At 49.3% G+C, this 112,065-nt stretch overlaps 3 protein-coding genes across 3 annotated transcripts; 2 read left to right on the top strand and 1 right to left on the bottom strand.

Annotated features, from left to right (window-relative positions):
* Positions 1 to 11,652: 11,652 nt before the first annotated feature.
* DNAH1 (dynein axonemal heavy chain 1) lies at positions 11,653 to 79,732 on the top strand (the record flags this gene model as incomplete). Its single annotated transcript, XM_081288507.1, has 76 exons — positions 11,653 to 12,000; positions 13,438 to 13,510; positions 16,293 to 16,467; positions 17,632 to 17,788; positions 18,620 to 18,752; positions 21,213 to 21,374; positions 22,146 to 22,398; positions 26,278 to 26,435; positions 27,353 to 27,564; positions 28,224 to 28,522; positions 29,555 to 29,705; positions 30,956 to 31,149; positions 31,260 to 31,485; positions 32,015 to 32,134; positions 32,618 to 32,700; positions 33,876 to 34,017; positions 34,508 to 34,663; positions 35,015 to 35,213; positions 35,294 to 35,547; positions 36,217 to 36,429; positions 38,233 to 38,397; positions 38,872 to 38,993; positions 39,152 to 39,257; positions 39,996 to 40,175; positions 41,025 to 41,165; positions 41,845 to 42,008; positions 42,219 to 42,332; positions 42,839 to 43,027; positions 43,163 to 43,268; positions 44,125 to 44,238; positions 44,774 to 44,923; positions 45,985 to 46,071; positions 46,163 to 46,349; positions 47,612 to 47,703; positions 47,902 to 48,056; positions 49,789 to 49,966; positions 50,760 to 50,954; positions 51,044 to 51,163; positions 51,434 to 51,592; positions 51,688 to 51,795; positions 53,168 to 53,308; positions 53,446 to 53,606; positions 54,046 to 54,203; positions 54,486 to 54,659; positions 55,395 to 55,433; positions 57,990 to 58,168; positions 59,189 to 59,419; positions 60,563 to 60,759; positions 61,216 to 61,351; positions 62,199 to 62,407; positions 62,640 to 62,811; positions 64,193 to 64,384; positions 64,785 to 64,895; positions 65,725 to 65,910; positions 66,510 to 66,701; positions 67,941 to 68,108; positions 68,205 to 68,396; positions 68,526 to 68,657; positions 69,109 to 69,234; positions 70,538 to 70,657; positions 70,764 to 70,913; positions 71,010 to 71,170; positions 71,738 to 71,963; positions 72,096 to 72,291; positions 72,594 to 72,745; positions 73,201 to 73,397; positions 73,637 to 73,781; positions 74,031 to 74,189; positions 74,275 to 74,406; positions 74,791 to 74,961; positions 75,053 to 75,478; positions 76,102 to 76,272; positions 76,411 to 76,541; positions 77,184 to 77,535; positions 77,847 to 78,081; positions 78,569 to 79,732. 76 exons carry the CDS (start codon positions 11,653 to 11,655, stop codon positions 78,688 to 78,690), a joined length of 12,882 nt encoding a protein of 4,293 aa, XP_081144633.1. The 3' UTR covers positions 78,691 to 79,732.
* BAP1 (BRCA1 associated deubiquitinase 1) lies at positions 79,244 to 88,320 on the bottom strand. Its single transcript, XM_081288508.1, has 17 exons — positions 88,137 to 88,320; positions 88,007 to 88,036; positions 87,842 to 87,896; positions 86,617 to 86,749; positions 86,101 to 86,220; positions 85,358 to 85,419; positions 85,129 to 85,271; positions 84,785 to 84,863; positions 84,243 to 84,366; positions 83,782 to 83,929; positions 83,108 to 83,292; positions 82,559 to 82,692; positions 81,536 to 82,014; positions 81,263 to 81,423; positions 80,926 to 81,018; positions 80,758 to 80,830; positions 79,244 to 80,585 (listed from the first exon to the last, which is right to left on the bottom strand). The coding sequence occupies exons 1-17, from the start codon at positions 88,171 to 88,173 to the stop codon at positions 80,452 to 80,454; spliced, it is 2,190 nt and encodes a 729-aa protein (XP_081144634.1). The 5' UTR covers positions 88,174 to 88,320; the 3' UTR covers positions 79,244 to 80,451.
* An 85-nt stretch (positions 88,321 to 88,405) lies between these two features.
* Positions 88,406 to 101,819, top strand: PHF7 (PHD finger protein 7). Its single transcript, XM_081288509.1, has 11 exons — positions 88,406 to 89,608; positions 90,639 to 90,751; positions 92,948 to 93,000; positions 93,762 to 93,853; positions 97,806 to 97,907; positions 98,347 to 98,471; positions 98,936 to 99,095; positions 99,637 to 99,743; positions 100,240 to 100,356; positions 100,779 to 100,903; positions 101,333 to 101,819. Exons 2-11 carry the CDS (start codon positions 90,708 to 90,710, stop codon positions 101,557 to 101,559), a joined length of 1,152 nt encoding a protein of 383 aa, XP_081144635.1. The 5' UTR covers positions 88,406 to 89,608; positions 90,639 to 90,707; the 3' UTR covers positions 101,560 to 101,819.
* The last annotated feature ends 10,246 nt before the right edge of the window (positions 101,820 to 112,065 follow it).

Here is a 112,065-nt window from a genome sequence, read left to right as displayed (position 1 = left end):
GAAAATTCTGGATAAAATTAAGATTTTACTTTTAAAGGGACTTTTGAGAAATAATGGATACAGATGCCAGACTTGATAACCAAATTTTAGAGAGAAGAGAGTCTTTTGCAGGTGAATAGAGAGCAATAGTGCTTCCAAAACTTATAAGTTTTATAAGTTCTGAGTGGATGGAGAGGTGGGTTTCCATTGGCAGAACTTGTAGGGATAACAGAAACCAATTGAGCCCACAGTTATCTTTCAAAAATGAAGGTTAAGTGCAGGGCACAGTGGTACACATCTGTAATCCCAGCAACTTGGAAGGCTGAGGCAGGAGGATTCAAGGCCAGTCTCAGCAAATTAGTGAGTACCTAAGCCACTTAGCAAGGCCCTGTCTCAAAATAAAAATATTAAAGAAGGGCTGGGGATGTGGCTCAGTGGTAAAGCACCTCTGGGTTCAATCCCTGGCACCAAAAGAAAAAATGAAGGTTAAGACTTTTACAAACATATAAAAGTTGAAAGAATTTATCACCAATGGATCTCTACTGGGAAAAATAATAAAAGAAATGCTCTAGGGAAATGAGAGTAGATGAAAATAAAGAGCTACTCAAAGGAATGAGGAATACCAAAAATAATAACCATGTATGCAAATATGTAAGATTTCGTTGTTTTCATTGTAACCTGGTCCATTAAATGCTTTGAACACAAGCCTTTCTGATTTGCTGCCCCAGCTTATTTTATTTTTTTAAATTTTTAATCATTTATTTATTTAATTTAGGTATATATGATGGCAGAATGCATTTTGATTCATTGTACACAATTGCAGCACAACTTTTCATTTCTCTGGTTGTACAGGGTGCAGCATCACACCATATGTGCAGTCTATACATGTACCTAAGGTAATGATGCCCATCTCACTCCACCATCTCTCCTGCCCCATACCCCCTTCCCACCCCTCCCTCCCTTTTGCCCAACCAAAGTTCTTCCATTTTTCCCCTGCCCCTCCAACCCATTATGGATCAGCATCCACTTATCAGAGAGAACATTTGGCCTTTGGCAAAGCACTTAAAATCAGTATACTATAGTAAGGCAGCCACATCAAGGTTTATAGCAGCTCAATTCACAATAGCTAAACTGTGGAAGCAACCCAGATGCCCTTCAATAGATGAATGGATAAAGAAACTGTGGTATATATACACAATGGAATATTACTCAGCATCAAAAGAGAATAAAATTATGGCATTTGGAGGTAAATGGATGGAGTTGGAGAATATCATGCTAAGCGAAAGTCCAGCTTATTTTAAAACTGACATTTTTTTCCCCTTGTCTCTTCTCCCTCTCCCCCTCCCTAACTGTGGGGGGAGCAAGATTACCTTTCTTCCCATTCTAAGCCAAATGATCTGTCCTTGAGCAAACACGCACAGGAATGAAGTAATTCAGACTCCAGGGATGGCGCCAGGAGACCTAAGAGATCACTCTCTTTTAGAGCTACAAATGAATTATGACCCTGACAGGACACACTTGGAATGTAGCTTTTACATCATCTCTTTAAAAGCTCTCTTCCCCCTATCAGAATCACAGCCTCTGGGACAGGAGTCCTTTGTGTTTCTCCTTTGCTTGCAAAGCAATAAAATTTCTTTTTCCTTTTTCTCAAAACCATGTCCTCATTATTGGGTTGGCATCAGGAACAAGGACTGAGCTTTCAGTAACATTATCATCATCATCATTATTATTATTGCTATAGATTTTCTCTTTAAGGATAAAAAAATCATGAGTTCTGTTTTAGCCATTTTTTTTCATTTTCTTTTCTTCTTTTTCTTTTCTTTCTTTTTTTTTTTTTTTTTTTTTTTTTTTGGTACCAGGGATGCTTAACCACTGATCCACATTCCCTAGCCCTTTTTAAAAATATTTTATTTAGAGACAGGGACTCACTGAGTTGCTTAGGGCCTCCCTAAGTTGCTGAGGCTGGCTTTGAACTCACCATCCTCCTGCCTCAGCCTCCAAACTGCTGGGATTGCAGGTGTGTGGCACTTCTCCCAGCTTTGGCCATTTCATTTGAAACATGCAAAACAGCCACTGTATAGATTCAGTTAGTGGTGTGAGGCTGGACCTCAAGAAAGAGGCCAGACTGCAGGAAATCTATTCTGGCTATTCCAAAGACAACAGGTGTTTGAGCCATTGTCAGTGTTTACATGGCCAGAGCTGGTCATTGCACCTTCTTTACACACGTGTCACAAAAAAAAAAAAAATGCCCCCAATAAGCTCAGGGTATCTCCCCTGCATAGTTCTCATGGCTTTGGGATCTTGGAAGCCTTGTTTGTTAAAGCAACAAAATTCAAAAACAAAAAGAATGACCTCATCTGACTTCACTTGAATAAAGGGCCCAACTAGGCTCATTTGACCAAATGCACCAACCTCCTACTCCTAGGAAGTCTTTGGGGGAAGGGTGTTTCTTTCCCTTGTTCTCTAGTGACTGAGAAATGCTATCTGACTCCCTGGCAGTGGGAGGAGAGAGGATGAGTTTGGGTTTCAGGACCTTTCATTCAAGGGGTGATCTTGGCATCTTTGCAGATTTCCTTTGTTTTTGTTACAAGAATGGTCCAGAAGCCAGAATCTTCCTGTGGGCCGGAGGATCATAACTGTTCTGCCCTCTAATGAATCCAGCGTAGACAATTTGAAGAATGGAAGCAGAGGTGTCAACTCATTGCTAGCCGTCCTTGCAAAGCTCCCAAATGAACCACCTTCCCACTGTTGGCTGCTTGTACTGCCTTATATACATGTGTTCACCAGAGCCACAGTCTCTATATTTAATGTTAATTTATTTCTGGATGCTTTAATATTATTTTTCTCTTTAATACTGGTTCTGGATTTGTTCAATTTATTTATTTGTTTGTTTGTTTGTTTGTAGTTGTAGATGGACAGAATGCCTTTATTTTGTTTGCTTATTTTTATGCAGTGCTAAGGATAGAACCCAGTGCCTCACACGTGCTAGGCAAGCACTCTACCATTGAGCTACTGCCCCAGCCCACTGGTTCTGGTTTTGAGTCATTTCATTTTGGATGTTCCTTGGTGTGATTTTCTTCTTGTTTTTTTTTTTTTGTTTGTTTTTTTTTTTTTTTTAATGCTGGAGGTTTGTTGAGCCTCTTAGGTTTTGAGTTTTTGTAGTTTTCAGAAGACAGACCTTCAACCTTCATCTTCCCTGAAGAATAAGTGATCAAAGTCTCTTCGAGAGCAGGGAAACGACATAGGATAAGTAGAAAGGAGATATAAGGACAAAACAAGAGTGGCCATGATTTTCAAATCCACTTCTACATCCAGTGGCTCAGGAAGCCGAGGCAGAAGGCTCATGAGTTCAAAGCCTGACTCAGCAACTTAGCGAGGCCCTAAGCAATCAGTGAGACCCTGTCTCTAAATAAAAAAATAAAAAAGAGCTGGGGATGTGGCTCAATGGTTAAGCACTCCTGGGTTCAATCCCAGGTACCAAAAAAAATTCACTTCTACATACTTTGGTAACAACACTAGTAAATCAATGATCAGATCTTATCTACAGATCCATAAACCTTTCTCCTGACTAAACTAAAATAGACCAAAGAATCCTTTTGCTCAATAAATAGATTGTTTGTAATGTGTATTTTAGGACCTGATTACTTCATCCATAAGTCACACTCCAGATAAAACCCTCAATGTTACACAAAGGTAATACTGTGTAAATTCACTCAGCAGAACAATGAACCACCTCCCCAGGTAGGGAAATTATTAGAGGTTTTTCACCAAAAACAAAGAAAAAAAGAAAACAACCCCTAGTAAGTAATTATTAACAAGTCAAGTCACCAACACAAAGGAGAACTAAAAACACCTCTTAGATCATGTCTCCATTCTATAGATTTTAGATATATAAATAGGCCTTGCCAAGGTGAAGCCATCATGTTCCTTTATAAGCTCTGTGCTCTAGCCTGTCTCTCAAAAGTGTGTACTCCTTGCTTTCTCTTAATAAAACCAACTTGTGTCTCACTTTGGTCCATCCTTAAATTTCTTTCTGCAATGACATCAAGGACCCTCACAGCCTGAGTTGAGATCTGCCTCCTTTTGGGGACCTCCTCTGGTAATGACTGTCCCATCACAGGTTGATGTTGCTATAGCAACCCAAATGGGCACAGCAGCTTTGTAGACAGCTGTACTCAGAGTGAAAAGAGCTAGTCAGATACAGGGGCACACGTCCTCTCCACAGGCAGAGGGGGTCCACAGCCTAACCCTAGGCCCAAGGAGAGACGGACTGCACTACCAGGGCATCGGGGTCCCTTCAAAGAGCTGTAGCCACCATTACCTCCAATTGCCCTCTTGCGTTTGCTTTCCTCCGAAATGGTCCCTGAGTAACTCTGGAAATGCTGACAAGAAAAACAAATGAGCCATGCATGGTGGCACACACCTGTAATCCCAGGGCTTGGGAGGCAGGGGGATTTCTTGCTCAAAGCCAGCCATACTTAAGCAACTCAGAAACACCCTGTCTCTAAATAAAATGCAAAAAAAAAAAAAAAAAAAAAAAAAAGAGGTGGGGATGTGGCTCAGTGGTTAAGCACCCCTAGATTCAATCCCTGGTATGGAAAAAAAGAAAGAAAAAAATGAAAAAAAATGAAACCATGGTTTGGGCTCGGGAAAGTTTGCATCAACATCTGGTCTTACCAGGTGTGGTGGTCATTACCTGTAATCCTGGCTACTCTGGAGGCTGAGGCCTGCAAGTTTGAGGCCAGCTTGAACAATATAGCAAGAACCTTTCTCAAAATTAAATAAAAAGCCATGTAGCTCAGTGCTAGAATGCTTACCTAGCATGCATTAGGCCCTGAGTTCAAGTTCAAGTACAAAAAAGAAAAAAAAATTCTGATCCCTATGAGTGAATAGGAGTTGGTGGAATGAGAGATGCTGGAAAGGAAGAAGAATCCTGGGGAAAGACCAGATCCCTGACTCCAGGCACAGTTTACAAACTACCTCTAGCTTCTTTCTAGCCTACTCTCTGACTCTTCCACTCACCAGATATTTTATGGTCAGGATAGGATCAGTTCAACTCTGGACACCTAGTGCTCAGCACCAAGCCAGCACTACCAACATGTTGAATAAAATTACACATTTGTATAATAAGCACCAGGTTCTGCTACCTGCCCCAACACTAAACTATCTCACTGATTCTTGGCTTCCCCACCTATGATAGGGGGCCAATTCTGAGAAGGCTCTGGGTAGGAACTCTCAGGTTGAGGTGGGATGATTTTTTTTTCCTTTTGGTTTATAACTCACTGCTTTCCTACACACACACACACACACACACACACAAAAATGCAAAGACTAGAAGAGTGAACATTTATAACCTTCAGAGTTCCTAATTGTTAACCCTGGGCCAGTTTTTCTTCCTCTCCTCTTTATATTTGTCTCTATATAATTTTCACTCAACTATCTGAAAGGAAATCACAGAAGATATTCTGATGTTTCTCTTGCCACACTAAGGTAAGCACACTCTCCTATGTAACATCAAAGATAACTAACAATAATTCAATATTTAGGACAGCAGAAAGATCAAAACCTGAGCCTAGGGGTGATGATGGTGATGATGGCTCAGTGGTAGAGCTCTTGCCTAGCATGTATGAGGCACTGGGTTCAATTTTCAGCACTGCATCTAAATAAATGAATAAAATAAAGGTCCATCAACATCTAAAAAAATTAAAAAACAAAACAAAAACAAAAACCTGAGCCCATTCGAGGTCCCTGGGGTTAATGAGGGCACTGGGGTGGGATGAGGTGGGGGGAGAGATGCCTGAGACCAGGGAAAGCAGGACTAGGTTATCCCCTACTCAGCTCCAGGAGGGAGACAGGAGTGGCTGTAGGATGGGTGGGTAGGTATGGGGTGTGTTAAGACTTTGGAAAGCAGAAACTGACCCTTTTTGCACGCAGTATCCTCACTGTCTGTCTTGTCCACAGCCAATTGTGCCAGGGAGGTAGGGTCACTTTTGGAGAGGCCAAAGCAAGTGCCCGAAGATGTCAAGTGAGACGTGATTTATCCGGTAAAGCTTACAAGAGATCAGCGAATGCTCCAAGAACAGTTCAGTGGCAACAGGCCAACAAAAAGTACTTCTGTCCCTCTTGGTGCTTTACCAAGAAGTGCCTCCTTTCCTACCATGTGTTTTGTCCAGTGGTGCCAGCTGGATGAGGGACATGTATCCTTTCCACAATATCCTCAGTTCCACACTGTTCTCTCTCTCTCTCTCTCTCTCTCTCTCTCTCTCTCTCTCTCTCTCTCTCTCATTTGTTTTAATTAGTTATACCTGACAGTAGAATGCACTTTGACACATCACACATAAATGGAGTATAATGTTTTATTCTTCTGGTTGCACATGATGTAGAATCACACCTGTCCTATAGTCATATATGCATATAGGGTGATAATGTCCAATTCATTCACTCCCCTCTGCCTAACCCAAAGTATCTCTATCCACCCCCACTGCCCTCTCCACCTCATTGTGAGTTAGCAACTGCATATCAGAGAAAACATTCAGCTTTTTTGGGGGGGAATTGGCTTATTTCACTTAGCATGATATTCTCCAGCTTCATCCATACACTGGCAAATGCCATAATCTCATTTTTCTTTAATATATACATATTTATATATATATATATATATATATATATATATATATATATATATATATCACATTTTCTTTATCCATTCATCTGTTGAAGGGCACCTAGGTTCCGTAGTTTAGCTATTGTGAGTTGAGCTGCTATAAACATTGATATGGCTGCCAAGCTGTTACTTAACTTTTTTTTTTTTTTTTTTTGAGAGAGAGAGAATTGATGTGGCTGCCAAGCTGTTACTTCTTCTTTTTTTTTTTTTTTTTTTTGAGAAAGAGAGAGAGAGAGAGAGAGTTTTACTTATTTTTTAGCTTTTCAGCAGACACAACAACTTTGTTTGTATGTGGTGCTGAGGATCGAACTGAGTCGGCAGGCCTGCGAGCATGCTACTGCTTGAGCCACATTCCCCAGCCCCAAGCTGTTACTTCTTGGAGTAGGTTTTATATGTTGGATGTAGAAACAGTAACATCAGCATTAACTTACTCAAGTTGCTTACATGATCAGCATCCCAAGGAGCAACTGTCCTGGTGTACATGCAAGAAAGTGGCTTTCTACAGATAACACTAACTTGCCCTAGTTCTTAGTGTGCCTAAGAGAGGGCTGGTGTCCTTCAAGATAATATGAATCTGGGCTTTCTGACCCAGGCTTGCTCTCCTTATTCCCTTAACTTGGCTAAGTTTTTTGGGAACAGAAAGGGGAGCATTCAGGGACATGGTGTTTTACTGCCTCCACTTTTCTTTAGGGATCATACACTGTCTGTATCTGTGGCTTAAACACAAATTTCCAATTCATAAATTTCGTCAATTCTTCTCCCCCCCCCCAACTCCCCAGATTATTTGCATTGCCTTAAAAAAATTCAATCAAAGTTCTCAGGTTGCATTTAGTTGTTTGGTTTCTTCCTCTAGAAGGGTCTGGGAGGGGAGAATCTACAGGGATGACTGACCCTAACGCCGCCATCCTGGGTGGGTGTGCCAGGAGCAACCAGCCCAGGTCAGATTTGGGGAAAGCCTGAGAAACTAGGACCCTACTCGGGGAGAGCGTAGATCGGAGGTTCACGAGGACGGAAGCTCCCGCCCAGCGGTGCCGAGGGTCCCGCCCCCTCGCAACCGGCCCGCGTCCCTCCCTAGAGACCCGCCGACTGACCGCAGCGCAGATTCGTGGAGAGGTAGGTCGGTGAGGCCGAGGGATTGCAAGGACAGGGAGACCTAGATAAGGCGCAGAGGGCGAGTGGACATGGAAGAGGCTCTTTCCTGACCAGGATCCCCATTCCTGCCCATGACTTCGGATGCCCGACAGACCCTTGATCAGGGGGACAGAGGTGGGGACAGAGGTGGGGACAGAAGTGGGGGCAGAGGGCACAGTTCATTTAACCTTGCTTACCAGAACGGTTTTGGGGATCCCACCTCGGTGCATAGGATGTGGCCCCCTCCTCCTCTGGCTGGTTCCTCATCAGCCACCCAACCTCAGGCGGACCAGAGTTGTTAGAGATCAACTTCATTTCTTCCTTTACCTACCCCATTCCTTGACTCACACAGCCTTCAGCAAATGCTTTCTGGAACTACTGTGTGCCAAGTCCATGCCAATCCCCTGCTAGGCACCCAGTTCCCAGAGAGTAGTGTTACTTGAAAATCCCTGCCCAGTTGGCAGGGGAAACATATATATATATATATATGCATACGTAATTCTGGAAGATGTTTTCTGGGGCAAGGAGATTCAGATAGCCTGGGAACACAGACCCCGATTGCATCAATGGAAGGAAGTGCTTGACCCAACAAAGGCTGAGGCTTCCATAATTCCTTAGAGTCTGTTTGTCAAATGAGAGCTCACACAGAACACTGTGGTGTGAAACATAAAGGTATAGGGTCCTTTTTGAATCAGGAGTGGATGGCTTAGAAGCCCTCCTGCTTAGCTGCTGCTCCCCACAGGAACCCACTTTGCACAATCTCAGGGCTCCTTGGTATGCAGTTTGAGAACCACTGCCATGGAGCTAGGAACATGAGCCTCTGGGGCAACCAAAGGTAAAGCCCTCAGTCTCCATTCTAGATCTGTCAGTTCTTTGAAGTTTCTCCTGGACTTCTCTGGACCTGAACATCTTTGTTTGTAAATTATAGATAATGTCAAATACCTTTGCTCATCTGTGTGCATCAGCTGATTGACAGGTGGTTCAATCACATAGTATTGAATGCTAGTGAATCCAACCTGAAGCCCTGCTACCTCAAGACAGTAGGATTCCTGGGTCATCTGAGTAAGGAACAAGAAGAATCTGTGCCTGCTGGCTCTGTGACTTTGGGCAGATCACTTAACTCTCTCTCTCTCTTTTTTTTTTTTTAGGGCAGTTCTCACTAAGTTGCTGAGGCTGGCCTTAAACTTGTGATCTTCCTGCCTCAGCCTGCTGAGTTGCTGGGATTACAGGCATGAGCCACCATACTGGCTCATTTCCCCATTTCCCTTCATTCTGAGAAATGAGGATATTTCATTTTGAAATACAAATGGGGAGAACGTATCCAGAGTGACAAGCAGCAGAGGCCTTGCTGGGAACCATGTCCCTCTTCCTCCCACCAGCCATACTCATTCCCAGGCAGATGCTGTCACCCTTGAGACTATAACAGGAGGCACAGGTCTGTCTGTCTGTTGCAGCTAGCTCATGCACACTGACCAGGTCCAGGTGCCCAGAGTTGAAATAGGTTAGAAGGAAGCCATTGTGAGGGCGGATTGGGGTGCTGAGTCTGCAGCTCATTCTTCCCCGCCCCCATTCCTTCTTGGAACATACCTCAATGCATGCCCCCACTGCCACCCTCACTCAGTGGGAAACTGCAATTTGAGGGTGGGAAATCCACCCATCATGGACTCCTTTTGTCCCAGGTAACGCTGCAGTTTCCTGGACATTTGTGCTCCTGTTATCTCTAGGCACCAGCAAAGCAAGCCAAGCTGGCAAAACCAGAAATGGAATGTTTCCTATGGAACCGGACTCTGGCCTCTCCTAGCTCTGCTCTGTCCGTTCAATTATTTTGTTCAAAAATGAAACAGACACCTGTGGATTTATAACACAATTGAGCTGAGCCTCAGGGAAGTCCTCTGCCCTTTAGGGTGTTCTGGATAGGAATGGTGACTCTCAGAAAGGTGGGCCAGAATCAGCATTGTCTTTAGCACATGCCCTGGGAGATAGCTGGCCGCCAGAAAGTGGGTTCATGGAGCAGAGTTCCAGTGGGGAAGACCTGGCAAAGCTGACCGGCTAGAGGCTGATGGGCCTTCTGGCTGGGTGCTTGGAATTCTCTGCCTGAGCCCTATCTGCCGTTCTCCATCCTTCAAGTGGTCTGCCAACTCACCATCCTCTTCTTGGAAATGGGCTCAGCTGGTGCAGGCTGCTTTGGTGCTACTGGCTAGCTTTGTTCCACACAGGCCTAGCCACCCTCCATTCCTCAGGCCAGTGTAGGTAAGAACCTCTGCCACAGCACATCCCTCTGGGTAGCTAAGTCAGAGAATGGCAGAGCACAAAGCACCCAGCCAAAAAAGTGGCTTTGCCAGGAATGGTGGAGCACACCTGTAATCTTAGCTACTCAGAAGACTGAGGCAGGAGGATTGCAAGTTTGTTTAAGGCCAGCCTCATCAACTCAGCAAGTCCCAAAATAAAAAATAAAAAGGGATGGGGATGGGGATGGGCCTGGGGTTGTGTCTCAGAGGAAGAGCACTTGCCTAGCATGCATGGAGCACTGGGTTCAATCCTCAGCACCACATAAAAATAAAATAAAGGTATTGTGTCCATCTATAACTAGTAAATAAATATGAAAAAGGGGGGCTGGGGATATAGCTTAGTGGTAGAACATCCTTGAGTTCAATCCCTAGTACCACATACACACACAAAAAAAAAAAAAAGAAAGAAAGAAAGAAAAGAAAAGAAAGAAAGAAAAAGAAAAAAGAATAATCTGTTCTGCAAGCTCCTCACTGTCCTATCCCAGTATACAGAGGGGTAGGAAAATGTGATGGGGTCCAGGAAGGAGGGCTTGCTGGTTTAGGCCCCTATTTCCTTTTGTTAAGATGTTTTTGTTTTCTTTTGTTAATTGACATTTTTATTGAAATAATTGAAGACTTCCTTTTTGTGTTTGTTTGTTTGTTTCTACACCAGCCTTAGGTGAAAATCTCTTCCCTATACCCTTACCCCATTTCTTGTAATGTTCTTCTGCCCAAGGATTTCCCCTGGTGATGTAGACTGAGATAGCCAAAAACAACAGTGGCTTGGCAAGGGCTTGCTAATAAAGCCCCACAAACCCTTGTCCACGAGGTGGTGGATGTGCGTGCAAGTTGGAGACATCTGTTTCTCCCTCCACGAAGACAGAAGGGTATATATTCCCTGAGCTGGGCTGACCCCCAGAGCTTGGGTGAGTGAGTGCTGTTTTGTTGCTGATACAGGGATCTGTGGGCCAACGGTCAGCATCAGGATCCTGCTGGGGACGCCATTTAGTCCTTTGGCTCCTGGGGGATGCTGGGAGGTAGGGTGAGCCTGGATGGGATGGACTGCAGAGTTTGGCCTGGGTCTTTCAAATGCTAGTGAGACCTTGTGCCCATCTGGGGAGAGGCAGACTGGTTCCACAGGGTTGTTGGATGGGGGGCCTGGGGCTACTTATGGCTGAAAGTCATTTGGGAAAATTCACTGAGTAAGCAAGTCTTGGCACTTCCCACCCTGCCCATCTCCCCCTGTTGAGAAGTGAAGCCTTCTCAAAAATGAAGGAGACATGGGCAGATGCAGAGGCACAGGCACCTGCAGATCTTCCCCTAGCTCAGCCCTTAATTCTGGGGGGTGCTCATTTCTCACATGCAGTATCCAGGATGGGCCCAGGGTCTCCTGGTGAGACTCTCCTGGCGTTGTGTTTCTGTCCAAATTAGGAGGAGACCATTCTTTTTCTCCTCCCTCTTCTGTTGTCGGTGAATCAAGGGCTGGGGCTTCGTGAGAGGAGGCATGGTGTATCATGGTGCCTCTGGGGGCTGAGACAGAGGCTGCCAAGGACTGAGTGACACTGTATCTTCTCCTAGGAGCTCTGACTGGGCATCTCCCTGAGAAGCACCATGGAGCATGGGAACAGAGAAGCACCCAATCCAGGAAGGGACCCTCAGGAACCGGGACCCAGCAGTATTCCTATGAACCAAGAGTGCAACCTGGGGGGAACTCTTGGAGGCCTAGAGTGTAACATGGAGAGGGCTCTTCAGGGACCAAGTTATGATGTGAGGATTCCTCCTCCAGGCCCTGAGCCCAAGCCCCCACCTGTAGTGGTGCCCCTGGTCCCACCCCTGCCCTCAGACGTGGGGCTGCCCGGGAAGTTACCACTGACCGGAACTGACAAGAAGTACCCAGTGATGAAGCAGCGTGGGTTCTACTCCGAAATCCTCAGCCCTGGAAGCTTGGATCAACTTGGGGTAAATATAGCAGCTATCCTCTACGATGCCTGAGCTTTCCCTGTAGCCTCCATTCCCTCATTCTTCTTCTCTTCATCAATTCATCTGTTCGTTTAGCCACCTGTCAACCCCAAAATCCATCCACCCATCCCCAGCCAGTCAGCCAGCCATCTTTTTTGGCCATCCATCTAGCTGTCCATTCATCCATCCATTCATCTGTCTATTCATTCACAACTCATTACTGAGCTCCCGCTGTGTCCAGGCCCTGGAAGGAGCTACAGCATTGGTGGGGCAGTTGCCTTCCTCCTAACCCTGGTTAGAAAAGCATCCGTGGATGAGATGGCATGCTGCTGACATCTAAGAGATGGGTGTTTTAGAAAAATTGTAGAGGAGGAAAATTTTATTTAAGGGTTCACGTCCATAAATAGCCAACTCCATCATGGCGGAAGAGTATGACAGAGGAAAGCAGCTCACATGATGATCAGGAAGCAAAGAGAGAGACTCCACTCTCCAGATAAATATATACCACAAAGCCATATTACCAATGTCCACCTCCTCCAGCTGCAACATACATGCCTTCAGCCACCACTCAGTTAATCCCATCAGGGATTAACTCACGGATGGGGTTAAGGCTCTTGTAACACAATCATTTCTTCTCTGAACCTTCTTGCATTGTCTCACATGTGAACTTTTGGGGGACACCTCACATCAACCACAACAATGGGCATGCATTTTTTAGGTACTTGGGGTGTTCCAGGTACGGGAAACAGCAGCTACAAAGTTCTGGGGTCCCTGAGAGAGGGCATGGCCCATATGAAGTAGAAGGGAAGAGGTCAGGGATGAGGCTACAGCCAGGGGAAGATGGGAAGGGGATGACTAGGACAGAAACACAGAGCCCTGTGTATCCCAGGAAGCCTTAGGAAAGTTTGAGACAGAGGAGAGGCCAAGAGAGATAGGGCAAGAACCCACTGATACCCAGTCCACCAGTGGTGCCAGAGTGATCCTTGGGAGAGGAGATGCACACAGAGACAATGGCTGGCCTTACAGTACCTGTCTCATGGCTCAGCCCCTTGATGCATGCTGGGAGTTCTCAGTAATGAGAGAAGCTGTGTTGGACTAGAACAGAGTCGGCCCCGGATGTCCTAGCTTGTCACCCACTGTGACTTTTGTTTTTATAAGTTGTATATGGACACAACACCTTTATTTTACTTATTTATTTTTATGTAGTGCTAAGGATCAAACCCAGTGCCTCACACGTGCTAGGCAAGCGCTCTACCACTGAGCCACAACCCCAGCACCCCCCACTTTTGAACAAAGTTTATGAACTCATCAGTTCTGCCTTACCTCTGTGCTCCTGGAGTGCTCCCTGGTGGTCCTCAGGGAAAGCCCTGGCCTTGGAAGCCTTCCCATGTCCCTGGGATGTGTAAGAACACTCAGGCCTCTGGGGTTTGGTTTCAGAACGTGTGCCGTGGGCCCTGCGTGAACCAGAACTTCCTACGTCAAGCCGACCTCAGCGAGTTCACCCCAAAAGGTCAGTGCCCAGGGGAACGGGGTGGGTGGGTCCTGGTGTGCATTTAAAGGCAGGGTTTCTGGCCTCAGAAGGTAAAATGAGACCAGTAAGACATAAAGTGTTTTGCAAGGGCCAGACTTACAGAGAGTGCTTCATCCTTATCCTCCCCAGAACTGCCATAAGGGCCTGGAGCTGCTAAGGGCAGGGCTGTAATTCTGTCTGCCTGGCTAGGGTCAATAGGGCATCTACCTCAGCTGGAACATGGGCTCAGAGGAAGCCAGGAGTATGTCTGAGTTGTGCTCTGCTGGAGCCCCAGCATCTGGAAGAGCACATGGCATAGTTAGATACCCAGGAGATCTTTGCTGGAGAAAGGAAGGAGGAACATCCTCTCAGTCTCCAAGACAAGTCTCGAAACACAACTGGGAGTAAGGACTAGGACAGGTCTGCAGTGTGTAGTGCTGCAACCAGCAGGGCTGTTAATTCAGAAACCAGCAAGGGGTGATGGGGGATTAGAAAAGAAAAACAGACACACACAGAGAGGAAACTGAACCCAGGTAGGACATTAAAGATGCAGAATAATGACCCACTGCTAGCCTAGCACATTTATTATATAGGTTTTATCATCAAAAGGGTTTTTTGGTGAGAAAGTTTCTTCAAAGCATGCAGGATTGAAGGTCAAAGACTAGTGACCAATTATAATGATCAGTTTGCACTCATAAATTCTCTATCCCTGGCAGCTGGTGTCTAGATTCAGGGTCAAGACTGATAGTCCTGTGCCTAGCACAGAACCCCCTTTAAGCAGGGCATCACCATGGCAACTGGGCAGTCTAGACCTTTGCACAGGAAGTTCCCAGGTGCAGTTCCTGCTGTAGGACAGAGAACATGATTCAAATCACAGCTCCTAACATTGTGAGGCAAACCTGTGGCAGAGAGAATAAGGTGGCTCCAGGATAGGCACCAGGTGGTGGTGAGGGAGTGGGGCAGGGACCCTCCCGTCTGGGTGCTTTGCTTTCCTTCTCCATCAGACAGGATCCCACTTGCACCAGGCTCAGAGTCCCTATGGTCCCAGCTGTCTGACTTCATGTCCACCCAAGGAAAGGCCTGGCTCCTTATTGGCACTGCCTACATTAGTGCCATCAGAGCCCATGAGCCATGGGGTCTGTGAACTCCTAAACTGGTGCCCAGAAAATGGCATCAATACGGACATTTGTGTACTTATCTGAGGATCTGGTTTGATGTTCTCAACAGTCCCACAAGCAACCGTGACCTGGAAAATGGCTACAAACCACAGATCTCAGGCTTTCAGGGCATTGGAATGGTGCTCCCACCATCTGTGGCAGGGGTCAGCAGCTCAGCAGTCCCACCCACATGAGGAAAAGCAGCTCCAACAGTGTGGAGCCAGTTGGCTCTTGGAAGCCAGTGACAGAAGTCCCCCTTGCTGCCTGAGAACTAAAGAGAAGGCTTGAGCAGCCTGTCAGGGGCTCGGAGATGAAGCAGAGGCTAGAGGCCACCTCTTCAACCTGGCTCCTTCTTGTTTCCTTCCCAGAGTGGGTTCCAGGAGCAGAATGGTGTTGTGAATCCATAGGCACTAGAGCAGGAGATTAGGAGTTTGAAACTGCCCCCCCCTTTTTCCCTGGTACCAGGGATTGAACCCAGGGGTGCTTAACCACTGAGCCACCTCCCCAGCTCTTATTTATATTTTATGTAGAGGCAGGGTCTCGCTAAGTTTCCTAGGGCCTTGCTAAGTTGCTGAGGCTGGCTTTGAACTTGTGATCTGCCTGTCTCAGCCTCTGAACCACTGAGATTATAGGCGTGCACCACCACAAGCAGCTGAAAATTGCCCTTGTGTCTGAGCTGTTTGGTGCTGGCAGCTCTGCTAAGAGAATGGACTTCAGCTGAAGGCAGGAGGCCTCTGCCAAACCTCAGACAACATCCCAGGCCCAGAATCTGGAAGCTTCTGTGAGGCTCCAGAAGTTACCCCAAGATGTCTGTGTAACGTGACCACCTCTTGACCCCAAAGAAGTCATGAGTCTCAAGAAGGGGGTCACTAGGGCTTCCCAGGACCCTTGGGACTCCTTGGAACCTTCCTCTGCCAGGAGAATACATGGGGGGCACCTACACCCCCTAGCCCCACCTATAGTGGTCTCCATTACCCTGGGACTTTCCACTCCACTGAGCACCCTATGTTCCAAGAAACCCTCAGTCTGGGCAACCTGGGATGATGGGTAATCCTATCTATGATCTCACTCCACCAACTCCCTTCCCCCCATACCTAGAATAGAAGGCTCAGTCTGCCATTGTCCAAGTAGGGGCAGCCATTTGGTGGCTTGTGGGTCCCACAGGGACCATCCACCCCTACTCAGGGTGCCTCCAGTCTGGAAAGGGCCCCAGGCAGTGAATGGCATTCAAATTCTCATATGCCCACTTTACCTTCCTGTCCAGTGGTCACCCTCACCAGTACTTGAATTCAGCACCTGGCTTGAGCAATGGCTCCGGTGCTGGGGTCCTGGGAGTTTCATAAGGGAACTGCCCAGCATGCTGGCCCTGGACAGGGATGGTAGGACTAAAACAGACGTTCCAGAGGCCCTGTTTCCTTCTGGTCTGCACCCCATTGGGCACCTGGTTTGTTATCTATCTTCCTTCTGACCCCAACTGGTCGCAGGCAAGCTCCAAGCTTCCCACACATCAGAGTGTACCCATGTGGTTCCTGCCTGGCGATTTGTCTTACTGGATGATCGGGGGAACTGGGGTCATGGGGCCCCAGCCTGCTTCCCACAGTGCCTGCCTCTGCCTCTGCCTGCAGTTGAAACTTTCAAGGTTCCTGATGACTTTGAGGAGTGCATAGAGCAGCAGAGCATCGGGTCCACGACCAAGCTGCTCACCCAGACTGACTTCCCGCCGCAAGCCTATGAGCCCAAGGTGCAGGTGCCCTTCCAGGTGCTGCCCGGCCAGTGCCCCCGAAAGATTGAGATTGAGAGGTACGACTGGGTGGACTGTAGAGAGGACCTGTCCTCCGGGAGGTGGTATCTGCCTAATGAAAAGTTGAGGATCTAAAGACCACTAGGTGACCATCTCCATGGCAGATTCTATGAAAAAATATTTAAACTTTCTAGTTATTTGGTTCTTTCATAAGAACAAATGGATTTTCCTTGCTGTGGAATCGGAGAGGGTGGCATTTAGGTCAATGAAGTGGGACTGCCATGGCAGGATACAGGTGTAATTGGAGCCCAGGGACTCAAAGGGGTCCACACCACTATCATCACAAACCCTGGGCCTTCTCACAGTAGCCAGAATGTCACAGGAAAGCAGGGAGCTAAAACTCCAAACCTTGATTCTAGTGTTCCAATGAAAGAAAATTTAAAGTCAGACACCAGATGTCATGCAAGAGAATTTTATTGTAAGTGAAAGTAAGGTGAAAATAAAGTAAAAGCAAAGTGAGGCTCAAGCAGAGAGCATGAGAGTGACAGAGAGAGAGAGAGAGAGAGAGAGAGAGAGAGAGAGAGAGAGAGAGAGGTCTCCGAGCAGAGAACAACAAAAGGAGACAATGCTATCCCCAAATTTATTAGTTTTATGGTTGGCTTGAAAACCGAGGTCCTCCTTCGACAACCTTCACCAATCAGGTGTTCAACTCCTCCTTCTCTTCAGGTGATGGAGTTTTTGACCTTAGTTGGTCCTCTCCAGAACTGTCATGGTGGCCATCCTATTTAGGGGGGCTTCATCTATAAGTCAATCCCATGTTAATATGGGCACTGGGGTCAGTAGCTGGTCAGAAGTTATCATAGTGTGCCTGCGCTACTAAAGGAATCCTCCTTCCCAGACAACTGGAGACACTTATAGCCATAATTCCAAACTTCACATCAACCTCAGTGGACCCTGTCAAGAGTTAGTCCCATTCATCCTTTTCTCTTGACGTGTTTTACAAATAGCCCTTTACTTTATTTTGTTTTCTACAGATGAACTGCCACTATTGATTTCGTAAGATAGTTTAAAGAAGGATCCTAAAGTAATTTAAGGAACACTTTGTGACCTTACCATGTATTTCACTGCTCATTGCTAGCTACTACCTAACAAGAGCCCTGGGACTCACTAGCGGAGCCCCTACACGAACCCAGCCGTCCTGAGAACCCTACCTGCCCTTCCAGGAGAAAGCGGCAGTACCTGAGCCTGGACATTGAGCAATTGCTGGCTAATGAGGGCATCGACTCCAACGAGCTCATGCCAAGGCACCCAGACCCCCAAAACCCCCAAACCATTGAACAGGGCCATGACCCACTCTTCCCCATCTATCTCCCACTGAAGGTAAGCCAGACCTCTGTAGATTGCCAATGGAGATGGGATGGGAGTGTGGGACCCCGGCTGAAATTCAGGAGTCAGACCCCAAAGGAGAGCCCCACTTCAACCATAAATACTTACATGTCAATCATAGCAACTGAATAATCATAACCCCCCACCCCAGGTGCCTTAGTCATCCTAGGTTGGAGTAGGAAGGGCTCCCGTGATCCCTGGGAGGCAGATTCTCTGCTTCTTCCCCGGGAGCCTGGGCAGCCTGTGTGTCCCCCCACCCCCATGGGTACCTAGATGCAGCCAGGTTGGACTGTGGAGACCAGGGATGGAGGAGGGTGTCAGTGCCACCTCTTGAGATACAAATGGGAAAACAGAGTCAGAGGAGGAGAAAGAGGTTGCACAGCCTGGCCCTGGCTTTGGCTCCTTCCGCTTCCTCTCTGTGTCCTGAGTGTCTCTGGGGACTCTGGATCTAGATGCACATGATCCTTCCAGTGATGGACGACCGCCTTCCCGTGGGGTGCTCAAGAAACCCAAGAGCTCTCTGTTCTCTTGGGCCTGAGCTGGATGTTCCAGGGCAGCAGGGGAGAGCGTCTACATCTTGCCCTGAATCCCCAAGCCCTCTGCCTGAGCCTTAGGTGGCTTTTCTGGACAAGGATCCAGGGTTTCCCTCTCCTTCAGACCCTGTGTGCCCCTGGGAGAAGTAGAGTAAGGGCTCTGCCCTCCCGGTCACCTGCAGCTCCTTCATCTAGGGAGCAGGCTACTTACTGAGGCAGCCCTGTCCATGCTCAGTTCGCCCCGGCCTCTAGGGGAGCCACTTCCTCCGGACCTTTGCCTGCTTTCTCCCAGGTGTTCGACAATGAGGAATTTGACTGTCGCACTCCCCAAGAGTGGATCAATATGGGCTTGGAGCCAGGGTCAAACACCAGGAAACCAGTTCCTGGAAAAGCCCTCCTGCCCACTGACGATTTCCTGGGACATGGTAAGCAGGGCCAGCCTGGGGTGGGGTACCATCTTGTCCCAGCAGCAGTCCTGTCAAGAACTCCTGGGCTCCCCCGGCAGCCATGGGTGCTAAGGGGTCATCTGAGGCTGAGATACAGGCCAAGGAGCTGGCCACACCAAGGCAAGAAATGCAGGGATCAGGGTGGACATGGTCAGGAGGACTGGGAACAGGACAGTTTGGATATGTCTAGTGCTAAACAAATAAAGACATTTTGATATGATGGTAATAAAAATATTCATGCTCATTGGAAATGTTAAAGGTAAATGCGTAAGGTCCCCGGCTGGACCCTTCTATCCCACCATCCAGAAATCACCATCATTCCGCTCATAACAATGGCCTCTCAACTTTTACCTCTGTAAAAGCCTTCTCACAGTAGCCAGAGTGTCACAGGAAAGCAGGGAGCTGAAACTCTGAGCTGTTGCACTCTTTCACCACCACATTTACGATCACATTTGGACATATTCCACACCCTCATACACACACACTATGACACTCATATATACACTTTTACCAGTCACCCATTTATAACCACTATCACTCCTACTCATTGGATGCGACACAGGTTTGCGGTGCCTCGGCCTCACCTGTGTCTGCCCACAGAGTGCCTCTGGCTCTTCCTTTGGCCTCAGTCTGTCCTGGAGGCCGTGGAGGCTCTTCCTAGTTGCCTGCTGTCAGGAACAGGGTGAGTTGCCATGGCCGCCGTCTAGGCCTGCAAGGCTGGGTCTCTGTGCAGGCTTCCTAGCAAGTCTGGTGTCCTAAATTTGGAGGCTGGAAGTGACCATTTCTCCATGCAGGGCAGAAGGTGGCTCTGCACCCTGCCTCTTGTAGGGAAATGATTCCATGGAATGGGAAGTGGGCTCAGGCAGGCAGGCTTTAGGTCGGGGGCAGGACTAAGAGCATTAATTGTTTTTTTAAGACTGCACAGCCTCCAGGAGGCCTGTGGCGAGTCCACTGAGCAGGTTGCAAATTTGTTTCATTCAAAAACACTTCAATGCTGGAATCAATTTCTCTGAACCAGATAAGAGGCCCGGAGTATTCCCTTCACTTTGAACTTAATTACAAAAATATTTGAACTCAGTGGTTCCCAGATCTCCAATTCCTGGTGATAAAACCAAGGCTGCATTAACCTCAAGGGCATGGAGTGCCAGCCTCCCCTCTTCTCAAGGTAGCTAGAGCACAGGGGCAAGGAGGGGCTAGCAGGGAACGGAACAGTTTTCTGTCAGAGCCTTCTCATTTTCCTCTGGGGGCTGCTTGTGACACTTTTCCTTTAAGTTGAGCCAAAACAAGGTCAGCATTTTCAAAAAGAAAATTTACTAGGAAGGGAGGGGAAAAGCAAAACCAAAGCAAAGCCAAGGTGGTATACAACAGCGGCCTCCCGCACCCCTCTGGCATCAACAGGTGAGAACCACTTTCCTTGGAATTCCAGCCCCTCCTTCCTCAACAGTAGTCTGTAGAATGCATCAGTTTGTTTTATGCCACTGTATGATAAAGCATCCTCTACTAAGTAGCAAGTGTGTGTGCATCTTCCTTCTTTCACAGTTTATTGAGCACCTACTTTGCACCCGTTTCCATTCTAGATCCGGTTCCACTTCTGCCCTTAGGGAGGTGACACTAGAGTGAGGAGGCTGACCAACCAGGAGATGAGACATAAGTAGTGAATCTAGGCATTGTCAGAGACACAAAAAGGGCAACAGTTTAGACAGTGCCTGGGGCAGAGGTATTATTTTAGGCAGAGATGCCTCTCCAAGGAGAAGCCAATGGGAACAAACCAGTAATGAGGCCACCAGGCAGATGACACAGCCAATGCAAAGACCCTGAAGAAAGAACAAGCTGTAAAATCACAGGGACAGGCAGACATCAAGTGTGGCTAGAGCAAAGCTGGGGGTGGGCAGTGGCAGGAGGTGAGCTGGAGAAGAGGGCAAAGGAGCTTAGTCTGAGGAGTAGGTAGGAGACCCCTCCTGACTAAACTGGCCCCAGGGACCACTTAAGAGCCCATTGCAGGGCAGTGGTCTCATCCTGTGGCTCAATAGCGAGGGCAGCCGCCGGGGAGGGCTTCACACTGGCCTTGGTCACTTTGAAGAGGTCCAGCTCATTTACGATGGCCATCCACAACAGGCCCTCAACAAGTTTCTTGTGTGTTTGAGGCTTTCCTGCCTCGTGGCCAGGGCCTTCATCCTGTGTCTGTCTCTGCCCCGGTGGGGGTCATGCAGAGAGGCCTCATCCTTTTGGATCCTCCTGTGGCCCAGGGGTTCCAAAGAGGCCAACTCAGATGGAAGGAAGAGGGATCCTAACTCTGTGGGAGCTAGACAGGATGTTCTGGTGGGAGAGGCCAGTCTAGTGACCTCTGAGATCCATTCCCAGCACCTGTTGCCACACTCAAGAGGTCTTACCTTGCCCGCATGGCAGGAATCACTGGTGGGGTGTCCCTTCCTGTTTCAGAGGACCCCAAGAGTCTGGAACTGGTCTACAAATGGTGTGAGGTTGGTGTTCTGGACTATGACGAGGAGACAAAGCTGTACCTGGTGCACAAGACGGATCAGAGAGGCCTCGTGCGGGACGAGATGGGGAAGCCCCTGGTGAATGGAGGGGTCACTTCCAGAGGTATGAGCTCAGCCTCTGCCCCAGGCTGACCCCCAGCTCAGGCCAAGCCCACGCTGTGACTGAGGCCAATCCTTCCAAGGGCACCATCAGCTCAGATCTGAATTCTGCCTTTGCTCGATTTGATCTATGGCTGTCTGGACCCTGATCAGTAAGAACCAGCAGGCCCATGTCTCAGAGACCCCAGGAAGGCAAATGGCCATTATTTGGTATGTCAACTCTGAGCAGTTGGCAATGCTTCATGTAGCACGATGTTGAAAGCCTGAGGCCATCAAATGAATGATATTGGCCCTGGGTTTGGTGTTCAGCCCCAAATGGCCACCCTTGTACAACTCCTTGTCTGAGCATAGCTCTTTTTTCGGGAGGATGGGTACCAGGGATTGAACTCAGGGGCACTCAACTACTGAGCCCCTTCTCCAGACCTATTTTGTATTTCATTCAGAGACAGGGTCTCACTGAGTTGCTTAGCACCTCCCCATTGCTGAGGCTGGCTTTGAACTCACGATCCTCCTGCCTCAGCCTCCCAAGCCATTGGGATTATGAGCAAGATCTTTGTAGTCTTCAAAGCACTTTCACGTTCATCCATGACACCGTGTAGGGTAGGCAGGGCAGGGAGTGTTATCATACTCATTTTGCATGTTCAACAGGAGATCAGAGAAGGGAAACACTGTACTCAGGGCCACTGCACATCAGTGACACAGCTGTCTAGAACCCTGTGCCTGACCCAGAGAGCCTGACTATATGCCCCCTTCTCCCTCCTACCTAACCCCTCAGGCAGGCCACCCCTTCTGATCTGTCAATACTGGGTGCCACGGATCCAGCTTCTCTTCTGTGCTGAGGACCCTCACATGTTCACGCAGCGTGTGGTCCAGGCCAATGCCCTGCGCAAGAACACAGAGGCGCTGCTGCTATACAACCTGTATGTGGACTGCATGCCCACTGAGGGCGAGCGGCTCATCAATGAGCAGAGCCTGAATAAGATCAAGCAGTGGGCCATGAGCACACCCCGGATGCGCAAAGGTTCCGTGTGAGTCCCTGCGCTGCCACCTCCTGGGGTCTTTCCATGGGGAAGTAGCACTACTGGGCAGGTAGAGCTCCCTCGGGGTTCATCTGTGTGGGGCTGTCTTGCCCACTGTACTGTGGACTTGTTGGGCCCCTAGATGTTCATCTCCACATCCCTCATTATCAGGATGAACTCACGGAGCCAGGCATGGTGGTGAACGCTTATAATCCCAGTGGCTCAGGCAGGAGGATAGCAATTTAGTGGGGCCCTAAGCAATTGAGTGAGATTCTGCCTCAAAATAAAAATTAAAAAAGGGCTGGGGATGCGGCTCCATGGTTAAGCCCTCTTGGGTTCAATCCCTGGTACCCACCCACCCCCCAAAAAAGAAGAGTCATGGATTCTTACTTTAGTGAAAAAGGTATGAAGCATTACTATCATTTTTTTAAATTTCAGTGCTCAAAGTTGGCCAGGGGGAGCTTCTTCAAGTTACTTCCTCTGTGTTTTTGACATGTTTCTATCATAATGTGTGCATGTCTTTACCTTCTGGTACATTGAGAAGTTCCAGGCTTATCTTGTTCTTTCCCAGATCCAGCCCTCAAATCAAATTTTTCTCCAAGGAGCTCTGTCTGATTCCTTTTAGTGAGGAATTTAGAGGACAAGATTTGGGCATTAGATGTATTTGTTCCTTCTGGGAAATCATTGCTTCAAGGTTCTTAGAGCAGACAGATTTGTGAAATAATAGAGATATAAAATATTACTGCATTATGTTATATATAACCTCCACACATACCTTTTTCTGTATGTATTGATCTATCTGTTGAATACCTACGAGTTCCTGCTGATACCTTCAAACCGACTCTAACACCACAGGGCTCATTCTCGCTTTTATGTACTTGTTAATTCCATCCTCTAGAAGAAAACTGGCTCCCGTTACTCAAGGTACATTGACCTATTTGTTTAGTCCTAGAATACACAGAATGTAGTGTCAAATCGCTAATCCATACCTTTTAGTAGACTTTTTGGTGTCTTTATTTAGCATCCTTTTTCTCTTTAGTCTGGGGCTTATAGTCCAAATACTACATTTGGAAGTTACTTGATTTCTTTCTTCCTACATCTTTCAATGAGATGCCCACTTTATTTTTTGAACTGCATCTTGGTTCATTTGTTATATATACACATACATATAAACATATTAAATATATAATATGTGTTAAATATGGATACATATTTTATATGTACATTATATATATAAACTACTCTGTAATATTCTCTTTCTGTATATGTATACTACTCACAATATTTATTACTCAAAAAGACTTACTCAGTGATGGTGCATCCCTGTAATACCAGTGGCTCAGGAGGCTGAGGCAGGAGGATCTCAAGTTCAAAGCCAGCCTCAACAACTTAGCGAGACCCAGAGCAACTCAGCAAGACACTGTCTTAAAATAAAATATAAAAAAGGGCTGGGGATGTGACTCAGTGGTTAAGTACCCCCAGGTTCAATTCCCATTACAAAAAAAAAAAAAAGACTTATTCAGAGATCTGTCATTCTCCCATCATGCCTGTAGGTATACAGTATCACTAATTTCTGGTTTATCTTATTATATAAATAAAGTATCCTAGGTATATATGCATGTAACACACTTTAGAAAGCTTTTGCATTTTGCTTTTTTCACTTACAGTATACCTGAAATCAATCCATACCAGTTCATTGAGATTTTCTGAGTCCCTTTTTACAACTGCATAGTAATCCATTGTGGGGATGTACCATAATATATTCAGCCATTCTCCACAATATGGACACTTAGGTTATCTTGTATTATCTTGTAATTCCAAAATACTTGTACATTTTTATTCCAAAATGATGGATGTATAGCTTTGGGGTACATTTTTAGAAGTAGAATTGCTAGATAAGTATATTATAGTGTGTGTGTGTGTGTGTGTGTATATATATATATATATATCAGTTTTGTTCATTGATTGATTAGTGCCAGGGATTGAACCCAGGGATGCTTAGCCACTGAGCCATATTTTATTTTTTATTTTGCTAAGTTGCTTAGGGCCTTGCTAAGTTGCTGAGGCTGCTTTGAACTTAAGATCTTCCTGCCTCAGCCTCCAGAGCTGTTGGGATTACAAGTGTGCACCACTGCACCCAGCCATATTAGGTATTGCCAAATTTTCCTTGTACCATTTTGAACTCCCACCAGCAATGTATGAGCATGCCTGCTTCTCTACAGCCTTTCCCAGAGTATATTTAATACTATTTAATTTTTGACCACTCTGGAAGGTAAGGAAGAAATGGTATCTCAGTGTGGCTTTCATTTTGTCTTATTATAAGTGAGGCTGAATATCTTCTCCATCTTTTCATAATATTAAAAATAATCTTTTTGTGACTTACCTATTTATCTTTTGCTTGTTCTTTTTGTTGTTGTTTTGTTTTGTTTTGTTTCTCAGTTTAGGATTTTTCTTTCCAGTTTTAAGAGTTGTTTGTATATTAGGGATATTGGCTCTTTATCTGTGATATATGTCATCAATATCTCCTGGTATTTCAGTTGTATTTTGACTTCTCTATGGTGATTTTTGCCATATAATAAAATAGTAAAGCAATTTTATTAATCTTATCTTTAACTACATCTGAAATTTGAGTCAAGTCGGAAAGTCTTGCCTTATAGTGAGGTTTTCTTCTCGTACGTGTATGGTATTGCATAGATTTTCTTGATTCATCCTTATATGTAGTGTGGATCTAAGTTTTTATTTTTCCAAATGATTGACCAGTTGTCCCAACAGCATTTTTTAAAATTTATTTATTTATTTATTTTTGAGTACCAGGTATTGAACCCAGAGGCACTGGATGATTACTGAGCCACATCCCCAGTCCTTTTAATTTTTTTATTTTGAGACAGGGTCTCACCAAGCTGCTCAGGCCCTTACTAAGTTGCTGAGGATGGTTTTGAACTCAAGACCCTCCTACCTCAGCCTCCCAAGCCACTGGGATCATAGGCATGCGCTGCCACACCTGGCTTCATTCCTTTAATTCTTTGTATGTGTGTTCAACGTCTGTGTTCTGGGCATCCTGTAAATGCCAGGCCTTCTGCACAGCACAGCAGAAATGACCATGAGCTGGACCCTAGCCTCCCTGCACTGACCCTCCCCACCTGGTGCTCACTGGTCCAGAGGGGCTCAGCCACTGAACATAGTGTGAGGAGTATTGGGATGATGGGGGATGGGGAGCACTTTGGGATCATACCTAGGGCCTGCCCTCTTCCTCAGGAAATGAGATTGGCCCGGGACAGAAATCCCAGGCTAGTCAGGCTTAAGTAGGGGCTGAGTGGACAAGAGTGTGACCACCAGCTGAAACAGTATATGCAAAGGCTCTGAGGTGAGCAAGGGCCTGGAGTCTCCACAGACTCAGAGGGGGCTTCCTGTGGTGGGATCGGGATGAGATTGGGGAGCCTGGTCCACAAGGAGAGTAGAAAGGGGCCAATGGAAGCTCCTCTTAGATCATCATAAAGAGATTGGTCTGCACCTTAGGAGCTGAGAAAAGCATAAATGGGTTTTAAGCAGAAAGGTGTGATCAGATTTGAGTTTTTCAGGGAGTGGGTTGGAGCGGGTAGAGGTGGGAACAGGGGACCTGGCCCTGGGACAACATCGAGAAGCTGGAAGCCAAATGCACAGATTCAGGGACTGATATGAGGGGGGTTATAAAAGCAGCAGGGAACAAGAGGCAAGGAGGTTATTGGCTCAGGGACAGGTGGCAGTATGCCCATGTATCCAGAGAGGAAGCTTCAAGCTGATGTCCCAGGTCTATGCCAGAACAGAGCCTGCACTGCAGCTGGCCCACAGCGCGGGGTCGACTGGATGTGTGGAGGCCCTGATAACCCTCAACTCCCTCACTGTGGACAGGGTCCTCGAGCACCTCAGCAATCTCGCCCAAGAAGTGAGCCTGGACTATGAACGCAGCATGAACAAGATCAACTTTGACCAAATTGTCTCCTCCAAGCCTGACACGTTCTCCTATGTGACCCTGCCTGAGAAGGAGGAGGAGACGGTGCCAGAGCAAGGTGAGGGTTGTCAGACCCCGAGGCCATTCAGCTGGTCAGTGCCCCCTTCCATCTCTCCCTCTAGGATCACTTGTCCTGCTGCTGTGGGCCCCATGAGCCTGACCCTCCCTTGCACCACCTTGTCCCCAGGATTCATACCCTTGTGTTGGCTGTCTGAAGAGCTCTGGTCAGGGGAGAGGGAGGAGGACTCTTTAAAAAAAAAAAAAAATATATATATATATATATATATATATATATATGTCTGAGTAATGCAGAAGCCACAGGGTAAATGTGTACCAGGAAAGCCATCGTTCAGAAGTCGATGTCCGGGGTTCTGATGGTCAGGCCTCGAGATCACCAAGCCCTTTCTTCCTCCAGTAGCAAGGGTAAGCCTGGCATCACTGCAGCCCCATGAATGCATGGCAGACTGAGTCTCAGAGAAAGATGTCAGGTCCCCTAAGAAATCTTTGCTTTGAGTTCTCTGATCCCTGCTAACTTCATCTCCTGGACTTGGCTTTCCTATACCCTGGACCCAGGATGCAGGCTGGGGTGTGGATAGCAGGGTAGGCTCTGAGGGGCCCTGGTGCCCACATCATCCTTCCTTGGGGTTCTAGGGCAGGCTCTAGGCAGGCCTCAGGTTGTGTGTAGCATGGGTGGGAGAAGATAGGGAGAGAGACCACAATTGCCACCCAATTCTCAAAAGGGCCTCTGACCAGGGAGGCCTGGAGTTTATCCTTTTCCCAGAGCAGGCTACTCACTGTGGGTGTGGGGGCCACTGCAGCAAGCTCTGGGAAAAGAGGGGCTCTAGGAATGTGGCTCTCTGTTTTCGGGGAGGAGATAAGAGCCCTGTCCCTCCACCAAGCACCCCGTGGATGTGTCCTGACCCCTGGTGTGTCCTAGGCAGGTCTAATGCTGACCTCAGGCTCCCACCCCTGCAGGCCTGGTGAGTGTCCCCAAGTACCCCTTCCGGGAGCAGAAGGAGGACTTCACCTTTGTGTCCCTGCTCACACGATCCGAAGTCATCACAGCCCTGAGCAAGGTGCGGGCTGAGTGCAACAAGGTGACCGCCATGTCGCTGTTCCACTCCAACCTCTCCAAGTACAGCCGCCTGGAGGAGTTCGAGCAGATCCAGTCTCAGACCGTCTCCCAGGTGCCTGGGTACCCGGGCATGGTGGGCAGGCACAGTCAGGCCCTGGGAGCCAACACAACAGAATCCCTGGGAAGCTCAGGCTTAGTCGGTCACTTGAGACAAGGCCATGGCCTCTTCCAAGGTCTTTTGGGGGCCTGCAGTGGGGCCAGGTGTGCAATTTGTCTTGAAAAGGAGAGTCTGGCTCCCTTCCTAATCACTTTATGCCAGGCCTGGTTGTAATGGGGCAGGTCCCTTGTCTTGGAAAACCCCACTTCTGGTTCCACCTGAGGATCAGATGTGAGGGAGGCAGAAGGCAGCCTCCCTCCACTCCATTAAGGTTACTCTGCGTGTATGTAGGTATATATACCTACGTGTGTGCAAGATGTACTCCTCCCTTGTCTCTGTCTGTCTTCATGGCTGGAGGGAAAGCCCTGATCTGTATCTTTCCCTCTCTCCCTCCTTCCCCATTGAGCAGCCCTGGGCCCTGGGGGGCATGTGAAGAGATGGGTTGGCAGGGTTTGTGTTTTAGTCACTTTGGCAGTAAGTTGGGGGTGGGAGAGATCCCTCAGATGAGTCCTGAGGCCACCTCAAAATCCAAGTGTGTAGAGTCTTGTAGCATGGCAGCTGTGGACGGTGGGTCCCTGGGGTGGGCTTTGTAATGACTTCCGTGACCACTCCAGGTGCAGATGTTCCTCAAGGACAGCTGGGTCAGCACGCTGAAGGTAGCCATGCGCAGCAGCCTACGTGACATGAGCAAGGGCTGGTACAACCTCTATGAGACCAACTGGGAGGTGTACCTCATATCGAAGCTGCGCAAGCTAATGGAGTTGATCAAGTACATGCTTCAGGACACGCTGCGCTTCCTGGTGCAAGACTCACTGACCAGCTTCTCACAGTTCATCAGCGATGCCTGCTGCAGTGTGCTTGACTGCACCGATGACATGGTCTGGGGGGAGGACCTCATAAACAGCCCCTACAGGTGGGGCCCTGCTGGGCAGAGGCAGCTGTTCCTTGCCAGGCCCTAGTGGCTTGGTCCATGCAACCAGGGCCAAGATGCTAGCAGCATCCTGTGGATGGTGGGTCTCTGGGGTGGCTTCATGGTAGTGGGAAAAGGGTCCTGAGAAGGGCTGTGGCCCCTAGGCTACCAGGCAATGCCCCACAAGCCCTGAATTGCATTTGGGTGACCCTCATCACTCCATCTATGAGTTACTCAGTTGAGAAGTGTTCTTTGAGTGCTTTCCATGAAACAGGCATGGTTCTATGGAAACCAGAGGTACAGTTTCTGTTCTCACTGGAAGACAAACAACAAAACCCTTAAATAGAAAATACAATGAGTGATTTTGTTAGGGGTTAGGATAGATAATTTGGGGTGGGCCTTGGCCAAGGGCTCCAGAGAGAAGATGGCATCTGAGCTAAGACCTGAGGCGTGAGAAGAAACAGGCTATGTTGGGGCTTACTAGGTGGAGGGACCAACCTGTGCAGAGGCACCCAGGGATAGAGGACTTGGGACAGTGGAGGAAGGACAGGCTGGCAAGTGTGACTGGAGTGGGGAGGGGCAGAGAAGCCTGGTTCAGGATGAAGTGGGAGAGGTTGTAGAGACCATTCCAGATCATGAAGGGTTCCCTGGGGTCACAATCAGGGGCTGGATTTCATCTAAGTGAGACAGAAGCCGTCAGAGGGGCTCCGGCTGGGATCCAGACGTGGGGCTTTCGGTGGGTTGTGGACATCTGAAGCCAAGAATGTGGGCTTCCAAGGAGAGCTTAGGCCAATCTTCCCTGAGGACCCCAGGACAGGGAGATGACTCTTCCTCTCTGTGGTACCTGGGAAACTCTGGACACGAGGTAGCTACAGAGGAACTTGACTGGCCAGGATCTTTCTCTCTGGTAACTTGGACATTTCTGGAAGGAAGGAGGAAGCCAGCCACATGCATGGAGAGTCATAGAACTGGCGGGAAGGGCAAGGAGTGCTCCTCAGACCTTTGTGCATAATCAGCCTGACCATTGCCTCTCAGGCCCCGGAAGAATCCCCTGTTCATTGTGGACCTGGTGCTGGACAGCTCAGGGGTGCACTACAGCACAGCGCTGGAGCAGTTTGAGACATCTCTACTCAACCTCTTTGACAAGGGAATCCTGGCCACCCACTCTGTGCCCCAGTTGGAGAAGGTACACAGTGCAGCTTGGGCAGGTCCTGGGTACCTGCTTCCCTGGCTGTTAGTGGCTCTCCACACTGCAGGGTGCTGCCACTAATATCAGAGCTGTTAAAGTTCTACAACAGGTCTCCCAACTGGCTGTCAGTGTGCTTGGCCCTGAAGTTCTCATATATCTTCTTTAATCCTCACCATAAACTGAATTGTGGGGCTGGGGATGTGGCTCAAGTGATAGCGTGCTCACCTGGCATGCGTGCGACCCGGGTTCGATCCTCAGCACCACATACAACAAAGATGTGTGTCCGCCAAATACTAAAAAAATAAATATTAAAATTCTCTCTCTCTCTCCCTCTCTCTTTAAAAAAAAAACTGAATTGTGAGCTCTTCACATCTCCACTTTGTAAACCTGGAGAAGTTCAGTTTTTAGCCTCAGTCCCAGAGCTGCTAAGAGTGAGAACTGCAATTCCTGGACTTGCAGGACTAATACTGCCACAGCCCTGAGTCCTACTCCTTTGATCCCACCCAGCTTCTGGTGTGTGTGTGTGTCTGTCTCTCTCTCTCTCTCTCTCTCTCTCTTTCTTTTTGCACCTGAGGTGTGAGAACTAACAGGATATGTTGGGGCTACTTGGTGGAGGGACCAACCTTTGCAGAGGCATCCAGGGACAGAGGACTTGGGACAGTGGGCACTTAACCACTGAGCCACATCCCCGGTCCTTTTTAAAATTTAATTTAGAGACAGGGTCTTGTCAAGTTGCTTAGAGCCTCACTAAGTTGCTGAGGCTGGCTTTGAACTCATAAACTTCCTGCCTCAGCCTCCAGAGCCACTGGGACTGGCCTCTCTCTTCATCCTGAGAGTGGACAAGGGCCAACATCCACATAGGGGACTAGTGTACCCAGCTGCATGTAGCCCACTCCCTAGACCCCCAAAACCCTGCAACTCAAGTCCCCTCTCATCTCCCCTGCCAGTCAATCAGCAACATGGTTACCCCTTCTGCTCTTTTCCTTGGAACTGGGCTGAGTGAGGCCAGGCAGAAGAGGATATTGTCCCTCAGTGGGCCTCATGGTGGCTTCTGGCTTCGAATTGGTCTTCAGCCCCCTGTAGGACTTGCCACTCCATGCTTTGAGCATTGTCACCCACTCAGTTTTGAGATCACACCCTGCCCCTGCTTGCCTAGCTCCCTGGGAGCACAGCTGAATTTCCAGTCCCTCTGCCCACCCACCCCACAGCTCATCCAGTTCTGTCCCTTCCGGCCCCTTTTCTCCTAGATGGTGATGGAGGACATCTTTATCAGCGGCGACCCTCTGCTAGAGTCCGTGGGGCTTCATGAGCCACTGGTGGAGGAACTCAGGTCCACCATCACCAATGCTCTGCGCAAGGCCATGATCCCCCTGCAGGCCTACGCCAAGGAGTACAGAAAGTACCTGGAGCTGAACAACAACGACATCAGTGTCTTCCTCAAGTGCGTGCTTGCTTCTTCGTGTATGTGTTCAAGCCTGAGTGTGTCTGTGTGTATCCCCCACCCACCTTGCTCACTCTGCTCTGCCCCTCACCTGTGCACCCTGTCCTAAGGGCCTACCAGACCCAGTGCCCATCGGCAAACGAGGTGCGGGAGGTGGTGAAGACCCACCTGAAGGAGAAAGAGATCCTGGACAACTCGCTGCCCAGCAGCATCATCATCGGGCCCTTCTACATCAACGTAGACAATGTCAAGCAGAGCCTGTCCAAGAAGCGCAAAGCCCTGGCCACTTCCACGCTAGACATCCTGGCCAAGAACCTGCACAAGGAGGTGGACAGTGTAGGTGCCCACTGGCCTTGCCCCAGTGACCACAGCTTCAATACCAGCATCCTTGCGTAGCTAGTATACTCCTGCTAGCGATATGTCCCCAGGCAGGGTCAGGGGTATCTGCAGAGGCCTAGGCCAAGAGAAGGAAATGGAAGTCCCCCTGTCTTGATCTTGAGCTGTCCTGTGTAGGAGGTTGCTTTCTCCTTTCCTGGACTCACAGAGACCTGGGAAGCCCTGACTTAGCACATCCTGGAATCGATGGTTCTGCAGAGCTGAGGGTATGCCAATGCAGGCCTCAGAAGCTTTGAGTGTGTTGGTGGGACCAGAGAAATCTGGGAGAATAAAGCCTACCGAGAGATACCCTTGCCTCTCAAGAGACCTCAGCAACCCAGGGAGTGTCTTTCATAGAAAGCACTGCAGAGTTATGGGGGTGGAACAGTTACCTGTTGGGAGCCACGAGGGACCTAGAAGGAGAAGCAGGCCCCAAAGAAGGTAAAGAGGGGTCACATAGCCCTCCCCGGCACCTTCATCCCACTGCCAGATCTGCGAGGAGTTCCGCGCTATTAGCCGCAAGATCTACGAGAAGCCCAACAGCATTGAGGAGCTGGCCGAGCTGCGAGAGTGGATGAAGGGCATCCCCGAGAAACAAGTGGGGCTGGAGGTAAGGTGGGTACATGGGACTGGGGACCGGTATTCAGGAGGAGCCCAGTAGGACTGGAAGTCCGGTGGGCACTTGGGGGACTCGATGCTGGAGGTACTGGGCTTAATATTCAGGGACTGGGGACAGGGGACAGGTGCAGGGCTGGGAGATTGGGAGTTCAGAGGCTGAAGGTGAGGTAGATACCAGGAGGACGTGTGGACTTCAGGAGGTTGTGGGGGTGTTGGCAGATACTAGGAGCTATACTGTGTGCGAGGTCACAAGGACTGAAGGCATGGGTCAGGGGCCTGGAAACTACAAATGAGGTGGTCATGGTTCTTGGAGCCCTGGCCCTGCTGCTGGTCTCTCCACCCTGTCCATCTCCTTCTACCCAGGCCTCTCCTCTCTGGAAGGGAACAGTCCCTCCCTAGTCCCCAGCCACTTCAGACAGCCCCGTCCCAATAGACCCTTTCCCTAGCACAGTTCTTACCACCCCCGTTCATGTAGGAGCGGATTGTCAAAGTCATGAGTGACTACGAGGTCATGGACGAATTCTTTTACAACCTCAGCACAGAGGACTTCAATGACAAGTGAGTGGGAACATTGTCTCCCACACTCGCAGGGAATGGGGAAGGAGGCGCTACAGGGTTTCTCAAATGTCCCAGCTGCTACAGGTTGTGGAATCACATCAAAATGCCTTGCCAAGCTGGGCACAGTGGCCTGGAGTACCAGCCACTTGGGAGGCTGAGGGAGGAAGATCACAAGTTGAAGGCCAGTCTCCGCAGTTTAAGGAAACCTTGTCTCAAAATTAAAAAGGGATGGGGACATAGCTCAGTGGTTAAATCCCCAGTCCTCCCAAAAAAAGAAAGAAAGAAAGAAGAGAAAGAAAAGAGAGAAAAAAATAAATGCCTTTCCAAGATGAAAGAGGTCATGGCTCCACACAGGGGCCAGGACCAGGCAGGGCCAGGTAATCAATGGAGCAGAAAGAAATCATTTGGGGCACAATCCTCTTGGTGGAGGGGCTCACCTGCTTCTTCAGTCTAGTCTCTGTCCCTTCAACAATGTGATACACATGGTTACCTGGACCTAGACCCCTGCTTTGTGGTTGAGGAGCCCTGAGAGAAGGCAAGGCCCCACCTGGTGGGCAGTCTCTGGGCCACTAGAAACCCCTCCCCCAGCCCTGCCTCACAGACAAGTTGGGGAGCTTCAAGAGCATCAGGGCCCTGCTCAGGAACTCCAAGACACCATCCTGACAGGTGCTTAAGAGGGGCCTCCCCTCAGGGTTGGCATCCTAGGCTATGGCAGGTGGAATTCCCAAGTTCCGTGGATGGCCTACATTAGCTAAGCAGAGGGAATTGGTTTGATAGGAAGGAAGCTGGCCTGGTGGCCTTGGTTTGCCACCAATGTTGCTTTGCCTCATGTAAGGTGAGGCCCCACCATCCCTGGGGCTTCAGAGGGAACTTAGCATCCCTCTTCTCATTTCTGCTTCCTCCTGGGCACATTGGGTATGCACCTCACTGCAAGCCGACTGCAGTTCCCAAAGGTTAGGGCAGAGGTGGCCTCCCTGTTGATGGAAGGTGGTATCTCTCCACTCAGTTGGACTTCCCAGTTTCCCAGTCCCAGCTGACTCTAACTGCTACCTAGGTTCCCCCAATCCTGCTCTTACCCAGGCCCCGGGTTGCTGGAAGAGTATCCTCGTCTGGCCTCTCCACCCCATCATTTCAGCTGTGGCATTTCTCCCCATCCCAACTCCCATCCCGGCCAGGTGGGCTGCCAGCAACTGGCCCTCTAAGATCCTCGGGCAGTTAGAGATGGTGCGGCAGCAGCATATTGAGGAAGAAGAAAAGTTCCACAAAATCCAGGTCATGGATCAGAACAACTTCCAGGAGAAGCTGGAAGGGCTGCAGGTGGGGCTTGGTGGAGGGCTCTGTGCTAGGATCCCACCCCCTACACACACACACACATTGCACTGCAGGCCTGGCCTCATTTCTTGCATTTAAGACATGTTTTGTCAATGCATGATGAATGCATGGATAAGTGAATGGATACACGGCTGAAAAAATGAACAGAAAGGCCAAAGAGAAGCCTGAGCAGCAAGCTTCAGAAGAATTCAGAGGAGTGGGCCCTAAATCTTCTCTTGTGTCCATGCTGCCCCAGGGGGCAGTGGGCACAAATGGTTAGGGCACTGAGTCTCCCCCTCCTTGCCCCGAGCATTGCCAGGTCACCATGAGGCAGTCAGCCTGCCTGTAATGGGCTACCAACCTGTCACTCCAAAGTCCCCTCAGAGCTGGGAGGAGTCAAAGTCCCAGGAACTCAGGTTCCTTGAGGTGGGAGTAGGTGGACGCATGGGCATGGTGGTGCTGCAGGGGCATGTGACCCTTGCTTCTTGGCTTGCAGCTTGTGGTAGCTGGCTTCTCCATCCACGTGGAGATGGCAAGAGCACACGAAATTGCCAACGAGGTGCGGCGGGTCAAGAAGCAGCTGAAGGACTGCCAGCAGTTGGCAATGCTCTACAACAACCGCGAGCGCATCTTTGGCTTGCCCGTCACCAATGTAGGCCTCCCACAGGCACTGTCCCCTCTTGATCCCCTGAGCTTCAGGAAGCAGCTTGCAGCTATAGTCACAGCAGAATCCAGCTGCTTTGCCCAGGGCTCTGACATGTTGGGGAGAGACTGAGCATGCTGCAGAGAGGAGATAATCTGACCTTGGCTTTCAGGAGGCTACTGGAAAGACGCAGGAGACTATAGCCTGGGAGGGACAGAAAGAAGGGAGGCCATGCCTGGGTCTCTGGCACAGGAACAGGGATAGCACTCAGGAACAAGGAGGGAGAGAGTAGCTGGCCCAAGTAGGAGCAGGGTGGAGAGAGCCTGGGGAGCATCCCAACCCTGCCCTCGGTCCCTGCAGTACGACAAGCTTTCCAGGATGGTGAAGGACTTCCAGCCTTACCTGGACCTCTGGACCACAGCCTCCGACTGGCTGCGCTGGTCTGAAAGCTGGATGAATGACCCCCTGACAGCCATTGATGCTGAGCAGCTGGAGAAGAACGTCGTTGAGTCCTTCAAGACCATGCATAAGTGCGTAAAGCAGTTCAAAGACATCCAAGGTAGGTGGCCAAGCCAGCCTGTCCCCACCGTCCCCCTGCCGATGTTGGCTGCCTCTTATGCCTGCCTCCCTACCCAACAGCCTGCCAGGATGTGGCCTTAGATATTCGAGCCCGCATTGAGGAGTTCAAGCCATACATCCCGCTGATCCAGGGCTTGCGTAACCCTGGCATGCGGAACCGGCACTGGGATATACTGTCCAATGAGATCAACATCAACGTCAGGCCCAAGGCCAACCTGACCTTTTCTCGCTGCCTCGAGATGAACCTGCAGGACCACATCGAAAGTATCAGCAAGGTGGCTGAGGTGGCTGGCAAGGAGTATGCCATCGAGCAGGTAAGCAGCCACCAGCAGACCCACCCCGCCCCACCGGATTGGCCCTGCCAAACCTTAGCACTTGGCCTCTGGTCTTTGCAATGACAGCCATTTGGGAGACTGATAGTAATCGGCCCCATTCTTGGGGCCGTCATGCCCAGGGGGTGAGGTGCATTCTATTAAGTGAGTTAATCATGTATGTAAAGTGCTTGGCTATTATTCCTCAGTTACTCCTCTCAAGATTCCAGGAAAAAATTGATAGCCTTATCCTTATTTAGCAGATGAGTACATGAGCTCAGTGGTAGAGTACTTGCCTAGGGTGCACAAGGCCCTGGGTCTGATCCCCAGCACCACTAACTAAATAAATAATAGATGAGTACCTTAAGGCTGAGGGTGGTTCAGCAATTGGCCAAGGTGACACAGTCAGAACCAGGACCAGCACCCACACTGGTAACTTTGCTGCCTCCCAACACATGTGTGTAAGTGTGTCATATACATGTAGCACATGTAGGAGAGTGAGTCAGAAAAGGGCCCACTGAGGACTTGTGGACCAGGTAACCGAGTGTATCTTCCAGAGGGCCCTATGCAGAAGTCATACACTAGGTCTTTTCTTCCCTGACCAGTGCTGGTCAGAGAGCGTGATGGCCAGCCCCTTCCTGGGACCCAGCCTTGATTCATCCCCCACCCCAGGCACTGGACAAGATGGAGAAGGAGTGGTCAACCATCCTGTTCAACGTGCTGCCCTACAAGGAGACAGACACCTACATTCTCAAGAGCCCAGATGAGGCCTCACAGCTGCTGGATGACCACATCGTCATGACCCAGAGCATGTCCTTCTCACCCTACAAGAAGCCCTTCGAGCAACGCATCAACTCCTGGGAGAGCAAACTAAAGCTGACCCAGGTAGGCCCTCCTTCCCCTGTCTTTTCTCCCCCTCCCCACCCCCAGAGAACCCTGTCTCATAAAGGGATGGGGGCTTGAAGCAGTGGAGGGCCTTGCCCATTTTCTCTGAGCTCCTGGCTCTCTTCCATTCAGAAGAGAGTGACCAGGATGGGTGGGACTGTCCATCTATGACGTGTGGCCACTGAAAAAAAGCAGTAGGGATGTGAAGAGGACAGGATTAGTCCAAAAAATATGGTTACTAACAGACTTTCAAAGGGTAAAACCATTGGAACAGTTGAAATTTGTGGGCTGGACACCATGAGGCCCCAAAGCTCTCATTACCCTTTCCCACACTGCCCTCAACCATATCTCATTTGGATCTACCTTGGGGAGAGGGAGCCAAGGCATTGGGACTGTTCTTTTCTCTGGCTTTCAAAACCAGAGACAGAGGCAGCCCACAGAGCCCTGAAAAACAAGCCTGAAGGTATGTCTGACAGTCCCTTCTTGGGGCCTTGCTGGGAGGCCTCCAGTGAAGGCCAGAAACTGGATGAGAAGGGTTTATCTCTACGCCCAGGACCACCTAGAGATTCCTGAGCTGATCAGCACTGCCCCTAAGTGTTCTTCCTTTGCTCATAATGTCCTGGTTTTTTTTTTTTAATATTTATTTATTTATTTAGTTAGTTTTCGGCAGACACAACATCTTTGTTTGTATGTGGTGCTGAGGATCGAACCCAGGCCGCACGCATGCCAGGCGAGCGCGCTACCACTTGAGCCACATCCCCAGCCCCCTGTTTGTTTTTATTTGGGGTACTGGGTATTAAACCCAAGGTGTTTAACCATTGAGCCACATCCCCAGCCCTTTTTTATATTTTATTTTGAGATAGGGTCTTGCTGAGTTGCTTAGGGCCTTGCTAAGTTGCTGAGGCTGGTTTTGAACTCATGTTCCTCCTATCTTGGCCTCCCAAGTTGCTGGGATTATAGGCTTGCTCTACTCAGCTCCACTGCAGTTTATCCCCACTTTCCATTTTCTCCAAGGCTCAGCACAAGCATTTTGCCAACTCTCCCAACATGTACCTGCAAAGTAATCTCACTGAGTCCCTTGGTCAGTGCCTCATATAGAGGCTATCACCATGCTGGGCCCTTGGTGATCCAGGGGCAGAACTGGCCCCTTAGTGGACTGAGGGCTTCCCAAAGGCAGTAGCCAGGCCCTGTTCCCCTACTCCTCCTGGTGCCCACATGGACCTGGCATGGCCCTGGCCAAAACTGACTGTGGCACACAGTTCACGAGGAGGAGATAAATGAATGCATTTGCAATGATGAGAGAAGATGAGAGGTGCCTCCTAAATGGGGAGTTGGGAGGCAGAAGGGGGAAATAGCTTTTTTAAAGATGTCTCACCCTTGAACTGAGGTTTCAAAGACCATTTTAGGTATCTCAAGATCCCAAAAATGAATCTCAGAGAATGCTAGGGTCATGCACTCCAGAGAACTACCTCCAGGACCCTTTCCTGTCACCTTGAGGTTTGCTGGCTTGGGCATGGTCCCTCATAGGAAGAGCAGAAACCTTGGCTCTTCCAAGAGAAGAGGGCATGGACTTCCTATGAGTAATGGGATTTCTCTGGAGGGCAGGCATCTTTCCACCTGGTTTACGCCTGGAGTTCCATGCTCACAGCACCATCTAGAAATTTCCCTGTGGACACTGGCTCTGTTGCCCAGCACTCTGATGAGACAAAATGACTTGGTCATGAGGAACAGAACCCAACTCAGACCCCATATGAACTGCCCTGGCAGTTCATATCCTCACCTTACCCTGTCCCACTTGCCTAGGAGGTACTGGAGGAATGGCTGAACTGTCAGCGGGCCTGGCTCTACTTGGAGCCCATCTTCAGCTCTGAGGACATCACCCGGCAGCTGCCTGTAGAGAGTAAGCGCTATCAGACCATGGAGCGGATCTGGAGGAAGATCATGAAGAATGTCTATGAGAACCGGGAGGCAAGTGTGGCAGAGCTGGCGAGCAGCTAAGACCCTCAAGGGGCCTGGTCACATTGTTGGGAGTCTCTCGGTCTCTTCTCTCCTAAAACAAGGACTGGAGAACACATCTGAGGCTTTGATTGTAGCCCATGTCCTCAGATCTGGGTTCCCTAATCCCAGAGATGCTCCTCAGAAGCACCACAGTTGATGGTTTGGAGATTTGCCAACCACATTATCATTTTAGAGGCCCTGTCAAGTCCTGCAGCAAAGCAAACTACTTACCTTCGTTTAACCCTCATTTTTTTTTTTTTGATCATAGACTTTTTTTCTGTGGAGTTGGCAGGCTGATGGAGGCAGCCCCTGACTCAGGGACAATTTTCCTGCCCCTTCCTTCCTTCTGAAGGTCTCTAGGTGGTGTGGGAGAACCTGCCTTGCTGCCTCCCAGTTAGAGCATGCTCACATTCACTTGTTCTCATGCCTCCCTAACCCCTGCAGGTAATCAATGTGTGCGCTGACCAGAGATTGCTGGACAGCCTTAGGGACTGCAACAAGCTGCTGGACATGGTGCAGAAGGGCCTCAGCGAGTACCTGGAAACCAAGCGGAGTGCCTTCCCCAGGTAGGCATCATGGCCCTTGTCCACTGTCAGTGTCAGCCCTTGAGGATGAACATCAAGGGCCCTGCCAGGCTAGGGGGCAATAATGTTAAGTGGTGCCAAGGCTGCCAGGGTCCAGAGAGCCTGCCTGACCCATTCTTTCATCCCTGTTCCTGTGGCAGATTCTACTTCCTATCCGATGACGAACTACTGGAGATCTTGTCCCAGACAAAGGACCCCACAGCTGTGCAACCCCACCTGCGCAAGTGCTTCGAGAACATTGCCCGGGTATGTAGCTGGGCTTGGGGCTCAGGGCCAGGACCCCTGGGGCACACTCCAGGAAGAACATCCCTTGTGTCAAGCTCTCTTAGTGGGGATAAGGTAGAAATTGAGAGTCTGGTCTTCAGAGACACACCTGGGGCTAGAGGGAGGAAGGTCAGCTACAGAACTGTCCCATCTTCTCAGGGTTGGGGGATCTTGGCTCCCAATTCATCTAAGGGCTCTCTGTCCCCCAGCACACTGAGGTGTTGGCTAGATCAAGACACCCATGGGGTCTGGGACTATAGCCTAATAGTAGAACATTTGCCTTGCACATGGGAGGCACTGGGTTCCATCCTCAGCACCACATAAAATAAATAAAATAGAGGTATTGTCCACCTACAACTAAAAAAAAAGTTGTCTAGTTTAATGGTTGTAAAGTTGCATCCAGAGAGAGAGAGAGAGAGAGAGAGAGAGAGAGAGAGACCATGAGTCCAAAAGGCTCACAACCTTCCTCATCTCCTCTCTGTTCTGCTGCCTGAGCACAACAGAGACACACAGGACAGACTGAGCCTCCTTCCCCAAGGGTCTGCATCAGGCCAGGGCTGGGGCACAGCTGGGGACCTGCAGTCAGAGAAGTCCCAGCCAAGAGAGACATTCAGGCTCCCTTCCAAAGCAGGAGGGCACCAGTGGGAGGGGTCAGCTTCTAGTTTACTCAGAGTAACCCTGTGCTTGCACCCACCACCACCACTACCACCATGGCTGCAGCTGCTGTTCCAGGAGGACCTGGAGATCACACACATGTACTCTGCGGAGGGTGAAGAGGTGAAGCTGACCTTCTCCATCTACCCGACCAGCAACGTGGAGGACTGGTTGCGGGAGGTGGAGCAGAGCATGAAGGCCAGCGTGCGCAACTTCATTGAGAGGGCCATCCTGGCCTATCCCACAGTGAGCACGCCCTGCCATGGAGCCTTCCTGCCACCTCCACATTGCTACCTTCCCAGGCCCTCTCTGTGCTCCCACCTGCTTCCTCCTTAGGCCACAGCCCTAATGCCAGTTGTTCTCATCTTTATGGGATCTCTGGGGACTCAGGCGGGAATCAGAAACCTTCCTTTCTACACACACTCCCAGAAAGTGAAATTCCTCCTAATAATAATCATAATCACGCTCACCCCAAGTCCTGGGCTGGGATAACACCTGCAGACTTCTCTAGGCCTTCCCATCAGCCACTGGGCTGCAGGGCAAGGCACCCCACAGAGGAGGTTCAGAGATGTTTTCTATTCTATTGTGATTTGCAAGAGCAGAGCCAGAATTTGAATCTGGGACTGTGTTCCCTGATCCGGGACTCCCACCTGTCTGCTCCAAGGTCTCATCTGCTTAGGAAAAATGATTCTGCCTACCCAGGGCTTAATGGCATCTCTCTTTAAGGGACAGGTGCAATTTATCCCTTTTTTTTTTTTTTTTTTTTGGTACCAGGGATTAAGCCCAGGGGCACTTAACCACTGAGCCATATCTGCAGCCCATTTTATATTTTACTTAGAGACAGGGTCTCACTGAATTGCTTAGGACCTCTCTAAGCTACTGAGGCTGGCTTTGAACTTGAGATCTTTTTGCCTCAGCCTCCAGAGCTACTTGGATTATCTGCGTGCACCATTGTGCCCGGCCTTCGAGTCCACAATTGACCCTTTGAGCCCAGAGGTTTTAAAAGCCAAAGCACAAACAACATTTAAAGGAAGAAGAGGGGAAGGGTCAGAGCTGGAAAGTGCCTAGATCAACCTGCCCCTGTTGTCTTTTCAGATGCCCAGGACCCAGTGGGTTCTGAATTGGCCTGGCCAGGTGACTATTGCTGGCTGCCAGACCTACTGGACCATGGAGGTGGCACAGGCTCTGGAGGTCAACAACCTCAGCACCGATCTGTTCCCCAAGCTCTCTGAGCAGGTGGGAATGAAGAGGATCACTACTCCTTGCACCCTTGATGCCCCCAGGAGAGCCCAGACCTCCAGGAACTTTTTCCTACATTGATCTGGAAGAGGCCTAGGGTTGGGTTCAAAAAGCAGGTCAGGGGGCTGGGGATGTGGCTCAACCGGTAGCGTGCTCGCCTGGCATGCGTGCGGCCTGGGTTCGATCCTCAGCACCACATACAAAGAAAGATGTTGTGTCCACCAAAAAATAAAAATAAATAAATAAATATTTAAAAAAAAAAAAAAAAAAAAAGCAGGTCAGGAACCCCTGAAATGTGTCTCACAACAGCAACCAGCAGAGGGTCTGGGGGCCTGAGGAGTCTCTGAAGCCAGGCAGGTGCCCCTCTTCCAATGGTCAGTGAGGGAAGCACATGCCCATGTCCCTCCTGCACTGTCCCTTTGGCCTTTCTGGCTCCATACCACACTCCAGCCTCCAGCCCCTCAGCAGGCTCCACCAGTCCCTGAAGGTTCCAGATGCCATGCATAAGTCTCCATTTTTTATTTATTTTCCTCCCCCTGCCTGGTCCCTGCACCCCTGCTCTCCTAGACTATCAGTCCTTGGAGAGAGGAACTCTGTGTGGCAGAACCCACCCTCTATACCAGGGAGAAGTCTCCCTTCAGATAGCAGACAGCTGACAGTGTCCCCATTCCTGCAGCTCAGTGACCTGGTAGCCCTGGTACGAGGGAAACTGTCCCGTATGCAGCGGGCGGTGCTGTCAGCACTGATCGTCATCGAGGTCCATGCCAAGGACGTGGTGAAAAAGCTGATCGAGGAGCACGTGGTCAGTGTGAATGATTTTGAGTGGATCTCACAGCTCAGGTGAGGGCCAGAGTGGCTGTCAGGATGGGGCCCAGAGAGGGATGAACAGTCACTTAACAAGAGGCTGGTCTTGGCCCTTGAGGCTCTGGGACAAGCTGGGCAGGGGGGCTTTAAAACCCTCATTCCTCAAAAGAACCCCCTCTGCTCAACTACATGCCTGCCAGTGGCCTGTGGTCCCATGACCAGGTACCCATCTCCCTGTACTGCCAGGTACTACTGGACCAATAATGATCTGTACATCCGTGCTGTGAATGCTGAGTTCATCTATGGCTACGAGTACCTAGGCAACAGTGGGAGGCTGGTGATCACACCCCTCACTGACAGGTGCGGGTCCCCTCCCCAGTTGGGCTGGTTTTTTTGTTTTGTTTTGTTTTTGATATTAGAGAGTGAATCCAGGGGTTCTTAACCACTGAGCCATGTCCCCAGCCCTTTTTTGTATTCTATTTAGAGACAGGGTCTCACTGAGTTATTTAGGGCCCACTAAGTTGCTGAGGCTGGCTTTGAATCCGCGATCCTCCTGCCTCAGCCTCCTGAGCCGCTGGGATTACAGGCGTGTACCACCATGTCAGGCCCCAGTTGGGACTGGAGTAAGGGAAGTGAATTGGCCACATGTCAGCCAGCTCTGTGGGTCCCTCAGCAAAGCTCTCCAGGGCTATGAAGTGGAACAGGGAGAACACTGAGCAGGTAGTCATAGGCTCCAATCCTGACCCCAACAGCCAGGCTGGGCACATCTGGGACTCAAGAGGAGAGAGGGCCCAAAAGAAAGAGCTGTGGAAATCCCCAAGAAGGGGAAGTGCCCAGGACATAGGTGGCCTTCCTCTGTCCTACAGGTGCTATCTGACTCTGACTGGGGCCCTGCACCTCAAGTTTGGTGGTGCTCCAGCTGGTCCAGCTGGCACAGGGAAGACAGAGACCACCAAAGATCTGGGCAAGGCCTTGGCCATACAGACTGTTGTGTTCAACTGCTCTGACCAGCTCGACTTCATGGCCATGGGCAAGTTCTTCAAGGGCCTGGCCAGGTGAGGCTGGGGTGTGAGGGTGGCACCAGGGAGAGCATAAAGACTGAGCCCTCTTCCTGGGGAGGGCCAGGTAAGGAGCATCACATGACAGTGGGGGCCAGGAGGGCTCTGAATGCACCTCCTCCACTCTCACAGTGCTGGGGCCTGGGCCTGCTTTGACGAGTTCAATCGGATCGACATTGAGGTGCTATCTGTGGTGGCACAGCAGATCACCACCATCCAGAAGGCACAGCAACAGCGGGTGAGCCACCCCCTCACTACTGCCATCAGCTCTGTCACCAGGGGTTCCCATGCCACAGGTGGACAGCCAGGCCATCAGGCCTGCCTAGAGCCAGTCTCTCATCTCACAGGGGCATGGCACTGCCCACGAGCCACCACCTTTGCAGAACTGTGTCTTGAGGGGCCTTGTAGCTCATCAGGAAGCCCCACATTCTTATCCTGGTCTGGTGGCAGATCCCAGGCCAAGCTGGGACAGATAAAGGGGTCCCTGCCTGTGTCCTGATGCTAATGCAAAGCCCTGGATATTGGTTCTCTCTCTAGCCTTGTTGTAGGTCCCCAGGGATCTTGTCCTAGAGATGACAGCTGAGAGGCTGGTGGTTACTCACTGCAAGGGAGAGCCCTGGCGCCTAGTCAGGGCTTTGTCTAAGTCTGGGAAGATCAGTGTCAGGAACTGGAAGTGGAGAGAGAAGGAAGCAAAAGACGTGTGGGACCTCAAAAGGACCAGAGCCGGGGCTGGGGTTGTGGCTCAGTGGTTGAGCACTTGCCTAGCACATGTGAGGCCCTGGGTTCAATCCTTAGTGCTACATAAAGATAAATAAATAAAAATAAAGGTATTGTATCTATCTACAACTACAAAAAATATTTTAAAAAAGGACCAGAGCCAGGGCCTAGGAGGCCATGGGTGCTCACTGGGACCTGAGGTCTTAAGCCAGATCCTGAAAGAAAGTCCATCCATGACCCGGGATCCAGTACTAGCTGACACACTGCCATCAGGACAGGGGAATGAGTAGAAGAAAGGAGGGCACATCCAGAGGAGGGGAAAGGCTGAGCAACTCCTGCCCCAAGTGAGTTCACCCCCTGACCCCTACCCAACACAGGTGGAACGCTTCGTATTTGAGGGGGTCGAGATCCCACTTGTACCATCCTGTGCAGTGTTCATCACCATGAATCCAGGATACGCTGGCCGCACTGAACTGCCTGACAATCTGAAGGCAAGTTCAGGCCCAGGGTGCTCCGGGTGGACATCAACTTTGTCTGTGCCATGGGCTCCCCGGGTGGAAAGCCTAGGCTCCAAGATAATAAATCATTTATTTAAGGACACACAGCTGCCTGGATAAAAGGAGCCGTGGTTCTCTATGATAGATCTCCTGCCCAAGGGTCCTAAGGCCCAGCCATAGAGGGATGCCCCACACTTGTCCTCGGGGCATGGGAGAAGTCAGGGATGCTCAGGCATGTGAAGGCCATCTGATAGGAGCCATTAGGCTAAGCCTGCAGAAGAAATGGGAAGCCAAGAGAGGCCACCAGTTTCAGACAAACACAGAGGACCTGTTGTTTCTAATGGCCCAAACTGTCCAGCCACAGAGCAAATGGAAGGCTCAGTCATGGCAGGCATGATGCAGAAGGGAATCCCAGCATTAGCCAGGGAGGAAGGTCAGGTGAAGCTGCCTTCCGAGGACCAGATAGTCCAGAGAGTGGGTGGTACCCTGTGGCTGGTTGAAGTCTGAGACCCACATACCATGTGCCCAGGCACTCTTTCGGCCTGTCGCCATGATGGTCCCGGATTATGCCATGATTGCTGAGATCTCCCTCTACTCCTTTGGATTCAATGAGGCTAATGTGCTCGCTAAGAAGATCACAACCACCTTCAAGCTGTCCTCCGAGCAGCTCAGCTCCCAGGTGAGGCCTCAGCCAGTTTCCAAAGGCCCTCAGACTGCTCCCCCTACCCCAGCCTCCAGAGATGCTCCAAGTTCACTTTTTTGTGGAGCACCAGCCAAGGGCCAGGCCCTGTGCTATCTGCTTCACAAATGTTACTTTAGACTCTTCCAAGCAACCCTGTGAGATAGGAGTTACATTCCTGTTTCTCAGGTGAGTATACTGAGGTCCCGAGCAGCTAAGAGCCTGGCCAGGTTCATGCAGTGCACAGTGGAACAGCAGCAGAAGTCAGGATCAGATGCCACCCAGCACTCTGACACAGTCTGCCTTCTAATCATCCACTTTGAACAGTGCCCATCCCCAACCCCTGTTGAAGCAAACTATCCTACATGGTTCTGGAAATGCCCTCAGCCCTTCCCAAGTGGTGATGACTCAGAGTCAAGCCCAGTCTCTATGTGCAGCTCCGAGACCAAGACTTCTGGGATGGGTGCTGGTCTCTGGGTCAGGTCTAAAGGTAGCTCTCATGGGCTGGCACCATGGGGCAAAATGAATCACTTAACTATTTCTAACACATCTGCTATATAATGTGGGAGAGACAGGACCAATAGGAAAAGCCACAGTGTTGCAGCCGAAAGGTTAAGTCAGGAAAGATACTGCAAAGAATGCTAGAAGGAAACTCAAAAGCCATCGAGGCCAACCTATTTGTTTGCACAGATGAGTCAAAAAAAAAATGTTTCCTGTTTCACTCACTTTTTCGAAACAACTTGAGTATATCCCTGCCCTTGGCACTGTGCTGGGACAACAAGTATTTAGCATTGACCAAGGCAGTGCAGAGCAGGGGATGCAGAATAGGCAGCCAGATAAAGTGAGATGGCTATTGGGATGGTGAAATAGGTGGGGGGGGGGGTGTCAGAAGAGCCCAAAGGAGAGGCACCCAGCCCAGATTGGGGCATGCAGGTGAGTGGTCTCCAAAGAGCTGCAGGGGAACTGATATTTTGAGGGTGAGCTGGGTGAGGTGGTATGGCCAGGTAACAAGTGGGCAGCAGAGTGGCCCACCCATGCCTCCTCCTGTATGGTGACCACAGGATCACTATGACTTCGGGATGAGAGCTGTGAAGACTGTGATCTCAGCTGCTGGGAACCTCAAGCGAGAAAATCCCAATATGAATGAGGTGAGCTCCAGCCATCAGGGCTCCTGGGGCAAGAAATCAGGACAGCTGGAGAGGCGCTTGACCCTGAAGCTGGTGCCCACACCTGCTTCAGGAGCTGATCTGCCTCCGGGCCATTCGGGACGTGAACGTGCCCAAGTTCCTACAGGAGGACCTCAAACTCTTCTCCGGGATTGTATCTGACCTGTTCCCCACTATCAGGGAAGAGGAGACTGATTACGGCATCCTGGACAAGGCCATCCGCAAGGCCTGTGAGAAGAGCAACCTCAAGGATGTGGAGGGTGAGCCACCGGCCCCTGCCTCCTGCAGTCCCATGCATGTCTGATCGGTGAGCTCATGCTGGCTCAGGCCAACTCCAGCCATCTTGGAGCCCAGAAGGGAGACAGAGGCAAGGCAGACCAAACCTCAGGGTCCCTTATACCTGGCCAAGTGTGCATGGGCAGGGTCTCTCAGTTTGGCATTTGGGGGCAGGGAAGATGTTTCTGACCCTTTTTCTACTGGAGCCCACTAGGTAATAGGAAGCAAGTACTGTTCCCTTCCTGGGACCTCATGATTCAGGCCCGCCTGTCCATGTGATCCCTTCTTGGGCTTTGCTCCATGGGATGCCAGCTGCTTGCTGACAGATTTTCCCTTCTCTGCTTGGATGCTGGTAGTGGGGGAGGGTCTCAGCCTAGCCACTGCGTGTCCATCCTGACACAGCTGCTCCCTCCTCTCCTCCCAGTCTATTCCAGCTGGTCTTTTTGGGGGATAGGGGTGCTTCTCCAGGGAGGTGTGCCTGACCGCCCTGGCCACACAGACCCCTCCTGTAGGACCTGAGCAATCGGTGAGCTCATGCTCAGCCCTTTAAGGCCTCTCTCCGCGTTCTCCACTGCTCTTCAGTTCCATGTGTGGCTCTCATGCCTCTACCTCTGGCCCCCTCCTGTACCCAGGTCCCAGAAGCCTTGTTGAATAAAGCCTTGGACTTTTTTTTACCCTCCTAGCCTTAGATCATCTTTGCCATCTCTGGTTAATTGGATCCTCTCCCTTTGGCAGGGACCACCAGGCATGCAGTGCCAGAGCCACCACTACCCTTGTGTCAAAACAATACACTCCTTTCCTATCCACATGGGCCTGACCTTCTGCATGCATCTGCCCTGATAGCTCCTCATTGTCCCTAGGATTCTGTCACCAAGATTTTGCCTCATATTGTCCAGTACCTTAAGAGGTCTCAGCTTTGTGTAGAAGTTGATTGTGGGGCCCGTGACAGCCAACACTGAGCCTGCCTGGGACAACAGACCACCCAAAGGATGTTAGGGAATGATCGTCCCAATGGGAATACTGGTTGGCATCTAGAAGTTTCTTGAGCAATGCCAGGCTCTGTGCTTTGGGTTTTAGCTGCTTCCTAGGCTGCTATGAGGTAGGTACTGCCTTCATCCTCAATTTCCAGATGAGGAAACTGAGGCTCAGGGAATGAAGTAATTCACCCCAGATCACACAAGCTAAGGGCAGAGCCATGGCCCAAGCCTATGCTCTGACCCCTGGGTTCCTCTGCCATGTCCCCCAGGCTTCCTGACCAAGTGTATCCAGCTCTATGAGACCACGGTGGTGCGGCACGGCCTCATGCTTGTTGGGCCCACAGGCTCTGGCAAAAGTAACGTAAGTGGAGCCCAGCAGGGCAGCCCAGGGCCTGGTCAGAAGGCCTGAGGGGGTGTTGCAGCTTGGATAGGAGCGTCGGCCTCCTTTGTACCCCCTTGACCTCGAGACTTCTCCTCCCACTTCCTGTGGTCCTCCGTCCCCTCCAGCCCTGCTGTCTGAGGCAACAAGAGGTTCACTCTCAGGTGGCCATCTCCCCAGTGTTACAGAGTCCTAGCAGCTGCCATGACATCGCTGAAGGGGCAGCCGTCCATCAGTGGCGGCGTGTACGAGGCCGTCAGTTACTATGTGCTCAACCCCAAGTCTATCACCATGGGCCAACTGTATGGGGAGTTTGACCTGCTCACCCACGAGTGGTGAGTGCCCCCACCCCCGTTCCCTCTGGTGACTGCTGTACTCCCAGGCCTCCGGAGGCCGTGCGTGGGCCCACTTAGACCAGTGGCAGGTTGGGAGTCCAGGCTCTGCAGCCCGAAGCCTGGAATTCTGTCCACCATTCCACTTCCTCCCTATATGAATTGCCATTCCCCACCTGTGTCCCTGCATCAACACAATAAGGACAATGATGCCATTGTTATGATAAGGTGCAAATGACCTTAACACACGGAAAGTGCCTGGAATCATGTCTGACACACAGTAAATGCTCAGTAAATGGCCCTTGTCCTTGCCCCAAGAGAGTCTGGTGGTCCTTCTCTGGGCCTCTGCTCCAGGTTAGGACATGCATTTTAGGAGAAGTGCATTGAGCTGGGAGAAGAGCAACTGGATGGAGACTCCTTGAAGATCAGCACCTGAGGGTCTTTCATCTGGAGCTATTCTGTTTCTCCAAAGAATCTCCCTTTTAGCCTGGCACAGTGGCACATGTCTGTAATCCCAGCACTGGGGAGCCTGAGGCAGGAGGATCAAAGTCAGCCTCAGCAACTTAGCAAGGCCCTAAGCAACTCAGCAAGACCCTGTCTCAAAATAAAATATAAAACAGGCTGGGGATGTGGCTTAGTGGTTAAGTGCCCCTGGATTCACTCCTTAGTTAAAAAAAAAAATCCTCCCTTTTCTTGGTGAGGATGTCTGCATGGCTGCAGTGTTCTACAACCCAGTGGGGGTTGAGTATCAAGAAGGAAGAGTCAACTATTTTTCCCAATGTGAGTCTGTCCTGCTTTCCCCATTTCTGGTGAAGGGTTTCACCCATACCTACTGGGGGGAGGCACTCTGCAGGACAGAAAAAAATACCACATAAAAGAAACAATTATTCAATACTATCTTTGGAAGCACGATAAGGAAGACTACTCAGAATACACCGTAAGTGTAGGGACAACTGCAACAGGGTCTGCCATGGAGCTCAAAACTCTGAATGCAATAGGGACAAGTGGGAATTTATAGCCAAGAGGACACATTGAGAGGAAGAGGGGTTCTGGCTAAGCCAACCTAACAGGATTCTGGGTGAAGACAGGTCAGGTGATCAGATCTTACCTGGGAGAGGTGAAAGAGGAGGGTCCTGATTAGATATCAAGGTCAATCAAGTATCCAGGGTGACCAGATATTCAGGGCGGCAGGTTCTGGCTGAACTGACATTGAAGCCTTCTTTGCTAAAACTGGATTTTACGAGGAACTGCACAGATGGGCCCAGGAGAAGCCTCAGGAGCCTGACTAAAATTTGGCCAAGCAGAGAATCTTTGTCACCCCTTGTACCCTATTTCCTGGCCTGCAGAGCCTCTGAAGTGTGAGCCTCCTTGGGTTCTGTGGCAGGATCTGGCCCTTCTTCAGCTCTTTCCACTTTCCAGAACTGTGTGTGCCTCCATCTCTGTCTTTGCCTCCTCCCCTATTCCCTGGTTCCTGTCAGGATGCCACTGTTTATCTTCTTTCAATGTGACTTCTGTGGAGATTCAGCAGGGAGGGGGATAGAGCAAATTCTCATTACACCGTGTTGCACCCAAAGGTCCCATTTCTCCTAGTATGATTTTTAAATAAATGAAGGTACTGAAGGGAGTGGGGAAGCACATTGGGGCCATTCGGGCAGCCAGGTTTCCCAGGGAGCCAGTCACACCCACCACCCTGCCTTCCTGGCACTTACAACCCTCTCCTTCCTGGTGACTGCAGGACAGATGGGATTTTCTCCTCTCTCATTCGGGTGGGGGCCATTGCCTCGGACACCAACAAGAAGTGGTACATGTTTGATGGGCCAGTGGATGCTGTCTGGATCGAGAACATGAACACGGTGCTGGATGATAACAAGAAGCTGTGCCTCAGCTCCGGGGAGATCATCAAGCTCACAGAGGTGCACCTGCTCACTCATCCACAGCTGGGTGGGCCTGGAGGCTGAACCACACAGGTCAGGCCTTATCCCCTCCATCCCTGCCTCTCAGGGCCACATCTGTGTCTCAGACCATCACTGTGACCCCCCAGGAGCCTTCCAGCCAGTGGCACTCAGGCTCAGCTCCCAGCCCTGCACATCATCACCTTGCTGTGTCTTATACAGCTAGCTGCTCTGTGCTACCGTTTCAGTAGACCTACTTCCTGTGATTCCCCAAGCCCAGGGCCAGGAGGACTGTCCTGCCATTCCTTGGCTGATGTGGCCCGATGCCTTCTTGATCCACTTTCAGCCATATTGGCCCAGTCTGGGTTTAGTGTCCAGCCCATCCTAAAAACATACCCAGGGTCTAGTGGGCAGTTCCCAAGAAAGAGAGCTATGCTCTGGGCATAGAAGCATTTCAGTTTGCATGCTGATCTGAGCTCTTGAGTCATTCTGAGAACACCTGGCAGTCCGTGTGGACCTTTGTCCATGGCAGGGGATTCTGGAGCAGAACACACAGTTCTTGTCAGACTTCCTAGCCCTTCAGGGACCTCAGGCTGGCCAGAGAATCCCAGGAATCTCCCAATTTTGGCTTCTCCTCAAGGATCCCAGGAAGGCCACATTCTTGATCCCCACCACAGCCCTGTCCCACCCCATGGCCTGCCCACAGATCCTTCTAGTAGGATGGGTAGCCCCCTACCCCCGCCATGACCCTGCAGCCTCCTCTGGCTCTGGGGTCCAGCAGCTGGCACACTCACAAGGATTATCTTGGCACTAGGCAATGACCATGATGTTCGAGGTGCAGGACCTGGCAGTGGCCTCACCAGCTACCGTGTCCCGCTGTGGTATGGTGTACCTGGAGCCCAGCATCCTGGGACTCATGCCCTTCATTGAGTGCTGGCTAAGCAAGCTCCCTGCTGTGCTGAAGCCCCACGAGGAGCATTTCAAAAGTCTATTTGTCAGATTCCTGGAGGTTAGTGAGGGTATGGGTATACTGAGCTAAGCGGGGTGGCAGGGCATTGTGGCCACCAGCCATGAGAGCTGGGTACTCACTCCCTCCAGGAGTCCATTGACTTTGTTCGTTCCTCGGTGAAGGAGGTGATCGCCTCAACCAATAGCAACCTGACCATGAGCCTCCTCAAGTTGCTCGATTGCTTCTTCAAGCCCTTTTTACCTAGAGAGGTACAATCCTGAACAGCAGTGTTGAAAGCATAATCCTTCTTGCCCCCTGCTCTTCCTGCCCAGAGTTACTTGAGGGCCCTGAATTCCAAGTCCAGTTTCCTGGAAGAGAAACCAGATTGTCTCAGCATAGGTCATGGGACCTCCCCCTCACCCCCAACCCTCATCCAATGGGCTGTAGAGAGGCAAAACTATGACACATCCCTACCCAACTTCCTCAAGCTGCCCGGTACTATTCCTGTCTTAGCCTAACACTGTTCCTTCCATTCCCAGGGCCTCAAAAAAATTCCTCCTGAGAAACTGAGTCGCATCCAAGAACTGATCGAACCCTGGTTCATTTTCTCCCTGGTCTGGACTGTGGGTGCCACTGGAGACAGCAATAGCCGTGACAAGTTTAGCCACTGGCTAAAGACCAAGATGTCCGTAGAGAATGTGAGCCATGGCAAGCCCCCAGGCCCCGCCCCCAGGGGCCAGCAGCTGGCAAACCTCCTGAGCCTCAAACCTGCTTTCTTCCTGGTCCTCGGCAGCTGACTCTGCTCTTCCCTGAGGAGGGGCTGGTGTACGACTACAGGCTGGAGGACGCTGGGATCAGCAGCACAGAGGATGATTACGAGGAAGACGAGGACAGCAAGCAGGTGCCGCAGGCCTGCCCAGGAGCCGGGGTGGGGAGGGCTGCACTGGGAAGTGACCATTCTCCCTGAGGAATAATAGCCACAGAAAGGAAGCCACAGTGACAAGCACCAGGTCTCAGACTGGGGGTTATTTTCATCATCTCATGGGTCCTCACAGCCCCACTGGGTGGGTCAATTATGTGCCCATTTTCCAGACCAGGACATTGACTCAGAACAGTCACACCTGGGCAGAGCTGGGCTTGAACCTGGAGCTGGGAGACCTCAGTGGGTCTCCCTTCCCAACCGTGTGCATTTCCTCTGTTTCAATTCTGAGCCCAAGGACTGGCAGCCCCAGTTCTACTTAAAAGTCCCATTTTGGAGTTACAGCTCAGCAGTAGAGCGCTTGCCTAGCACGTGTGAGGCACTGAGTTCAATCCTTACACGTGCGCGCGCTCTCTCCCCCCCCCCTCTCTCTATATATATATATATAAAACTATTTTTTAAAAAACGTCCCATTTTCCAGGCTGAGGATGTGGCACAGTGGTTAAGTGCCCCTGAGTTCAATCCCTGAGACCAAAAAAAAAAAGAAAAAAGAAAGAAAGAAAAAGAAAAAAAATCAATTTTCCCAAGAACCAAACTCCCTAAAAGGCTCAAGGGCAAACTCTGTGGCCTGCCTCAGTGTCAGTAAGGTCTCCATGAGCCTAACCACATTCCAGAACCAGGACCCTAGTTCAAGACAAGGGGGATAGAGAGTCACTGTGCAAGGTTCTGCTGGGGGGTGGGGTACAGGGCATATTTGGGTCAGAATGGTCAGAACCTTTCCCAGTGGGACATGTTGGTTTGTCCACAGTGAGACTCCCCATTGAGGGAGGTTGGCAAGCTAGGTCAAGGGCTGTGGGTGAAGGGATTCATGTAGGTGTGGTTGGTGGAGAGACTAGGACAAGAGGCCTCTAACCATCCAGCTGATACCAGTGCCCTTGGTTCTGACCCCCACATTCCTTGGTTAGCCTAAAACTAAACAGCAAGCCCTTTTGCATTCTGGGTTGTCCAATTCCCAGAGCTTCTCCTTCTTGCAGAGACCTGGGGACTCGAAGTCACTAGGGTGCCCCATGATCAGAGGCAGCTGTGTGTAGGGAAGCCCCCACCTAGACAGATGCATGCAAGGAGCCTCCACCTGCATAGCTATGTGCAGAGAACCCCCATTCTGGTGGTTTGTGCTGGGAGTCCCCCGCCTTATACAGAAAGCAGGGCAGGGGAATTCCTGTTTCTTCTGTCAAAAGCGGCCCCTCTCCTGGACCCTCTTGCCAAGGCCAGCAGTGCCATTCTTTTCCTTGACCACAGCCAAAGGTGGGGTGGGAGGGGATCTGGGTCCAGCCTAAGCCAGATGTGGTTCCAGGTGGCCTGGGTGAAGTGGATGAACTCCTCAGCTACATTTACCATGACACCAGACACCAACTACTGCAACATCATCGTGCCCACCACAGACACTATACAGATGTCCTTCCTGCTGGACAAGCTGCTCACCAATCACAAGCCTGTGAGCACCCCCACCCTACCCTGCCTCAGCCCACCCCAAGTCCCAGTGTAGGCTAGCCCCCTACACTGATAAGGTAGCAGCTCCCCCTGTGCGCCCACCCTGTGTGTGCTCTGCCTGCCCCATCCCCGCTCTCCCAGGTGCTGTGTATTGGGCCAACGGGCACAGGGAAGACACTTACCATCTCCGATAAGCTCCTCAAAAACCTGCCGTTGGAGTACATCAGCCACTTCCTCACCTTCTCAGCCCGCACTTCAGCCAACCAGACCCAGGACCTCATCGACAGCAAGCTGGACAAGAGGCAGGGCACCCACCACTTGTTCCTTCCTTGGCCCTAGTGTCCCTCAGCCTGGATGAACCATGTTCCTGGGTTTTCCAGAACCCTCCCAGGGGAAGCTGGAATATCCCCCACAAGAGGCGCTGGGTTCTTTTGCAGACTGCTCTAGAGATTTCTCTCCATCAAGATTCCTCTGGAGCCTTTTGGGGTGCTCATCCTGATCTGGGCATCTAGGCAAGGTCTGTCTTAGAGATGCCTGTCATCCACCTGCCTAGGAGATAAGACTCCCTTAAAGGAGCTCACACAGAAGTCAGTCCTAGGACACTCAGAACTAAACAGGGCTGGTCATGAGGTCTAGCAATTTAGAGGAGGCTCAGATTTAGTGAGGTACCATCCTGCTGCCCCTGGATACTCAGAGGACCTGGTGCCCATGAGTGTTGGGCTCACACAGTCCCTCCTGCAGGCGGAAGGGTGTGTTTGGGCCACCCCTTGGGCACAACTTCATCTTCTTCATCGATGACCTGAATATGCCAGCCCTGGAGACATATGGTGCACAGCCGCCCATTGAGCTATTGCGCCAGTGGATGGACCATGGAGGCTGGTATGACCGCAAGATCATCGGTATGTGCCAACCCAGGCCTGCAGGGCATAGGCTATATTCACTGGTCAGGATTATTGTAGGCATCAGGGCCCATGAAAATATTCTAAGTTCTCTAAAGATCAGGGGAAATGAACTTTTAGGTTCAAAGAAAAATTTTGATGGCTATTAATGCATCTGTCCTTTATACCAATACAGTTGCAAATTATAATTTTAATATATGTGCTTTTCACGGGAAAGCAGTCCCACAAAAATCATAATGCAGTTCTAGGCAGGGGCCCTCCTGACTTCCTGTCCCCACTCAGGAGCCTTCAAGAACCTGGTGGACATCAACTTTGTCTGTGCCATGGGCCCACCGGGAGGAGGCAGGAATGCCATCACCCCAAGGCTTACACGTCACTTCAACTACCTGTCCTTCGTCGAGATGGATGAGACCAGCAAGAAATGCATCTTCTCTACCATTCTGGGCTGTTGGATCAGTGAGTATTAGGTGGGGACAGGAGAGGCTATGGACAAAGACAGAAGCCCAGCCCAGGTAAGTCACACCAAGGACAGCTGGGCAGCTACTGAAAAGGACCAAGTGGCTGAGTCACTTAATTACAACCCCAGCTTTACTCCTTACCCAGCTGTTACCTTTGTTTAACAAGCTCATGGACCTCTCTGAACCTCAGTTTCTTCATCTTAAAATGGGTAATGATGATATTAGGACCTGTCACTCCAAGTCATGAATGTTAGTGAATCTGGCATGAAAACTGGCTCATGGTGATTGCTGAATATATAACAGATACATGCATACCTATATGTATCCACCCACATAAATACACATGTACATATTAGCATTTGCCCAGAAACTCAGATGAAACGATGTTACTTTTGTAATTAAGAAAAGTCCCCAGGACACGAAGGAAGGAGGATCCTCCCTGGAGCTTGGGGAAAAGTCCACCCCAAGATGCTGTTTCCCTCCCACCCAGCACATACTCTGATGACTGAACTCCATTTGGCATGGCACCAGGTGGTTGAAAATGGAAATCTGTCCTGGACTCCTGTATCCCCAGGGGCAATGAGCTAGGACTTAACTGCATGTCCAGTTGGGGAATTGGGAATGGTCAGCAGCTACTTTAGGAGCTTCTCAGCTGGACACAGCTGGCTACAGTGGCTCCCCAGCAAGAGACCCACCTAACTCCAAGGCCTGTGACTTTCCTTCAATCCTTTAGATGGACTCCTTGGAGAAAGAAGTTACCGAGAGCCTGTGCGTAAGTGTGGGCTGGGTAGGAGCCTGGGAGGGCATGGATGGAATGGGGCTACTGGTTCCAGGATGATCCCTGGGTTCTGGTTAGGTGTGCTGAGGCCAGAGGCCACAATGGACCATCCTTAGGCTCAGATGGGGTCCAGAGTGAAGGTCAGCACCAGCAAAGGTCAACTGCCTTCATGGGTCATTCATCCCTTTTTATGACCAATCAATCCTTCAGGGCCTGGGTTAGTGTCCAACTGATAGTAGATACAAAGTAAATGCAAGATGAATGAATGAATAAAGAAACCCAACAACCTCCCTACACACTATGTTATCAGCCAGAGCACAAAAGAGAGCAGGCCTTCTCCAAGGAGCAGGCAGGAGCAGGAGAACTGGGAGTGTTTTCAACGGGGGGCAGGAATCCTTCAACCGGCAGCCTCGCACAACTCAGATCTGTTGGTCATCACTGCAGGGCAACTGGCCACTTCAGACTCTGTCTTCTCTGCATTTCCACCTCTTCTGTCCCCTCCTCTCACCTGAAAGAGGCCATCAAGCTCCCTCTTTGGGCATCCATACTTGCCTGCTTACCTGCATCCAGCCTCCCTCATGGTCCATCTTCTCCCTTTAGGAGTGGACTTCCTGCTTTCATGGAAGCAAGCTCTTCTCCTGGGCTTGCTGGGGGATGGGATCCATCCCTCACCCAGCACCAGTGTTCCCTGCTCCCCTGGGCATTCCCTCAGCATGCACACATAACCCAGTTCTTTCATCTGAACCAAACACAAAACGCCCTACTTTTCCACCCACCTTGGTCCCTCGCCCCACTTCTCTGCTCACCTTGATGGCAAAACTCCTCAACAGCTTTTTTCCTGCAGACACCAGCTGTCCACCCCCACATTCCACAAGCCACTGCTACTCCCCCAGAGAGTGTTCTTGTCACCAGTGCCCTGTGTGACCATACCAGTGGTCAGCTATAGGTCCTCATCTGCCCTGGGTGTCAGCAGTGTTGCCCCATAGATAGACCCTCCTTCCTGCAGCTTCCCCCAGGCCTCCACCCTCTCTGGATGTCCCTTCTTGATGACCGGACTTTGCTATCTAGTCTCTTCTCCCTCTATCTATGCTATCCTCAGACAGTCTCGTCCTGCCTCTAGTGATAAAAGCCAGCTTTGAGTTGAACATCAACTCAAAGCTCAGACCTCTCCCCTGAACCCCTGATCCACATCTCTTGGATATCCACTGGGCATTTCAAACCCAAACTCTTGGATGCCCCACTTCCCAGCCCCTTTCCCATCTCACCTTCCAGGTGTTCAAGAGCCTTGGCGTCACCTCCAACCCGTCTTCCCCTCTTCCTCTCACACCTCATCTCATATATCAGGAAACCCTACAGAATCTGTCCCAGATCAGCCACCACTCATCACTCTGTCCTCGCTCACCCCACGAGTGCCACAGCCCCTCCCCTGGTCTCCTTGCTTCTGTCTTCACCTACCTACATTCCATCCCCAACTTACAGCCAGAGGGATGCATTCCTCATTTGCTCAACATCCATGCAAGAACCCAAGTCCCAACAGCAGCTGGCAAAGCTGTCTCCAAGTCTGATCTCATCTCCTTCCACTAGGTCCCTCCTGGCTGGTCCCCCAGGAATGCTCCTACCACCAGTCCCTTGCCCTTGCTGTTGAGATAAACATATTCTTGCCTCTAGCATCTTCGGTCTCAGCTTGAATGTCCCCTTCAGTAAATCCTCCCCTAGCACTTCTGGAATGGGCCCTAAAGCCAAGCCCTGGCACACCCCAAACCTCACTCCTGCTATAAATCTGTCCTTAGTACTTATCACTGTGACCTGCTCATTGTCCATCTCCCTGATAAGAATGTCAGCTTGGTGAAGGAAAAGAGTACCCAGCACCTAGAATGGTGCCTGTGTTCAAGAATGAGCCCCTCTCCTGCCCCTTCCCTCCTTTTTTCCACTTCTGGGAACCTCCTCTACCCCAAGGTCCCACTGATAGAATTTTGGTTCCCAGCAAAGAATTGGACAATTTTCAAAAAACCAGCAAAAGGATTTATTAGTGGTGACCTGCAGGTATAAGGTGGCAGCAGCTCTGAGGGGGTTAGTGAGACCTGAAGATCAGGATGGAGCTCCAGGTCTCTCCACACCTACTATGCAGCATGCCTGAAATCTGTGTAGACCAAATGACCCCTTCCCACATGTGACCCAGGCCTGGTATGTGTATGTCAAGGCACAAGCTCATAAGGCAAGGCAGTAGGGCCCCAACCAGCACTGACCCCAGTAGGGCCAGCAATTTTATGCATACACCTGAGTTCCAGGATGCACAGCAGGCTGTGTCAGTAATGAGGGAAGCACAGAGCGAGAGATTTCTCACTCTGAGGTGGGGGCTGCAGGAAGTCCTTGCAAAGGAGGAAGCATCAAAGATGAGGCCAAGGGGTGAGTGGAAATCAAACCCACAGGCCAGGAGAGGGGCAGCTGAGGAGTGAACTCAGCATAAGCAAAGGCAGAGGGGTGAGGATCTGCAAAGGCTGCATGGAGAGCTTTCACCCATGTGACCCAGGCCACTCTCCATCCCTACAGCCGGGGCTCCCCATCTTGCTGCCTTCAAGGATCCCCTGGTGGAAGCCACCATCATGGTATATGCTACCATCACCTCGCAGCTGCTGCCCACTCCAGCCAAGTCCCACTATACCTTCAATCTAAGGGATCTCTCCAAGGTCTTCCAGGGCATGCTCATGGCTGACCCAGCCAAGGTTGAGGTAAGAATCTGGCAGGCTGTCTCCCCAGCACCCACAGCCCTCTCCACTCTCCTGGCCCCCCATACTGCCCAAAGGCTCCTGTGTCGTGATCCAGCTTGGCCCACAGCGGGGCTGGGACATGCAGGTGCCAGGACCCCACTAGCCTGGCCTTTGTGCAGCTGAGCCTATCCTGTAGGTCGAACTCATACCTGGAATGGCCTGATGGGGGTCACACAGAAGAGGGAGCCAGGGCAAGAAGGAGAGGCCAGATGTGTGAGACTATCTGGGAGGACTACCAAGAACCAAAGACCCCCAGGTAGAAGGAGCAGGAAGTGCAGCAGTCAGTGGGGTGTCAGATGCTCTGGGCCAGACTCAAGGCTGTGGGGCTCCAGCGTAGAGCTCATATTTCACCCTGAGGGTGATGAGGAATCATGTGGAGCCACGGATTGGACAGCTAGTGTGTGTGGCCGGGAGGCTAGGGTGAACAGGACAGAAGCCAATCCGGGCCTTGCTGAGCATATAGTCAAAGGAGTCTCGAGAAGAGCCTGGGGACTTCCTGAGGGCGGTCCAGTTGTCCTGGGAGAGTCAGGGATGCTGGGATGGAGATGACAGAAGAACCAGAGATGGAAAGAGGAAAAGATTCAAAGGAGATTTTTAGGGTTTGTTGAGTGGTGAGGTGTGGGGTGTCAGGAAGGTGAACCAGGCCTCTTTCCTGGGCTTGGGGTCTCAACAGCTAAAAGAGGGGAAGTGATAATCTTGAGGCTGGTGGAGCTGGGTGCCCATCAGGAGCTTGGACAACTGGGCCTGGAGCTGAGGGTGGAGAGGCCTGGGCAGCACCGTGCAGTTCCTCTGTCCTCCATCGGTCCGCAGATAACACCTTCCAGGAGCCCCTGAGTGTGGCTCTGCTTGGGTTGTAGTAGGAGCTGGGCCCAGATCAGGGGCCTAGGAGCTGTGGCTCCTACTCCTCCCATTCCTGGTGCTTCAAGATGGCTAAGACCCCCTGGGGCCAAAGGCTGGCAACTGATGCTGGGGTGCCCGCAGGACAAGGTGCAACTGCTGCGACTGTGGTACCACGAGAACTGTCGCGTATTCCGCGACCGACTGGTGAACGAAGAGGATCGCAGCTGGTTTGACAAGCTCCTAAAAGGCCACATGGAGAAGTGGGAGGTGACCTTTGAAAAGGTCTGCCCCTTCCAGCCCATTCTTTACGGGGACTTCATGGCACCAGGCTCGGATGTGAAATCCTATGAACTCATCACCAGCGAGCAAAAGGTGAGGGAGTCCAGGCTGGTACCTTAACCTTGGTGAATCCTCTTCAGTCTGCTCCTTGGGACCCAGGCCCTCTATGGTCAGCACCAGGGAAGTCAGGCAGGCTCTTGGCTCCTCTGAGGCCATGTTTCCCAGCCCATCTCTGAGAATGAGCCTATGGTTCAACTGAGAAGGACTTGGGGGACAAGTCCTATAAATGGGGACATGCCAGGCCAACCTGAATGTTATAATTCCCACCCCTAAAGGGGGAAGCAGGGGCTCTGGAGATACAGCATTTAGCTAGGACCCTAGGTAGACAGAGTTGGGGCCTCTATCAGTGGCCTGCATGATTAGAGAGGGCCTCCTAAGGACTCTCTTCCACCTACATCTTCTCCTAGTTCCTATAGCTCCCACCAGGGTCCCAGGGCCAGTACCACCTGGTGACCCCCAGAGGAAGCAGGCAGGACTCTGATCCTGACCCTCAGTGCTGGATGATGCATCTTGTGGGTCTGGTCTCTTTCAGGACAGCATCCCTCCATGCACAGAAAGATCAGGGCCAGCTGCAAGAGCCAGTGAGCTCCTTGTTAGGGAGGCACTTGGTGCACAGGGTTCCAACCAATTGAACCCATGGCTGGAGTCACTGCCAAAGCAGTGGCAAAGGGATTCCCACAAGGAACTTCCTCAAACCATCCCAAGGAGGAGCTACCTGGGATTCCAAAAAAAAAAAAAAAAAAAGATGGCACTGTATGCCAGGGCAATCCATCTGAAACTTTTCTCAGGGGATCTTACATATAGAGGGGGCTGCTGCTTCCCCATAATTCACTGTGTGGCAAGAAATGTTCTAGTATGTTCACAAGGGGGTGGGTGATGGAGTTTATATGGGGTTTAGGGAACTTGGCTGGAGGTGGAGCTAACTTCTACATGGAGCGACATGGCGGATCATTCAGTGTTTCAAGTAATGACCTAAATCAGTTTATCAGTGACTGGGAACATTCAAAGCATCAGTTTGGGTTCACGCCTGTAGAGGAATAGCTTTAGCTGGACAGATCACAGAGTGGTTGGGACACTCTGTATTTCTTTGTTGAGACAGAGCAAAGTGGGAGGTGCCAAGGAGACCCTCCCATGGAGGAGAGCCAGCACCCCCATCTTTACCTCCATTGCCCCCAGATGATGCAAGTCATCGAGGAGTACATGGAGGACTACAATCAGATCAACACAGCCAAGCTGAAGCTGGTCCTCTTCATGGACGCCATGAGCCACATCTGCCGCATCAGCCGTACTCTGCGTCAGGCACTGGGCAACGCACTCCTGCTGGGCGTGGGTGGCAGTGGACGCAGCTCCCTCACGAGACTTGCCTCGCACATGTGAGGGCCCCTGGGCTTGGTGGACAGTGGGCAACCAGTGGCAGTGGTGTTTTTTCATGTTGGTGGAAGTTTGGGGTAGTCCCAAGATTGTCCTTCCATGGGCTCAGGAAGGACTGGGAATGGGACCTAAACCCCAACAAGAGGCAAAAGCAGTGCCCTGTAGTGCTGTGGGGAGGGAGGCATAGCTGCAGGCATCCTGGAGGGCTTCATAGGGGAGACGTCCATTTCTCAATATCAGAGTGGGGAGGGTATCAGAGATGGAAGGGTATTTCAGGCTGAGAACAACTTAAAGAAAAGTCTAGAGGCAAGAGAGTAGGTTCAGGGTCTGGAGAGTCTGCAAGTTCTCCCAGAATAGAAGCAAGACTCCAGATAGCTGGGCAGGGTGTGGGTGTCTACCACTAGTCCATGCCTGGTCCCAGGCCCCTGGCACACCTTGACCCAAACTCCTGCCTCTAGGGCTGAGTATGAGTGCTTCCAGATTGAGCTATCCAAGAACTATGGCATGTCTGAGTGGCGTGAAGATGTCAAGAAGGTCCTGCTCAAAGCCGGCCTGCAAAACCAGCCCATCACCTTCCTGTTCTCAGACACTCAGGTGCTACCAGCATGGCAGTGGGCAGGGTTCAGGGTGGGCTGGACACAATGCCATCCCAGTGTGGCATCCTGGGCCTAGCTCACTGTCAGTCAGGGCAGATGTGGGGAGGAAGTGGCAGGACCAGATGGACTGGGCAGGAGCGTAAGGCCAAACTAACCTTTTGGAACTAAGGGGAACACAGATCATTACTCATTCTCCAAGAGTGTCATGGCCAATGGCTTCCCACTTTAAGGACTTGTGCTGGAGACCCATGGCTTCCTTCTGAGGGGCTGCTCCCTCTGGAGCTCCTTGGGCGTGAGGCCTCTCGCAGGACTGAGGAGAGGTTGTTGCTCTGAAGCCACAAGACAAATTGTGCAGCACTTAAGCCTGGCTGGCAATTAAGATTGGACCTGGGGACCTAAGCTGAATCTCCAGAATGTACCCCATTCTGGACAAGGGTCCCTATGCTCCCAACCCTGTCTCAGTCCCAGGGATCCCTTTAGTCAGTCACTGAGTTGGGAAAGTAAAGATGCCTCTGACACAGACCGGGTGTCTCTGCCCAAAGATTCTGTGAGCAAACTGGGGTGTGGAGGCTGGGAAGTGAACAGGAAGATACCACCCACCCCCAGGACCCAGGGTCCTGTCACAGACCAGCAGTTCTGCTCAGAGCCTCTGCAGCAGGTCAGGGTGGGTGCAGGTCCATTGCTATGACTTACAAGACCACTGAGTGACCCCGGGCTTCTGAGAACCATAGTGGCACAGTCTATAGAAGGGGCTGTTGTAAAGGTCCAGCGAGACTGTGGTCATGGAGCTCACCACACCGCAGCCATCATAAAGGCTTAGTTCCCCACCCCTCATCCTTCCACAGATCAAGAACGAGTCCTTTCTGGAGGACATCAACAATGTCCTGAACTCAGGCGACATTCCCAACATCTACAGCCTTGATGAGCAGGACCAGATTGTCAACACCATGAGGCCCTATATCCAGGAGCAGGGCCTGCAGCCCACCAAGGCCAATCTCATGGCTGCCTACACGGGGCGCGTACAAAGCAACATCCACTTGGTGCTGTGCATGAGGTAGAGGCAGCCATTGTCAGGCCACACTGGGGCCCCAAGTCTGGGGAGACAGGGATGCTGAAGGCCTGGGTGTGTAGGTCTGAGATAAAATGTGGCCCCAGGCCCGGCCATCTTACTGTTGGGACCGGGCCGCTATGCTAGTATGCCCTGGCTGCCATGCCACAGGGCTGTCCTGGGATCCTAGGGGTGTAAGTCAGTATCTCTGGGCCTCATTTTGATCCTGGGCCTGCAGCCCCATTGGAGAGATCTTCCGAGCTCGCCTGAGGCAGTTCCCCTCCCTCGTCAACTGCTGTACCATTGACTGGTTTAACGAGTGGCCAGCAGAGGCCCTGGAATCCGTGGCCACCAAGTTCCTGCAAGAGATCCCAGAACTGGAATCTTCTGCCGAAATCATTGAAGGACTGGTAGGTGTCTTGGTGAGGATCAAGCTCTCAGGGAGAACTGTTTCATTTTGGGAATGGACTTAGAGAGTTCCTGAGGCTTGGGTGAGAGGCCCATGCCCACCATCAACAGTAAGCCTTTGGTCGGACAGTTTTGCCTAAGTCTCAATTTCCTCATCTGTACTAGGGAGTGGCACGGGTCTAGGGTAATATAGGATGCTTGGCATATGGGCACGTGGTTCCTGTTTCCTTTCTTCCCTCAGGGTTTCATGGCAGGTTTTTTCTTCCAAGAACCCCCCTAACAAGACTCCAGAGACCACAGGTGGAGGTGGGCTGGTGTGTTCATCAGCTTTGCATTACTGTGACCAAAATACCTGACAAGAGCAATTTAAAGGACAAAATGTTAATTTGGGGCTTACAGTTGCAGAGGTTCCCTCCATGGTCAACCGATTCCATTGCAGAACATCATGGCGGAAGGTCATAGTGGAAGGAAGCTGTCAGCTCAGGGCAGCCATGAAGCAGAGAGAAAGCTAGGCACCAGGGACAAAATATAAACACACCTGCAGTGACCTACTTCCTGTAGCCATACCCTGCCATCTGTGGTTATTACCCAGTACAGTATTCTTTCAAATGATTGATCCATCAAATGGATTAATCCACCAATCAGATCATGGCTCTCATAATCTAATCATTTTACCTCTGAACATTCCTGCATTATCTAACATGAACTTTTTGGCGGGGGTTATGTGTACCAGAGACTGAACCCTTAGGAGTGCTTAACCATCCCTTTTTATTTTTTGTTTTGAGACATGGTCTTTCTAAATTGCTTAGGGCCTTGCTAAGTTGCTGAAGCCGACCTCAATGTTGTGATCCTCCTGCTTCAGTCTCCCAAGTCACTGGAATTATAGACATGTGTCACCACACCTGGCTAATATGAGATTTTTTTTTTTGAGGGACACCTCACATCCAAACCATTACAACCAAATCTGTTGGATAGAACCTCATAGAGTAATGGCCTTCTGGCGATCAAGATTTAAGTCAAACACCACATTTTCCCCACCCAGCTATGGTCGGGCCTTGCACCTTCTTTTCCCATAGTTCCAGCCTTGGAGAGAACACACCATAGATCTCTCAGTGAGAGGCAAGTCATGGAAGCTGTGACAAGAACACTGGGCCACAGTTAGGAGACACCTGGGTCCATATTCAAAGCCAATTCTGGGCCTTGGGGTTTCATCTGCATAAGAGGTGACTTGAACTGGAGGTTGTAAGGATCTTGGGAAAGACTGAGGTATGGGGATGCCATGGCCCCCTCCTTGGGACCAGGCTGTAGTAACTTTGTGGGTACCCAGTGTACTGTCTTTGCAGGGGGACCACAAAACCAGCATCAGTTGTCTCCCCTATGCAGACTCAGGTTTGTGTGTATATCCACCAATCAGTGGCCAAGAAGTGTATCGAGTACCTGGCAGAGCTGGCCCGCCACAATTATGTGACCCCCAAGAGCTATTTGGAGTTGCTCCATATTTTCTCCATCCTCATTGGGCAGAAGAAGCTGGAGCTTAAAACTGCCAAAAACCGCATGAAGAGTGGCCTTGATAAGGTGGGTTTGGGGGAGGCTGGTGGACAGTAGCTGTAGTTCTGCCTGCTGGGTGTTTGCCAGGGTGACCCAGCATTTGAAACTGCAGCCCACAGTGTTTAAACAGGTGATTCCCTCCCTCCATGAAAGAATAAAAGTTATCAGCCAAAGATGAGGCTAAAGCAGGCTATCTTGCAAATTCTTGGAGACTAGGCATCTTACATTGGGGTCCACTGAGCAACGTGGGAGTCACTGAAATTGCTATGACCCCTCTCTCAGGAATGGGGGTGACCCAACAGGGCCCTTTCCCCCAGGATCCTCCAGACCCCTCTCTCTCTCTCTCTCTCTCTCTCTCTCTCTCTCTCTCTCTCTCTCTGTCAACCCTGTCACACCTGTTTTACCCTCTGTTTCCCCCACCCTCCAGTTACTGCGGACTTCTGAAGATGTAGCCAAGATGCAGGAAGAGCTAGAGATTATGCGTCCCCTGCTGGAAGAGGCTGCCAGGGACACTGTGCTCACTATGGAGCAGATCAAGGTTAGGAGTGCTCCAGGACCCTCCCCCCGCAACCCTCTCAATGCCTGGCTCTGTCTGAAGATGCTCAGCATCTCCAAACAATCACCAGATCACTAGCTACCCGACTTCCTCAAGTTATTTAGTCTTCGTGTGCCTCAGTTTCCCTATTTGGCAGTTACCCGTTTATTTGGCAAGTGGTTGGTCAGAACTTATCCTATGGTAGGTGCTCCCTGGGCTAGGGATGAAGAGTAGCCTTGATAAGGTGGGTTTGGGGGAGGCCTTTGGACAGTAACTGCAGTTCTGTCTGCTGGGCAGAACAGAGCAAGGCAGATGAACCCAAGCAACACCAATAATCACAACACAGACTGAGTGGCAGGGTTGCCACTGGCAGACATGTAGATTCTGCACAACAGGAGGGCCTGCCTTTGAAGGCCCCAAATTCCCTCTAAACCTCATCAAACTTTTACATTCATTATGAAAGTTTTTGGGCAGTAGTCCAGGGTCCTGCTCTACCAAGTCAAGATATTGCAAAATTTTCCCAGAAGAAAGGTAGGAGGAATGCCTTTCTTTGTTGTACTTGAAGGGACCCTGTCAGGGGCAGGTATGCTCAAAGCTGGACTGGAGCCCCAACCAGCCCCATGGTGAGGATTCAGGATGCAGAAGGGGCAGCTGGCCTTCCCAGATCTCTATGACCTGTCACAACCGGGAGGGCCCTTGGAGAATAGGACATCCCAATTCTCATTTCCTTCCTTCTGGGAAGACCAAGATACAAAGGGGAGAAACGGAAGGAAAGCATGCTCTATCACTGTCACGGGCCACTAGCTGGGTTCCCCCTGTCTCCCATCCCCAGGCGGATACAACCATTGCCGAGGAGACCCAGAAATCAGTGCAGGCGGAGGAGATAAAGGCCAACGAGAAGGCCAGAAAAGCACAAGCTATTGCTGATGATGCTCAGAAGGATCTGAATGAGGCACTCCCAGCCCTGGATGCGGCCCTGGCCAGCCTGCGCAACCTCAACAAGAGTGATGTGACTGAGGTGAGCAGCCGGGTGCCACCTGGCATGCACTCTTTTTTTTTTTGGCGGCGGGGGGGGGGGGGGGGGGAGGGAGGGGGGGAGGAGTACCGGGAATTGAACTCAGGGACACTCAACCACTGAGCCACATCCCCAGCCCTATTTTGTATTTAGAGACAGGAACTCACTGAGTTGCTTAGTGCCTCACTTTTGATGAGGCTGGCTTTGAACTCGGGACCCTCCTGTCTCAGCTTCCTGAGCCGCTGGGATTACAGGCGTAGGATACTGCGCCCGGCTGGTACTCACTCTTGTGTTCTTTTCTGGTGTCCTCTTGGGTCCGGTGGTGTTTCTGGGCCCTCCTTCTGCACATCTCTTGGAGGCCATGTGTCAGGAGGTGGGCAGAATGAGGGCTAGACCCCAGCTGCCTGGGCCTTCCCACCTTTTGCCTACCCCCAGGAAGCCACAGGCTTGAATCTAACCTCAGAGAATCTTTGGGCATACATTTGGCCCTATGACAATAGGGACTTATTTGGCAGGGCCTATTCTGTCTGACAGAGTTCCTGTCTGGGGTAACCATTCAATAATGGACCTCCTCCTTCACCACGTCATGCTTTGGCCCACAGGTGCGTGCCATGCAGCGGCCACCCCCAGGCGTGAAGTTGGTCATAGAAGCTATGTGCATCATGAAGGGTATCAAGCCCAAGAAGGTACCTGGAGAGAAGCCGGGCACCAAAGTGGATGACTACTGGGAGCCAGGCAAGGGGCTTCTGCAGGACCCGGGTCGCTTCCTAGAGAGTCTCTTCAAGTTTGACAAGGTGAACATGCCAGGCACCTGGGCCAGCTAGGGGGTGAGGACAGGACCCAACAGAGCAGGGAAGCATGTGGGGAGCTGCATCTCTCTGCCTACTCCTTGTCCCCACCAGTAGCACCCTGTGGGCCACATGATGAGTGGGACCATGGGGCACGGAGCCTGCCCTGAGGAGCTTTCTGTCTGGTAGAGTGGCAGCAAACCCACCAACAGATGGACATTGAGGAAACAGGGATCAGGGTAGGCTCCTAGGGCCCATAGGATGTCACCCACATCACTCCAAGGCTCCACAGCCTGAAGATTCCCTTTCATGCTCTTTCCTTCCTGGATCCTCATGGCCTTGGCCAAGACCTTCACTGTGTGCTCTACAATCAGCTCTCTTCCTTAGCTTCAGCATCTGAGCTTCAACTTCCCTTATATGTCTCTGGATTTCTCTGTCTGTCCATGTGGGGCTCTCAGTACCCAGGTGTACGTGCTCTCTCATAGGTTGAGCCATGGTTAGATCAGACTGGAGCCTGCAGCCCCCTTTAGAGGAACTCTCTCCAGCCCAGAAACCGGTCAAGGGCAGCTGCCTGTTGACCACCAGGTGTCAGGATCAAGGACTGGACATCCCTCACACTGAGTTCAGAGAATGGAGACAGTGGGCCATCTCAGCAGCCACTGGACCCCCTTTTGGCTACACCATTCCTCCTCCTCCTCTTCCATCAGATGGAAAATCAGAGAGACCCAGAGGCCTATTTAAGCTTCTCTGAAAGAAGCATCCAGCCAGGAGTGCTCAGGGCCAGGGCTCAGGCTCCCCTGGACCCACCCCAAGCTCAAACCTCTAGGAGTTCCTTAGCAATGCAGTTTCCTAGGTGCATTGTGAACTACCAGGGGTCACCTCTCCCCAGGTGGGACAAGAGCCACAGGGTGTGGGAAGCTCTTGGGACCTGGTTGGGCATCAGAACCCCTCCCTCTTCTCCACACCTCCTGGTGCTCTTGTCCTCAAGAAAGAACGCTTGACTTTCATTTTGTTTTTAAATGGGGACTTGTATATGATCAGACCTTGAGGCTTCTGAAGAATTCACGTGAAATTCTGGGAACACTGACATTTCCTGTTCGCTCAGCCTTTCTGGGCTGTTTTCTCTTTAAGGAGAAGGGCACTGTACTTCACAGGGCATAGGAAATAGAAACAGGATCTGCGTGTCCCGGCAGAGCCCCTCCCCTGCCACCAAGCTGCTTTCTGAGGTCTTGATTCCCATCCCAGGACAACATTGGGGATGTGGTGATCAAGGCCATCCAGCCATATATTGACAATGAGGAGTTCCAGCCAGCTGCTATTGCCAAGGTGTCCAAGGCCTGTACCTCTATCTGCCAGTGGGTACGCGCCATGCACAAGTACCACTTTGTGGCCAAGGCTGTGGAGCCCAAGCGGGTGAGGAGCAAGTACAGCGGGTGTGGAACTGGCTCCCCCTCACCCACCGCCCCAGGTGCTTGCTGGCAAATTGACCCCTGCATCCTCTGCCTGCAGCAAGCCCTGCGGGAGGCCCAGGATGACCTGGAGGTGACACAGAAGATCCTGGAAGAGGCCAAGCAGCGCCTGCGGGAAGTGGAGGAGGGCATCGCCACCATGCAGGCAAAGTACCGAGAATGCATCGCCAAGAAGGAGGAGCTGGAAGTGAAGTGTGATCAGTGTGAGCAGCGGCTGAACCGGGCTGACAAGGTGTGTGCCTCCCGACAGGGGCCAGGGGGTTCTGGGTTGTCTTAGCAACCTCAGGAGCTGCAGTGGGCCCGGCCAGCCCCAATCCCCATCCTAGCACCCCAGAGCCTCCCCATGGTGCTACCTCTGCAGCTCATCAATGGACTGTCGGATGAGAGGGTGCGTTGGCAGGAGACGGTGGAGAACCTGGAGAACATGCTTGACAACATCTCTGGTGATGTGATAGCGGCTGCCGGCTTTGTGGCCTACCTGGGCCCCTTTACAGTAAGGAGCCTCCAGCTCTGCCTCTGACCAGCCTCACCTCCCAAAGAGGACCCTCCTTTAAGGTCTCACCTCCCAGAGGGCAGCCTGCAGGGCTAAACCTCTGAGCCAAGTTCTGGGGACACAGCACTGCACAGAATAGCCACCGTGTGGGGATGGCCCTCGTGGGAACATGAGAGCTCACATAGGCACAACTGTGTGTGCCAGGCTCTGCCCTAAATGCTTCTTCCTGGGTCCCATTTAGTCCACCCAGCTGCCTGTACAGGTGGGTGGTATTAGTGTTACCCCTGTTTCAGAGATGAAGGATGAGGTTTGTGGAATCCCCAAGTTGCCTGAAGCAAGTCCCTGGCTCCACATCCGAGCTCTGACCTGGGTGCAGAACTGTGGTATAGCAGGAGGTGAAGAGGGTACCAGGGCTGTCTAGTGCAGCAGTCCTGAGTCAGGCATCTTCCAGGGCCAGTACCGCACAGCGCTCTATGACCAGTGGATCCAGCAGCTCACAAAACATAAAGTCCCGCACTCTTCCGAGCCCTCATTGATTGGGACACTGGGGAACCCTGTGAAGATCCGCTCATGGCAGGTACTGGCCCCAGGAGACAGGAGTGACCTGACGGGGTTGCAGGGCAGAAACCTCCTGTCTAACTCGTTCACACTCTCTTTTCTGGCATCTGGCTCAGAGGTGTCTCCCCAGATCCTTGCCAGGTCTGGCAAGAGGGTGGAGGACAGGAGAAGAGGAGAAAACTAGGCGGTGCAACACAGATGTTAGTTAAATGGGAGGAGAGGGCTTAAGGGGGACTTTTAAGAGTAGAAGAGTGGTCAGACACAGTGGCACACACCTGTAATCCCAGCAACTCGGGAGGCTAAGGCAGGAGGATCATGAGTTCAAAACCAGCTTCAGCAACTTACAGAGGCTCTAAGCAACTTAGCAAGAGCCTATCTCTAATAAAACATTTTAGAAAAGGGCTGGGGATGTGGCTCAGTGGTTGAGCACCCTGGGTTCAATCCCAGGTGCAAAAAAAAAGTTGGGATAGGGTGGAGGAGCAGTGTCCAGGGGGAGGTTTAAGAAAGTTTTCTAGAAAGAAGTCATATCTCAATGGAATATTACTTAGCATTAAACAAGAATGAAATTATGGCATTTGCTGGTAAATGAATGCAACTGGAGAATATTATGCTAAGTGAAATAAGCTGATCCCAAAGAACCAAAAGCCAAATGTTTTCTCTGATATGCTGATGCTAATTCACAAGGGGGTGTGGACAATAGAGGTATTTTGGACTAGACAGAGGGGAGTGAAGAGAGGGGAGGGGGTATGGGGATAGGAAGGATAGTGAAATGAATCGGACACTCTATGTGCATATACGATTACATGACCTGTGTAACTCTACATTATGTATAACCAGATGAATGAAAAGTTATATTCCATTTATGTCTGATGTATCAAAATGCATTCTACTGTCGAGTATAACTAATTAGAACAAATAGAAAAAAAATGTAAAAAAAAAAAAAAAAAAAGAAGTCATGTCTAAAGTAAACCCTGAAGGGGAAGGTTAGTTGGCAAAAGGAGAGAACAGAAAGGCTCTTGGCAGAGGCAATCACCAGGATGGCCAACGGGTGGGCTTTGTGAAGGTGGTATCAAGGACTCCGTAGACATGAGGACAGAGAGGCCCAGTGGAAGAGGGCATCAGGAGCCAGCCCAGGAGCAGGGGAGAGACAGGCACCCTGGGGACTGAGACCTTGCCCACGCTTCCCCTGCCCCACACATCTGAGGGCTGTAATAAGGAGTAAGAAGTCTACAGCCAAAGCATGAGGTTAGGAGCAGAAATGCCCCCAGGTGACCCTACTTGTAAGACAGCCCTGGCTCAGTCTGGTACCCGGTCTCCCACAGATTGCTGGCCTCCCAAATGACACTTTATCAGTGGAGAATGGGGTCATCAACCAGTTCTCCCAGCGCTGGACCCACTTCATTGACCCCCAGAGCCAGGCCAACAAATGGATCAAGAACATGGTATAAGCCCGCCAACCAAGACTGCCATCCCACCCTGGCTGGGCTGAGCACATGGAGGGGCAGCTGAGTCTCAAACTCAGTCCCAATCTGCCCCCTCCCCCTCCAGGAGAAAGACAATGGGCTGGATGTGTTCAAGCTGAGTGACCGCGACTTCTTGCGCAGCATGGAGAATGCCATCCGCTTTGGCAAGCCGTGCCTTCTGGAGAACGTGGGCGAGGAACTAGACCCAGCCCTAGAGCCCGTGCTGCTCAAGCAGGTGGGCCAGTGCGGGGAGGATGCACACGGGCTATAGGCCTGGACAAGGAGGTGCCATGCTGGTGAACTCAGACCCCATACACCTGCCTGTCCACAGACGTACAAGCAACAGGGGAACACAGTGATGAAGCTGGGGGACACAGTGATCCCCTACCATGAGGACTTCAGGATGTACATCACCACCAAGCTGCCCAACCCACACTATACGCCCGAGATCTCCACTAAACTCACCCTCATCAACTTCACCCTGTCACCCAGGTAAGCCCCCACTGGGGATCTCCAAGCATCAGCTCTGCCTCCTCCCACCCAGCTGCTCCTTGGCTACCCCCAGGCTGGGACTTGGCCAGCAGGGGTGAGGGGAGTCTTTTCCCATTTTAGAGCCCCACCAGCTTCTTCCCAGTCCCTCTGGCATTCCAAAGTTTTTGGCCCTCGTACCTGTCAAAGTTTCTACCTTATGAAGCATCTGTGCTAAGGCCTCCATTTGGTGGCCACTGTGAACCTCTTCTCAAGCCAGTCTGTCCATATTGGTCACCCACAGCCCCCTTCTGCTGAGGAAGAATTGTTCAGAGACCCCAACATGAACTGGTCAGCTCCTGCTGTGATTCCAGGCTGCCCCCTGAGGTCTCACTGAGAACCATTTGCTCTAAAGGCAGGTTCTGCACCACCCTACAGCCTGAGATGGAGGCCAGGCCTCCCAGGCTGACACTGACAAGGACACTGGGCTCTTGGAGTTCTGGGAGCACAAGTCGATAAGTGAGCAGGCTCAAAACTAGCTGTCTGGGGCTCATCAGGTATTACAAACAAGGTTTCTCCTGCCCCTGGCAGTGGCCTAGAGGACCAGCTGCTGGGACAGGTAGTGGCTGAGGAGCGACCCGACTTAGAGGACGCCAAGAACCAGCTGATTATTAGTAATGCCAAGATGCGTCAGGAGCTCAAGGACATTGAAGACCAGATCTTGTACCGGCTCAGCTCCTCTGAGGGCAACCCTGTGGATGACATGGAGCTCATCAAAGTGCTAGAGGCTTCCAAGATGAAGGCCGCTGAGATCCAGGTGGGCAAGTGCCTGCCCACCCACCTGCCCCTCCCCACCTGCCCCAGGCCTGGGGCCTACTCCCCATCCACCTCCGTTTTTTGTTCTTTGCCAGCCTACCTGGGCTTGACACCCCTCTCACTGTACCCCCAGGCCAAGGTCAGGATTGCAGAGCAGACAGAGAAGGACATTGACCTCACGCGCATGGAATACTCACCCGTGGCAGTCCGCACCCAGATCCTCTTCTTCTGTGTGTCCGACCTGGCCAATGTGGACCCCATGTACCAGTACTCCCTCGAGTGGTTCCTCAATATCTTCCTCTCAGGCATTGCCAACTCAGAGAGGGCAGGTAACCCTGGGACCACAGGCACAGGACAGGACACAGACAGGACACACGTGCCATACATTTCCATTGTGGGGCACATACATACATAAACTCACACCTAGGTTCACGGACACGTTTCCCATCAGCCTCATGGTACCTATGTACACACTCACTACTCCCTACCCTTATTGCAAACACCAGCTGCCCAAGGAGATGCCCAGACAGTTCCTGTGGCTGCTGGGAGACTGGCTAGACTGAGTTGGATCCTGGGATCTTCTTTCTTCTCCCTTCTCCCTGCACTCTGCTATCACCTCTCTGCCCTGCAGAAAACCTGAAGAAGCGCATCAGCAACATCAACCGCTACCTGACCTATAGCCTCTACAGCAACGTCTGTCGCAGCCTCTTTGAGAAGCACAAGCTGATGTTCGCTTTCCTACTGTGCGTCCGCATCATGATGAACGAGGGCAAGATCAACCAGGTGCAGAAGCGGGGAGATGGCCTGGTGGGCTGACTGCCTGAGGGGCTGCCCTGTTGTGGGCTTGAGAGAACCCGGTCAATGGAAAGAGAAAGTCAGGTGCAGGAGCACAGAAAGAGCTGAGGGATAGAGGCCTAAGAAAACACAGTTCCTTGGTTAAATACAACAGGAGACCCTGGGTAAATTGTGCCCCACCAACGTTGTGAACACAGGCCTTCTTAGAGCCAGTGAGCATAGAAACCATCCACAGGGACAGACAGTCCTGAGCCTCCCACAACTGTTTGATCAAGAGGTCCCACAGAATACATAACCAGGAAAATGGCAGAGTAGGGACACTAACTTGGACCTGTTTGACTGAACATCCTGAAGGATGACTCAGTTTTTCTAGGTTGGGGACCCAGAGGCAGGAAGGAGCCAGCCACAGAGCCTAGGCATCAACATGCCCTGTCCCCTGCCAGGCTGAATGGCGCTACCTCCTGTCTGGGGGCTCTATCCAGAGCATGACTGAGAACCCTGCACCAGACTGGCTGTCAGACCGGGCCTGGCGAGATATCTTGGCACTCTCGAACCTGCCCACATTTTCTTCCTTCCCCTTCGATTTCACAAAGCACCTCTCAGAATTCCGAGTCATCTTTGACAGCCTTGAGCCCCACCGGTGAGCTGGGTTCCAGAGCATGGCAGGATGGGAACAGGGAGGAGGTGAGGCCTCTGGAACCTGCCCAGGAAGCTTCTCCAAGGGACCAATCAGGGTGCTATGCAGCTGTGACCACATCTCTCCTGTGCCCCTCAATGCTCTTGGGACACCATACTCTCCCCTGCTGTCCAGCTGGGAGAATCCTGGGGTCAGAGGCTTCCCACAGGCTGGTTTTCAGGAAGATGTGGGCACTATTGCAGGCAGCCTTTGCCTGGCATCTGGGACCAATTCCTGGACCAGTTCCAGAAGCTGCTGGTCCTCCGCTGCCTGCGTGGGGACAAGGTTACCAATGCCATGCAGGACTTTGTGGCCACCAACCTGGAACCACGCTTCATTGAACCCCAGGCAAGTGCTGGTACCCAGGCAGAGCTGGCACCCTGGGTCTCAAGGGCCTCATTGCACCTAAGTACACTACCCTGCAGACTTGGCCAGGTCAGGACTCCTTTCCATCCCCAAAGAATCTGGAAGGTTCCAGGTCCCACCAGGAAGCCTGTCTGGGACCTCTCCAAGAACCCCAGGAACCCCCTTTCCTTGTCCTGGTCCCTGTCTCTCATCAGCCCCAGGTGGTCCAAGGATCTCTCCCTGTCATTGCAGACGGCCAACCTGTCATTGGTGTTCAAAGAGTCCAACTCCACCACACCTCTCATCTTTGTACTGTCACCTGGCACAGACCCTGCTGCTGACCTCTACAAGTTTGCTGAAGAGATGAAGTTCTCTAAGAAGCTTTCTGCCATCTCCTTGGGCCAGGGGCAGGTGAGGGCTAGGCAGGGAGAAGGAGAGTGGGCGGGGGGGGGGGGAGCAGCTTTCCCCCACCACTCAGTGCTTCTGCCCCTCACAGGGCCCTCGGGCAGAAGCCATGATGCGCAGCTCCATAGAGAGGGGCAAGTGGGTCTTCTTCCAGAACTGCCATCTGGCGCCAAGCTGGATGCCAGCTTTGGAGCGCCTCATCGAGCACATCAACCCTGACAAGGTATGCCATGCTGCCTGTTACAGACTTGCTGAAGGGACTAATAATCTATCCATCAAGTACTGATAAGGCTTAAATGAGATTATCCTGCACACTCAATCCAGCCCAGGGCACATAGCAAGTGCTCAATAACTGTCATAGGCACCATGCATTGACTAAATTAACCAAGTTATTGGGTCTCATAGCCTGGCGACTTACCCAGGGTTACCCAGCACAGATAGGGTGACCCTAGGACTTGCAAAAGCTCATATTCTTAACTAGCTGTCAATGCAACCTTTCCTGGCCTGCTCCACAGATGGAGTCAGGTGGAGGGTAAGCTCAGAGCCCCTTGGGTAGAAGGGAGCTTGGTGTTGGGTCTCAGTGTTCACGAGGAGCCATGCCCCTCAGGTGCACCGGGACTTCCGCCTATGGCTCACCAGCCTGCCCAGCAACAAATTCCCAGTGTCCATCCTGCAGAATGGCTCCAAAATGACTATTGAGCCACCACGTGGTGTCAAGGCCAACCTGCTGAAGTCCTACAGCAGCCTCACCGATGACTTCCTCAATTCCTGTCGCAAGGTGAGACATGCTCTGTGCGTGTCTGTCTGCCGGCCCTGCCCCCATCTCTTTGCCTCATGCACCCCACCCCACCCCCACCCAACTCTCACAGGTGATGGAGTTCAAGTCCCTGCTGCTGTCTCTATGCCTATTCCATGGGAATGCACTGGAGCGTCGTAAGTTTGGGCCTCTGGGTTTCAACATCCCCTACGAGTTCACAGATGGAGACCTGCGCATCTGCATCAGTCAGCTCAAGATGTTCCTAGACGAGTATGAGGACATCCCCTACAAGGTGGGCCAGAAACAGGTTGGGAACAGGGGCCAGGCACTTGTGTGGGGTCCTCACCAACCCACCCCACAGGTCCTCAAGTACACGGCAGGGGAGATCAATTATGGGGGTCGCGTCACAGACGACTGGGACCGCCGCTGTGTCATGAATATCCTGGAGGACTACTACAAGCCTGCCGTACTCTCCCCTGATCATGTCTACAGTAACTCGGGCATCTACCACCAGATCCAACCCACCTATGACCTCAATGTGAGGCCACCTGCAAGGATTGAGCAGGAGGGGGCTTGCCAGGCTGGATTTCTGGGGTATCATGAACACCTCAGTGCTGGGTGAAAGGAGGCAGGGCCGTCCAGGGGCTCGTTTTCACTGTTGAAACCATCTCAGGGTAAGGGAGGCAGAGTCAGTCCCCACCAACTGAAAAGCAGGTTCTGGGGAGAGATGGACCCCACTTGAGCCACTCTGTGTGTGATTACTCAGAGCAAGTTGGGGCAGCTCCTCCAAGATGGTAACAGAGTCATGCTATGCAGTCAGGAAAGGCTCCCTGAGGACATGATACCTCTACTGAGATGAGTGGACAGAAGTCATGAGCCAAGGCTGGGTTGGGTGGGCACCAATGCAGGAGGGAGCATTTGGGTTTGAGCAGCTGAATGAAGATCAGGAAGCTCTATGGCAGTGAGGCAGGCTGGGAGGAAAGCAAGGGTCACACCACACAACGGCCATGCAGTCCCAAGAATAACAGGGATATGCATATGGTTGCTACCAGGGGTGATAAGTGAGAGTCATGACAATTAGGATGTGCTCCTACGGAGGATGACTCTGAAAGCTGGGATAGAGCAAGGCAGGGCATTCAGTTCAGCCCTCCTGCCTCCTAGGGTTACCTGAACTATATCAAGAGCCTCCCACTCAACGATATGCCTGAGATTTTTGGCCTGCATGACAATGCCAATATCACCTTTGCCCAGAATGAGACTTTTGCCCTGCTGGGCTCCATCATCCAGCTACAGCCCAAATCGTCCTCTGTCGGCGGCCAGGGCCGGGAAGAGGTGGGTGTTGGCTTTGGGGAGGGCCAACATTGGGCTCCACCATCCTTCCTGTCCCCTGTGAGGACGACTCTGCATGTGGAATCTTGCAGGAGTTAAAGGAGGCCAGCCCTGTCCCTTAGTGTCTCTTTGCCCTTGCAGATAGTAGAAGATACGGCCAAGAACATTCTGCTCCAGGTACCTGATCCAATCAACTTGCAATCAGTGGTAGCCAAATATCCTGTGCTATACGAAGAATCAATGAACACAGTGCTAGTACAAGAGGTCATTAGGTAATTCTTCCCGCCCCACCCTCAGCTCTGAGTCAGTGGCTACTGTGTTACAGAGAAATGACAACAGGAGTCCTTATGGGCTCAGTGCCACACCAGTGCTATACATCTATCCTCTAACTCAGCCAATTGTTTTTTATTCCCATGTTATAGATGAGTAAACTTGCCGCAGTCTGGCTGGGCACAAATAACCGAGCCGCCAAAAAGCCTTGTAGGTTCAAACAGCAACTCTTTATTCCCGAACTCTCACTGGCACGCTACACACACTTCCCAGGAACACACTCCCTCCACCGGACTCTGCACACCAATTCTCTCAGAACCCCACGAGAACTCAACCGGAACTCCAAAGTAGCGGGCACTCAAGGCAGCAGGATCCGCCCTAATCCCGGAGCAGGGTCACCTTTCAACCATTCCCTCTGGCAAAAATGCCAGGCGTCATTCCGACTAAACTGTGGCTCTCAACATAAACTGAGGCTCTGAAAGGGTTAAGTGACAAGTGACTATCCCAGGTCATACTTTGCTAAGGGCCAGAGCTAGGATCCAGCTCTGTACTCTAGTCTCTATGTTCTACCATTACTTTTCTGTGTCTGGCCCTGAATTAGGGACCCTAGCCCATAGCCCACTTCCTTGCTTCTGGCCCCATAGGTACAACCGGCTGCTGCAGGTGATCACACAGACACTACAAGACCTACTCAAGGCACTCAAAGGGCTGGTGGTAATGTCCTCACAACTGGAGCTGATGGCTGCCAGCCTGTACAACAACAGTGTGCCTGAGTTCTGGAATGCCAAAGCCTATCCATCACTCAAGCCACTGGCCTCATGGGTCATGGACCTGTTACAGCGCCTGGACTTCCTGAAGTCCTGGATCCAAGGTGGCATCCCAGCTGTCTTCTGGATCAGTGGCTTCTTCTTTCCCCAGGCCTTCCTTACAGGCACTCTGCAGAACTTTGCCCGCAAGTTCGTCATCTCCATTGACACTATTTCCTTCGATTTCAAGGTCAGGGGACAGTCAGAGCCAGGTCAGATAACAGGCTGGGGTACAGCTTAGGTAGGAGGGTCACTGAGGCCATAGTTGCTTGGCAGTTAGGGCAACCCTGAGCAGGAAAGTGGGAAGACCCAGGCCAGGAGAGACCATGCACCCTAAGAAAATTCACAGGGGCAGGGTGCAGAATGCAGACCACTGGCTACAACAGCAAGGACAGGCAGGCAGGTAGAGCTCTCAGAAGGGAGTTTGTGCCTCCTGACCAAAACCCTAAACCTAATTCTGAGTGTTGATAAGTTGTGGATATCTGTGTGTACCCGTCACAGGTGATGGACCTGTCACCATCAGAGCTCAAGGAAAGGCCCCAAGTGGGGTGTTACATCCATGGATTGTTCCTGGAAGGGGCCCGCTGGGACCCACTGGATTTCCAGCTAACTGAGTCTCGGCCCAAGGAGCTATACACAGAGATGGCTGTAATCTGGCTCTTGCCAACACCCAACCGCAAGGTCCAGAACCAGGACTTTTACCTGTGCCCAATCTACAAGACGCTGACTCGTGCTGGTATGAGGACCAGGGAATGAATCCTACACTACAAGTAGGACTGACCCAGCCCAACCCAGCCCAAGGCAGTTAAACTGACCCAAGTTACCTGAACAGAAAGGCTGGCCAAGGTTTGGGCCAGTGCAGAGCCAGGCCAGCAGCAGGTTAAGGGGCTTAACTCATTGCCTGTTCACCTCCCTTGCAGATCCCCTTTGGGACCTGGAGCCTACAAGCTCTAGAACACCACAGAGTTCACAGGAATAATCAAGGCCCAGGACAGGAATGAGCCTGGGCTGGGTCTATCAGGGGATGAGCAATAGAGCATCAACTCTCCTCTATCTCCATCTTCAATCCTCAGTGCAGGCCTGATCCTTAGCCAGACCCACTCCTCAGGCAGGCTTCCTCTTGGGCCAGGACCCCTCCTCCCTCTCCCCAACTCAATATACCACACATTGCTCCAGCAGTGACAAGGCATGACCTAACCCTCCCCCTCTCTTGCCTGCTCCAGGAACACTATCAACCACAGGCCACTCCACCAACTATGTCATTGCTGTGGAGATCCCCAGTGACCAACCTCAGCGACACTGGATAAAGCGCGGTGTGGCTCTCCTTTGTGCCCTGGACTACTAAACTTGGCCAGAAGGGCCAGAGCCATTAAAGTCACATTTTTCAGTCAGTCCAGCTTGTCTTGGCTGCTTGAATGAAGCTCCCTCTGTAGGCTCCACTGCTAGTGTGGGGGTGAGGGGCTGCAGCAGCCTCAGCAGAGAGTGGCAGAGGCAGCTTTGGCCTGCTGTACCTGTCCAGATGCCACAAAGGGAGATATATACCCTTCCAGGTCCCAGGGTCCTTCCAGGGAGAATCACATCAGGCAGAACTAGAGGCAGCCCTGCCTCCTCAACCCAGAGTCCCCTACATCCCCAGGTCACAAAGTCACCAGATCTGGTGACAGTCAAGTCCTCTGTCCTCAGTACAGCTTGTCTCAGAGGCCATCTGAAGTCCCCCTCAGCTCAGGTCCTACATCCCAGGCCTAGCATCCCAAAGATCTCTGAACCAGAGGTTCCAATGCATACTTCACTTTACCCCTCTGGTCACAAGGCCTTGGGCCCAGAAAGTCCAGTAGATCACTCATGCCTACCATGGCCCAGCCTATAGACATACCTCAGGCCAGCAACCACAAGAGGAATCATTTCGTAGCAGTTTTATTCATTCACTGATCCAGTATTTACAGGAGCCAGAAGGGACAGGCCATGCTCAGCCCAGAGAGGCAGCTGCCACACTTGCCAGCCCCCCCAGTCATTATGTACAGATAAGGGACCTGTTTGGATCACCTTCAAAGCCATGTGGCGGAGGCCACAGGGCTGTTTGGGGCCTGAGCTCCAGAGGCAGTGCTGAGCCCATTACCCCTGGCATCAAGCCCTCTGGGAACACAGGGACTCCAACTGATTTGTCTTGATCCTGCCATCCCCCACCCTGAGTGCCTGGCAGAGGCCGAGGAAGCGGGTGCAGCAGTGAGAGCTGAGAGGTACCAGCTCCTGCAAGCAGCCCAATCTCTGCTGTCCCTAAGAGGAGGGAGATATGGTAATACTGAGGGGCTGGGCAGAGGCTCCTCTGAGCCCCAGGCTCCAGGGACAGAGACCAGGAATCCAAGGTAGGCCCATAGTCAGGGCCACAACACTGAAGGCAAAGAGCCCCAGAGCCTTGCTGTGGACAATAGTCTCAACAAGCCCAGCTAGAACTAGGACAGTTTATAGGCCACCAAACAGTTCAAACACTTCTCTCTCTGCTCAAGTCACTGGACCCCAGCAACTGCCTATTTCATCATCAGCCGCATCCCTGAGTTTGGCATTCTCCCAGGAGGAATGTAGAGAGTGGGCCTAGCTTCCTCACCACAGGGACAGGCGGGTAGCTGGGGCAGCAGGATCCAATGCCAGCTGGTACCCTACAGTTGTGACCCTGGTGTGATGCAGGGACCTGGGCCTACAAGGATGACAACTGCTAAGAAAGAAAGCAGAGTCATGAAGGTGGCTATGTTAATACAGTGGCAAGATGGGTTGGGGCCCAGAAAAATAGACGTCTCTGATAGGTAAAATATATATTCTGCTGCCCAGGCAGAAGGGCCAGGTCCTGCTGCTCCACAGCCAGCTGTGGAGGAATCCACAGCACCCTACTGTGACCCAACTCCAGCTGCTGCTTCCTGAGCATTATGGGGCTGACTGCCCACTGCCAGGCCCTAGGATGTGATACAGGTAACATGGACTGGCTCCCACTCCCAAGGCCTGGGCTCTCTGGCTGGAACTATTCAGTAATACTGGGAAACGGGGAGTGAGGCAGGGAGGGGCCCTGGTGAGGGCCTCACGGCAAGAGCAGGCTGCAGAGTCAGAGCCGCAGTCCTCACTGGCGCTTGGCTTTATAGGGGCGAGAGCGTTTCCGCCTATCAGGCTTCCGCTGCTTGTGAAGCCGGCCAATGCTGACCCCTTGGCGCCGCCGTACTGAGATGTTCTGCTCCACCAGATTGGCCAGCATGCCTGTGGAAGGCAGAGACTCTTGAGCGGGTGGCTGGTTGCACAGCAACTGGCCACAGCATCAGGTACATCTCTGTGCCTCACAGTCTACTCAAGAGTTCTAAGGGAGGAGGATCTGAGAGACATGACTCTCAGCAGGGTGTGCCAATTAAGACATAGAAGTAAGCCCCCTCACCTTCCTGAGCCAGCATGGAGATGAAGGTACAAATGAATTCATCATAGTTGTGGGTCCTTCTCTGGTCATCAATCTGCAAGAAAGAAGGGTCAGGGCATCACAAATCATCTCCTCAGAGCAGCTGCCCTCAGGAGGGGCAGAGGACCAGACAGAAGAGACATTACCCACCTTGAACTTCTTTCTCTTCTCTACCTCCTCCTTGAGACAAGCCTCGTAGTTTGCGATCTCAGCCTCCACACATTTGAGCAGTGCTAGTAGCTCCTGCCAAAACCCACCAGAGCACCTCAGGGGGACTGGCCAGCATCAAAGCTCACCAGGAAGCAGCTAAAGGCTGAGGTGAGCAAGCAGAATGCATGGGGCCTGACTCCCCAACCCAGTAAGACTTCCCAGCACCTGGCTCCAGACCCCAACCTTCACACCAAAACTCAAATCAAGAACCCACCACCCAGGCCTATGCCCTTCCCTCTGCCAGGACTGTAAAGGAAAATTACAAAGGGAGGCTCACCTTGGGTGAGTACTTCTCCCCACTTAAAGGCTCGCCGGGTCTGACCAGCCCAGTCTTCTCTCTGCTATCCGTGGCTTCCACCACCTCCTTCTCCTCTGGGCTGCTGGACCCCTGGTTGCCTTGGCTTGGTCTGACAGAGGGTGAAGAACCCTTCCCACTCTCTGGGAAGAAGGCATACGATGTGTCAGAGTACAGGATACTTCATGGTCACCTGGCTACCTCCTACTTCCCTCCTGGCTACACCAAGTAGCAGTGAGTCAGTCCAAGGCCCACCTGTCAGTGCCAAGGGACTCAGCACACCATCCTCAGCAAGGTGCAGCAGGCCCGTGCTGATGACAGGACCCAGCTCACGGACAGCTCGGTTGTAGCGTATGCAGTCAACACGCAGCAAACTGTCATCCTCCCCAAAAAGCACCTTGGAGATGTGGGAAGTGACAGGGCTAGAGGGCCGTGTCGGGTTGGCTGAGCGAATGGGCGAGCGCAGAGGTGAGTTGAAAGCACTACCGATCTCAGAGGCTGTGTCCGTGCTCTCATTGCTGGGTGTAGGTGAGGGCTGAGAGTGTGTGGGCACTGCCACGGCTGGACTCCCAGCCCCGCTGCTAGTCTTGATGGACAGAGGAATTGAGAGGTCTTTCTGGGACTCTTTGAGCTTCTCAGCTAAGACATTGATGGTGTTGGGCTGCAGCACCGATAGCTGCCCATCCGCAGAATTGCTCAATGACCCTGGCTTCCCTGTCCCTTTCCGCTTGTATCTGTGGACCCAAAGAAGAGGTGAGCAAAGGGAGTGGGCCAGTGACTAAACCCAACATGGCTTGAACACACCCTGTCTCCCAAGGGCCAACCCTGAAGTGACTCACATTTGTTCCAAACAGCCTGACCCTGCCCCCAAGCATGGCACCCTAGGCTCTGTGAGCTGCAGCTAGGTGTCCTCACTGGACACCTCCTCTATTCTAGTTACCTCACTTCTAGCCTTTTGCTATGCCATATCTTCCCCTCCCCATTTCCTATATCCCTCCAACCTCTTCTCCTGCCTTAACAAATCCTTCAAGGCCCAGCAGAAAGACCATGCAAACAGGACCTGCTTTGATATATGCCTGTGTTCAGCTCTCCCTCAAGCCCACCAAAAACTTCTTGGAACCGAGTCAGCCCCTTCAGACCAGCTTCTCCCAGAGCCTTGCATTCTGTAGGTGCTCAATGTTATATGCTGAATCAAGGCGTTCCCAGACATGGGCTGGAATATTCAGAACAGGCTCCAAGGCTCCTAGAGTCGGTAAGCTTTACAGAGCTAGGGCTGACCTGATGGCAGAGTTGGTGTTCTGCACATCCTCCTCCTCATCATCCTCATAGTCATCCTCATCATCAGAGTACTGCTGGGGAGGGCGAACTGGAACTCGACTGCGGCCCACACCTGCTGCCAGGTCCTCTTCCTCCTGGAGCAGAGACCAGGGCACTCATGAGCAGGGGCTGTTCACCTATGGTGGGCATAATACTCACAGGGGAGAAAAGCAACATAGCTCTGCAGGCCAAGTCCACTGAGTCCCTCCAGGTGTGCTCCTTGGCTGCCATCCACTGACTGCACAGAGGCCTACAGAGGCTTCTAGAGTGCCCTTACATGCTTTTATTCTACCAGCAGAACCCAACCCACACAGATGTACCAAGGAGCATGCCCTAAATGTTTAGTGCCACAGCCATGTAACTGGATTTAAAGATTAAAGGAGCTCTCCCTGCCTCCCTAAGCCCCAAGGAACCTGGCAATCCAGGCCCAGGAGAGGGCAAACACCAAGAAACCACCATGGCCTCTCAGAGATTCCTGGATGAAATCCTGCAAGGGTGTACCCAGCTTACCTGCATGGGGGACTTGGCATAGTTGTGATTGTCTAGAAAGGCTGGCAGCCGCTGGACAATGGGGGTGGGGTTGGGGGGAACCCCATTGAGGCTGCTCCCTGGAGGCTTCACCACCAGCTTGGGTTTGCTGGGAGGACTGTGGGTCGGAGCTTGTGGGCATGAACCAGCCACCTCCTCTGCACCGTCTGAGACAGGGCAAGGAGTATAGGCAGGACCTTCAGTCAGATCCTCAAGAAAAGCCCACAGTCTCCCCAATCTTGTAACATAGCACTGCTCTCCTCCCTTCCCAGAGGAGAATAGGAGTCAGCAAGCTCTAAATCATGGTCCCACAGCAAGACTGAGAGAAGGAGGAGATGGAAAAAAGAGGGAGGCAGGAAGAAGAGGCCTCTAGAGAAAAGAAGAAAGGAAGGGTACATTATAGAGGGTACAGGGGCCTGGGGTAATGGCAGCCCTTTACAGATAACTGTTAGGGAAGGACTACTCTCCTTCTATGTTCTGAGTGAAAAGAGCTTCAGGCATTGGGCCTTCAGGCCTCTGGTAGAAGACTCTGCATTGCCAATTGCCCAAGTACTTCTACAGAGAAAGACTTGGTATGTATGGGCCTCCCAGGTCAAGTTATGAGGGATGACTCTTCTTCTCAGGAAAGAAGCCCCAAAACTCTCCCCACCCAGTACCTGTGTGGATGCCCTCAGAGACTGCTGGGGCCCTGCCTGCCTCCAGCACGAGGGGGGACTTGCTGCTGGCTGGCTTGGATTCTTCAGGAAGCTGTGACTCTTGAGATTTGTGGGTCTGAATCAACTCTGGCTGTGTTACTCTAATCAACTGAAAACAGAATCCAAGGCTCAGAGGAGGGCAGAGCCAAGCCTCTACCCTAGACAGCTAAAAGCTGAGAGAGCACAATGGCCTTGGTTCTACCCATTCACAGGAAAATAAAAGCCAAACCACAACCTCCTATAAGAAGCCATTCTCCCTTCCCTCCCAAGTTCCACACAGAAAGCAAAGGAAAGGAGTGGTTAGCTCAAGCCCAGATTCACAACAGGGTATGATTTGGGAATCAGAGACAGATCCTGCACTGCACCAAAAGCAAGGAGAGTTAAGTTGGGCTGGGTCAGGGCCAGAGAAGAGGGGCATCTACCTGCTGCAAGGCCTCCAGTACTGTCTGACGGTTCACCTTCAGCACATGCAGCCTGGCCTCATACTTGATCCTGCGGTCGGGCACCACTGCCATCAGGTTGAAGCGGATGTCGTGGTAGGGCTCCCTGCAGTCACAGCCGTAGCTGTGAGAGCAGCTCCCACCCCAGCTCCGCCATCAGGTTGAGGCAGATATCCTGGCAGGGCTCCCTGCAGTCACACCTGCAGCCATAGGTACAGGCCCAACCCGAACAGGTGGGCAGTGGCTGACCATGCACCCCAGACACCTGAGTTGGTATCCTCCAATGACTTATCAGGTCCTATCAGGAAGTGAGCCAGCACATCTGGACCAAACAGGGCTCTGCCAAGGCCTGCTTCTCCCCCAGCCCATCCTAGAGCGAGCCACAGGCAAGAAACAAGACTAGAAGTTGGAATCCCAGAATCTAAAGTTGTTCTTGCCAGATTACTGCATGACCTTGAGATTTACAATCTCAAAGAGGGCACAGTTCCAGAAGTATATAGCACATCAGGCTCCGGGATCCTTACCCTGCAGTGGCGAGGCCAATACGCTCCATGATGACCCTCCGGGCCTTGTCTGTCCACTCCTCATCCTCTCCCCAGGGCCCTAGGGAGACCAAGACGAGGAATCAGCAGGTGGGAAATCCTGAGTTTGGGCAGGTCAAGGATGGAAAGGAAGATAGAGAAGTGTGAGTCAGGGAGTCATGAGCTGGTCAGGCAATGCAGTGCAGGGTGAAATCTTGGCTAGAATTAGATATTCTCAGTATCTACCCCACCCCCTGCCACTTGACCCCAAGCACCTGAGGGTCCTAAGCCCCAGATACCCAGGAAGTAAACAGAGATTCAACAGGCCCCTAGATGAGGGTGCCTACCATGATCAATGGGGTAGACCTTCAGCCCATCCAGCTCAAAGAGCCGGCCTGTGATAGGAACATAGCTGACAAAGTGGAATGCCTCCATGGTACGCACTGCACTAAGGCCATTCTGCTTCTCAGGGAGGTGACGTGGCTCAGGCCTGGAGAAGGACAAAGTGTCAGGGCCCTAACAGAAGACACTCTCTCCCACCTTCACCCTACATAAGCTCCCACAGCTCCCACATACCTGGCATGGCTATTATGTGCCTTGGCCAATTCTGGGGCATTGCCAATTGCATATCCTTTGCTCTAGGAGGGATAAAATAAGGCCACATCAGAATAGCTTTTCAAATGGAGTCCTGGGTAGGGGCAAAGCTCCAGAGACAGTCCAGAATCTGAAGCAACATAGATGAACTTTCCTAAAGGGATAGTGGAGAGTTCTGGGTTCCCCAAAGAAATGGGTGTACTGGCCTTGCACAGTAATCAGAAGATACTGGAGAACAAAAGTACCAAAAGAGAAGGTTTGGGCATGGTGTCACTTATATATACAAAAAAAAAAAAAAAAAAAAAAAAATATATATATATATATATATATATATATATATATATATATATAAAAATAACTCAATGGTAGGATGAAAAGGAAGATAGAGAAGTGTGATTGAGTCAGGGAGTCATGAGTTGGTCAGGCAATGCAGTGCAGGGTGAAATCCTGGCTAGAGTTAGATATTCTCAGTATCTATCCCACCCCCTACCACTAGGCCCCAAACACCTGAGGGTCCTAAGGTTTGGGGTTCAAACCCTAGTACTACAAAAAAACAAACCAACTGCCTTACACAATTAGTTGCAAGTCAAATATAATATCAACAACCATCTGAAAAAGAAATAGCTAACTAGTACCACATATACCAAGTGGTAGCAATATTAATGGCCCTGATGATCAAATCTGCCTAGCCAGCAATGGGCCAGATACAAGGCACTGCAGCCTACCTCAGGGCTGAAGCCTTTGGTGAAATCCTTCATGCGACTCAGGGTGGGCCCGAGGTCCACGTTGCTGCAGTTGAGGAGCACACTCAGCAAGGCATGAGTGGCACAAGAGTTGGGGATCAGCTGTGAAACCAAGAATATTCATACATAGCACCCTTCACCCCAAGCTCCCCCAAACCATATTCATTGGGAAGAGGGGGTAAGACAGGGAGTCATATCTGAACTACAATGCTTATCAATTCCCCTCATCTTTACCCAACATTTGTTCATTTAACATGCACTAACTCAATACCCCCCAAGTGTCTGGAAACATGGAAAATGGACTGAGATACTATCCTACTCTAAAAATATTCCCTTTAATGAATAAAAGTTGGATTCTTTTGCCAAGGGGGTTCTATAGCCACAACCCTTGGAATCTGACTATCTCCTCCTCCTGCCTTTCCTACTTCCCTTTTCCAAGTTAAAAAAAAAAAAAAAATGGCAGCATCCCACCCTCCAAACAAGCACAGTCCAGCAGACCTGATGGGCAAAGAACATGTTATTCACAATATCATCATCAATCACGGACGTATCATCCACCAAGGTGGAGACCTTGCGACGGGACCTGCGCTCTTCGATCCATTTGAACAGGAAGATGAATCCATATACAGGGCTGGGGGAGTAAAGAGCAGAAGGAAATCAGCATTTCCCTCTTTTTTCCCCTAATCCTTTGCACCGTGTCAAAACTTGAGTGCTCCTGTCATGAACCCACCTCTCCCTTGGCTTCTTCCCGATACTATATCTAACATGGCCCTGAACTCTCACATTCCAGAGGCCTGCCACAGTACAGTCAAACATAAGCTCTGACTGTGATGCTCCAAGAATCCTCCCAATCTCCTTATGAAATCTATGGTTTTGAGCAGAAAAGCTGGAACCAAGAGGCCAGAAACAAGGTCAGAACACAAAGTGAGTCAAGAACAAATACTATGCCTGATGAGGAATTTAAGCACTAATTTTCAAATGTGGGCCCCAAGGCAAAGCCCCAATAAAGCCACCCACACTAGTATCTTCTTTTCCAGAAAATGATTCAGTCCCTATAGTAATCTCTCTATTTACCTCTATTCTGTAGCATCAACAGGACAAGACCCTGAGTTTGGGCACCTAGGAAGGGCCTTGTTACATCAATCAATCAATACAGGAAAATCTTTGTGTAGAAATTACAGCCACAGTACAAATAAGAACATATTAATATAGGAAAGGTAGCAGAATACAACAATTACTAATAGGGCATTATGTAAAATTGTGGATGTGTAACCGACGATTCTGCAATCTGCATTTGGGGTAAAATTGGGAGTTCATAACCCACTTCAATCTAATGTATCAAATATGATATGTCAAGAGCTTTGTAATGTTGTGAACAACCAATAAAAAAAAAAAAAGAACATATTAATGAATTACACAGTTGCACAAAAGGCACTGTATGACCTGGGGATTCCTGCTGCAAGGGACTTCCTGTTGCAAGAACAGAAAAGGCGGCTGAACGTTACCCCAAGGATGGTTAAGGATGGGGGGAGGGCTACTACCTAAAGGGAAGCACTGAGGGAAGACAGAAAACAAATAGCTTGATTAGGGGAGCATCCAAGGAGAAGGGAGTTTCCGTAGGTTATATTTTACAATTTGAATTTCCTGATACTGCCTCCCTTGAGGCGAACTGTTCCCGCCTGTCCCCGGCCCTTTGGGTGAAAGGACCGGCCCAGCCACTCACCCCTGACATTTGCTTTGAAGGTCATAGATCTCCTCCACTTGCACCCCTTTGACTCCTGCAATCAGGAAAAGGAAAACGGTAGGGAAGGGCAGCCCCTGGCCCTGCGGCGAGGGCACAGGGATGGGCCTCCACATCACGGGTAGCGCAGGCGGGAGAGGCACTTACCGAAATCTTCCACCAGGAGGGTGAAGAGGCCTGGGTAGGGCGACAAGAGGATGGGGTGGTGGTCAGGCAGCCGTGTCCCGACCCCCTCCGACCTCCCCAACCCCAGAGGCCCGCCCTGCCCTCTCCTCACCCGGGTCGCTCTCCAGCTCCAGCCAGCCCTTATTCATCTTCCCGCGGGGCGGCCCCTCAACGCCATGTCCAGGCCCTTCCGACCCACCGCCGCCCCCGCCGGGAGCCCCCACCGCCCCCGGGGCCCCTCAGCCCCACACACAGACAACGGGCCCCGCCGCGTCACCCGCCCGCGCCGGCAACACAACGTCACCACTGCGCGACGGCCCCGCCTCTAGGCTCGACTTCCGCTGGCCCGAATGCGGGTGGGGTGCGGGCGCGCGCTCGAAGACGGACGCGCATGTGTGGAGGGGCGGGGCAGGCGCGTGGCCGTTAGCGCGCGGCCGTTAGCGGTCGCGCTCTGGCAACGGTCGGCATCACGACCTTCTTGGTGGGCTACAGTCCGCGTGACCCAGCCCCTGTTTGCACGTTCGCCTCCTTCGCGGGGTGCAGTCACCGCGCGGGGCGGCCGCCCGTGAGGTAGCTATCACGGCTTGTGACAACGAATAAAGCTCCCGGACAGCGGCGCCCTCAACGATAGCTGGGTGGGCAGCCCCGGCCGGGAGCAGCGGCCCGTGAGTTATCGTGAGGAGCGAGCAGCGGAGCCCACCTCCGGCCCGACCCCGCATCAGCCGCCAGGCAGGCGCGACATGAGCCTGGTCTGGCACCCGCGGGATGGTCCTTGAGCCTCTTCTCCGGCAGTTACCTCCGGGGACGGTTGTGGCCACACCGACACGTATTTTCCAAATAAATCAGTGTTTATCTTGCGACGGCGGCGGGGCCGAACACGTTAATTTATTTTTCATTTTCTCAGCAAGCATTTGCCCAGCATTTTTACAGTGAAACAACTTGGTAAGCGTTTGGAGGGAGCAACCGCCGGGTTAGGAAATCACGGACTGAGCAGCTTGTGGAAGCCCGCATTGGCCACGCCCCTCCTCTAATATTTTGAAGATTGTTGCGTCTTGTAACTACCGGTGTGCACAGAATCCTACCCAAGGAACGTCGTGGTCCAGCGATGCAAACAACTGAAGTTTCAAGGTTTATTTCTATTGCTAGATGATCGGGATAGCCCCAGCAACTGAGAACCACTCAGTCATGTCAGCTACAGTGGGTCCCTTATGGGAACAGCAAATTTTAGCGCGTGCGCCCTTTTCTCTCCTCTTCCAGCCTGTCCAAGCGCTTTTGATGAGTAAGAAGGCGACAAATGTCAGCTTTTGCAACTGCAACTCATGGGTTAGAAGAGGAGATGGAGCAAGCACAAGGCGGGCAGGCTAGCCTTGGTCTTCTGAGCAGCTACTGCCTTAGAGTGGTATTCATGCAGAATAGTTGAAAGTCCCCGGAGGGATTCATGATCCCCTGCCTTGATCCGAGGCCATGGGTACTGGAATGACCTATTGGAGTGACTGGAGTGTGTCTCTGGAGTGACCTAATTCACCCTGCTCTACTTCTAAGAAATATTATCCTCTGACTAGACACAGTCCTTCCTTCACAGGGGTGAATTTGATTTCTTTTTGTCCCCCTTCACTTTCAGGGATTTACCCACCACCAATGAAAACCTCGAAACTTTCTAATCTGCTGACATTGGTGACTAGAGGAGTGGCAAGGTGTCATCCACTTTAGGGTATTTTACACTGCTCATATCTAGACATAGGTTAGGAACAGGCCAAACCTCAGTGGCCATTTGAGCCTGGTGAAAAGGAGTAATAGGAGCTAAGGGGCTGATTTTTCAGTGTTTTTTGTTTTGTTTTGTTTTGTACCAGGGGTTGAACCCAGGGGCACTTATCCACTGAGCCACATCCTGAGCACTTTGTCCATATTTTATTTTGAGACAGGATCTCACCAAGTTGCTTAGGGCCTCACTAAATAGCTGAGACTGACTTTGAACTCATGATCCTTCTCCCTCGGACTCTGAGTCACTCTCAGTGTTATTTTTTGAGGGAATTGTTGCTTTTATGCAGCCAAAACCTCATGCTCCTTTTTCTAGGAGAGAGCTACCTCACCTGGCTTTTACTTGGCAAATTGCACACTTGGGTGCAAAAGGTGACTTTTTTACTCATGCATTTGGTAGACACAAAGGAAACAATCACTTTTCTAGGTCAAGCGATGATTCCAAGTTCTTAAAGTGCTATGTGATAGCAGTACAACATGTTGGCCTCTGGAATCTGGCTATTTGGGTTGAAATCCCACCACTATTTCTCACTAACTCTGACCTTGGACAAGATAATTACTTCTTCATGTCTTAGTCTTCTTATCTTGAAAGTGGTCATAATAATAGTAACTAATGCATGTGTGTGTGTGTATGTGTGTGTGTGTGTGTGAGATAACATATATAAAGTACCTAGAACAATTCTTGACACAGTTTTAATAATTATTAGCTATTATTATTGTTGATACTGGGTACATCCCTTTTATTCCATCACAAGGGTTGAGAGGTGAAATGCACTATTGCTTTGATCCTGTGGAACTTGATAACCAAAATAAATGTAGGATTAAATTGCTGACCAAACCCTATTTATATTTATAGCTGGAAGAGCCTGTATTGTCTTCATAATACTATAGAAGAATTCAAGATAGGAGAGAGAGGCAGCAGCGAATGAAGACTATAAAAGAAAAGAAGAAGGAACGCCTAAGATTGAGGTAGAGTAGGTGACATAGGCCAGTTGTCCATTGACTTGTACAGTTGCACTTTTTTGCTCCCTTTGGCCTGGCCTGGTCCCGAGGAGTAGGATTGGACAATGTGAAAGCACATATCAATGTCCCAGGAAGCTGCCCTTTTACCTAATTCATTCCCTAGTTGCAAAGTTCTGGCTCTAGAACTTTACTACCTAAATTAATGTCCTGGCCCTACCGCTTGATACTATATTATCTGAGACAAATCATTCCTTTTTTTTTATTTTTTAAAATTTATTCTGATTTGTTATACATGATGGCAGAATGCAATTCATTTCATATTACACATATAGAGCACAATTTTTCAAGACACTGATTGTACACAAAGTATTTCACACTATTCATGTCTTATACTTAGGGTAATGATGTCTAATTCATTCTACCTTCATTATTACCCCCTTGCCCCCCTCCTTTTCCCCTCCCTCCCTTTTGCCCTATGTAAAGTTCCTCCATTCCTCCCATGCTTCCCCGCCAATCGTCATTATGAGCTAGCATCCTCATATCAAAGAAAACTTTTTGACCTTTTGTTTTTTGGGATTGGCTTGCTTCACTTAGCATTATATTCTCCAGCTTCATCCATTTACCTGTAAATACCATGATTTTATTCTCTTTTAATGCTGAGTAATGTTCCATTTTGTGTATATACCAAAGTTTCCCTATCCATTTATCTCCTGAAGGGCATCTAGGTTGGTTCATAATTTCGCTATTGTGAATTGTGCTGCTATAAACATTGATAAGGCTATGTCCCTGTAGTATGCTGTTTTTAAGTCCTTTGGGTTTATAAACCGAGGACTGGGATAGTTGGGTCAAATGGTGATTTCATTCCAAGTTTTCCAAGGAATCTCCATACTGCTTCCAGATTGGCTGCACTAATTTGCAGTCCCACCAGCAATGTATGAGTTCACATCCTCGCCAACATTTATTGTTATTTGTATTCTTGATAGCTGCCATTCTGACTGGAGTGAGATGAAATCTTAGTGTAGTTTTGATTTGCATTTTTCTAATTGCTAGAGATGTTGAACATTTTTTCATATGTTTATTGATGGATTGTATATCCTCTTCCGAGAAGTGTCTGTTCAGTTCCTTAGACCATTTATTGTTTGGGTTATTTGTTTTTGTTTTTTGTTTTTTGGTTTTTTTTTGGTGTTAAGTTTTTGAGTGCTTTGTATATTCTAGAGATTAGTGCTGTATCTGATGTGCTTGTGGTAAAGATTTGCTCCTATTCTGTAGGCTCTCTATTCACCTCACTGATTGTTTCTTTTGCTGAAAAGAAGCTTTTTAGTTTGAATCCATCCCATTTATTGATTCTTGGTTTTAATTCTTGCACTACAGGAGTTTTATTAAGAAAGTTGGGACCTAATCCAACATGATGGAGATTTGGCTCTACTTTTTCTTCCATTAGGTGCAAAGTCTCTGGTTTAATTCCTAGATCCTTGATCCACTTTGAGTTGAGTTTTGTGCATGGTGAGAGATAGAGGTTTAATTTCATTTTGTTAAATGTGGATTTCCAGTTTTCCCAGCACCATTTGTTGAAGAGGCTATCTTTTCTCCAATGTATGTTTTTAGCACCTGACGAATCATTTCTTTATGCCTCATCTATAAGATGTGCAAAATAATAGCAGCTACCTTCCCCACCCACCCATGCTGGGGATCAGACCCTAAGGTCTTGCACATGCTAGCAAGTGCTGTACCACTGAGCACTTGAACCCCAACTCAAACCCACTTTTTAGAATGTTCTATTCTGTAGTAAAAGGCAAGGTTAGTATCTAGCAATGGGTAATGCTTAGTTAACTTTGATATCACTTTAGTGTGCTTTGTGAAGGTGATACCCTTACAATTCAGTTTAGTATTGGCACAGTAAACAATAAAAGAGTAAAAGGGGTTTTACCACCCTCAGATAATTTAGTGGGTATTTTATGCTTTTAAGAATTATCAAAATAAGGGGCTGGGGAGATAGCTCAGTTGGTAGAGTGCTTGCCTCGCATGTACAAGGCCCTGGGTTCAATCCCCAGCACCACAAAAAAAAAAAAAAATACGAAAATAAGTTTATAATTTAGTCTTTAAATATTTTGGTTCTTTACCAGACATGAATGGCATTTAAGGGAAATGTTATAAGGGTTATCAATCCTCAAAGGGCCTCTTGCACTTCTTTCTCTTGTATAGGAAATCTGCCAGGACTAAGAAGGTAACCCAGAGGAAGCCATCTTCAGGGCCTGGTAAGAAAGATAAGGCTATGTTCAGCTGCTGCCTGCAGACCTCAGCAAAGAAGGCCACCTGTATAGGGCAGTAAACTTGGTTCTCTCACTATCAACCCTACTTGTTTCCCAGATTCTCTAAGGGCCTGAATAACTCACGGTCTGTAAATTTCATGTACAAAGTTAAAGAAACAAGTAAAGCCACTTAAAACCAAAAATTGTGGAGTAGTTGCAGCCAACTTTTTCAGTGTGACCAAAATTATATCAAATCCTAAATGATACTGAATAAGACCTCATTCTAACCTTCCTCCTTGCCAAAATGTCTGTCTTCCCAAAACAGATGGTTCCTGACTTAACATGGTATCACTTACAATGTTTTGACTTCACAGTGGTGCAAAACTGATATGTATTCACAATAGAAACTGTACTTAAAATTTGAATTTTGATCTTTTCTCAAGCTAGGTATATATGGTATGATACTAAACACTGGACAGTGGCAGTGAGCCACTGTCAGCCACACACCATGATGGGCAACCATCAACACTCTACAGCATGCTTTGTTGTTAAGCTGAGATGTTTGGTAGGTTAGATGTATTAAATGTATTTTTGATCGATGATATTTTCACCTTATGAAGGGTTTGTCTGTACATAAGCCCTTCATAAGTCAAAGAGCATCTGTATTCCTTCCTGTACTTATATGGTTAGCTCCCACTTCTCTTCCATTCTTGTGGATAAACTTGAGCCAAGCCTGTATAGTTAATTCTTAATATTCACTCTTCTAGTTTGCCGGCTATGCTTTCGAGAACCTGGGGATCCTGAAAAGTTAGGAGAATTCCTTCAGAAAGACAATCTCAGCGTGCATTATTTCTGTCTTGTGAGTACAAGCCTCCTTTACTTTGAATGTCATGGCATTTCCCATACAGACTATTTTGGCATCCAGTCTCAAATTTATAGTATTGTTTGTTTTCCTTAATAGGCTTTTTTTTAATCCAAAAAATATAACTGTAAAGTATATACAGTTAAAAGCTTCTTCCCAAAACAATATCCTCAATCTTTCTTGCCCTCCCCAAAGACAAATACTTCCATTACTTTGGGATATCCTTCAAGTTATTTTTTTCCCAGTATTCTTTTTTGTTAGGTAAAATTTGCATACTATAAAATGCAACCAATTTTAAGTGTACAATTTGGTGAATATTGACAAAAGTATATCTTTGTATAACCACCACCCTAATCAAACAGCATTTCCATCATCCTGACCTTTTCTAGATAGTTTCACCAGAGATAATCACAGTTGTGATCTATAGATTATTTCTGCATAATATGACTTTATATAAATGTTTTTAATACTTCTTAGTTGTAGATGGACACAATGCCTTTATTTTATTTTTATGTGGTGCTCAGAATCGAATCCAGTGCCCTCCACATGCAAGGTGAACACTCTACCACTGAGCTACAACCCCAGTGCAGACTTCATATAATTTGAACCATGATGTTTATACTTTTTCATCATTGGCTTTTTTTCCTAACACAATGTTTTGGAGATCCATCCATGTTGTTGCCTAGTAGTATTCTGTCATATGAATGTGTTATAGTGTACACCTGCTAGTGTACATTTGAATTGTTTCCATTTGGGAACTATTGTGAATAAAGCTGCTATGAACATTCATGTCCAACTTTTTTTGTGAACATGTGTTTTCACTTCTCTTAGGCAGATGTCTAGGAGTGGAATTACCAGTTGTATGCTAAATAGATGTTTAACTTCATGTGAAGTTGCCAAGTCATTTTCCAAAGTGATTGTACCAGTTTACACTCCCACAAGCAATTTATGAGAGTTCCAGTTGCATGATGTCTTGCCAAAACTTGGTATTGTCAGTCTTTTTCATTTTAACCATTCTACTGGATATATATTGCTATCTCATTATGGTTTTAATTTGCACTTCTCTGATAACTAAAGATGTTGAGCTTCTTGATCATTCTCATATTTTCTGTGAAGAATCTGTACCAATATTTTTGTCCATTTTTAAAATTCGGTTGTTTGGTCCTATAATTGAGTTGTAAGAATTGTTTATCTATTCTGGTTACAAATTGTTTTTCAGATATCTGTATTGTATTTTCTTCTGTGGCTTGCCTTTTCATTTTCTTAATGGCATGTTTTGAAGAACAAGTTTTTAATTTTGATGAATTCTTCTTTATTACTTTTTTCTTCTATGATTAGTACTTTTTGTGTGTCCTAAGAAATCTTTGCCTACCCATTGAATTACCTAGGTGACTTTATAAAAGTCAATTGTGAATTTGGATGATGTTTATGTCTTTGATCTATGTGTGTCTATACTTAAACCCTACCCCACTGTCTTAATTATTATTGCTTTGTAGTGTCTTGAAAGTAAGTATTATAAATGTTGTAGTCTTTTCCAATATTGTTTTGGTTATCAGGTCCTTTCCTTTTCTTTATGAAATTTTTATTAAGCTTATTAGTTTTTCTTTTCCAAGAAACTTCTGGGATTGTAATTAGGGTTACTTCAAACTTTGATTATTTTGTGGAGAATTATCAAATTCTTCCATGGACATAGTATATTTCTCCATTTATTTGGGTCTTTTAAATTTTTATATCGGCAAAGTTTTATAGTTCTTTATTTTTTAGACTTTTTTCCCACCCAATGGCTGGAATTGAACCTAAGGCTTGCACAATGTAGGCAAACATTCTACCAATGAGCTACATCCCCAACATTTTATAGTTGTAGTGAAAAAGTCTTGCACATCTTTTGTTAAATGTATTCCTAAATATTTTGTGGTTATGCTATTGTAAGTGACATTTTAAAATTTCATTTAAAGTTTGTGGCTGAATATAGAAATGCAGTCTATTTTTATATGTTGATTTTGTATCCTGAAATCTTGTTAAATTCACTTAGTTCAGTAATTATTTTTCTTTATTTTGTTGTAAAATGCCTTAGAATTTACTGTGTACATAGTCATGTTTTGTGAATAAAGACAGTTCTGTATCTTCTTTTCAATCTTTGTCTTTTATTTATTCTTCTTATTATACTGGCTAGGACCTTCAACCTGATGTTCAATAGAGGTGCTGTGAATGGTTTTCCATGTCTTGTTCTCAACATTATGGAATAGCTTCTAGTTTTTCATTATTAAAATATGTTCACTGTAGGTTTTTCATAGGTGGTTTTTATCAACTTGAAGTTTCCTTTTATTCCTTGTTTTCAGAGAATATCATGAATATGCATTGAATTTTGTCAAATGCTTTTTCCACATCTGTTAAGATGATCTTGATTTTTTTCTCATTTGTTAATGTGGTTTGTTACATCAACTGGATTCTTTAACATTTAGTGTTGAACTAATTTTGCATTGCTGGTCTAAACTCTACTTGATCATGATAAAGTCTTTATATAGTGCTGAACTCAATTTGCTAATATTTTGTTTGATTTTTACATTTATGCTCATGAGAAAGATAGATCTTATTTTCCTTTCTTGTAAGTCCTGCCCAGGTATCAGGGCTTGGTTAATTTTTGTGCATTACAAGTATATACATTTTAACTTGTATCTTTTTTTTAATCTCAACACATAATGCTACCTAAGATGTCATTAAATAAATTGCCCTATAAATACATATATAATCCAATAAGTTCTATTCCTTAGAACATATAGAACACATAGACCTAATTTTTTCTTTATAGCTCTTTGGTGTTTCATGGTATGGGTGTGACAAAATGTAATAAAACAAACCCCTGTTATTAAAGGACGTTTAGATTATGATATTTATTGATTTTTCTGTTTATAGCAATAACATATGATGATTGTATAAAATGTGAATACTTTATAAATAAAACAGAAATCTCTCTTATTATTCTAAAACCCTGAGATAATAATATTCATAACATAATATATAATATCATATGTTTTAAGCATAATTGGGAACATGCAGCTGAAATCAAGTGACCTAGAGTCGTCTAACACGGCAGGGTAAACTTTTCTATAATGCAGAAATAAGATAACCTGAACTCCCATTACACATTTCCTAAATACTTCAAGTCCAGCCCCCTCCCCAATACTTTTGGTAGATTCTTGGTGTGGAGGTGAGGTGCTGACATTCTCCCAATGCATGTAATAGATCAGTTTAGCTTCTTTTTCTTTGATTTCCTATTCCAGACACTGCTTTAGAAGTTTTTCAGAAACAAATGGCCCTTTGAAGGGTGTTTGTAAAAGAAAATACAATTCCTTTCCCTTCCCCTATAATGCAGAATGACTGTAGTCAAAAAATTTTTTAAATCCTGTTTATCTTCTTGTAAAACTCTAAGAAGGGCATTTATTCTGTACTGAAGGGACAATACAGGAGGAGGGGTAAGAGTGTGGGCCCAGGTGTAAATGACATCTCTGTTCCTCCTTACCATGTGACTCCAGCCTGATCACTACACTGCACCACATTGACCTCCTCTGTAAGATAAGGGTCACAGAAACTATGGTGAACATAAAATGGGAGTGTTTCTCCAAAGTCCTCAGCACAAAATAGGAAAGATGAAAAGCAGTGTAGCATAAAGATACAAAGAGTACAGGTTCTAGACTGCTAGGGCTTTGAACAAGTCACTTATTCCTTATAGAAAAGAGGGATTTTAGGGTACCCAATGGGTTAATATTTGAAAAGTGCTCAGAGTACCCAAACATAATGCTACCTAAGATGTCATTAAATAAATTGCACTATAAATACATATATAATCCAACAAGTTCTATTCCTTAGCTCTCTTACCCTGGCATTCTCGCTCCATTGCACTATGTTATTCATCATCAATGTTGACAGCCTTGTTTTGCTGCTTCCCCAGATCCTATCTAGCAAGCTGCCTCAGAGGGGCCAATCCAACAGAGGTTTCCATGGATTCCTGCCTGAAGACATCAAAAAGGAGGCAGCCCGGGCTTCTAGGAAGGTTAGAACCCCCTGCAATAGGGACCTCGGGGTAGGCCTTTTTTCAGACCTTTCTCAGAATCCCTGTTTCTGTTCTTTCCCTAATTGCTAGGTCAGAAGTCAAAGGACTTTTGGATTTTTTTGTTTGTTTGTTTTTGCAGTGCTAGGGATCAAACCCAGGGCCTTGTACATGCTAAGGAAGTGCTCTACCACTGAGCTACCTCACCTCTTGCCCCAGCCCTAGTCCTTGAGTCCCATTTTCCTCTGGGATGTAGTATTCTAAGTGAGAAGAGGGAACAGCATCCTGAAGACAAACAAACAAAAAAAGTGCCCCTTGAAACTCAGCTTTAGGGGCCCTGGACCTTTCACAACCACTAACGAAAGGAATGGCTATTCACAGATGTGCCACAGCATGTCTGTTGTCTTGGGGTACTGAGCACTGTCTGGAATCTCATTTGCAGATCTGCTTTGTGTGCAAGAAAAAGGGAGCCGCTGTCAACTGCCAGAAGGATCACTGCATCCGAAACTTCCATCTGCCTTGTGGCCAAGAAAGGGGTTGCCTTTCACAATTTTTTGGAGAGTACAAGTGAGTGAGGAATTGGAAAAGTCAGGCTGCTCTTTTGCAACTTGCTATTTAGGCACTAATGAAATCACAATCTGATTCTCATAGGCCTGTTTTGATTCACCAGTGAATCTGTTCCTCCTTTCAATAATGGGAAACAGAGTATTGACTTGAAGATTTCACAGGGGTTTCTTCTTGCTTCTCATCCCCTCCTTAAATTACAAACAGCTGGGGTTCTTAGACAGCTGCTCTGAAGTAAGTGGGGATTTCAGGAATGAGAAGCTGTGGAGACAATCCCGGGAGCTTTGCTCAGTGGGAAAGCAGCCATGAGAAGGCATGTGGCTGTTCTTCACCCTGCTCCTCCTCCTCCCTGTGAGTGTGGAGATTCACCAGGCACCAGGCGGGGTGACTGATTGTCCTCCTAGGCCAGGCGGCTGGAATCTGCATCAGTGACAAGCCAGAAACCAAATCTATTTACCCTGCCACAGATCATTTTGTGGAAAACATCGGCCAACACAGAACATCCAACAGGGGAATATGGGAGAGGAAAGCTGTGTCTTGTGTTGTGAAAACTTATCCCAAGCCATTGCTGAGAACATCCAGAGCCCGTGTTGTAGTCAAGCTATCTACCACCGCAAGTGCATCCAGGTGGGGCTTTCTCTGCCCTGAGGGAACCTTCCATAGTTGCCTTAGTTCTCTACATGGAACCAGAACACCCTGGGAATGCTCAGTCACATCTTAGCTTCAGTACACCATGCTGAAGGCCTCTGTGCAAAGTTGTTAGTAGTCAGAGAGCAGAAACTTAGCCCAGTCTCTGGTCATCCTTGGCCTATGGGACCTCATTCATGAAAAGATTTAGACTGAGCAAAATCCTCAGGATTGATAGAGCAAATGGAGTCATCCCAGAACAATTCAAAGAACCTCAAAAATCACATTGGGATAAAAGAAAAGGAAATGTATCCCCTACCTAGTCGGCATGCCAAACTCTATAACCAGAGATGACAGCTGAGGCATGCATGCCTGGGAACTTTCTTGAAAGCATTTTGATCCCGGGTCTGGCACCTGGATTTGCAGCCCTCATCCTAACCTACCCAAACTCCTTTCCATACCCCCATTGGGTGAGGGTGAGAGTGGAAAAGAAGGTGGTTAGTGTTTTTACCAACACAAAGCCCTTCTGTTTCTCTTATAGAAATATGCTCACACATCAGCAAAACATTTCTTCAAATGTCCTCAGTGTAACAATCGAGAAGAGTTTCCTCAAGAAATGCTAAGAATGGGAATTCATATACCAGACAGGTAGAGAAAACTGTAAAGCAGGAATTGAGCCAGGGAATGGGTTGCCTGGATTTCTAGAGAAATCACACTAGGTGAATGTGAGGATAGTTCAAAGAATGAAAGCAGCTGGGACACTGACATACAGTGAATACCAGAGGTGGGAGGAGCGCTTTTCAGAAGAAAAGGCAAGGAAAAAATGGATGGGAGATGTTTCTGGAAAAAAAAAAAGGGGGCATTTTGGGGATCAGGAGTCCCTGTGAGGTTGGTTCTTGAATTCCTGGGCAAAACTAAGGAACCCTCATGTTCCAGTCACCCTGCGTCAGCCCCCTCTCACAGCCAGGCCACTCACTTGTTGAAGGTGTTCAGGTAGCCTATTGGACTCCTTTGCTGTGCCTCAAAATCACACTGGGATAAAAGAAATGAGAAGTTTGGGCTTCTCCTTAGTTCCTCTTTGATGGACAAAGGCTTCACCAGCTGATTTTGTGTCCCTTATTCACTATTTCTTCTCCCACTGCAGAGATGCTGCCTGGGAACTCGAGCCAGGGGCTTTCTCAGAGCTGTATCAGCGCTATCAGCATTGTGATGCCCCCATCTGTCTGTACGAACAAGGCAGAGACAGCTTTCAGGACGAAGGGTAGGGAAAAGGCCCTGACTAGAAAGAGCTCTTGTCAGTGTCATCTTAGATCTTGGCACAGTTATTAGGAGCAAGAAGTTGTCGTTTATCTGCAGACCTCAGGTGAATGCAATTGCTAACCCCATTTTGACCAGCTCTGACTCATTTATGTGCAAGTGGTCCAGTCTCTCTTCATGGTCTGCTTCTTCCTGTGCCCAGTAGAGAGACACTCAGAGCCAATTCCTTTCCAAATCCACCTTATGAGTGGTTGTGCCTGCCTACAGGGTCCTGGGATCAGCACATGGTCTAATTCACACATCTGAGATGAGTAAAATGGATAGTGAAAGCCCTCAACATAACCAAGGCTGGTCCATAGCAAACATCCCCCAGAGAAGCAGTTAATGTCTCTTTGTTCCGACATCCCCCCTTGGCTCTCCCCATAGGAAGTGGCGCCTCATTCTGTGTGCTACGTGTGGATCCCACGGAACCCATAGGGACTGCTCCTCTCTTAGATCCAACAGCAAGAAATGGGAGTGTGATGAGTGTTCACCTTCTGCTTCAGCCATAGGTGGGCTGGAGGGATGGTCTGGTCTAAGAACTGGGTTGGGGCTGGGGAACTTGTGGTGCCTGGGGATGGAGGAAAGCAGGCCACCAGAGGGGGTTTTGGGAGCCTTAAGATTTGGAAGGAGAGGCCAGGTGTTGTGGCGCATGCCTGTAATCCCAGCAGTTCGGGAGGCTGAGGTAGGAGGATCGTGAGTTCAAAACCAGCCTCAGCAACTGAGTGAGTCCCTAGGCAACTCAGCAAGACACTGTCTCTAAATAAAATACACAGAAGGGCTAGGGTTGTGGCTCAATGGTTAATTGCTCCTGAGTTCAATTCCTGGTACAAAAAAAAAAAAAATGGAAGGAAAGTGGCTAGGGAGGGGCCTAAGGACCTACCTGCACCTGGGAGAAACAAAGGGTTGCATTTTCCTTCCCTTCCTTTCTTTCACCACAGACTACAGACCTGAAAACTCAAATGCTATTCCCTGCTGCAGCAGCACCTTCCACCCTCAGGAGCATTTCTGCAGAGACACCAGCCTGGAAGAGAATCCAGGGCCTTCTTGGACTGATTGGCCAGGACCTTCCTTAGTAGAAATTCCAGAGTCCTCTGGTGGCAGGAAGAACCACTCCTGGCAGTCCAAGGGTGTCAGAATCACTAAGAGGTGCAAAAAGTCCAAGTAAAAACTTCTGAGTAGTTGCTGCCAAGCACAATTGGGTACGAAGCAGCACTCCTCCATTGGATTTGGGGGAGGGAGCACTTTGGGACTGTGAGCCAAGGAAAGGGGGCCAGCAGTGAGACTAGAGCCAAGGAAAGAAGTCCCAAGGGAGCATAAGGAGCGCTCGGAGTCCAGATGCCAACAGTCAAGCGTATTTGTGGCTATGAGAATGCCTCTGCTCTTTTTTCCCCAATTCTCTCTCTTCTCTTCTCCCACCAAGATTCTTCCACCTTTATATGGTTTTCGTATGCCTCTTCTTAACTTCACTCAAGTTTGTTATTATGCAAATAAAGGTTTTTCTCTCCATTGAAGTCTCCTTATAAATTCACTCATGAATTTTTCCAGCATTTTTAAGGAATCTGGAGTGGGGCGTGTGGGGAAGTAAGGGAATAAGAAAAGTCACCCTTGTACTCCATAAAATTTAGTAAATTAATGTAGAAGTTTTACCTTAGAACCTAGGTATGTTTCTTTGAGAAAGAATCAGTTTGCAGGGAATTTGACATCCTAGGGCGAGTGTTTTAGTCACATTTCTGCTTCTGTGACTAAAAGAAGAATAGTAGAGGAGGAAAAGTTTATTCGGAGGCTCATGGTTTCAGAGGTCTGAGTCCATAGACAGTTGGCTGTATTCCTCCACCAGAATTGAGGCAGAATCTGATGGAGGAAAGCCACTTCCATGATGATCAGAAAGCAGAAACTCCACTTATCAGATACAAAATACATACCCCAAAGACATACCCCCAAAGCCCACCTCCTCCAGCTACACCCTACCCACCTTCAGTTACTACTCCATTAATCCCCACCAGGGGATTAATTCACTGATTGGGTTAAGGCTTTCATAACCCAATCATTTCTCCTCTAAACCTTCTTGTATTGCCTCACAGCTTTTGGGGGATACCACATCTAAATCATAACAGGCAAATAAGTACACAGGTTCTCATCAGGAAGGTCAGCCAGTATGAGTTCACACTGGACTGAATAGGTCCTTGTTGCAAGGCTTGGGACCCCAGACTCAAAAAACATGCTAGGGACTCCTGTGCCCAGTGAGGCCAGAGACTGCACTCATTACTGGCCAGTGTGTTCTCTACAGCATGTGTGAACCACTCAATAAACTCTTGGTGCCTAGTGGTTTGAGCTTTAAAATCCCAACTGTAACTACAAATTTGCATGCCAGGACATTCACATTAGGCAAGGCAGCTAGGATGGGAATCTGGCAAAAGGCCTAGGGAGAAACTAAATAGAGCCCATCTTACATTTGTATGTTTTTATAATTTCATGGGATTTGGATGATTCGGGGAAAACTTAGAACCATTGCCAGATACTGAATTCTCAGGGTTTCACTGAGTCATTGTCACTGATGGTGGAGTGTTCTCATTACAAATGCTGCTGAGCCCTGCAGACTTACATCCAAGGTGTGTGTAGACAGTGATTGCCTTCAGATTTGACCAGATTCACTTGAAATAGGATGGAAGATATGTTTTAGTCAGCTTTTTGCACTGCTGTGATTAGAAGACCTGACCAGCACAATTGTAGAGGAGGAACAATTTACTTGGGGGCTGGCTCACAGTTTCAGGGGTCTCAGTTCATAGACAGCAGGCTCCATTCCCTTGGGCTTGAGGTGAGGCAGAACAACATGGTGAAAGATGTGGTGGAAGAATTGGCTCACATGAAGATCAGAAGCAGAGAGAGACTCTCCAGATACAAAATATATAACCTAAAGGTACACCCCCAATTACCCACCTCCTCCAGCCACACCTCACCTGCCTTCAGTCACCACTCAGTTAATCCCATCAATGGATTAATTCACTGATCAGGTGAAGGCTCTCATAACCTAATCATGTATTTTTCTCTTCTGAACCTTCTTGCATTGTCTCACACATGAACTTTTGGGAGACACCTCAAATCCAAACCATAACAAAGTATTATTATCTTTTGGCTATTATCAACGTATGTAGGCAATATAGTATAAACTCGAAAAAATCTAAATGGCTAGGGGTGTAGCTCAATGGTAGGACATATGCTTAACATGTGAGAGGCCCTGGATTCAATCCCCAGGACCCAGAAAAAAATAGTCTTAATAGCACTGAAGGATTATAATGAAAAACATTCTTAATTTACCCTTCTCTATTTTCAGTCCTATTCCCCAAAGGCAATATTTTCCTCTTTTTTTAGCTATTTCTTGATTTATTAATTTTAGACATTATTAACTTTCTGTTAAGTTACATAAAGGTGTATCACCTTTAGAATCTTCCCATTTTATTTATTTATATATATAAATAAGAACATATGTATGTGTATATATGTGTATTTTTTTTTCAGTTGTCAATGGGCCTTTATTTTCTTTACTTATAGGTGGTGCTAAGAATCAAACCCAGTGTCTCACATGCTAGGCAAGTGCTCTACTACTGAGCCCCAACCCCAGCCCCTAGAATCTTCCCATTTTTACTCTCCCCATCTTAAAATAGTTGCATTACAATTTTTGTTAAATTAATTTTTAGTGTTTACATTATTATGACTATGTAAATATTGTTTACTACTGAGCCAGACAGTATATCATGATTACCTTTGTTTGCTCTTCTGTACAGTGTTTTGCTTTTTTTCTGAAATTAACAACTGCCTCTCTTTCTTTTGCTGTGAACCTATTACTGATTCCTCACAGGCCAGGCAACAGATCACTCTCAATTACACTTCTTTCCTGGAAGACCTGTCTCCTAAAGCCTCCTTCTTCTAAGGTGGCTGTCCTGGGCCTCCTGCATAGCTGTCATTCCTAGGGCTTCCCACAACTGTGCCCTTTCATTTTCTCTCTCATTGATTTGACAACCAATGTTATGCTTTCTAACCTGAGCATCCAAGAAGATTTTTGTCAAAGCTTTGCAAATGATAAGAGAACTTTTAAATTATGAATTTTCATTTCAAAAGCAATATCTTTCCCACCCCTATAAACTCAACTCCTGTAGTGATCATTTACAACTGAAAAATACTTCCTAGATTAAGACAGGCTTTAGTTTCTTAACCTATAGTTACTATAACTGAGCTCACCAGGAATATTCTTAGAGAAATATGGTAGTATCTGTCCCTTTATAGGAGATCATTTGTATACTGCTCATGTGAGGAGCACCATCTTAATAGAAGGTAATGGCTCCCTAACTGTGCCCTCTGGCCTCCAGCTTCAGTGGATAGAAGGCAAAGCTTGTTGCAGGAATGGAGGAGGGTTTTGTCACCCAGACATTTAGCTGCCCTACCTCTACGTGCAGCTGGCCTTAATAGGTACTGCTAGCTAGTGGGCAGTACAGGTACATGCACACACATATACACATACCTATTAACCATTTCTTTCTCTTTATACCTTTACCCTTCATTGAAATTAATAGCTACTCCCATTCTTGTAGGCTGGAAAGTCCAACTTTGAAGTGTTCTGTCCTTCCTGTGGGCCTAATCAATTGTTATCCATTAAACAAACAACAAAAAAAATTTATTGGTACTAGGGATTGAACCCAGAGGTGCTTAATCACTGAGCCACATCCCCAGCCCTATTATTTTTTTAAATAATTTTTGTTTATTTTAGTTGTAGTTGGACACAATACATTTATTTTATTTATTTATTTTTATGTGGTGCTGAGGATTGAACCCAAGGCTTCGCCCATGCTAGGGGAGCATTTCTACCATTGAACTACAACCCCAGTCCCCTTTTTATTTTTTATTTTGAGGCAGGGTCTCACTAAGTTGCTTTGGGCCTCACTAAATTGCTGAAGCTGGCTTTGGAACTTGCAATCTTCTTGCCTCAGCTCCCAAGTTGCTGGAATCACAGGTGTGCACCACCAAGCACAGCAAACAATTGGCATTTTTCTTAAACGTTTAATTTTAGAATAGCTTTACAGAAAAATTGTGAAGATAGTTTAGCAAAGCCCCATATATTCCAAACCTAGTTTCCCCTATTATTAGTGTTTTCCATTACCATGGTAAATTTGTCACAACTAATGATCCAATATTGATATATAATTATTCATTAAAGCCCACACTCAGTTATTATCAAAACTTCAGATATTTTTTTTACCATTTTTTTTCTGTTCCAGGATCCAGTCTGGGTTATCCAATCATACTTTTGAGTCATCCAATACTGTAGGTTCCTCTTGGCTGTGACAGTTTGTCAGACTTCCTTGTTTGTGATGACTTTTGACAGTCTTACAAGTGTACTGATCCAGTATTTTGGGGAGTGACCCTTAATTGGGATCCATCTGATATTTTTGTCCTGTTTAGACTGGGGTTCTGGGCTTGGGGAGGAGACCACAGCTGTGGAAGACCAACCTTGCACATGACTGAATCACACTTCCTGGCTGGGTGCTGAGGCGCTCAGTCCCAGAAATGTGGCAGAGCTTTCCCCACCCTTCTTGGGTTCCAGGGACTGGTGTCTCCTGCATGGGTGTGTCTTGCTACAGCCCCATGGGTGGAGCTACACTCATCTGTTTCTTTGCAATATAACCCCTTGCCCTGTTTAGAATAGAATGCTCCATGGAAGTGCCTTGTGTGTGTCCCCTTCTCTTACTGTGCCTTTGGGTGTGGTCTACCCAGGTGTCAGTGAACCTGCTGACAGTGGACATCATGAAGATAGACTCAGCCCCCTGAAACCTGACCCCTTCTCTGTGTGTGTGTGTGTGTGTGTGTGTGTGTGTGTGTGTGTGCTGTCTCTTGTTCTCTTTCTTCGGACCCTTAAAGTCAGAGGAGCCGTCACAGCGACCCCAAAGAAAAAGGTATTTGTGTCTCTTGTGTGGTTATTTTGTGCAGCCCAGTCAGCCCAGTTTCCCTGGAGTGACCCCTGAGCCTTTTAGTCACGAAAACAAAACCTGGCACACAGCTCCATTTTTATCACATCTTATCAGAGTTACACCCTATCAACATGACCTATCACTGTTGATGTTAACTTTGGTCACCTGGCTACAGCAGTGTTTGTCCACTTTGTAGTTCCTCTTTTGTCCCTCTTTCCATATTTTACCCTTTGGGAAAAAGTGTGTGCAGCCCACAATTAAGGAGTGAGGGTTTATGTACCTTCTGCTTTGAAGATGGATTAGCTACATAAATTATTTTCAATTCTTCTGCTTGGGAGATTGATTTATTCTCTCTCAGTCATTTTTTTATTCAGTCATTTGCTTATATCAGTATGGACTCAGTGGATGTATATATTATATGTTGGGTTTCCATCCAATACTACTTGTTTATTTTGTTGTTCAAATTGTTCTAGCTTTGGCCATTGGCTGCATTGGTCCTGTATCTTTTTCACATCCCATAGTGGTATGTTTGCTTTGTTTTTGAGCACTTCCTAACTTTCTGGCACTATGAGATGTTCCAAGCTCATCTTGTATTCTTTACATACCTGTTTTTATAATGGATGTGTCTATTCAAATTAATTACCATTTCATAACTTAGAACCCAGAAATAAATGTTAATCAAAAATTCTCCAAAGTATCTGCTCCCTCTTTTCTAACACCTTACCTTTGTTGAAATATAAACCACTGCCAGAACCTCAAGAATTTCCTTCTGTTTCCCTCACTTCTCATCCACCTTGTTCCTTGTCAATTTGACTGGTTTTTGAATGTTTGCCTCTTTCTCCCTCCTGTTGCCATGCTCAGCTCAGACACTTGCGCCTCACAGGATTGCTATAAAATCCTTCTGTCTGCATGGCTTCCTATGTCCACTTCACTGACACATCCACCCTTTTCCCTTCTGCCATTTGCCATAAAATATGTAGTAGCTTTTTTGCCATAAAACATGTGGTAGCTTTTTGGCCCTGCTCAGATTGGCATCTGCGGTCTTCTCAAATAGGGCCCTGCACAGCTGTATTTCTAAGGATAGCCCCACCATGGGCGTTCTGCCCTGGCCACTCTGAAATCCTGGGACCTGGGCCTAGGATTCTTAGCCTGGAGAGTTCTAACTTCTATCCTCAGCCTGTTGAAGGCAGCATAGGGCCACATCTTCAACCTGCATGCTCTCTGGCCTCTATTTAAACCCCTGTATAGCCCTACAGTTGTGGATCTGTCTGTCCTGTTAGATGGGAAGCCTCTTACAGGCAGAGACCTATCTGTCTTATTAGCCTTTCTTCCCCTAGTGGTGCCGGGCCCAGAATCTTCAGAGGCAGTTTCAAGACTGCTAATCTAATGGAAGTACTCATACCCTGTACTAATATGCCTGTTGTTCTGCTGCCAAACACCAGAGGGCACTGTTAACATGTTGACCAAGAAGATTCTAACCCTTTAAACCTGAAAAGATAAAAGCCTTATGAAAAGTTTGCTTCTGTTTTTGGAATTGCATGGCACTTACTGCTCCTCATTTTTTTTTAGTTTTTTTTGTAAACTATACTTCTTTTGGGTTTAGATATTAGTATAAATGTACTACTGATGAGGCAAAAGGATCACAGCCTCAGCAACTTAGTGGTAAAGCGCTTGCCTCAAATATGTGAGGCATTGGGTTCAATTCTCAACACCGCATACAAATAAAAAATAGAGATCTGTCAACAAAAAAAGTGGGGAGGATGAGGATGTAGCTCAGTAGTAGAGTGCCTCTGAGTTCAATCTTCAGTAGCAGGGAAAAGAAAAAAAAAGGCTACTAATGATACTTCCACCACAGGTCAAATCCTCAAATAAGACTGCCCTTATTGTTTCTCCAGACCCAAAGTAGACTTCCTAACCCCAGTGGCCCTCCCACACTAAAAATGGTGACTGCCAGTCTCATGGGAAATATGTTTCTATGTTTCTATTCCTCTTCTGCCCTACCCTCTTACCACAGTCACACACACATACACAAAAGCACATGCACACGGAAACACATGCGCACTCACACCAGGACATCTGGGTAGTGGTTCAAAAGCCCAATCCCCGTGGGCAGAGCAACAGGTTGCTATGAAAAAGAGTGCCTCCACTGGCCCTGACCCCAGGGGCACGTCAGTTCCCTGTATGCTCCCAGGCAGGCTGGAAGTGAATCACAGCATCATGGGGCCCCAGATGTGAGAAGGTTGCCTGTGACCAAGCAAGCGAGCCCCATTCCAAAGGATCTAACTATTTTTCAAAGGTTTCAAGGCTTGTACATGTTTTTCAAAAAGCAACATGCAATTGGAGGCCATAAAATTTAAAGAGTTGATGTTTACAAACACACACATACACACAAATACCATTCTCATCACAAAAAAACAAACAAAAAAAAAAAAAACTCGCCCTTTTGTTTGTTGTTATTGCTGGGGATCGAACCCTTGATAGGCAAGTGCATTACCCACTACTGCTGAGCCACGTCCCCAGTCCTAATACCCTTGCCCTTTAATCGTCCTAGCAAACCCCCTCTAATTCTGGGGCCCTGAGCAGTGAGCCAGCATGAGGCCTGGATAGAAGGGGTGAGGCCCAGGAGCCCCCCACTTGTCTTTGGTGTAACTGGCTCCTTGACCCTGCTCTGCATGCTTGTGATAAACAGGAAGGCATCTGTAGCCATCAGTGTCCATCCCTCTCAGAGCATCTGAGACCTGTCTGAGCCATCAAAGCCAGACAGGAGCATACTGAAGGGGACACCAACCTCTCCACAACAATTCCCCATTGTGTTCCAACCCTTGAAAATCATGGATTTGTAAACAGGCCCTTACATTTAGACAGATCCTGCCCTGGCTTTGTGCTGGGGTGTTGTTTTTTCTTCCCTGAACAATGTGCTTTCCAGTAGGTCTAGCCGTTCACACCATTGTCTGAGACCCTTGGACTACAGGAAACAGCTCCAGATTTTTATCAGCTGGGGCTGGTGGGTGAGATCATGTCCATAAAGCAAGCTGCTGGTTTGACACGTCATTCTTCTATACCTTTATCTGTGAGAGCAGAGCCTGCCTTGCCCTCCCAACAGGCCATTCTGGGCTTCAAGTGTCTTTCCATTTTATGTCAGACAGACTCTGCTCTAGCCCCCTGTCCATTCACTTAGGTGTCCTATCAATAAGCCCTCAGCAATCTGCCTGCCCTGATTGTCCCTCTTTGCCTAGTGGAAGTGAAATATTCATGGCAGTGAAATAAGCACCATGAGATGTATTAGGATACACTTTGCAGGGCAAACACCTGTAATCATGAGTTCAAAGCCAGCCTCAGCAACTTAGTGAGACCCCGTCTCAAAATAAAACATAAAAAGGGCTGGGGATGTGGCTCAGTGGTTAAGCGCCCCTGGATTCAATCCTTGGGAACCAAAAAAGAAGGATACACTCTGGATATCTTCCTCCATGGGATAAAGTTCAATATTGGTCACTTGAATCCCCACATCCGCAGACTATTATCTGGAGGCCTGGTCAGAGGAGAGGAGAGCTCCACATCCCTTACAAGTTTCCCCTGGAGACTACAACAATTCCTATCCCAAGTGGAGAACAAAAAAAAAAAAAAAAATTTAAGCTACATTGAGGAACCGAAATTTCCTTAATGAAACTCCAGCAGGGAAAGTGAAAGGCTTCATTAGAATACCACCCTTAAGGGAGAGGGACCCAGCATAACAAATGTAGGTGGGGGCTGGGCAGTGGGAAGTGGGCACAGGACCAGAGCTGCCTTGCCTCACCCCACCCCATATACCAGAGGGGTGGGTAAGTCCGGAAGAGGAGCCAGGGTGGGGTCCCAACAATCCCCAAGTTCCTTATCAGATATTGTGTTCAAATCCAGCCCTGCCCAGTCCTTTCTCTCCAAGTTTGTAGTCTTGGAAAACCCTGGGGATTTGTTCTTGATGTGTGTTAAACTTTCTCCTCATGGAATCCTCTGCAGCCCAGGACCTGGGTGAGGCTGGGGTGGGCCCTTAATCCAGATGGAAAGTGGACTATTTCTGGGCAACTTTCTCCTAGCACTGAGAATATGATGTGGCTGGCCAGAGAAGCCTCAGTTTGCTGGACTGGGAGAGGTATATGAGCCCCTCCAGGCCTAGGTGGCAGCCTGGCGAGAGACAATTCAGGCTTCTAGTGGCCTCTATGTGCTCCCCTTTCCAATTTTAGGGGTATCTAAGACTTGACCTCAAGCTTAGCTAAATGAAAGGGAAGCAAGACACCATTTGAGAAAACAAAAAGGATGTTTTTCTCCCTTATTCTGACCCTTCCCTTCCCCCAACTTTCCTGAGAAATTTCTCTGTTGAATTGCAGGACAACCACAGGCTTGGGATGAATGTTGGCCATGCCCTCAAAGGACCATGCCAAACATAGGAGGGGCTGGAAGTTAGGTTGGGAATGCAGGCTGGGTGTGGGAGGATGGGTGTAGGAGACAGAATCAATTCTAAGTGTCGGCAGACTGGTAGCTTGGCAGCACTGTCCCTGAGGTGGCAGGTTCTACTCTGATGAAAACCATAGGAAACAAAAACATGACTGAAATCTGGGAGGTCTGGGCCTCTAGAGTTTACAGGCTTGGGGGGCAGAGATTAACAAATTAATCTCACATGTAAAGGGAAGGAATTAACTAATCAGTGCTTTTCCAAAGTATGCTCTTTAGAACATTAGAAGTATGAGATGTTAGGAAAGGAAGGAAGGAAGGAAGGAAGGAAGGAAGGAAGGAAGGAAGGAAGGAAGGAAGGAAGGAAGGAAGGACCAAGTTTTGGAGAATCATAGAACATATAGTAGGTACATAATAATTGCAGACCGGCATAGGATTTCTCAGTGCTTTCATGAGGCAGGCAGTATACAGCTTTGTGGAGACCAAGGAGGCAGAATTCCTCTAATTTGACCTTGAAGACCATGAGATCATAGAGAATCTCCTGGGGTTACCCTTTCATAGACACCATTTGGGAAATGTTCAACTAATCTTTTTGTCTAAGTCTCTTTCCAGCTCTAAACCTGTTTGGGAAATCGTGAAACAGAGGCCCAGCAACCAGGGGAAGTACCAGACTTAGAGGAAAAATCTGCAAGAGGAAGATAGAGAGAGGGTAAAATTGCTGAAACAGGAAATAAGAGTCAAGACAGAGGCAGAAGGGAGACTGAGATCCAGGGAGAAGTCTGGGCCCAGGGGTCTTCAGAGAATGGGTGGTAATGATGCCTGGGAGGAGAGGCACTTGGCTGCCCCAGGAAGAGCAGCGCTTGATGAGAGATGGGACAGTGGGGGTCTCACTTGCATACCCTGCCAGGCCAGCACCAAGTGGGTACTCTGATAATGCCTCTCAGTCTGTGGGCGACAGCTCAGGAGGGGAAACAAAGACTTTAGGTCCTGTCAGGCCTCAGTATTTTGGAGGGATAGGAGGCCCGGCTCCAGGGCCCAACTGCAAGTTGAAACCCATGACTGAGTCTTCTATTGAGCCTCCTAGACTATAGCAAAAATAGAGGGGCCCAGGGCCATCTCCCTAGCAAGATAGGGTGATGTCTCTCTTATCTTTGAAGTGCTTCCGTGGTTTTTCACCTATTCCCAGCACTAGTGGAGTCGGATAAGGGGCATAATGTCACTGGGGGAACAGGAACCATGGTCAGAGAGTCTTCTGCAGTGTGCCCAGTAGGTCAGACTTTTAGGGC

Source organism: Spermophilus citellus (genome assembly GCF_964194105.1).
Source record: "Spermophilus citellus genome assembly, chromosome: 3".
Classification (NCBI taxonomy): domain Eukaryota; kingdom Metazoa; phylum Chordata; class Mammalia; order Rodentia; family Sciuridae; genus Spermophilus; species Spermophilus citellus.
Note: the sequence above shows the minus strand (reverse complement) of the source record. Positions and strands in the feature narration are given on the sequence as shown.

Excerpts from the sequence above, each read along its gene's own strand:
- BAP1 (XM_081288508.1), bottom strand. The coding sequence starts at position 88,173 with ATGAATAAGGGCTGGCTGGAGCTGGAGAGCGACCCGG. Across the intron at positions 86,750-87,841 it reads CTTCAAAGCAAATGTCAGGG|CCCTGTATATGGATTCATCT; the intron begins GTGAGTGGCTGG and ends TTACTCCCCCAG. Across the intron at positions 83,293-83,781 it reads CTCTGAGGGCATCCACACAG|ACGGTGCAGAGGAGGTGGCT; the intron begins GTACTGGGTGGG and ends GCCCTGTCTCAG.
- PHF7 (XM_081288509.1), top strand. The coding sequence starts at position 90,708 with ATGAAGACTATAAAAGAAAAGAAGAAGGAACGCCTAAGATTGAG. Across the intron at positions 93,001-93,761 it reads GAAGCCATCTTCAGGGCCTG|TTTGCCGGCTATGCTTTCGA; the intron begins GTAAGAAAGATA and ends TCACTCTTCTAG. Across the intron at positions 93,854-97,805 it reads GCGTGCATTATTTCTGTCTT|ATCCTATCTAGCAAGCTGCC; the intron begins GTGAGTACAAGC and ends CTGCTTCCCCAG.